This window comes from Stegodyphus dumicola, chromosome 9 (assembly GCF_044657685.1).
Source record: "Stegodyphus dumicola isolate Sdum_Otavi_A_Nest chromosome 9, ASM4465768v1".
In the NCBI taxonomy this organism is placed as follows: Eukaryota; Metazoa; Arthropoda; class Arachnida; order Araneae; family Eresidae; genus Stegodyphus; species Stegodyphus dumicola.
In genome coordinates this window covers 55,585,236-55,712,622 of record NC_140776.1, presented here as the reverse complement: position 1 = coordinate 55,712,622, position 127,387 = coordinate 55,585,236, and the positions used below count along the sequence as shown (strand labels likewise).

Here is a 127,387-nt window from a genome sequence, read left to right as displayed (position 1 = left end):
AATACCTTTTTTAAAACTTTAACCTTTGCACTTAACTTATGGTGCCAGACAAATTAACTAAAAAAAAAAATAATAACATAATCAAAACAAATCTAATTCACAATATATCAAAACATCAATCGAATAAACAATCGTATATCATATCTATCAATCGTATAGTGGTATTGGTTTAGTACAACAGGGCGCGTTGTGAAGCCCACTAGGGAAAAATCGATAACCTAAATTCAATAAAACTCAATGTTTCTTAAAAGCCTCCCGGCTCAAACAAATGGAGGGGCATGACAGACCACAGTAAATTATACACTAAATTAAACAAATGAAACATAAAATATATATCAAACACATTTATTAATTTCTAGAATATTATTATATTAGTAAATAATGGATAACTGATCAGTAATCCTACCACATATTTTACTATGAAAAGAACACATAATGTCTCACGCAATTACAGCTTACAAAACTTAATATACCTTAAGATGAAAAATAATACATATTTCATTCCAAAATTAACATACTCATATTAATATGTAAGTTTACAAATTTTTAACATTCAATAGCTCACTAATTAAGCTGGTAAATCAAATCTTTAAACCTTCCTTTACAGACTTAAAATTAATTAGTCATTATTCAAAATATTCTAATCATTTAGTAGTTTGCATATACAAAATAAATAAATTTCGTTTAAGTAATTTGAAAAGATAGAGAGGTAGACAAAAAAAAAAAAAAAATTATTCACCGAGTGAAGTCCATACCGCACACCCCCATTACTCGGGAATACCTTCGTATACTTATTAATAAGGCGATCTGGCAGCTCCACAGATCGTCCAGCGTCCCAAGTTTACTCGAGCACCACATTATTCCTTCTGTCTCTTATTCACAAAATCCTCGTTAATGGAGACAAACAGTTTTTGTGAATTTTTAAGATGACTTGGTTGAAATACCACTGAAGCTGTCCTTACAATTAATAAATTCCAGAGCATGGAATGATGAAAAAATCGACGCAGCTGACACAGGCAGAATAAACAGCAACGCACAAGTCAAAGTCGGGAAAAACAGGAATACCGCATCAGGATCACCACGAGAATCTGCATTACAATTCTTGGAACAAGAGACTCGAAATTCTATGCTGAGCTCTACGCCCTATGCCAACGCAAATTCTCGCCAGCTAAATGCCGAGAGAAAATCATATCCGCTGCTAGGCAAGACCGCAACAGGACAAACGTCCTGATCTTTTTTTTTCAGCTTAACTTCACATCGCAGGACTCAAATCAGACTCCAAATCCGACGCAATAGCCGGCTCTCGAGAGAGCAAGACCCAAAAGGGGTCATGTCCCCACTCTTTCTCTCCTTCCTGTTAGCTTGAAAATCAGAATCAGAATGCACTCTAGCCTGGTGCAAGCACCCAGGAAAACGGTTTCTCCGCCTCTGCGAGTTCATAGGCTTTCAAAAATCATAAAATTAAAATCACACCAATGCCAGAGTTTTACTTTACTTAGACTGAGAGAATGGCACACCCATGGCGAATCAAACCCCAGAAATCTGATAATGCAGTCCGAAAAACATCTGTACACACAACGTGAGAAAAAAAATGGACCCCCCAACTAACAAGGGGGAACTAAGCTTTACGAGAATCCAATTACCTAAACTTTGTACACCCCCCATTGTCTTGAAGTAAGCAAACTTGAAACTATAACAAAGCGAAAGGAAGACGATTTTCGTTTCAAACGCCATTAGTAAAAAGGCGACAACACAACACCCTACCCATTGTTAACCCATTGTTAGTAAAAAGGCCATAAACCAATAAACCAGATGGCTCTTGCAACCGTTTGCTGTCGTTGTTACACTACACTTTCAAGAACTACCAGTTAAATAAGGCTTTAACAATTTAAGAATACTTTTTTTGCAGATTAAAATATACAAGAATACAAATAAAAATATTAGAATAATAATAATTTAAAACAAGTATTAATAATTGAAATTCGCGACATAACACGCCTAACATGGACTGAATCAGTTGAGTGAGCTTTTTATTGCATCTAGTGAGATGCTGAACTATTATCCGCCAGTTACCATCCATCCAGCCAGATGCTGAACTAGTATCCACAACTATTATCCGCCAGTTATCCCCCCAGTTTCTTACTTAATTTTTGGGGGATGGTTTCTTTTTTCATCTCAACATTAACTTCAAAATAATTAAAGGAAGCATACAATCATTTTTGGAAATCATTTCCCACAAAATTGATGTAACGTGTTAATTTTTATTGCATTTCGTATCATATATTTACTAGATTTAAGCAAGAACCGAAGCAATCCATTTATTTCCGGGCATATGTTTATTTCGCCAAATATTGCCTAAAGTTCCAATTCTCACGCAATGAACCTGTGGTATGGTACTGCTAACAACTGCTAATAAAGTAATAAGTTAAGAAGTGGAAATTGAGCTACCCAGCCAAACTGCGTGCCTCAAGAAACAGAACCAAAGCACTCAAAAGAAAAATGAAAAGCGCTCTTTCAGAAGAAGAAATAGAGCAAAGGGATGTTTATAAAAGGGAAATTCTAGAGGCCAAATTAAAGAACTGGAAAGAATTATGTAGCTACAATACTAATCTCTATGGAATTTTCCATAAAATCTCATAAGAAAGTTTTTAAACCAACTCAAAACATATTACCAGACAACAGCCCAAATTTCACAAGTACAGTTGATGCAGCATTGATCTCGTTGAAAGGAATAACAGATTCAGTTTTCATACAGGACTCTTTTCAAAATGATACGTCATAACAAGATAATCAGAAGAGATCAAAGCATTCCAAGTTATGAGGAAGACCACTACTTTACTACTAAAGGAATATGCTACAAAATCAAAGTCCTTTCAAATAAAAAGGTACCAGGATTGGATAGGATAGCTAATAAAATCGCAAAACAAGTTTAAGAAGCCTCACGCTGGCTACTTACAGATTTATTCAACAAAAGTCTTCAACAAGGAATCCCCCCCAATGACTTCAAGACAGGCCATACCATCTTTTTTTTACAAAAACGATCAAGATCCAGCACATCCGTGAACATATAGGCCGATCAGACTCCTACCGGCAATTGGTAAAGTTCTATTATAGAAACAGTCATCGCCGGAAGAATAAGGCACCACTTTCATAAATTTAAAAAAAACCACCGAGAACTGGCATAGACTCATACCAAATTATCCTACAACTCATGCTGTTGATGAATTCTTGATGACAATACAGTACAATAAACCATAAAATCGTTATTTTGCTCCGCTTTGTTTTAACTTAAAAAAGGCATTTTATTCCATCTAGTGGCCTGCTGTACTTCAAACTCTCAAGCAGATAAACATCCCAAGAAACAATTTTTTATAATTATGCAAACTATATATTCAGCATAGAAGTATGACCACCCACAATCCGCTTTGTCTTAACTTAAAAAAGGCATTTTATTCCATCTAGTGGCCTGCTGTACTTCAAACTCTCAAGCAGATAAACATCCCAAGAAACAATTTTTTATAATTATGCAAACTATATATTCAGCATAGAAGTATGACCACCCACAATAGCCGAACAGTAAAAAAGCTCCATACGAGAGGATCTCCACATGTATCCTGTTTGAGAGCGGATTCTGGATTCTTACTTTTAACTCTGCTATATCACATCAACGTCCAAATCATACAAAACCCTTGCCACTCGCAGATGACGCCCATCCATCAAATGGGCCACAGGCCCATTTGATGGTTCTGCCACAGGCTTCGCTGCCTGTGGCAGAACAGGAGAATATCTCAAAAATAATACCAACCTTTTCCTTGAAATTTTCAACCAACGATGTAACGCAAAAAAACTAACAATTTTAGAGAAAAAGTCCAACTATATTTTACATATTTGGAAAAGCCATACAAAGGAAACCAATCTTCGAAATTAGGGGGAAAAGAATAAAGATTATAAACAAATTAAAGTTTCTTGGAATTATAAAGATGGGAAACTCATCTGGATAAAGCGCCTTCAAGATATTAGAATAAAAACATCTAAAATAGCTCTCTCCATGAGAAGAATGAGAGGTTAGGATTGGGAGTTAAATCCTGATATCCAGAAGTTCAACACCGTAATAGAGAAAAATGTTAATTATGGATCTGCTATCTGGGCTACCGTTACGATAGAAAGGAAAAGGCAACAGCTGCTATTCGATAACTATGTTTTCTCAATATAAAGAAATCTTTCAGCACCTCATGTAACGCGTACTTTCTGAAATACCTGCTTATGTCTTCTACCGGAGCTAAAAGCATTTAAAACCAATATATTAACAGCTTATTAATCTAGTTTGTTTAAGCGGACTAACTTATGATCCGAAAAAGTTTCGGATCATAAGTTAATCCGCATAAAATAGCACCCTACAAATTCTTCTAACATCAAAATTATTTTAAAGAATCTATAAATATCAGTACATACCCATTACCATTTATAACATTTATAGATGGATCAAAAATAAATGAAAAAGTGGCATCAGTCTGCGTTCTCTTTAAAGCTAAAAATCTAAACATACCCTGGAAAGGACACCTGCTTTTTCAAGCTGGAATTTTAGCAATAAAAAAAGGCAATAGAAATTGCAGTTAATAGTAAATGCAGTCCTCACAATTCAGTCATATTCTCTTTCTTCGCTGCATGCAATAGTGATCCTTCACCAATGGCACAAATTTTTAATTTACTGCAAGAAAATAGCCGAATTAAAATTTCCCTTAATTGGGTGAAAGCACATACAGAAAATGAAGGAAGCGAAGACGCCAACTCCACTCTGTTGTAAAAGATGCAGCTACTATTCCTGATTCTGAAGATATGAACTTAAAATAGTCTAAATCATACTTAAAAAAAGAAGTACACAAGAAAATAAAAAAAAAATCTGGCAGAACGAATGGATCTCTCTTCCCCAAAGCAGGAGAACACATGGACTAATCAACGTAATGGATAGAAAAAGGTGTCTCAATGACGTCCGTTTAAATCTTATCTAGATATGGACCATTCCTCATTTATTATTATGAAAGAAATTATCGCTTTCTGAATCAACTGTATTTGCGGCGAAACAGAATCTCCAGAACACTACCTCTTCTCATGCCGATTAACACAAGAACAAACGAACTCGAGTTTCGAAGATAATTATTAAATAATCAAAAAATTTAAAATATCGCAAAATACTTTTCAGAAGAAGGATAAGATATGTGCGAACAATAACTGCTACTAAAAAATTTTTATATTAATATATAAATTCTCTAAATACGAGTAATAATTGCATTAAAATATGTTGGAAAATTTGCGCGAAGCTCCTGTAGGATGCTTCACTGGATCAATAGCATTACTGGATAGTACTTGTATCATATGGTGTTATGTGTTCTGTCTCCCATATTCTTATTCCTCTCCTATCACTCTGGACCTAGAATGCTCCCCGGAGGGACGGAAATTTAGTAAGGTCCGACGGTACCTAACATGTCTCGATAGATGCACAGGTGCCGGCCTCACTTCATCCAATACTTATTCCTTTAAACTGGGCAAATACAAACACATAAGTAGAAGAAGACAAACATACAATACTCGAGCGTACTTTCTGTTTATGAAGCCTTCAGGGTTCAGAATTGATAGATATACTAAATAACGCAGTAGTAGTGTACTAAATAACGCTGCAGTCATGGACATAATAGTTATAAAGGTCTTTCGTCAGTATCATTTGGCTTCCATAATAATATAGTGAATGTAAGGATTGGTCGACCAGACACAGGTTTCCCAACAACTCCATGAATTGTTAAGAATTGTTTCCACATTCGAAAAACTACCAAATAAGCAAGAAGAGCGACATCTTTGATTGACTGTCTCGCTTTAATGCACTTGACGGCATTATAGCGTTCACTATATATAATACACTGCTCGACATTGAAAATGCAACACCAAGAAGGAGTGGTCAGAAATTTATGCAAATTTTAGAGTAGACGCTCGTCATTGAGTTATGCGAATGATGTGAAATGCGCAGCTCTCCGACGCACGTGAAGTAAGATATAAGGGAAGGAACGTGCGGAATGGGCTGTTCATGCGACTCGTGCGTTGTTATACAACAATTTCAAATTAACTAGAAGTGGACTGTACTAAATATTTTATTCGACAACTTTAATCAAATGCGTGCCATCTTTCAAGCGATGACTTACTACTAACAACAACAGCAATAAAAAATAAAACTGAGTAAGCGTTTACAGGGTTGCTGTAATGAACATCTGCGCCATGCAAGGCGCCAAGAAGAGAAAAAATTACGTAATCCTACAGTTAAATAGTCTTAATGACTTAACATACCCCCCGGCATTGAAGGGTTACTTCAATAATTTCGTGCGATAATACTCATAATAACCTACAAAATTGTACAATTACTACCTTATACAATAATGCAATACGAATAACATCTCTTAATTCAATATAATAATATTCAATTTTCAATAAAAAATTTTATACACAATACAATGTACAATACAAGTTTTATAATAATAAGCTAACACTTAACACTTAACTAAGCTACTTCTTGGGATAAAATTGCAATTTTTGTAATTCCACGCTTTAATGATGCCCTTTGCTGTCTGTATTTCTACTACTCTAACCTTACCGTCAACTCCAGGAAAAATTCTTGTAATGCGCCCTAACACCCATCTACAGACAGGAAGCTCATCCTCCTTAACTAGTACTAGCATACCTATTTTAATATTCGTTTGTTCTACCTTCCATTTTGAACGCTGTTGTAGTGTGTTTAAATAGTCCCTATACCAACGATTCCATATCAACTGGATAAATCTGGTAGTTCGTTTCCATCTTGAGAGTCTGTTTTCAGGTATATCAATTAATTCGGGTTCTACTATAGCATTCAAGGGTCTTCCAATGAGAAAATGGCCTGGTGTTAATGCCTCTAAATCATTTACATCGGAAGATAAGGGAGTAATAGGGCGAGAATTTAAAACAGACTCTATCTGAGTTACTACAGTTAATAACTCCTCGAAAGTCAACCTTGCATTACCTACAATCCGCTTTAAGTGATATTTCACGGATTTTATTCCAGATTCCCATAGTCCACCAAAATTAGGTGTCCGTGGGGAAATAAACTTCCATACTATTCCTTCTTCAGCTAAATAATATGCTAATTTTTTGTCAGGATTTCTAATTAAATTGTTAATTCTTTGCAATTCGGCATTTGCGCCAACGAAGTTTTTTGCGTTGTCTGAGAAAATGATTGAGCATTTTCTGCGCCTAGTAATAAATCTCTTTAAGGTGGCAATAAATGCGTCAGTGGTGAGATCACTCACTAGTTCGAGATGCACTGCCTTTGTTATAAGGCAAATGAAAAGAGCTAAATATACCTTATGAAGAGTTCCCTTCATCTGTCCCTTGTACCTAATAAGAAATGGACCGCAAAAATCGGTGCCGACATGATTAAAGGGTGAGCTTGGATTTACGCGCTTTGCAGGTAATGGCCCCATAATTTGTTCCATAGTGACTGGTTTATTTTTACTACAAATTATACATTAATGGGTAATCTTTCTAGTTAAATTCCTACCTTGTAATGGCCAAAATTTCTGTCTCATAAAACACAATAATGCTTGCGAACCTACGTGTAAATATTTCTGATGATAATGCTCAGCAATCAGCTTAGTTAGTTTGCATTTAACAGGCAAAATTATTTGATGTTTTTGTGAAAACATTACATTGGCCCCTTGTAATCGACCTCCTACTCTCATTACATTATTTGCATCCAAAAAAGGGTTCAAAGAAAGTAAATTACTTTTATTATTAATGGGTTTACCTTGTGCGAGGGAGTTGTAATCTGAATAAAAACTACATTTTTGAACCTCTCTTACTAAAAAGGATTCTGCCTCATTTAATTCCTTTGAACTTACTCCTCCTGTTCTTCTCTGTGCTTCTTTCTGTTTTGCACACCTAGAGTTCCAAATGAACCTGAAAATATAACTAACAATACGTAATAATTTTAAATAATTGTTAGTGATATCTAGGACATTATCAATAAATTTTGAAGGCAAAGTGCATAAACAAGCAATGTCAGTTCTTTTTCTCAGTTCATTAGAAAATGTCTCTGTTTTTTCTAATTGTTCAAAGTCAATGTTCTTGTTAGGTATGACACCCTCACTCAAGAATGGAGGACCTTTCCACCACAGATCAGCATCATGCAGCTTGTCAAAATTCAGTCCTCGGGAAATAAGGTCTGCCGGGTTCTCCTCTGAACGCACATAATTCCACTGGCATGTCTGTGTTAGCTCTTGGATCTGCAACACTCGATTAGCAACAAAAGTTTTTAGTACATGCGGAGGATTCTGAAGCCATGCTAACACTATGGTTGAGTCACACCACAGACATATTTTACTGATGTCCAATTTCAATAAAGGCCTTTGCAACAAGCTGTGCTAGCAGTACAGCTGCGCAAAGTTCCAGTCGAGGTACTGTCAGCGGTTTTAGTGGAGCTACTCTGGACTTGCTGCAAAGCAAATGTGAAGATAAATTATTGTCACTTCTACAGCGTAAATAGATGGCTACTCCGTATGCGTGTTCTGATGCATCTGAAAATCCATGAATTTGTATATCAGAAAAACTATCCCGTAAAACATATCTACTGACTTTCAAATTGTTGATAGATTGCATTGAATCAATAAAAAGTTGCCAATCCTTAATTATCCTTTCGGGTAGCGGATCGTTCCAATCAAGCCTCAATAACCAAAGTCTTTGGATGAAGATTTTTGCTTTTGTTATCCCTGGACCAAGCAGTCCTAATGGATCATAAATGCGAGCAATATCAGACAACACTGTTCTCTTTGTGTAAGTAATTGGTTTCTTGATCGTTGATTTGTACGAAAAACAATCTATCTTTGGATTCCATAATAATCCTAAAGTTTTGATGCTCTGATCGTCATCGAAATTACTGAAAGAATATTCCTCTTGTCCATCCGGAAACTGCAAAAGATCAGGATGATTAGCACACCATCTGTGCAGACGCATTCCTCCACGTGATAATAGGTTAATCAATTGCGACTGTAATTCTTTAGCCTCTATTAGAGTATGGGCTCCTGTAAATACGTCATCGACGTAAAAATCCCTTTGTACTATTGGCGCTGCTAACGAAAAATTATTTTTCTCGTCTTCTGCTAATTGATTAAGTGTGCGTGTTCCTAGATATGGTGCGTTGGAAGTACCGTAAGTTATAGTCTTCAGTCTATAGACCTTAACTGGTTCTTCTTCACTACTCTTCCATAAGATGCGTAATAAATCTCTTTGATGTTCTTTAATCAAAATCTGACGATACATTTTTACAATGTCTGCTGTGAAGGCAATTTTATGCGTTCGAAATCTGCAAATAATAACAAATAGTTCGTCTTGAACTAACCCTCCATTCAGCAGAATATCGTTTAACGAAATTCCAGTAGTCGTAGGAGCAGTGGCATCGAACACTACCCTAAGTTTAGTGCTAGGTAGATAATATAAGAAACTAGAGCTATCCCCTTCATCAATTTTTTCGGAATGGCCTAATTTATTATATTCCTTAATGAAATCTTCGTATAAGTGTTTCATTACGGGATTGCGAGTGAAGCGTTTAAGTAGATAATTCAGTCTTTTGCTAGCGTTTTCTCTCGATTCCCCTAAAAGGCTAAGTCCTTCCTCCTTAATTGGCATTTCCACTACATATCTACCATCATCTTGCCTCGCGTGTGTACGAAGAAAGTGCTGTTCACAAAATTCCTCTTCCTGACTTTTCACTTTTTTTGCTTCATTAATACCTTCAATCTCCCAAAACCTTCTCATGTTGTCAGATAAATTATCCCCATTTTCCACAAACCCACAAAAATTGTCAACACTGCCTTGCTGCGGCATGCGTACTGACCCGCTAACGATGTATCCAAAAACTGACTGATGGAGAATCAGGTCTTGCATATTTATTCTATTTGTTGCCAGTAAATTAAAAAATATTTCGTTAGATAATAAAACATGTATTTGACCAGGTTTATAAAACTCTGGATCACCTAAACCAATGAGTTGCAACTGCTTAACATCAGGAATGTTTATATATCTAGCAGGCGTTACGCGAGTTATTTTTGGAACAACAAAAAATTGTAAGGTACGAATAAAATCTCTAGTAGCGTTAGCGATGGTTGCTACAGCCTTTTCCTTAACACTCATAACTGTACCATTGATACCTGAAATAGAAGCGTTTATTTTTCTTTTCTTCAAATTCAATAACTCAGCACCTTGTTTAGTAATGAAATTATTTTGAGAACCGGAATCCAGCAAGGCTCTCAGCGAGATAAATTTTCCATCATTACCCTTAACGAAAATAATTGCAGTTGAAAGTAGAACTTGTTTATTAAAAGAACTGGAAATATTCAGCGCAGTACCGTTAATGGACTTTGCTTGGTTGGTTTCATTAGTGTCACTAACCTTTTGGCTGCTTGCCATTGGAGTAAATGTATCAGCATTTGGAGAAAGATTACTGCTTAATTTATTAGTCTTGTTTGTGATTTGATTCGATGTGCCATTTGCTTTATCGAAATTTTCTTCATTTCGATCAAAATGTAAGAGCGAATTGTGAAATTTCTGACATTTTCTGCATGTATTAAAACTTTTACAGTCCTTGATTGTGTGGACCGAAGATAAACAATTGAAACATAGTTTTTTTGTCTTTACAAATTCAAATCGTTTCTTGACTGTCAGATTTAAGAATTTCGCACATTTCAACAATAAATGATCAGCTTTACAATAAGGACAATTTTTTGAATTTTCCGAAAGTGATGTAAGAGCTTTGGTATTAAATGAACGTTTCGATTCCCCATGCGGAGGTTTGTAATGTGATAGGGTGCGAGCGTGTTCCTTCAAAAAACATGTCAGTTGTTTAACCGTTCCTATCTCGTCTTTTTTAAGTGACCTTTCCCACCAACACCGAGTATTTCTATCCAACTTTTCAACTAATAAATAAACAATTAACGTGTCTGAAAATTCTTCCACCTTTTGCTCCAATGCTTCCAAGGATCGTAAACATTCATGCACCTTATCGATAAATTTTAAAAGCGACGAAGTAGAATCACTCGTTTGAGGTATAGAAATTAATTTCTTTATGATAGAATTGATCAAATCTTTTTTGTTGCAATAGCGCTCAACCAACAGATTCCATGCTATGTCATAATTCGAATCAGAAATTGGAATGGACTGAATAATATTTAAAGCGTCTGCCTTACACGAACTATTTAAATATTGCAATTTTTGCGCATTAGTTAATTTGCTATTTTTATGCACAGCTGCGGAAAATAAATCCTCAAATTCAATCCATTCTTCGATTTTCCCACTAAATATTGGAAGAGACAATTTAGGCAATTTTTTATCCGAAACAATTATGTCTTTACTCGAACCGTTTTCATTTGAGCAGCTATTCCTTTGAGAACGGATCTCAGAAATTTTTCTTTTAATTTTCAAATGAATTTCATCGAGATTATCTACTACATTTTCCTTTTCCTTAATGAATTCGTCAGTGTCCTTTTCTTCACAATGTGCAAATAAAGAATCGAAAATGTTACTTAATTCCTTTTTAAATTCTAATATTTTTGATTCGTATAACTCCAATAAGGAAATATCTGCTTCATCCACTGTAGAATTTACCTTATTTTCAAACTTTCTGATACTGCATTTTAAACTTTTTTTGTTAGCTTTAATCCCTTTCAATTCACTCATCATGAACAAATAAATAATTTATCACTTACCGTGATTGCAGATTTCTCGACAGCAACACCGGAAATGAACGATGACACAGTATTCAATCTTAATTGCGTAATCCACACGAAAACGAAAGCATTCCAAACACTCTATATGAAGCTATCCGTAATACAACCAAACGAAAGTATTACAAATGTTCTAAAAAGTTAATTTTAGCAACGATATCTTTTACCTCCGGCTCGACGGACCATAAAGTGTTCATGCGACGCGTGCGTTGTTATACAACAATTTCAAATTAACTAGAAGTGGACTGTACTAAATATTTTATTCGACAACTTTAATCAAATGCGTGCCATCTTTCAAGCGATGACTTACTACTAACAACAACAGCAATAAAAAATAAAACTGAGTAAGCGTTTACAGGGTTGCTGTAATGAACATCTGCGCCATGCAAGGCGCCAAGAAGAGAAAAAATTACGTAATCCTACAGTTAAATAGTCTTAATGACTTAACATGGGCAATATTCGTGACGTTATTTCTGCCAGATGAATCATCGAAGAAAGTTGGTTTTTGTCCCGGAGGATACGTGTAATAGGAGAGAATGCCACGCCGCCGTCAACGAAGGCATTTCCAGCAGACAGACGATTTTACAAGGGGTGTGGTGATTGAACTGAGAAGGGCAAGTTGGTCCTTACGTCAAATCGCAGCTGATACCCACATGGATGCGAGCACGGCGCATTGGCTATGGCGAACATGTTTGGAACAAGGAAATGTAGGAAGAAGGAGGGGTGTATGTGCAGCCAGAGTGACGTCAGCACGCGTGGATAGACGCATCTGCCGACAAGCTGTGGCGGTCCTGCAAGTCACTTGTACCGCGATTCTGCAGCATCTGCAAGATACCCTGGATATTCCCGTGTCGACCAGAACCATATCCCGTCGATTGGGTGAACGTGGCCTGCACTCACGGCGTCCGTTAAAAAGACTGCCATTGACCCCATAGCATAGACGCCAACGTTTATAATGGTGCTGCACTGGAACGATGTGAATGACAGAATGGCGAAGCGTCGTGTTCTCAGATGAGTCACGCTTCTGTTTATGCAGTAACAATCACCGCGTACGTGTGTGGCGTCGACGTGGAGACATATCTAATCCGGCAATAACTGTGAAACGCCCTACGGCGCGACAACGTGGAATAATGGTTTGGGGCGCTATTGCCTACGATTTTAGGTCACAGGTCACCTTTAGTTCGTATTCAGGGCACTATGACGGCCCAACGATACTTGGACAATGTACTGCGACCGTTGGAGTCCCCTACCTTCAGGAGCTGCCTAATGCAATTTTTCAGCAGGATAACGCCCGACCACCCAGTGCTCACATCTGCCAACATGCTGTGCAAGGTATACAGACGCTTCCCTGGCCACCGTACTCTCATGTCCTGTCACCAATCGAACATGTGTGGGATGTCATTGGACGCCGTTTGCACACTTTACCCCTGCCTCCTTCAGAAGACGAACTGTCGCAAATGGTTGAAAGGGAATGGAGATCCATCGCTCAGGACACCATCCGCACTCTTACTGACTCTATGCCTAGACGTGTTTCTTTGTGCATCGCTGTCCGTGGTGGTGCTACATCCTACTGAGCCGACGCCGTTCTCGCTCTTTATTCTGACTATCATTTTGAAATAAAGATCACTTATTGCTGCTTGCTGTCTCTGTCTTTTTTCCAAATTTCATCACTTTCTGACCACCCTTCTTGGTGTTGCATTTTCAATGTCGAGCAGCGTACATCTTCTTTCAGTCATAGAAACACGAGTATCATCAAAACTTATCTAAAGTTATTAACACTTCATAATAGCATTTAAATTGAACCTTCTCAAACTCTTCAGAACTCCTCTTCGGATCTCGTTTTCAACGATTGCCTAGTTAGCGTATATTCGGACAGTCCAGCGAAATTAGCTGTACCACAACAATGTTTGCATTCTACATCGGCAGCGATTTTCAGCCGCTCAAAAACACCTACACTTCCGAAAATTGCTGATTCTCATTGTGTGCTTAACTTCTGGAAGTCGATGTATTTTGAAGTATAAATTCTTTTTAAGTCCTTACTTTAATAAATTAAGTCATACATTTTATTATTCTGTCCATAATATATTCCGTAAATTAAATGGCATACTCTTTTATAATAAATTAAATGATCATTATGCAGACTACTATTCTTGAATTAGCGTATAAAGTGTTTCCCCTGCCTTATTAGCGTGCCTTCGTGGTGTAGTGGTCTGAACGCTAAGCACATATTCCAGAGGTCCGTGGTTCGATTCCCGGCGAAGGCGTTGCTCATTTTTCATGACTCCCGCTTCCAAAAAAAAAAAAAAAAATACCTAATGTCTCTAGAAGCGAATTATTTCAATAGACAAAATAAGCTATGAGTCTTTGATTACACAGCTTACAGTTTTATGATTATAATACCCAGAACGGATCATTGTGAAATACATCAGTACAGTATTCATATTTGTAATAATTGTCTTTAGCTTTCTCTTCTTTTATTTTCCTTATTCTAAAAATATGGCGCACTTACACCCTTTCGATTAAACAATAATACTCTTATATTACATTTCAATAAAATTATTGTACCCTCATCAATATTTAATAAATATAATAGTAGTGTTTTGTTGTTGTTGTTGTTGTTGCCAGAGACCAAGTCATCACCTTGTAAGCATTGTATTTAACATTAATTATTATAATCTTAGATTCAAACTTCTGCGTGGTTACGTCATCTTTCCATAAAGAACAATCATATCTAACATACAGATTACACCTCCTGAGCGGAAGTGGTTGCAGTTCTTTTGTTTTCAAATAACTAGTAAGGTGCTCGCAACTTTCTTTACTATGAGTAACAATCTAAGAATATAAGGTTTGATTGTAATAAATATCATGAAATGAAACCTATTTCTAACATTTAATTTTTAAGTAATAATTGACTCACCTGTCCTTTGAGTTTAATTTTTGAATTTATTCTTCTTTATTCTTATTATGGCATTATTATGTTATTTAGTAAAGTATTACTAATGACGGAAAGCCCAATTTATTTTTCAATATATTAATAACATTATTTTCCGCTGGTACATGTTAATGTAAAATTTTATGAGGAAACATGCAAATAAGCCGTAAAAGATAAATCAATATTTCACGATTAAATTTTTTAGCGAATAATTCTTTCAATGATTTTACTTGCATTAGATAGCATTTGATTGTATCCAATAAGCAGTTCTTATTATAGACTGTTAAAAGTATTCAAGAAAGTACCAAAATGTACTCTTTCTACATGTTATGTGCTGAAAACGTTTAAGTGCAATCTTGATTTTGAAAACTGCCTATCTTGTATCAGCTCGTTTTTGTTCTCATTTTCACTCTCCTTTCACATACATTTTCAATTTTACTTTTTTAAGTGTTAGATGTCACATCTTCATTCTCCTATTCAAGATTTTTTTTTTTCTAGTTGGCTAATCAATCAGGGCAAAGCACATCATATTTATATTATTAGGGATGAGAAAATTTTATGAGTAATTTTCTAAAGAACCCTGACTTTTATTTGCTTTACAATGAATAAAACAAACGTTGTACAACCACCTTGTCCCGTAAGCCGAAATCTTAGACAAACTACCAGTATATCACTATCTTAGCCATTTTATCATTTTTGCTCTTTATGATATCTTAATGATGACTATTTCATTCCATTGTTTGGCTAAATTTTCAGATTTTTAATGACCGTTGTGGACTGTGGAGTTAATGAAAGACTGAAGTTTTTAGGCCGCAATCTTTTATCTGCAGCAACTGCGCAAAGATACTGTTAATTTTATGCACCTAACACAAGTCAATTTCACATTCGACTGTAATTCCTCAATTTTAAAATCTTCGATAGAAATTTAAAAACTAAATTTAAGAACTTAAACTTCTAAATTTAAGAAGATTTTTTCCGTGTTCCAAAGAAATCTACAATAAATCAGCACCAATTTTACATCTGATAAAATAAAATTTTCAGATTAAAAAAAAAATTCAGTATATTTTTCATTATTTATTTCATTTTGGAATTTTAAAAAGTCTGAAAGTTTTGCTGAGGAAATATGGACTTTACAAGTAATGCTGTGACAATTATTTTCAATTTTTTAAACTGCTGAACTTGTCAAACAACAAAAATCAGCGTTATATTTTCAAATTTTCACAGGACTAATTTCGAAGGTTTTACCGAACCACCATCGTCAACTGCAAAAGCACAAATGAACGAGATAGGATACAGTGATCAGATAATATAAGAAAGCCTGGACAGAAAGCTAGTTTCGCCATCTGTTGATGAAACCAGAACTAAAACATAATTTCTTTAAAGGCGGAAGACAGAGATGGATTGGAATTAGGATCGTTAACTAGAACAGAAAGATTTTTTGAATGTGAAATGCCTCTCGAAAAATCCAGTTCTTCAATGGATTTTTCTAGAGTGTTTTTTGAATAATTTTGTCAGCAGAAAAATTGAAAGTGTGATTTTCGGACCAACAATGTTGGCAACAGAAGACTTCTGTGTTTCCTTTTTCTAACATATGCCTCATGTTCCTTGACGCGAAATTTTAAGGCTCTCTTAGTTTGGCCAATGTAAATTAAACCACACTGGCAAGGAATCCTGTAAATACCCCAGGAATTCGTATCTGAAATGAGGTCCTTGAGTATGGAACTCGGAATTTTGCTGAGCTTAATTTAAACACTGTCCTGCCTTTTCTTTCATTCACGTTACATATATTCGTTCATACCAGAAAATTATGCAAATTAGAGCATGCGAAAAAGAGTTTAAAAGCTAAATATGTTAATTGCAACTTATGCCTTGAGGAGTGCCTGGGGGTTGGTAAAAGCCTCATTATACTGAATAGTTGAAGGAATAGCAAAGTGTTTTCTGTTAAAGAATTCAATTTTGCTAATCGCGGTAGTCCAAGCTAAGTATCCTAAGTGTGTAAAAGCATTAGGTATTTTGGAAGCAGGAGTGATGAAAAATCAGCAACGCCTTTGCCGTAATCAACCACGGACCTCTGGAATACGCGCCCAGCATGCAGACCACTACACCACGAAGGCACGCCAAGAAGGCAGGAGAAATACCTTATAAGTGGTAAACATTATTAGCAAAACTCTAACGCTATTATAACCGATCTTTTGAGCTGTATATCATACTTTTAATTATAACTCACCAGAACTAGACAAATAAAGGTTTTGCTGAATTTTAAATCTGTGTTTAAGGGAAACTGATTTTCATCAAAGTAAAGAAATAACTCTACACGAGTTACACTACACACTCTACTAATTTGCATAATTTTCCCGAGAGTAAAGAAATAACTCTACAAGAAATACCGTTATACTTTATGAGAACCGATTAAATATCAGAGTTACAAATTTATCTCATACATGTTCTTCATCAGAATACTAAAAATGGCAGACTCTTTTTATCAGAATCTAATTCAGGAATTATTTAATACTTTCAAAGGTTTAAAAAACGCACACGAGAAATTTAATTTCAGTAAACATAAATACAGGAAAAACAATAAAAACGTGATATATATATTGAGCGTAGATATCTTTGGAATTCGCAGTTGAAAAGTCGTTGTTTCAACAGTCGGTTTACTTTACTAACAGTTTAGTTTTATCTCCCGGCGTTTTAAAAATAGGCCTCTTTTATTAGTTAGTGTTTATGCTGATAAGATAAAAGTCGAAATAATGTGAATGAAGAATTTCAAATTGGTTCTCTTCCCACATATCTTGTTTCCCGATCACTTCAATGAGCACTGCTAAAGCAGCTCTTTAATAAAACTTTATTGACTCTCGACAAGAGAATTTTGAATAGCTAAGCGAATTCCCTTTTCCTATACTAAGGAAATATTTCTGAGACATGCAAGTGAAACCTCAGCCTGGAAATATTTAAAAAAAAAAAAATTAATTAGATGCGTCGTAAACGTGTGAAATATACTTGGTTGTTATTCTATTTCACAATTTACTATCACAAAATACAGATCTTTTATAAAAAGTTTTTGTTTTTCATATTTCATCCTAAGCAGCATGAAGACGTTAGCAGAATTCTTAAAGAATATATCATATTTTATAAGTCGGTGTCTTGAGTTACATGACGAGTTATAAACGAACCCATAGAAGGTGGCGTTTCTCGTATAGGACCGGTACTTTCAAAATGCTTTAGCATAAGTTGTAGAAAATACGCATTATTGACGTATAAATGTAGCGAATATGTATCTTTTGAGCAGCGTCTAAATTATAAATATTACTTTACCTGCTTGTGAAACGTTCTACGTACGCTCGGAAGCACTGTTATTACAAAGTATCCGTGAACGGACAGAACTTCTTATACATTTGGAAAATGTGCTAATGTCTTGTTCTAAGAAACTCACATTATTCACGATACAGCTAATTATCTATCTATTGTTTTGAATAGTGTATTTTATATACACCTATGCGGAATATTTTATAGAACTCCGTTAATGAATTTAGAATTGAGGATAAATTTTCCACTTATCTTTCCAGCAACAACAACGACTTATACAAAAGTATGTTAAGACTAGTAGTATTTAGGGGTACTATTCTCCATTTCAGAATTGTTATATACGAACGGGCTTTAAAGAAAAAAGTATTTCAATGTTTATAGCATGTTATACAGAAGTACAGTGAAACCTTGGTTCACGAGTTTAATTTGTTCTAGAAGACAGTTCGTTGCCCGAAACATTTTTTCCATAGGATTTAATGTAATATAAATTAATATGTTCCATATCCTAAATGACTGCACAAAACTTATGAAATTCATTCAATCTAATACATAACACAATATTAAACATTTAAAAAATAGGAAACCGTGAATTACATTTTACCATATCTCTACGAAGGAAAATTGCTGGCTAAGTAGAAAATGGTGAAGATATGAAAGATGTGAAATGTTATTGTTTGAAAAGAAAGACCTATTTCATAAAAATCTCAGATGGCTGCTGTCTGCACTCCTTTTATGAATTTTTATTTTATCCTTCAACAACTCTTTGTAAATATCTTGAAGGTGGTCAAACAGCAACACATCTAATTCTAGATGTGCCTGTACGGTCAGGATTGTTGTGTTTTTCAGATGTGTTTCTGCATCTTATGTAACATTCTACAAGCTGCCATCATTTAGTTCTAAATAATACAATCTTTTGGGGGATCTAGTCACAAGACCTGCTTTAGTTTTAATTTTTGCAGTCCTAGCCACTTCATTTTTGCTGGTGTAGTTCGATAATAGTCTTTCTAAAGACCAGCACAGTCTTTTGAGGTTATCAGTCCAGAATAAATCAATACCTCCAACGTCAAGGTCATAAATTCTATTTCTTGATGTTGTTCTATGGCGTACTGTTCTCTGTTTTAGATCTCTCAGCCTTAACATGCCAGACACGTTCGTGATATACAGTGAAACCTCGTTACAACAATATTTTAGGGACCAAATAAATATATTGTTGTAGAGAGGCATATTGTTATATCGAGGGCCCACATATTTTGAGCATTTAATAAGAGTTTTTTTTATTATTATTAGGTTAAGGTGCATAACATACTACTTTTAAGTCTATATTTAGAAGAAATTAATTTGTAAAATACTAATAATAGTGGTTTAAATACTAAAAAAATAAATAAATAAGATAAATTCAGAAAATAAGCACAGAAATATTAGCATACCTGAAAACACTTTTTATTGAAAATAATCCAATATTTTTGTTTGTTTATTGATTTTTTTAACTGTTAAGTTCACCAATACTGTATGCATTGAGTCTAGTGCACGAAAATGTTTTTCATTTGTCGATGGAAGGCTTGAAAAGAATGTCCGTAGAGAATTTACAGATTGAAGAGCTTCCTGAGATGACAATAAGGACTGCGATGGACCTGTATTATCATCATCATCATCTTCATCATTGTTTCCTATCTCATCAGTAATTTCAGAGAGAATATCTTCATCAGTAACTCCTGCGAAAACCATAAGATCATCATCTGCTGTTAAATAGTCTTCTATACTAATTCCAAACTTTTTACCGCTTGTTTCCTCAAGTTGGGATACGGATTTTTTGATGTGCAAAACACATTCTTGATCATCTGTCTATGGAATTTTCATCATTATCAGATTTCTTATCTTCCATAACACAAAGACCGGCCTTTTTCCAGCAATTCCGAATGGTTTTTTCTGTTACTTCCCACCAACTTCCAGCAATATTGTCACACGCTTCCTTGACATTTACAGCTTTGAAAGGGTCTTCTACTTTATTTTCAAAGTTTACAAGTATGGAGTCCAACAACCGTTTTCTGTAATATCCTTTGAAGCACTTAATTATGCCCATATCAAGAGGCTGTAAAATTGAAGTTCAATTGGCAGGGGAAAAAGCGATTTCGATATTTTGTAGCTTTGGAAATGACGTGTGATCACCGCAGTTATCTATCAACAAAACGATTTTTTTCTTTCTCTTCTTCATTTCATTGTCTAACTTCTGTAACCATTCGGAAAAAAATTTAGACCTCATCCAAGCCTTCTTATTTGCTTTATACTCCACGGGAAGACTTTTCACGTTCTTAAAGCACCTTGGCTTCAATGATTTACCAATGACGAGAGGTTGTATTCTACGCGTTCCTGTGCTATTTGTACACAGAAGAACAGTCAGTCTCTGCTTTGATTTCTTCCCTCCATAACACTTTTCAACCTTGAATGCCAATGTTCGATCGGGTAGGAGTTGGAAAAACTGCCCAGCTTCATCTGTATTATAAATGTCTTCTGGAGCATACTTTTCTAAGATTTTTTCATCTTGTTTTGCCGCCATTCATTTGCGTCGTTTATCGGGGCTGACTTTTTCTCTCCGTGAACTTCTTGGAAAGTTATTCCATGACGATCTCGAAAACGCATTAACAAACCATTGCTAGCTTTGAAAGTTTCGTTCCCTAGCATTGCTGCAAATTTCCGTGCTTTTGCACATAATAAAGGTCCATTTATTGGGACATTAGTTGCTCTCATCTCTTGAAACCATTTTAAAACAGCAGCATCAATGTTTTCATTTGTCGCAACTTTCAGTCTTTTTCGCTCTGGGTTAATTTCATTTGAAATTACAGCATCTTCGATTTGTTTTCTCTTCTTTAGGAACGATGCAACTGTAGATTGCGATAATCCATGTTTCTTAGCCGCATCAATCTGCTTCATTCCGTCATCAATATCATTGATAACGTTCAGTTTATCTCGAAAAGATAGTTGCTTTCGCCCTGCCATCTTAGGGAACAATATCGCGTGAAAGAAAGAAAAGTTTAAACCAAATGTTTCGCGTAGAACTCAAAATCGTTAAAGACTATAAAACAACCTTTGAACTCACTTTTCAGTACGTCACTTAACAACACCCCGCCTCCATCTCCCCTGTTCCTCTAACAAAGGGGACTTGTTCTATGACAAGAAGACTAGACAGGTCTAGATGTCCTTAAACCTTATCAGAATTCCAAAGCTTACTGGGAAATGAGACTAGGCATACATTTACACTTCACCCCCCCTCACTCACTCCAATTCCCAAAAGGGTGGTCTTCATCTGTTTTGAAATCTGAACAATAGCTATTTATTCAGGGATAAGTTGAATATCCACAATGTGTCTTAATAGACGGAAAAAATAACAAAAGAAAACGAAAAAAAAAAAAAAAAAAAAAAAGCATTTGAAAATCAAAATATTATTATAAAGGGAGAAAATAATACTGAAATTTAGATTGAAAAAATCGTTTTACAGAGGTTTATTGTTTTAGAGAATATAGCAATATTGAGGGGAGATTAACATTAGTTTATATGCAAAATCACCGGGACCACAAAACATTATTGTAGTAGAGGGAGTTATTGTTGTATCGGGTATCGTTGTAGCGAGAGTTTACTGTATTTGCGTTGAACATTCACTGAGCGTAGGGGTGTTAGAAATTCTTACAATACCTACAGTGTTCTATACCATATAATGCGACATTTATTGACGGCGTATTGTAACAAAGGAATTAACCAAAACAGATACAAAGGAATTAACCAAAACAGATACAAAGGAAATTTATTTTCGCAAAAATGATTAAGAGATGTTTCAATTTCTGAAATAAAAAGCGCAACAAAAACATATGAGAAACTTCTGGATTCGGTGTGATTACTAATTTATATCGGTATACTAATGTCTATGATGAAATATTCTTGGTAGATTGGCGAGATGTGACAAATGTTAACAAATTTCTTACAAAAATTTAAATGAAAAAAATCTTACGTTGTAACTAAATACCCATTGTCTATTAGCTTGTTACACATAAAACCTGGTTGCAGTGAAAGGAATAATTATATGATTATCTACTTTCAGGTGAAAACATATTTATTTTTAAGGTTTAATTATGCTATTATATTCTGCTCAATGACGATACATTAGATCTACCGGAATGTTCTGTCCGATAATGTTACTTCAAATTTCAACACGCATGCACATGTTCATTTCAGACTTATATGGCTTCCTTTCTTTATCACTGCATTCTTGCACATGTACTCTTCTAAATTAACTGAAATAAAAGTCTCTCTTATCATTACTGAGATGCATCGTGTAAACATGACTACCAAAGAAGTTCATTTACGACGGCGTATTTTCTGGAAATTCTAAGTAGGAAACCGACGTTAAAGTAGGAAACACGCCGAAATTTAATGAAAGTTTTCATTGGAAATGCAATTTAGGGAAGAACAAAATTTGAAGTAGATAATTTCGATCTTAATGATAAACCAGGCAACCATTTTTAATCGATGGAAATATTTTCCAGCTCATGATGTAGCAAGATCCTTTTCGAATAACATCGGAGATTGTGGAAAATCTTAACTCAGCTCAACAAACCATTTCGGACCATTTTCGGAAACTCGGAATGGTCTATACATATTTCATATGGATTCCTCATGAGTTAAAAAAGAAAACTTTGCATGATCCAGTCGCCATATGCCCATCTCTGCTTGCTCGGAACAAAAACAAATCTTTCTTGGATCAGATGATAATTGACGACGGAAAGCGGATCACTTACGAAAATATTGTTAGGAAAAGAGCCTACTGTGAGCTCGGAAAACCTGCCCCTTCCACCTCTAGACCGAGATTCAGTCTGAACAATAGAATGTTGTATATGCGATGGGACGCCCAAGAACCAATGCATTATGAGCTTTTGAAACGTAACAAAAAGCTCAGTTTGGAAAGATACTCTGAGCAAATGGATGATTTAAACACAGCAGTCGAAGAAAGTGGGCATTAGAAGGCACATCATTCTATATTATGATAATGTCAGACTACATGTTGCTTTGGCGACTCTTCAGAAAATCGTAGACCTAGGCTGATCAATTCTGCCGCATCTATCATACTTCTCACAGCTAGCATCCTCAGATTATCAATTGTTTCTGCTCTTGCAAAATGTTTTGAAGGAAAGAAATTAACAGCTGAACCGGATGTCAGCCAAGCATTACTTGAGTTCTTTGCCTTTAAGGACAAGACTTTTCCAAAAATGGTATTTACAAATTAATATCAAGCTTTAACTTTAAAAAGAAAATCTCATGTTCTGTTACTGTTTTTAACACTGTTTTTAACATACTTCTTTCATATCATGTTTATACTGGATTGTGATTTGGTTGAAGTAGAAAGACACAATAATATTCTAGGAGTTTAATCGTTAGTTTCATTTGCTAAGTCCTGAAATTTATGGTTCATTTGGCAGTGAAATTAAAGATTGAGAAATGAGTAAGTAACAACAAATTCAAACATGTAATCTGATATTTAATTAAGATACATCCCAATATACTTGAAGTTAAACAAAATACCGTACATTTAATTTCTTTTAAAACAAGCCTCCTGTTTCTTTCGAACGTAGAGTAGCTGCTTCAACGGCGGAGATGAGTGCTGCCCTGAAACCATTCTTTTCTAGTTCGTGTACAGCTTGTATAGAAGTTCCTGCCGGTGAACAGACGTCATCTTTCAGAGAACCCGGATGGAATTCTGTTTCAAGAACCATTTTAGCTGCACCCTATAGAAATTTCAAGGTACAAGAATTCAGGATTTTTAATTCAAAACTGATATTTAAAAATGGTTTAATATTGATAACAGTTTATGTCTTTCACATCTTACAGTACGCTTTATTTATGGAGATAGTCGGACGTTCATTATTTACAAAAGATTTAATACTCCTTATAATAGAAAGGCTCATTACAGCGACTGTTCTATTACATCAACAAATGTGAAAAGTCCGCAACCGGCAAAGATATACTAAATTCATTCTCACTGAAGTAACCACTCATTAAAAAAACTTTTTTAGGACATGAGAGATTGTTATGACAAACGTCAACGGTGTTATAACCTTCTCTTTATTATGAAAAGAAAATAGTATGGAATGAAGAATTTTTGTTAAGATAATTTCTGAATTATTTGAAACTGAAATAAATAAGTAGTTTATTTATACCTCACACTCAAATAATGTGTGAATGATAGATCTATAGACCATACAAAGGATCACAATACATTAGCGTTCCATGAGAAACTCTAACCTTTGAAGTAAACCTAAATCAGTAAAGGTCTTTAAAGAACCTAAAGTGTGAAAATAACCATGCTATTTGAAGAAGCATAGTGAGATATAGTACGAATTGAATATGACGTCTGTGTTTGGATAAAAGGACAAACTAAAATTAAGTCATAGTACTTTGTGAAACAACTGAAAATCATAATCAGCTCTTACTATAACCACTGCAATTCCTCTTCGCACAGTATGACTACCCACTGTAAGTTTTTACTGACTCAGAATAGCTTCGAAGAATACAAATTCTGTTTCAGTTCTACTGTACGCTACTCTTCTAAATACTATTTAAGTTTTTCTTTAAATTCCCTCTGTAAACAATCCTGAGTGTTTAAACATATGCACTTCGATACGAATCGAAATCTAATTTTTCATTTATCAACATGTGCAGTCATAGTAACTTTAATGCAAGAATTTTAATTTTAGAGAAATTTAGTTGAGTTTTAAGAATTAAAAATACCTTATAGTGTGTTACCTTTCTTTATTAAATATCAAGTTCTTCTTCATCTTTAAAATTTCTGATACGCAGTCTGACGCGCTAGAGATAAAATTTTTTTTTTTTTTTTTTTTGTTGTTGTTTCTGTACAACGTTGCCATCGCTCGCCTTGAAATCCTTGAGTTTGTTAATCAAAAATTCGTTAAAGTTTTACAGAATATGAAATCGATACTAAAACAAATTCCAAATTTCAAATTTGGGCTTTCAGATGCCCGTAAGGATTACGCCATTAAAAATTGTATGGCTCTATGTACCGTTGTTTCATCACAATGCGAGAAATATACATACATTTATGCAGATTTTTCCTTATTTAATTTCTTCAAATGTAATGCAGGACTCTAACATTTGGTGGCAAGAGTTTGAAAAGTGAAACGGACATTTATAGTGAACCAACACAAAATCGCAAAACGAAAACAATAGTCCTTCAGGGATAAAGCCTCTTTGGACTAATAACACATATTTAAAAGAGGGAAGGCTGTATGAAATGAGAACAAAATATTTTCATTCTTATATGGTGAAACATACATAGCGTGCAAACAATATTTCTTTACATCTTCTGCATAACTTTCAGTGCAAACATTAAATTAATGTTATTAGAAAACTAAATAGAAAAATCAATTTCATAATTTTATTGATAGTAGTTCTTTATTATTTTGTCGTTATAATTTAGGTATTATTTTCTTCGTAGTATTTCTACGAAAAATAAACAAATGTTATTAAAATAAAATGTAAGTACAAATTGAAAAATCGACATGGAAAATCATTCATTTAGTGAGAAGACTATAAGATGTGTACGACTTAAATAGTCCCTGAAGAACTTCATGATGTAATGAACACTACCAGCTTAGGAATAATCACGGTCATTCTGTTCACAATATATTCTCGGATCGCTAATACACTACCAATAAGTATTTGGACACCTGCGATAGAAAAGAAAAACTAACTTTATTCAAAATCAATAGTTGGTAGAGCTTCCACGAGAGGTAATTACAGCGTGGACCCTCCGGGGCATACTTTCAACAAGTCTTTGTATGACAGCTAGTGGTATATTCTTCCACTCGGCTTAGAGAAAACATAGAAGTTCCTTCAGCGATTTTGCACGGGTAGTGCACCCCTGAATTCCGCGATGCAATTCTTCCCAGAGGTTATCGATAGGGTTCAGGGCTGGACTGTGGGCAGGCCAGTCCATTCGATGAACTCCATTGGCACCATACCAACCCTTGGTTAACGTCGAAACATTACAACTGGCATTGTCGTCCTGAGAGTAACAGGGGTCCAACCCGTAAAACTGCCACAACATAGGAAGCACATTGTCATCCAAAATAGTGCAGTAGGTATCGGAGTTGAGCTTACCATCAATGGGGACCAAGGGTCCCAGCCCATACCAGGAGAAACACCCCCAGACCATAATTCCACCTCCGCCGAACTTGACTTTTGGCACAATGCATTCTGGCAGGAGACGTTCTTCAGGTAGAAGCCAGATCCAGACCCTGCCATCCGAACGGTAAAGGGTGAACCTTGATTCGTCACTCCAAAGAACCCGTTTGCACTGATCTACGGTCCAATTTCGATGTGCTTTGCACCACATTAACCGAGCAGAGCGGTTGGACTTTGTGATCAAAGGCTTATGAGCAGCAGCACGACCATGAAAACCAAGCAGATGTGCTTCCTTACGAATGGTATTCATTGAAACAATACTCCCGGATGCCAGTTGAAACTCCTCGCGGATGAGGGCCATTGGTTGGGTGCGGTTCTTCTGAATTTCTCTGGACTGCACTCGTCGGTCTCTATCTCCCAGTTTTGTTGATCTGCCGACTCGAGGCACATTCCGACAATCACCACTCACCTTCCACTTCTTAATCACATAGGCCACTGTCGATTTTGGGTACTTCAGATCGCTAGATATGTCCCTTAAGGATCGGCCACATTTGTGATACCCGATAATTATACCTTTCTCGAAATCAGAGAGCTCCGAACTGCGTGGCATCTTGCATGCGACTAAAGCTGATGCTGTTTCCTACACGATATATAGCGGCGGAGTCCGTGACGTACCTTAGGACCGCAGATATCGCCATTTGCATAGGTGTCCAAATACTTATTGGTAGTCAGTGTAGATGTGCTTGATCAGAATCTCATAAGAATCTATACGGTTAGTATACACAAAATCATGACTATCGTAGCCTTTATAAAATTTGAACCAGAACCACCTTGAGTTTGGCGTAGCTTAAGTCAAGATCTCAATCGATTTTGAGGGCAATCAGGTGAAAGTCCCTCCTTATCAGAAGCAAAGAAATCTGCAAGACTGTATCGTAGCTTTTATAAAATCGCAACACCCTTCTACTGTGTCGTAATTAATGCAAATAATACTTGGATTTTTATAGATAACCGAATGTCTGATGAACTAGAACAGCAGTTGCCAACCGGTGGTCCGCGAATCCTTTTTGATGGTGTGAAGTTCCTTCCCCTGATGAAAGACGAAGAACGGAAGTGACTTACCCCGGAAAAACCGGTCGAGGCAGGCTGGTGGGGGGAAGAAAGACTGGACGGAGAGGGTACTGGGAGTTGGACCGGCGAGCATGCCGTGTGAGAACGTAGAGAAAAGAAATATGTTTTAATTTTTTTTGCGCGCCTTGTATATATATATTGTATATAGTTTATTTTACAGTGTACTCGTTGTATGGTGTATCCATAGTGCAGTTTGTGTAATAAATTAGTGAAGAAAATGTCAAAGCGGACAAGTGTTATTTTCCCACTATGGTAAGCTTACACAGAAGAACCCACCTCGTGTTTGAACGAGCGCGAGGCATGACAAATGGCGCAGAGCTACAGGATAGTGGGAAAAATGAAATCACTAAAAATACGAAGGAAGTAAGATCGTAAAAGGTGATATTATTAATTGAAATGTTCGTGCAGTGTTGAAACAGTGGCTGGTAAAAGTGATCATCCGTATTACCGTGGTGATATTATTAATTGAAATATGCGTGCAGTGTTGAAACAGTGGATGGTAAAAGTGATCATCAGTATTACCGTGGTGATATTATTAATTGAAATGTTCGTGCAGTGTTGAAACAGTGGCTGGTAAAAGTGATCATCCGTATTACCGTGATGATATTATTAATTGAAATGTTCGTGCAGTGTTGAAACAGTGGATGGTAAAAGTGATCATCAGTATTACCGTGGTGATATTATTAAGTGAAGTGTTACGCAGCGCGATGAGGAAATTGTACAGAATTGAGCACAACTCGTCATTTTCTACTATCGGGATCAAAGGTAAGTCCCTCTTAATTTCTTGGGAAGCACAATATATAAATGAAGAGAGCTCCCTCCCTATAATTACTATAGTAACGGAGACAATTAAAATTGTGTTAATGTCGGTTAATAACATGATGAGAATGCCAGGCGTTAAAGCCAGTAGACACTTAGAAAGTATATTTTATATGCAAATAAGGAATTATGATTAATTTTGTTATTAAGGAGATAATTTATGCTAAATGAATGTTAAAATAATTCAAAAATATGTCAGCAGTAATTTCGAAATATTTAATGGTGTGCTCATGTTACTAATTAAGGTAGAAATTATCTATTTTTGTTGTTGCCGTGTTTTGGCAAAATGTTTTAGTCATTAAAGTTAATAGGTTGATTAAAAATTAATTAGTTTAATGATTTGAGAACAATAAGTAAATGTTTGTTTCATTTCCAGAATATGTAAGGTATTACGGCGTAAGGCCAAAGTATTCAGAACTATTTTTTTTGTACTAATTCAAAAGCTTATATAATTTTTGGTATTTATGTGTTAACAATATATGGTGAAATATATGTTAATAGAAATATATGTTAATAGTAATATGAGAAAGGTATTCATGATTGTGTTCACTAATGATAATGTTTGCTAAATGAATAATGGTAGTATTAAGTAAAATTAAGTGTTATTTATGTGTTGTATGGGTAAAGCTGTGAAAAGAAATACCAGAAGTTAATATGGGTCCTAAAAGGAGAAATAGGGTGTCAGAAGAATCTGATGAAATTATTAAGAACATGCAGGCTCAAATTAAGTTAAAGGAAATGGAGCTGCAGCTAGAAAAGTGTAAGTTAGAGGCAGATGCGGCTAAAGACCGATTAAAAGAGATGGAATTTCGGTAAAGACAATTAGAGAGAGAACACGAGATAAAAATTAAAGAATTAGAAATTCAGAGTAGAAAAATAGATAAAGGAGGAAATAAATCGGGTTCAGAGGATGAAGGGGTTTCAGATGCTGAGAGCAAGGGAAATGATTTCTTGAAACATTTAAAAATAATGAAAGGAGTTATGATTGACCCGCCATCTAAAGCTGAGGAATGGCCGTTCTTTTTCCATCATGCGGAAATGATGTTTAATCTCTATAAAATTCCTGAAGAACATAAGGGGAAAATTATTTTGCAGAGTTTAAAAACTAAAGTTAAAAGTTTGATTTCAACTCTGGGTGAAAGGGATTTGGATAATTATATTAAGATTAAAGATACAGTATTAAAAGAATTCCAGATTACCCCATTGCAACATAAAAAGAATTTAGAAAAATGTGTAAAAAGATATGAGGAAACGTATACTCAGCACATAGCGAGGGTTGAGGCAGCACTTGATTTCTACTTAGAATCCAGAAAAGTTAAGACTTTTGATAAATTAAGAGAACTATTGATTGTCGATCAAGTAAAAGATCAATTACCCGCAAATGTTAAGGCGCATATACTGTTAAAAGAGGTAGAAAACTGGTTATCTCCGTCAGAGCTTGCAAATGATTTGGATAATTACGTTGCAGCAATGCCTACAAATTACAATACGAGTGCTCAGGAAGTAAATAAAGTGGGACCAAAACAGGAACCGATAAGACAAGGGGAAAAATTAGGACGACCAAATAAGAGTAAGGGGAATTTCAGTTCTGATTACAGGGTTGATAAAGAGAAGTACAAAGGGGTAAAAACTTTAGAACCTCAAGGAAGGATGCAGGCAAATAAGAAAGTTCTAAAATGTTTTCAGTGTCAGGGTGAAGGACACATAAAGCGTTTTTGTCCAGCGATAAACCTGATAGCGAAACCCAAGAGAGGAAGCGAAAAAGAGGATACGGATGAGGTGGAATCAAAGGGATTAAATAAAATATGCGTAGGGTTGAAGTTAGCTAACTATGCAGAAGAAATTCCGTTAACTAGGGCAAGCGGGGAATTACCTAGGATAGAACTACAGATAGGCAACGCTAGATTCAAAGGAGTGATTGATAGCGGAGCAGAAGTTACTGTAATCCGGAAATCGGTAGTTCCACAGAAATATTTGGAGTCTGGAGGGAAGATATGGTTACAACCCGCCGTGGGACCCCAGGTAGAAGCCCAATTAGTTACAGTACCTATCAGTATCTGGTCAGGAGAAGAGGAGGTACAGCCTTATGTAAACGTTCATACAGCAGTAGTGCATAATTTGAACGAGGAAGCGCTGGTGACACCTCGAGATTTTAGACTTCTCAGGGAACAAGGAAATAAGATAAGGAAGAAAAACTAGTATTGGGAGATGGTCAGGTATCGAGTAACTTGGACAGAAAGGAATCGACAGAAAATGCCAGTCACGAGGTCGAAGGTGAAGCGAAAATAGCTCGTACTACACCGTTGGTAAGGAGTAAAGATGAGGGGGAAGTAGAAGTGGGAGGCAGTGAGCAAATGTCAGCTGATAACCCACCCTTATCGCAAACTCAACGTTTTAGACAGGAGCAAGCGGAATGTATTTCGCTGAAAAGCGCGTTCATGGATGCACGTGATAACAAGAATGGGTATTGGCTGGAGTCAGGAATTTTGTACCATACGGGAAGTGTCAATGGGCAGCGATGTAGTCAGTTAGTTGTTCCTCAAAGCCGCAGGAAAGAAATTGTGAAGTTGGCTCACGAAAGCTTACAAGGGGGGCACTTCGCAGCAAAGAAGACGGCGGAAAGGATTAAAATGTCGTTTTGGTGGGAAGGATTGTCAAAGGAGGTGCGGAAGTGGTGCGAAGAATGCCAGCTACGAAGGAAAGTTAAAGTGAAGGATAGGGCTCCAATTACAGCAGTAGGGAGGCCAGAACTTCCATTTCAAGTGGTTAATGCGGACGTTTTAGGGCCGATTGAGCCGAAATCTTCAAGAGGGCACCAGTATGTGTTATGTGTTGTTGATCAACATAGCAGATGGCCGGAGGCAATTCCACTAAAGGCGATAACAGCGAAAGCTACATGTGACGCTTTCATTGATATTTTCATGCGAACAGGAGTTCCGAGAATGATAGCCATGGATAACGGAACGAACTTTAAGGCTAAGCTAACACAAGAATTTTTAACTAGGTTAGGGGCCTCGCCAAAATTTTCTACGCCAGGGTATCCGCAGTCAAACGGGCTAGTGGAAAGATGGATAGGAACAATGAAGTCAATGTTGCATCACGCGATAAATACTCAAGGAAGAAACTGGGATAAGCAGTTACCATATTTGTTATGGGCTTATAGGGAGATACCGAATTCAACTACCGGAGTCTCACCATTTTTGCTGATGTATGGTCGGGTGCCAGTGGGGCCACTGGCGATACTTAAATCAAGTTGGGTAGATGAGACGGTATTACCACAAGGAGTTGGGGAATCAGTTACTGAATATTTAATTTCTCTTCGAAATAGGGTACAGGAGGCAGAGAAATTCGCTAAAGAAAATTCGGAAGCTAAACAGCAGAAATATGTTCATCATCATAATTTGAGGTCTAAGGAAAATGAATTCGAGATAGGAGATGAGGTAGTAGTACTGATACCAACGTCAACAAATAAACTTTGCTCGAAATGGACAGGACCTGGAGAAATAGTTGCGAAAAAGTCTCCACATTCATATTTGGTAAAATTGCCAGATGAATCGGTTAGACATTTGCATCAAAATAAGTTACGGAAATATATACAGCCTATAAATGCAGTAGGGATAATCTATGAGGCTGACACAGAATTTGGGGAGGTGCAGCACGCGCCTATTCAAAGAAACCCTAAAGTAGACAAACTTTTAGAGAGGATCTGTGTTTCTGAGGAATGGAAACATTTAGATAGGTCAGAAAGGAATCAGTTGAGCAGATTAATCAAATCTTTCCATGTAGTGTTTGACGGGGAGATTAAATGTGCGAAGGTAGGATCCCACAGTATCAGGTTAAAAACGGGAGTTGAAAGAAAGCAACCTCATGTTTATAAGGTACCTGAGGCGTTGAAGCCACAGGTGGAAAAGCAAATTGCTGATTTGTTAGAAAGAGGTTTAATTGAACCTTCCACAGCAGAGATTGCTTACCCTATTGTGTGTGTAGCGAAACGGGACGGAAGCGTACGTTTATGTTGTGATTATCGAGGGCTTAATGCGGAAAGTCAGATTGTCCCATTTCCTATGCAAAACGCAGAAGAGCTTCGATATAAGGCAGGGGCAGCACGTTATTTGTCTACGCTAGATATTTTTAAGGGGTATTGGGAAATCCCTATGGAGAAGGAAAGTAGACATCTGACGAGTTTTGTTTCTCCGAAGGGTCAGTATCAGTGGAAAGTGATGCCGTTCGGTTTGTCAGGTGCTGCCGCAACTTTCCAAAGAGTTATGAATCAAGCTCTTAGACCACATAGTGATTATGCTGAAAGTTTCATTGATGATATAATTGTCTATTCGTCAACGTGGGAAGAACATCTTAAACATTTAAGAGCCGTACTCAGTACTTTACAGACATTGAACTTTACGGCTAATTTAGAGAAATGCTCTTTTGGCAAGTCGGAGGTAAAGTATTTAGGTCACATAGTAGGCTCAGGCAGACATGGCCCAGATCCAGAGAAATTGCAGGTCATTAAAAATTTGAAGCCACCTAGAACCAAAAAGGCATTAAGATCAGTTTTGGGGTTATATAATTACTATCGAGAGTATGTTCCGAATTATGCAAAAGTAGCTAGGCCGTTAACTGATCTCACGAGAAAATCTATACCTAATGATATACCTTGGGGGTCTGAAGCCGAGAAGGCATTCAAAGAATTAAAGGATTCTTTGTGCACGGCATCGTCTTTATATACGCCGGATATACGGAAACCTTTTGAAATTAACACAGACGCCTCACTAATAGGTATTGGAGCGTGTTTACTTCAACGAGATGAGTATGGGAAAGCTAGACCGATAACATTTGCTAGCCAGAAATTAACTAGCGCTCAGTCTAAATGGAGCACTATAGAAAGAGAGGCGTATGCAATAATTTGGGCTCTCGACAAGTTCGAAACTTGGACATACGGAAATAAAATTTTGTTTCATACAGACCATAACCCATTAAAGTACTTAACCGATGGGATACCCCGGAATGCTAGATTACAGAGATGGGCATTAGCTCTATCCCGCTTCCAAGTCACTGTAATGCATAAACCAGGAGCTAAAAACTCCGATGCAGACGCATTGTCGAGGATCCCTCACGAATGTATAAGTGACCAATAATCTGAACTAAATTGAAAAAAAAAAGAAACTAATGTTGGTATCATATATATATATATATATTTTTGTGTGTGTTTGTTTATTATTGTAACACTAGAAAGGATAATGTTCAGTGCTAGTATGGCAAAAAGTATATAGATATTGTAATTTTCATTTATAATTTTTTTTTGTATTATTGTGGTTACTCTAGAAAAGATTGTGTTATTACTAATATTAAACATTATATTAGTAAACGAATTATTCCTTACAGAAGTGTCAGTGAGTTGATATTGCAATGTTTTGTTTGTATCGCTATATAAATTTGGACATGTGCAGTTTTTATGTTTATGTGTTTTAAGTGTTCTTTTTTGTGTTAGTGTTTATAACTGTAGCATGACCTTTTTTTTTTTTTTTTTTTTTTTTTTGCTCTCTGATTTTACTGTGATTCCTTGTGCTGTGTCCCGGAAAAGAGGGACTACCTGGTAAGTGCCAAAATAATATGGGTTTAAAATTTTTCGACTCAGTCGTAAATATTTACAAACCAGAGGGGAGGTGTGAAGTTCCTTCCCCTGATGAAAGACGAAGAACGGAAGTGACTTACCCCGGAAAAACCGGTCGAGGCAGGCTGGTGGGGGGAAGAAAGACTGGACGGAGAGGGTACTGGGAGTTGGACCGGCGAGCATGCCGTGTGAGAACGTAGAGAAAAGAAATATGTTTTAATTTTTTTTGCGCGCCTTGTATATATATATTGTATATAGTTTATTTTACAGTGTACTCGTTGTATGGTGTATCCATAGTGCAGTTTGTGTAATAAATTAGTGAAGAAAATGTCAAAGCGGACAAGTGTTATTTTCCCACTATGGTAAGCTTACACAGAAGAACCCACCTCGTGTTTGAACGAGCGCGAGGCATGACAGATGGTCTGCAAAAAATTTGGGACATCATTTATATTTTTATGAAGATTCAGTTTTAAAAATGACGAGTAACAAAACCTATTATGGAATATGGATTATACTTTTTTTTTTTAATTTTAGCTACTACTTTTAACGAAATTCCTTCTGAATTTAGCGACTTTTTAGCTATTTTTGCAGGTTCATCTAGCGACAGTTGAAAGTGAGAGTTGGCATCCATGAATATGCTGCTGTTATCAATAATAGCGCATACTGAAATCCTCTTTCCTTTTGAATTACAAGCATATGCTATTGTAGTCGTTAATAACATAGTTTTCCTACGTGTCAATAGTCAATATGATGGATTTTTATGAGAATCATCTGCATTCTTGTTTATTAATTGCATCACTGGAAGTTTCCGTTTTTGTTTCGTCTACTGTTGATTTTTGTCGCCATTGCTGAGTAAGCGATTATTATTATGCTTACAATAATTAAAAATTGGCGGCTCTTTCAATTTATTAATATTGCTTTGCGTTTGCCTATTTGTTCTTGCTTTTCATGATGTTCCTTTTCAGTGATATGTAAATGTGAAGCTTTCTGTACAAGAAGGTATGATTTTTGTACTTCTAATATCATTTTTCAATGTGAACGAAATATGTATATCAGTCAGATGTTAATAGTGTTTTAATTGTTACTCATTATCAAGTGCGTAGCCTGAATTTCCATAAAGGCATGCTGCTGAACACCAAATGTTTCGAAAATTATATTAACAAATGAAAATTAGAATTACATGTATTGGAAAGTTGAATAGTTGTTTTTAAGGTCTGATTTAAGTTTTTTTTTTAATTCAAATTAGTGGTCCGCCAAATATAAAATTATATATGCCGTGGTCCGTGAAGTTCTAAAGCTTGATGACCGCTGAATTAGAGTATATCAGTGTTGTTTCCACTATTTTAACTGGGAAGGTCTGGAAATTGTTTCTGTTTAATTTTACTGAAGATGTTTAAACTAGAGTGAACATATATAACAATGGGCGTTATTTCTATGAAAATTAAAACCATTTTGACATTCCTGAGAAGTGATTTAATGAAATAAACTGACAACAATATTTCGCTTTTTAGTTTTTAAGTTAAGATTTCTACTCAATAAACTTTAAAACTTCGTGAGCACTTGACAAAAGGAGGAAAAAGGGGCAAGGTTGAAGAAAAGCCGAAGATTTTTCAGATCCTAGATGAGACCTTCTTCGAAAGTTCCTAATGTGGGACATTTTATGTACGGTAAACTATGTACCGAAACAGTTGTATTAAAGATATCAAAAAACAGAATATGTTGACCCAATGCAATTTAAGAACTTGTGGATTTTCTCACATAAGATGCCCCAAATCTATTCCTGCAATTATTGTGCTTGTAGACAAGACAGGAAATATATGAGTTTTCACCAACATCCAGGCGTTTCTGCATATTTCATTATGCTAAGACCATATGCAGAATATGTTGCATCATTCATCGAATGGTGGTTGTACTAATTTCAATAATAACTCCTTAGATGTATACAAATATGTTACTTTTCTATATTGCTCATTTGAAAAAAGTCAAATGCCGTCAGGTCAAGTACTTTTTCCCCTGAAGATCGTATGATTTTTCTTACAACAAATAATACATTCAGTTTCAGTATACATTGAATTCTCGGATATTCTTTATGCTGTAGATGAAAATGAAGTGTTTATTAATGTAAGTGGATGGAAATCGAAGCTTCTTGACACCGACATAATCTTACGTCCGATAGATTCGCGAAAAAGGGTTTGTAATGTTATTTTATTTGAAATGTAAAAGTTTATTATCTAGTAACATTTGAGGTAACATGAGGTCGAAAACATTTATTTATTTCTAGAAGTACTGGGAGAGTGTCTCTTTTGGTATAGGCCGTCGAATGGTCATCACATGAATTTGGATAACTTGAATATATTCCACAATACAGTGATAAGAGAAAGCATTGTGTTGCAGAGAGAAAATCTAGCCTATAAGATGATTGTAGCATAACAAGGAACTTTATGACCAAAGTAACCCATGTTCTTTTGATCTAATGCTCTTTACTCAAATCCGCCATTGCACCATATAGTTTATACAGGGGCAGTGTTATAGCGATATTTGCAATATAACACGGAACTATACCACTCCGGATGATATCACCCTAGACATCTTCTCTATGGATAGTACGATGATGCTAATGCAGAATTTAAATTTTGTAATTTTCACGCAAGGGACATGACTTTTCTAAGCACTCTTTGAGAGGAGAAGTGTTTTCACAGTACCTAAATTTCCTTAAAAATGAACCATTTTCCCTAGTACATTGCTTTGTGGTCCAAGAAAGTACTTACCAAAAGTGTTTGTGCTGCTAGTTTTAGAGCAAGGTCTCTTCGAATTCCCATCTTCACACCACCATCAGCAAGTGCTTCTATTGCCATATACATCTAAAAAAATAAAATGGTTAGGTTTGTCATTAAAAGGACAATAAAATCTCATATAAATGCATTTTTTCTCATGAAATTTGCGCCATTGCCTAAAAATGTTTATGTGTTTTCTGACTAAAAGGCTGGCTTGAAAAACAATAATGTTTCATATGTGACAAATTATAAAAGTAAAAATAAATTATTAAAATAAAATATATGTTTAAATCGTTATTTTTATACCTAAAACATGCTGTGTAATCTAAATCAAGGAGATGTTTCTGGAAAATTCAGCTCTGCTAATTTCATTCATTAATTAATTTCATTAATTTCATGTAAAACTTCTTCAATAGATACCCAATAGTATCTGCCTAATTAATAAAAGCATAGATATAATTAAAAATTAACAACATGCATTTATAATTATTGTTTCCATAGGACAATACAACCAAGGAAAAACTACGAAACACAAATAAACGAAATATAGTTCTTTTCATTTTTAAAGTGTTTATTTCGACATGACAAACTAGATTATTTTTTGATCTAGGGAAGTACATTATATTCAATCACATCATATTTTATTCTTTTATTTTGCAATCATCTTTTAAAAATACTTAATTAAAGGTATGCTTCGATCAGAAATCTAATGTGGGACATTTCACTTACGATAAACTATCACCGATGACACAATTCAATGACAGTCAATTTGCGGCCAAATGTTTACTTGAAATTTTTCAAGCTGAATGTACTTTAACTTACCAATGAAGTTTCAAAAGGATGACGCGAATAAATAAATATATCTTGAATGTCTGATCATGGACTTAATTGCAGCAACTTTGTGAATCAAATATTTAAGTCATGACTATATTTAAGTCACGTGATAACTTTTCATAAAAATGTAGGAAAAGGAATTCCTTTTGGTATTGCTAGTATTAGTAGGCAAAAATATCTATAAAAAACGACTTTTTTTAGACGAATTAAAAAAAATTTTGGAATATTGTTGGATGAATATGTGGCATTTGTATCTAATCTTCCCCAATAATATGTTATTTAATTTATCTTTTTCCTTTCTGTCTCATATCGCCACGAGGTTCGTTCATTCCAGAATTTATGTATATTTGTGTCGCAAGCAAATTTTTATAGAGATTTATTTATTGCAGAGATTTACGAATAGGATTTTGACAGTTTGACCAGCGGTCTGCTATCTTGCCGAGTAGCACAAATTCTGCTGGCGACGCTAATTATAGTCTAGCTGTAAATATTGTAGGGATTATATGCTTCTTTGGAAAGTGTGGTTTTGAATTTCTGTAGTGGTCTAGTCAAACTTTAGTTAAATTAGGGTTAGATTATTGAATTTAGACCCATTGTAAAAGGAAGCTTTCAATTTTAAACCAGGCCAAAGCTGGATAGAGATAATAAAGTTGCTTATGTGGCCCCAAAACGAGCCTTAATTAGCTAGATAAAATTAAGCCCCAGAGGACACATGACTCTGACAAGCTAGCGGCTGAAATTCCAAGAACGGTCAAGAAAGTAACCTAAAACTATTGTCTCCTGTACTACATATATGCCAATCAAATTAAAGTAACATGAAATGAAAGTCAGGCCGCGCTCGACAGTCAAAGCTAGGTTACGAAATTGTAGTCTCTGAGCATATTAGAAGCAAATGGTCTGATCAAATTATTTTTACTGCTGATTTGGTAACTAAGAATTTCTGAAAAGTCTGTGGCACAGCTAAGTTTTGAAGAAACGCTTACTTAGTAATATGGTCGACTATAAGATCGATTTTTAAGTCATCATGGATCAGTTTGTTTCTTATCAGGTAATCAGCATTTACACTTCTTCTCAGAATCTTATTCTGCGCTACCTAAAGTATGTTGAAGTCTGCCTTTGAGGTGACGCTCAGGCAGCAGATATGTAGCATAGAACTGACCTTATAATAGGTCCAAGCTGGTGGAAATTTTATGTTTGTAGATTTTAATTTATACACTTACAAGTAGTGAGGTAGAATGAACTTGAAGTGTTTTTAATTTAGGATTTTTTTTATTTCCTGGTTAGATATTCGGGTGATGATGACTCACCTCGCAGTACACAAGTAACGTCTTATTGTTATTGTACATTACCTTATTATTATTGTATTTTAACTAAGATATTTGGAATCCACTGTAGGTGTTACAAATAATTAGTTTGCAGCTCAAACTATCGTTGCATTAATAGATGGAAATAAATTAATTCAAGCAATTTCAACTAATCTTTATTTAATAATTCTATAATATGAAATTTACTTACATAAGCAGGTCCACTTCCACTCAGCCCAGTGACAGCATCTAATAAATTCTCTTCAATTTGATCGCAGATACCGACGCTGGAGAATATGCGATGAGCTGTTATGGCGTCGTCCTCCAAGGTGGAACTTCCGCAAGAAAACACTGACGCTCCCTCTTTGACCAGTGCAGGTGTATTGGGCATCACTCTGATCACACGACTTTTCGGAGGAAGTGACTGCAAAATGTATTAAATAAAAAATTTAAGCTCAGATACGCATTTGCTAAAAACAAAAGATTTGCAAAATTGGTAAGACAGTATATTTACCAATTAAAAACCATATGATATTGTCATAATGAGCAGACAACCCGTCAAATTGCCAGAAATCACTAATGCATATCCAAAGCCAAAAATTTGAGCTTTCAGCAGAAATGTGGGCTAGCTACAGCTAATAAATAAATGCTATAGAAAGAACAAGGAGTATCGGTACCTCCCTATTAGATCATTTTGTTTATGAGATTTCTGGCGAATTCCACGTGCAAAAGTGAGTAATGTAGTGATGAAATAGGATAAAAATCACCAGTATTGTCAAGAAAAATCAAAAATTGACAACTTAAGACCGTCGATTTCTTCTACGAGAAGTCAAACCCGCACGCTTCTTTGGAAACTGTAACCACGGACACCTGAAACTAATCCTAGTATTCATACCAATTCTTCCACAGGTATCTGCACTTGAATTTTACTCGTGAGCTTCAGCACATAAGCCATTGATAACTAAACTGATTATTAGCTACCTATTACAGTAATGCAAAACCACGGTCGCTTGTGGACATTAGAACATCGGAAGAGCGTCATATGGAGTGAGGAATCACGTTACTGTTTGGCATTCCGATGGGCGTACACAGACCTCTAAAATGACAGAAAAACGTTCCTTAGCAGAATACATTATTTCCACTGTGCAGTTTTGCAGAGCAAGAATTACGGTGTGAGCCATCTGGAGGGAAGGTGCAGTGATTGGTTAGCCATGTGATTTGAGCCTTGAACCCTGAATGCTGAAGTCAATGAAGGAGTACAAGAATACAATGTTGGAATACTACAGCCACATGTGGGAACAATTTGAAAATTGTCGTTACCTTTATTAGAATGATAAATGCCCTGTTTATTTATTTGTTTTTCCTAAGCCATTTGATAATGCCCCTAAGGAAAAGCGTAATCAAATTGGAGCAAAAGAGTTCGACTGGCCTGCGAAAGCCATGATCTCAACGTAATCTAACATATCTGGGATGAGTAACAAGGCTGGTTGAAAACAAAACAGCCACAGAACTGTTCAACATGTTGCAGGATGGAGAAAAAAATGCCTGCAGACATATGTCAAAATTTAGGAAAGTCTTTCTCAAAAGTCTCAGTGTAGAATTTGTCACAGTGGCAAAAGGTGGGCCTAAGTCACACTGCCACGTTACCAGCTTCAGTTAAACAATTCCTACAGATATCTGGTTAATACTTGCTACATAGTATACGTGACTGCTGCATCTTAGGAAAATATGTTAATATATAAGAATTCCCTGCCAACATATTCAATATAAAAAACACAATTGTTCTCCGATGTCAATTTAAAAATAGATGATAGTATTAGGAAGTTCAATTAAGTTTCCTTTTTGATTTATTACATAAAAATCCAGATAATAGATTTATCTCTGTAAAATGAAATAATAAAAAGATGGGTTTAACTTTTTATACTTACCTGCTCGATATGCTTTGTGGTAATACCCATAGCCACAGAAATAACCAGATGCTGTGGTGTAATGAACTGGGATATTTCTTTTAACACTTTTGGTATGACGGGAGGCTTCACAGCAAGAATTAGCACTCTGGAATCGTCCGCAACGTGTTCGTTATCCGAAGTGGTCCGGCAACCTAATTTCTATGGTAAATAATTTAAAATGTAAAATTATATTTAAATGTGTGCAGCAGCTTTTGATATTATGTTACTTAAATGTAATAAAATATGTAAAAACATCTTAATATTATACGATTTTAATAAAGTGTTAAAAGTAATATTCTTTAGCTACTCTTCAACTTGGTTATATGCGACTAAAATAACCTCTCACTAACAATGATGGATTTGAGATTAAAACTTTCAAAAAGAAATTTAGCTGAACTAAATGTAACCACTTTCATATATGCTACATCGGAGGAGAGGTCAGGAGCTATCGTTTCTATCTCTTCTTAAAATTCTGTGATGTCCCAATGCGTTTTATTCTACTATTATATTTTTCATAATATAGAAACAAAAATATTGTGTAGCCAAAAAATACCATTTTGACCAATTTAAAACTGTGAAATTCGTTTTTTATATATTTTATACTTTATAGTTCACAGAAAAGTATAATTAAAAACAATTTCTGAATTTACAAAAAGTATTCAGTTGAATCAGCAAAGCAACGAAGTTATTGACAACTATAGCTTAAAATTCAACATTATTCGAAGCATGGTTGCTGATATTCTGTGTGCTAATTTTGGAAAATCACCAGATATTGAAAACTCCTGTTACCTAACAAATTTCATTTAAGATTTTTAAAAAATTCCGTTTAGAAGATTATTTTTCTTTCTAACCAACAACATATAAATGTCAAAATTCTATGCTTATTATCAATTCTTTAGCAAGGATATTTTTGAAATTTAGGTAACAAACATCTTCTCAAGATAAAAATGTATATTTCATTTGAGAATATATATTTTGCTGAAATATAAAATATTGCATTGCTATTGCAAATATGTATGTGCATAAAATTTCAAAGAAACAGACTTTATCAAAAAGCACAAAAACCTGATTTCGAAATCTGACCGTAACTATCAAACAAACAGAGAAGCTAATGTAAATAAAACCGTGAAACGAAGAGTACGCGCATTTTTATTATTACAACGTTATTATTTATATAATTACAACGCTATTAAACTGATGGTTTTTCAACACAATATAAATATCATATTAGCCCTTGATACTTACATTTTTAAGGAGCATACAAGATCGCCATTTAAATTCTTACATATTTTTAAACTTTTTATTTTAGTTCTCTAGAACTTCATAACGAGGTAACATCCACGCACTTCCATTTCAAAACATTCCAGTAATGCTTCAAGATTTTAATACTCTTGATTCAGAAAATAAAGCGAGGTTGGGAAAAATTTCGTCTGCCTATTTTTAAAGTATTTCGTGTTAAGAATAAAACGTGTTTATTAAAGAATGCAGGTAACAACTAAATACACTTTTCATCAGTATAAGAATATCTTCAACCTACGTCAGTTCTCTTTACCTGAATGTAAAAACTCATCTATCTGTAATTTTTACTTAAGGTTTATTGCTTATTAAGAAATATAATAATCTTGAAAACAAAGTTAAAATTAATTTGCAAACTGTTTACTCAGTCTCCATGAACATTTTCTCTTATTTTCCTTCAAATATTCCAATATTAAATAAAATATTTGCAAATTACAACTTTCTTTTACCTTATTGTCCATTGTTGTTGTACGTGTTATAACTAAGGTACGCGTTTTTTATATTAAATAGGGAAAAATCTAAAACTTCGTAGTTAATAATTTTGTTCTACTTTTTTATGTTTCTGGAAGAGTTCAAGAATATTATGCTCTGCTATAGAAGCTGCAAAACAATTTAAGAATTCTGTATACAAAACAACGTGTCATAATTTAAAATTTACAGCCTGAATTTTGAAAAATAATTATATCTAAGGTTTACATTAGCCGAAAAAGCTCCTGTGAAAATAAATTTGCCATTGAGATTTTAAATTTGAAGATGTTTTTTAGTTTGCAGATTGCAGCTAAGAATAAAGGTCTTTAAGTAACTGAGGCTATACAAATGTCAATAAATTTTAAAAAAATTGGAACACTGAATTGGAAGGACAACTGAAACATTTTGAACCAACATTTAAGAATAATATAAGTAGAAATTTATAGATAGCAAATTTTCCTCACTGACGCCTACAAGGAAATTGACACAATATGATGAATTGTACACTGAGCCAAAAAAAAAAAAAAAAAAAAAAAAAAAAGGCACAGTTCTTATCTCCCGTTCTACTTGAATTCTCCTTGACGAAATTCAAGTTGCATTTTTCATGTCTCGAAAGCGCGACTCAGAATATGTATTAGATTTATATAGAGCATTGTTCTAACATAGGTATTTTGACACAAAAGCGGACTTTTCTATAATGACATGCCAAGGTTTTTCCATATTTCGATTCTACGACTCAGATTAAGCCAAACTAACAAGTTTTCTAAAATTCGCACGAGTAGTTTTTTAAAATTTAGCTCTCAAACTTTTAGCTCCTCAGTGTTAATTGAATTTGATATACAGGATAATTCTAAATTGCTTTTACAAATTAAAAGGGGTAACAGTACTCATCCAGATGAGCGATAATTACTATAGAACATAAGGTCGCATTCCACTCTGAGAAGCAGAAAAGAGAAATATTAGAATTCCAACCTGAACATACAACAGTATTCGGGAGTGAATGAACGAGAATAAAAGTTGCACAATCTATTTAGTGAAAAACTCACAGAGCTTGTACGAAACGGATAACTTGGCCGAATAACCAAAAACTTGGTGTTCGAGTGTTAATTCGAGCTATGATGGCGAACACTCAAATGCAGATCTTTGGTTGGCAAGGACTCAACCTCGCAAACGATTGCAACAAGTTAATTATCTAATCAAGGGCTGAATATTATCAATTAACTCCAACTTCCACTGTATGCCGAGATTAGTATAAAAAGTTCATGCTATGCTCCAGCTGTCAGAACTTCGTATCCCATAGAAGGGCTCTTCAAGTAAAACGACCGCAGTACAGTAAGTCCAAGACGACAGGATAGAAGATGACGAAGGGGAAAAAAACTGCTATCAAAGGTATCAGTTTTTCCCTCTAATAATTTAGATAATTAACTTGTAATCGTTTGCGAGGTTGAGTCCTTGCCAACCAAAGATGTGCATTTGAGTGTTAGCCATCAAAGATGTGATGTATTTAGTTATGGCAAAGCACATTAGGGCTATCTGCCTAAGGGAGGGATGCCTTCGTGGAGGACTTTCTAAGGGAAACTGGCTCGTATACACGTTACACATGGGGAAAACCACGAAAACGCCCATCGCCATCAAAGATTGAGCTCGGATTAACACTCGAACGTCAAGTTTTCGGTTATCCGTTTCGTGCAAACTCTGTGAGTTTTTCACTAAAGAGATTGTGCGACTTTTGTTCTCGTTCATTGACTCTCCCAATATTGTTGTAAGTTCAGGTTGGAATTCTAATATTCCTCTTTTCTGCCTCTCAGAGTGGAATGCGACCCTATGTTCTATGGTAATCATTGCTCATCTGGATGAGTACTATCACCCCTCTTAATTTGTAAAAACAATTTAGAATCACCCTGTATATTTATTAATATCTCTTTTTTTATTCTACTTACTTGATTTACCTTCCAGAATACGAAATTTAGGTTCATTCCTAATAAAATTTGCCCATATTGTATGATTTATTTTTTTAATTTGTATTTTTAAATAATTTTTAAAAAATTTTCGAAATATATTTTGAATTGTAACCTATAAAGTTTTTACCATCATCTCAAAGAAGATGTATTTCTTAGCATACCTGTAAAAAAATAGAGTTTTTTATTCAAAATTTCCTAGGATATATGTGAATTTACATATTGGCGCGTTTTGAAGTTTGGCATAGTTGTTATAAGCTATAGTAACGCCAAATGTGGTTTACCCCCTTTGTTAAAATTATTTGAAATAATGAACGATGACCTTTTTCCCCCTCGTTTAACAATAAAAAAAGGAAAAGAAAATGGATTGCTATAAATTGAGAAGTTCGCCAAGTGAATTATTTTTGGCGAAAACTGAAAAAAGTGCGCCAACATAAATTTTTGAATTTCTCCTTAAATTTCGCACCAAAGTTTACAAAATTTAATATTTAGACATAATTTGAGTCCTTGAATCGGAATATGGAAAAACGTTGGCACGTCATTTCAGAAAAGTCCGATTTTGTGTCAAAATGCCTATCTTAGAATAATGCTGTATATAAATCTAATATATATCTTTAAGTCGCGCTTTCGATACATGAAAAATGAAATTTGAATTTCTTCAATTGGCTCAGTAGAACGGAAGATAGAGAATTGTCCCATTTTTTCCCGCAGTGTATATGTGTCATCGCTGGAGCAAATGCAATCGTATCGATTGTTAAATATAAATAGGAAGACTTGTTTTTAGGCGACAGTCTATTGCGTATTTTATAAAAATTAGGCAAACCATTTTGGAAAAGTGTGGTGTTGCTGGCCGTGATCGTATCAAAGTAACGATACTAAGAGTATCAAAAACGAATTAATTCCGCGTAAATAGTTAAACTAAAATTTAGTGATTAGTACATTGCGTGATCTTTAATAATAAGAATAAAATGACTTACCCAATAAGGCATGCATGAGTCTGTATTTCTCTTTTAAATATACATTTATTAAATCACAAAACACACTTTTCTTGATTAGCCTAGATAAATCACAAAAACACACTTTTCTTGATTAGCCTAGATTATATACGTTACAAAAAAAACTACATTCATGAATGCCTTTCGGCATGTCCTACGGGACTCTCACAGCGTTCATTTCTTACGGTATACTGTAATTCCTAATCCTACAGCATCGATGGCACATTACTTATCAGCATCTTGCAAGAAGCTTAATTAATATGCAGTGCAATTATTCGCGATAGAAGAGAGAAGGTTTCTTGTAGATAGGCTTGAATTTGGCGCCATGGTCGGCACTTCGAACAATCCAATTATCAGGATTATACGCGTTGAATCACAGCACAGGAACAATTTTTACCTCGCAGCATAATCAGCAAAGTTTACCTGAGTTCTTATATTCTTCGCACAAGAACATATTTTCTCCTCCATCTTATGCAAAGGAATATCCGCTCGATTACATTATGGTTTACCGTGGACGATGGCGAGAGCTGTGTGTGTGGCCCGAAGGCCCACACACTCGTTAACATGGCGACAGGCAGAAAGAGAGAGACAAAACCAGTCCTTCCAGTTTTTATCCACTGCGACGCACATGGTACGGCGGGATAACGATTCAGGAATCGATAAAGCCACCGTGTTCACTGTGAGAATTCTGTGTTCTCACATTCCCTCCGGTCGAAGAAAAAAAATTTGTCCGATCACTGGACAAATGAAATCCCTCTCTGCTGGACACACTTGAAATTTCGTCTGCACTACCTACTCATTTCACACCAATCTTTACATCACTTGCACAGGCACTGCACTTTATCATTTCGTTGGCACTATATAAACATTTCACATTACATGCACACAGTTGAGCTCTCGTACGCACTATACACACATAATTCACATCAATTTTTCACATTGCTTGGGAAAAAAAAAAACACAGCACTTTAGACACTTTGTGATACACATTTGTTTACATTCCTAAATTAGTATTATTCTTTTACGTACTCATGCATGTGTACTCTTACCTAAAATATCACCACAGATGTGATTCCATAAAAAAAATTTTGACATATATAATTTATAACATGTGATAAAATCAATTTATCAACTACTAATGATATTGCATTATCAATTTGATGTTACTCCTGTTAACCATTGTTTACCTTTGTTTACATTATCTCATTCTTTACATTGTAGAATCACATGCACTATTTCATTACTTAGCTACTTTTATCATTTGATCATATACATTTCATATACCAATGTGTCATGACATTGTTACAAGCTACATTTGTATTAGATCTGCTACTAAATTACATACCTTTAATTTGATTCAGCAGTAAGACAAGGAGATTTGCACCACACTCTTTCTTTTTTAATCTGCTACCTAGTAATCGCAATGATACCCTGCATAGTACAATTCAATTCTTCTGGTATCCGGACCAGCCAACTCTACCAAAATCGTGCAATTAGCGCTTTATTACACTAAATTGACCCATACCACACATGATCATCATTCATTATCTAGCTTGTACACATGCTACATTCTTATCATAATCACAACTTCTTTACACTTTTTTTTTTTTAGTCCAAAGGGGCTTTGTCCCTGAAGGACTATTGTTTTCGTTTTGCGATTTTGCGTCGGACTCATAAACGTCGGTTCACTTTTCAAACTGTTGCCACAAAATGTTAGAGTCCTGCATTATATTTGAAGAAATTAAATAATGAAAAATCTGCATAAATGATTGTCTATTTCTCGTATTGTGATAAAACAATGGTACATAGAGCCATCGAATTTTGAATGACGAAATCCTACTGCGAATATGGGCATCTGAAATCCCAAATTTGGAATTTGTTTTATTATAGATTTTATATTTTGTAAAACTTTAACGAATTTTTGATTTACAAACTCAATGCATTAAAAGCGAGAAATGGCAACGTTATATAGAAAAAAAATACTTTTATCTCCAGCTCGCGAGACTGTGTATATCGGAAATTCTAAAGATATGCTTAATTTAACATTATTTTGCGATATTGCTCTTGAACTGAATTTTATGGTTTAAGTGCAAAGAACATGATATTTAATAAATAAAGGTAACACTCAAAACGTTAAAAAAACGCCCCTTTGGACGTAATTTAAAATCTAAAACATTTCAGTTTTTTTTTTTTTTTTTTTTTTTCTGATCTACAACTTACACTTGTGTTACACTCCTAATCCTCATTTTGTGTTGAATCTATTCTTGAAGGCTTTTGTGAAAACAATTTACTTACGTGAACTTTAGTGGTTTTATTATCTAATTGTATTATATAATTATCATTTCGTAGCTTTTTAATGATCTCATATGGCCCCTTGTATTTTGGATGTAGCACCCTTCGATCAGTAAATTCTTGCATAAAAACTTTATCCCCTAATTTCAATTCTGGAATTTTTCTCCCTTTCAAATATTTTTTTGCACAATTAAAGTATTCATCCTCATTTAATTTTACTTGTTGCTTATCTCTACTGAATTGTTCCTTTAGTCTTTTGGAATATTCCTGGAAATCTTCTGCTAATTTAAGAGGATCATTGCTATCTATGGGAGTATTTAATGTTCTACCAAAAAATAGTTCTGCTGGTGAAAATTGAGTTACAGAATGTTTAGCATTATTATAATACAGTTTAAACATCAGTATTTTTTGTGGCCATTCAAATATTTTGTTTGATATTGCTGCAATTGATTCTTTCATTACCCTGTGAAGTCTTTCAATCAACCCATTGGACTGTGGATAATAAATTGAACTTTTTCTGTGTTCTATTTTAAGCGATTTTAAGAAGTGATTAAATTATGTGGAACAAAAATAGGAACCGTTGTCTGATAACAAAATTTTTGGAATGCCAAATCTGGCAAAATAATCATTTAAAGATTTTATGATGGATTGAGAAGTGCAGTTGTTTAACGGAACTGTTTCCAAATATCTGGAATAATGATCTATGATAGTGAGTACATATCTATGGATTATTATCTATGGATCTTGGCAGTTTACCAACTATGTCTATAGCTATCATCTCTCCAGGAGCAAGATCTTTCTTAGGAATTAGACGTGGCAGAGTGTTGTGAGGTCTAGACTTATTTTGTAAGCAATCTGAACAATTTTCTACAAAACTTTTAGTATCGCTGTACATACCTTTCCAATAATACTTTGCCTTTACAAATTCATATGTCTTTTGAATACCAAAGTGAGGCGCATGAACTGTCTGTAATACATCTTTAATTAATGCCTTAGGAATTAGAATTTTATTCTGGATACTTCTGCCTTTCTTTCTAACATTTACAGGTTTTAATTTTATCATTACTACATCTGTATGACTATCGATAAAATATTGTTCTACACTTTCTTTGTGGTTATCCTGTAATTTTTTTATAATTGATTTTATGTCTGGATCACTTTGCTGTTTACTAATTATGTTTTGAATAGACAAATTATCATTGGCCCTAAATATATTTACATTGTTTACCACTACATCCTCTGAAACTCTTGATAAGTAATCTGCTGGGTTTTTTAAACCAGGAATATGCTCCATTGTGTATTGAAATTCCTGTAGATATAACAACCAGCGTGCTACAATATCTGGCTGTTTGTCAAGACTAATATGAAAAGTCAGAGGTTTAGCATCCGTTAATATTATAAATTTTTTCCCATACAGATGTTCGTGAAATTGCTTTACTGATCTGAAGATTGCATAAAGTTCTCTCCTAATTGAAGGATATCTAGCCTCAGCAGGGGTTAAAATTTTTGTGTAAAATTCTATTGGAAAAAACTTATCATCATTTTTTGCATTAATATGCCACAACTGGCTGATCTAGAAGCATCAGTTACTAAATACAAAGGTTTATCATTTTCTATGTTTTTTATTGTGGGTTTTTCTAAAATTAATTCTTGTATTTTATCTAATGCATTTTGGCATCTCTCGTTCCACACGAATGGTATATTCTTTCTTGTTAAATTTACTATTGGTTTGACAATTTCTGCATAATTAGAAATTAAGTGTCGAAAATAATTTACCACGCCTATGAATGTTTGAACCTCTTTCACATTTCTTGGCCTAGGAAATTTGGCTACTTTCTGAATATTCTCCTCTGAAGGAGCAAAACCATTCTTATTAACCGAAAAACCTAAATACGTAATCTCTTGTTTACATAACTGCAATTTGGCTGGGTCTAATGTTAAATTAATTTTTTTAACTTGTCAAACACCTTTTGTAAAATAATTACTAGTTCATTTATACTGTAAGCTGCAACAATTATGTCATCTAGAAAATATTGTAAATTTGGACCCTGCAATTCACCTAAACATTTTGATATTAGAGTATGGAAATAAGCAGATGAAATTTTTGCATCAAAAGGTAACCGAGTTGGTTGAAAATTGCCACGTTCTGTGCAAAAGGCTAATTTTTCTTTATCTTTCTGATCTAACTTTATTTGAAAAATGCTGACTTAAGATCTAGCACACAATAATAACTTTTACTTGCTATATAATGCAAAATATCTGAAATTTTAGGTAGACATATTTGATATGATTCAGTTATGCAATTTAGCAATCTATAATTTACTGCCATTCTAAATTTTAATTTGCTAGGATCAGTATTAGGTGATGCTTTCTTTTTGACAAAATTTACTGGAAAACTGTAACTCGATGTCGATGGCTCTATAGTACCTGCTTCTAACAATTTGGCTATATCCTCTTGGGCATATTTTTTAGCAATGCGAGGAATAGTGTATGGTCTAGTTTGAATCGGAAAGTTATGTAACAAATTAAATTGTGGCACGACAGCATCAGTCTCACCCAGAGTGGTGTAAGATTTTGAAAACACAGCTGAATTTTTCATGAGCATTTCAATCATCTTATTTTTTTTTTTTTTTTTGTTCTGCTTCTAAATGATTTAAATCAAAATCATCTGGGCTTAATTCCTCGTTTCTTAATTTTTTAATTTCTTATATGTTATATGGTTAATCTGCAAATTTTTTTGCTCTCTAGGTTTTTCAAATTGTTTTTCTTCGACTTTATATACCTTACCAATCTTTTCACCCTTTCTTAGAATAATTGTGTAATTGGAATTGTTTTCAAATATGGTGAAATTGCCTGTCACTTATGAATTAAATCAGTCATACCTATCTTGCCCACTTTTCGCCTATCTGGTGAGAACATTATTTGCTTTTCTTTCTGCATATTAATTGGAATGCTTAACTTTACTATCTCTGCTGTATTTGGCGCAATTCTGGTATTTAATACTACTCTTACAATACCCGACTCCTCTGGTCTACTATTCTTGTCTACCTTTTTTGAATTAATGTTAGTACAATTTTTTCTTTTCTCCAGAAGACCAAAATATGTGTTATCAATGATTGACTTTTATCTGCATCTATAAGTATCTTATTTTTTTGAATGAAATCATACCCTAAAATCATTTGATAATTTGTGTTCCAATTATGTTGTGTAACAAAAAATTGGTTGGCAAGCCATTTATTTCCTAAACGAAATTTTAAGTTTACAGCAGATAAATATGGGATAGTAGCATTATTTAGCGTATGTATTCTTACAGATATGCTTAAGTAATGAATCTTTGTATAATTTTTATTACCTGCAAGGTGTCTGGCTGTATTAAGCTTAAATTTACACCTGTATCGAGTAATGCCTCTACCAAAAAGTCGCCAAATTTGATTTCTATTACTGGTAATTCTGTGATACTATTAGTCTGGCAAGAAGCTACCAATTTTTGTTCATTACTTTCTTTAATTTTGTGTCGGAATCTTTCATGTGTATTTGGCCTATTTGAGTTCCTTATTTTCTTAATTTTGTCTTGTTTCCCCCAAATTTTTTATGGGCACTTGAGTAATACTTAGTGTATCTGGGAGATCTGCAAGTACCCTTCATTAGTTTAAATTATTTCTACGAGTATTGTATCTTTTGCATTGTGGCCTATTTCTATTACTGTTCTGCGGTCTATTTCCTCGTGTGAAAGTATACTGACTATTATATCTATTCCTTGTATTGATAAAGTTACCCCTATAAAAATTTATTCTGTGGTTGTTTCTAGCCTGTGTATAATATTGAAAATTATTGTTTGAAGGAAAATAAGGACACTCTGTAGTCCAATCATTCTGTTGGCAAATATGACAAGACTCTCTATTATTACTACTTTGTGTAGCATTATTTTCTAGTCTAGTTACATTGTTTACACTACCATTAGGTAAAATTTCATTAAATATTTTTTTGACAAATCCTCAATGGCTCTATTATTTTGCACTTGTTGCATAATTAATGTATTTAATTCAGGTGAAAAATCATGTGTCTGTGAGCTATTACCAGAATCCTCCAATTCTTTTTCTATGTTCTTTGCCTGTTTAACAGCAGTAGCAAAATCAACAGGTCCTAGTTTTTTAACCTCCAGTCTTAAATCTGGTCTGAGAGCTTCTGAGAATTTAGAATCCTGGTCACCTGGAATCCTGGTCAATTTAGAATCCTGGACCAGGAAGAAGAATCCTGGTCACGGCACCATTAAGCGGTGCCTTTAATATTATTATCCTGGTCACGGCACCATTAATGTGGTGTTGCTGGCCGTGATCGTATCAAAGTAACGATACTAAGAGTATCAAAAACGAATTAATTCCGCGTAAATAGTTAAACCAAAATTTAGTGATTAGTACATTGCGTGATCTTTAATAATAAGAATAAAATGACTTACCCAATAAGGCATGCAAGAGTCTGTATTTCTCTTTTAAATATACATTTATTAAAACACAAAACACACCTTTCCTGATTAGCCTAGATAAATCACAAAAACACACTTTTCTTGATTAGCCTAGATTATATACGTTACAAAAAAAACTACATTTATGAATGCCTTTCGGCATGTCCTACTCGTTAGTCCTACGGGACTCTCACAGCGTTCATTTCTTACGCTATACTGTAATTCCTAATCCTACAGCATCGATGGCACATTACTTATCAGCATCTTGCAAGAAGCTTAATTAATATGCAGTGCAATTATTCGCGATAGAAGAGAGAAGATTTCTTGTAGATAGGCTTGAATTTGGCGCACATGGTCGGCACTTCGAAAAATCCAATTATCAGGATTATACACGTTGAATCACAGCAAAGGAACAATTTTTACCTCGCAGCATAATCAGCAAAGTTTACCTGAGTTCTTATATTCTTCGTACAAGAACATATTTTCTCCTCCGTCTTATGCAAAGGAATATCAGCTCGATTACATTATGTTTTACCGTGGACGATGGCGAGAGCTGTGTGTGTGGCCCGAAGACCCCACACACTCGTTAACACGGCGACAGGCAGAAAGAGAGAGACAAAACCAGTCCTTCCAGTTTTTTTCCTCTGCGACGCACGTGGTACGGCGCGATAACGATTCAAGAATCGATAAAGCCACCGTGTTCACTGTGAGAATTCTGTGTTCTCATAAAAAGGTTAGTCTTTTCTCTATTTACGAACAATAATTCCACGGCCCTTACAGGAATACCAAAGCTTCTGGATAACAGCGGTAAGGATAGTTGGAGCCATTTCAACATTTATGTTTACAGGTGGAAACATCGGAACCGCTTGTGTATCTCAAGAACATTTTTACGGTATTTTAAACTGGCCATATGTCATATGCACTCCATTAGACTTTAGACATTCATTTTAAAATGTTCTTCAGATAGAAATATTCATAGTTTCATCAAGTAAAATTTAAATTAAGATCATCCCACTCACCCTCATTTGTTCCAACAACATGACATCAGTACGGGGGCAACTGCAAATAATTTTTTCTGGAAGTGTCAGTTCTGAAAATGAAAAGAAATAGGAAAGACATTTTGTAGTAAATAATAATAAAAATACATAAAATTGAGTATTAATTTTAATAAAGGATCTTTAAATCTCATCTTTGAAGGAGTGAAGATATAAATATCCACAAATTAGCAAAACCACTTAATAATTTTACTGACTATCATCTATCTAAATAGCTTCTAACTAAAATTAAATATTAAGATTCTAAGCATACCATCTGTTCACCCAAAAGTTTGATACAAAATACTGAGTGTATATAGCACATTATTATTATTATTATTATTATTATTATTATTATTATTGGCCAATTATCATTTTTTTCGTCATTTGAGCACAGTAAACACTTTTTTTATTTATATACTATTCTTGAGTAGGGTTTCTTTTTTGTTGATGATGTACAATAGGGGAACAACGAATGTGCAAATGGGGAAAACATTATAAAAAATAGCAAATAAGTAGAAGAAAAAATTAAATTAAATTTTAAATAGTAATAAAATAAGAATAACTCAACCACCTTAATTGAGAATGAAATTCCGAAAATCAGAAATTTTCTCTTTAGTCCGAAAAAGTGCAGAAAAAATGGTGGTCAAGACTTAAAAGTTGCCTGAAGTATCTTCCACTGCTGCATATGATGAAGGCTCACAAGAATATGCTTTACATCTTCATCACCGCCACTGGTAAGCTTTGCTAAAGCATTAGCCCTCTCATTTCCAAAATTTCCACATCATTCACGAACGTAAACAAAATGAATGTCGAAACCAAGATCTTGCAAGGTAGTAGTAATAACCTGAATTTCAACAGCAAGTTGTTCTGAAACACTAATTTTCTGAAATAATTGTAACGAAGAAAGAATCACTACATATTAAAATGCGCACTAATCTCAAGCCACTACAAGAGTTCCATTTCGCAGCAAAGCATAGCAACTCAGCCTGTAATACAGAGCACTTATCATTAATTCTGTTCTGTTTGAAGTTTATTTCTTGTTTATTTTCATAAACAACAAACGCAAGGCCAACCTTACCATTCATCTTATTTCCGTCTGTAAAACAAATTAATTTGTACAGCCAAAAACTGGTACAGGATTCATGTTAAACGAATGCGGCAAAGAACCTACGACAATAAAAAGTGCTTCGTAACTTTCAGTTTTCCTTAGCAAATTGCAGTTTACAAATCCTTGATGCATAGGAAATAGTCGGCACTATTCCTTAGATTTATTTAAGAATATCCGTTGTCATACCAAAAGTGTTTCCAAAAGTGTCATACCAAAAAAAAAGGGATATTTTAAAAAATCCTGATAGTACCTTATAGAGTCATTAGGATTTTTTAATGCAGGAAATGTGAAAAATATGGAATGCCTTCGCCGGGATTCGAATCTGGACCTCTCGAATACGCTTCGAGTGTGATACCGTTACACAACAAAGGCATGCTGGAAGGAAAGAGAAAATACCCCTTTTAAAAGGCTACTGGGGATTAAGGAACACAATCGCCAAATCCTGATGGTGACGAATTATCACACACCACTCTTTTTGTAAGGACACGATTTTAAAGTCATTAGGATTTTTGGAAGCAGGAGCCGTGAAAAATGTGCAGTGTCCTCCCTAGCACTGAAACCTGACCTCTCGAATACGTGCCGAGTGTGCTACAGTTACACCACGAAAGCATATGCTAAAAGGAAAGAGAAAATACCTTATAACCTTTTCGCATTTTCCTGAGAGATGGGAAATATAATACTTCTATCGAAATTTGCTATCCAAGATAACTGTAACTGTATTCAAGTAACTTCTTCTATAGGAATGTTCCCAGGTAATAAACTTATTCTGCAGTCAGTACTCATCCTTTTATGTAACATAATAACTTTGCTCTTAATTTCAGTGTATAAAGTAGACCATTGAAAATCAGTCTAAAGTAAATCTTGAGTCTTAGTAAATCTTGAAACAAAGAACAAAGATCAACGAAACATTTGCATTGAACAATTAAAAGCAGATAATCTGCTAAAGCAATTTTAGAATAATTTTGGAAACTAAATAATTCACATAAAAGATCATAAGATTCCACGAAAAAAAGATCCAGACCGATCAAGAGACTGCGTTTTATTTGGTTTAGTTTAATATATTTTGGCAAAGCACGCGAGGGCTAGCTGTATGTAGTGGTCTGCATGCTGAACCGGTATTTCAGAGGTCCGTGGTTCGATTCCCGTCGAAGGTGTTGCTTATTTTTTTATCATTCCTGCTTCAAAAAAACACCTAATGTCTCTACGGTGGCGCTCGAACTAAAAGGGTGGTGGATGATGATTCTCCACATCCAGGATTTGGCGATTGGGTCCCCTAAAAACCCCAGTCACCCTTTAAAGGGGCGTATATAAGATATATCTCCCGCCTTCTTGGCATGCTTTCGTGATGTGGTGGTCTGTCCGCTGAGCGCATATTCCAGTGGATCGTGGTTCGATTTCCGGCGAAGGCGTTGCTTATTTTTCATCACACCTGCTTCAAAAAATACCTAACTCTACAATGGAAAAGATGCCTTCATAGAGAACTTAATAAAGGGAACAGCAATGCTTGTAATAATTCAATTGCAATTTCTTCCTTCTCAGCCAAACATCTGCTTCTCGTCCAACCACGAGATTTCCTCTGCTTCAAATTCAATTATCCTTTAACTAACTTACAATACAATATATTCGATGCAAAGTTGCTGAAAGGTAGCGTAAATTGCGAACTTTCTAAGAACAGGTGTCTTAATTTCGCATTCGGATTATTTTCCGCAATTCTACTGAAAGAAAGACTGGTGACTAGGAATCATTTGGCACAAAATCACACTATCTGCAGCTGTGACTGCAACTCTAATGCATTTACCCAAATCTCTTAGTGGGTGCAAAATAAAGCATCTTTATAGTATGTCTGTTTGCTTATCTTCAAGACATATAATGATGGAATATTATAAAATGTTTCAAGAGATATTTTACTGTCTATCTTTTGAAGAAAAGAAGAAAACGGAAAAAGCAAATTAATGGTATTTATTGCAAATAAGGCTGATTAGAGCTCGAATTACTAACTAAATATTTGGCGAAACCCGAAAACTTTCTTTGCTACTTTACTGTATAATACCAATACTTTTATTAAAAGACATTTGAGATAGTACTTACTTCCAACAGAAATAGAAAAATTCTAAAATCTGTGATATTGTTGCCTCATGTAGATAATATTGTTGGTTTTCAAAATCATCTATATTATTTTCAACAACTATAAATTAATTTAAAACGATATTTCTTTTCTTATTATACTATGTTATAAATTAAAAAGTATATTTTAATCCCATTTTGTATCCTTAACAGATGTCCAGTCTCCAAATTTCGAATGAATGAGTATAGATATGATTTCTGAATAAAACACGACGGATTTAAATCGCAATAGATTCTAAACTACTCCGAAATATAAAAATTCCAAAACCGTAAACGTGTTCCCTAACTAATCACTGTAGCATGATGTTAAGCAAAACATACCTCTTTAAAGCAAACAAATCACCGGCTTCTAATAACGATCAAGATGTACATATTTGATTCAGACAATATTTGCACACATTTCAAAGCATTTACCTCTGTATTTAATTCTTAAGACACGAAGAACTATGTATTCAGAGTTTCTCGATTATAATGCGGCATTTTTGTCTGGATAAACATGGCAATGTCGGGTACGAAACAGTTACCCATTTTTCTCATTTTACAAACATTCTACTTATTATTCCTCTCTCTCTCCCTTTCTCTCTCTCTACACACACACACACACACACACACACACACATATATATATATATATATATATATGTGTGTGTGTGTGTGTGTGTGTAGTATGTATTTTATCTACATATATATATATATATATACATGTAGATAAAATTATGCATTTACTTGTTTTCAAATAAATTTATGAAGTTTAACACTTCATCTCTGCTTAAAAATTCTACACATAATAGAGCGCATATTTTATTGATGCAATTCTTATATGAAGGGAAGAGAATTTAAATTTTCTTTTTAACGTCAATTTTTACTAAATGAGATTTAAAAATATATGAGGTTTCCTTTAATTTATAAAATCAGTTATTTTCTGTTTTGAATCTTTACTATCACTTCTGTCCTTCCGTTTTCCCGCCAGAATGAAAATGGGCTGGTGTGTATTTAAAAGTGAGGGTTTGAGACTCGTGAGGCACAGCGTGTTCTGCCTCTGATAAGAGGTCCAGACTTTGCTTTATAATTGCGGATTGTTAAATTCACGCCGATGAAATTCGAGCCAGCTTCGCGTTAATTGTTCTTTGCAGCCTTTGATTATTAGTTATTTAAAGTAGCTTTACATTTCGATTTTTAATTTGAGTGAGCCTTTTGTTCATCTCATTAAATTTTAAATAAAGGGTCTTTTGCACCCTTCTCAAATCTCGTCTGTATTTCAGACAAAGTGATAATTCGCTTAATGTCTACCAAAAGCTTGGACACAATTTAAAATAGTGAAAGACGTAAAACCTTGCTCGCAGAAATAGCGGATCATGTTGGAATGCAGTTCAATATTTCATCTGCAACCCCTTCCCCAAGGTTACAAGCTCCACCGAAACCAGTTACCCTCATGGAAGAAGTTCGGTGTTAAGTTTTCATGAAAAAATAACTTCCATTTTTTACTGTATCCGGTGCCAGAAATTCAGAAAGTTACTACAGCAACCGTCGCCTTAAGAGGACAAGCATTAAAGGGGTACAATTGTATTGGAAAACTCTTGTTTTGTAAACTAGAAAGTGAAACCCAACGTCCTCGTATAAGCATTCCCCGTAGTAAAATATGGGGGGGGGGCCTCGTCAGATGCAGAATTGTTCAGTAAATGCAAGTTGAAGGTCGAAAACCTGATCGAGTTTATAATTAAGGAAAATTCAGATGTTGCTATATGGGAAAGTCTCTATACAGAATTAATTTTAATTATTTTCCCTAGTTTGCTTCCGCAAACACAAAACATTTTCAAGTTAAGATACCCAAGGAAGCTCGAGAGTTTGAACTCCAGGTAAATTTTAAAAGCAGAAGATTTGCTGAAAGTACGCGTACAGCAGGATTTCGCCAGAAGGCGAAAGGACAATTTTATAGGCCTACAGCACAAGGAAGACCACGATTTGATAGAAATTAAACGTTTTGAAAATAGGCAGGAATTTTCAACCTCGAGTTGCGATCGCCAAGAAAAAAACGCGAAAGAGGAAACAGGGGGAAGGAAGCAAATAGAACTTAAACTAATCAGTGGTACTGAAGGATAAGAGGATACAGTTTCCCTGGAGGCAAGAAAATCCCTCTAGGATTCAACGAAATACGGTAGTAATCAAAATTTTGGCTGTACTTGTAACACAAGTATTGTTAAATAATATTCCAGGGGGTGCAATATTAGATTATTAGAAAAGGGGCTCAATGCAGTTTTCTACCGGAGAAATTTTTTAACATACTTCGAAAGATATCGAATGTTTGGGATTGCAGAATCAAAAGTTATTGCCGCCGCCCAAGACAATCAGTATGCATGCGTAGGAAAAGTCATGTTACACGTGCAAATAAAGAACAAGCAGCAGATGGTAATGTTTTTCGTTGCAAAAAAATTTCAGGCCCCAGTAATTTTAGGGAAGAAATTTTTAAAGACGGTGGGGGCCAAAATAAATTTTTAGGAGGCCATGGTGCAGCTAGATATGAATTAAGTGAAGATAAACGTACACCCTCCAGAAGCTGAGTTCATTAACCTACCGACTGAAAATAAAAGCAAGTTGGAACACTTGATAAGTACTTTTTTTTCTAAATTATTTGGCGATAATCCAGGACGCACTCAAATTGTAAGCCACAGCACTGACACAGTAATTGCCTCACCTGCAAGACCAAAGCCTTACCTTTACCAAAGCCTTGATAAAGTCAAGGAGGTTATAACTGGAAAGAATATGAATGAAATGTTGCAGAATAAAACATTAATTCCCATATGTAGTCCGGTAGTACTATGCCGAAACTACTATGCTAATATACTGTATGCCGAAAGTACTACTCTAACGCGGTAGCACTACGCCGAAAGAAAGAGAATCTTCCACCTACGGATCATAAAGCGTCGAAAACTTAATAGTATTAATAAATATCATGTTTATGAATAGAAGAAATAATTAGAATAATTAAATCAACAAACTATATGGCAGCGATAGATCTTACTTTTGGATATTTTCAAATCTATGTAATGCCAGAGGATGTATCCAAAACTCATTTATTACAAAGTCAGGTGCTTATGCCTTTTTTAAGAATGCCGTTTGGCTTAAGCGGAACTCTCGCTACATTTCAGATGGCCATGGATACGATATTATAATCTGTTCTCAGAGAAAGGGCGTTTATCTTTATAGATGATATAATCATAGCTAGCGAGACTATATACCAGGGGTGGCCAAGACGTCGACCGCAAAGACATTTTAGGTAGTCCGCGCGACCATCCCGATAATGACCTCGGATATTAACAATTTAATTTATGACTTATGACATAGAATTAATGAATTATTTAAAATAAAAATTTACGTTTTAAAACCTAAAACAAACTGTGCAAAGTAATACAATGAATTTGTCGTTTTACAGTAGAGAATTAAATAGAAACAACTTGAGAAAGTGCGATGCTTAGATTATATCCAGTAGGTGGCGCGATGATAGCGACGCGGCGAGTAGACTAAAAGTCTACCCGTCACACCTGCCCATTTCATTTACTTTGACCGCGTCTGGCATGAGGGCCTCGTCTTCAAGCTTATCAACTTGGGACTTCCTAGAGAACTCATTCTTCTGATCTTCTCCTTTTTGCAGAACCGCACTTTCTTCGTCGCTCAAGGAAATGAAAAATCCAATTCAAGACCTATAAGATCCAGCGTCCCACAAGGAAGTATTCTCGGTCCAGTGCTATATCTTTTCTACATATCAGATTTTCCTCACCCTGGTTTGGACAATTACTCTCTGTTAACATGTTATGCCGACGATACGGCGATTGCAATTCAATCCATCCAAGCTAATCATGCAATAGGCAAAATTACCTCTGTGCTGTAGAAGACTGGTGCACAAATTGACGCGTAAAAATCAATGCTAGCAAGTCACAACTTTTAATTCTTAGCAAAACTAAGAAAAACATTGCTTTTAAAGATCTCTACCTTTTTCAGGAAGTTGTTCCTCTGGTCAAAAAAGCCAAATACTTAGGAATTATTTTGAACCAAAGGCTCACATGGTCTAACCACATTAATAGTGTCAACAGCAAAGCCATGGGCATAATATGCAGATTTCTCCCGGTCATTGGAAAATATTCAAATCTTAGCTTGCGTACTGAAAAATATATATATATATATACCACTTGCATTCGACCGATACTTTGTTATGCTGCTTCTGCTTGGAACACGGTCACTCAAACTCAACTGCATCAATTACAAGTAGTGCAAAACAAATTTCTGGGCATTATTACTGATTCACACTATCTTATCCGCAATAAACTTTTACACAGAGACTTAAACCTTGAGACGATTCCAGATTACATCAGAAGATCTAATGAAAAATTCTTCAACAAAGCTGTGCAATGTGACTTTGTTAATTACTCCCAAGTCTTTAATTATGAAATTATGTTTGAAGATAGAAGCGTCAGACCACTTGCAGCTCACACCTTCATGGGAGGAGACGACAATTTTTTCACTTAGCTCCTTAATCGGTAGCTGTTTATACTTCCAATGCATCCGATTTTGATTGAAGTTCCTCTGTAGCTTGAATATTATTCTTGGTGAATTATAAAACTAATGCTGTGAGATTTTTCGCATTGTGATGATATAGTAGTGTTGTAAATAGGTTGCTTAGGTTGTTGTTAAGTTGCTGTAGTGTATTGCGTTGAATAGTTGTATTAAAATTGTGCTGTATAGTTGTATTGTATTGTGTTGTATTTAACACTATTGATTGAGGTTGTTTAGTAGTATTTGAATTTGTCATTGGAACTATTGCTGTAGTGTATCTTTTCATATTGTTGTCATTGATTTGCATTGTCTTGGGTCCTCCTTGAAAGCTATGATCGCTCGTCACGTTTTGCGAACTTGTCCGATTGGATTGTCTTGCTCCTTTTGGTACTTCTCTTCTTCCCCTTTTCTCCGTTTTCTCATCTGAGATTTTCTCCACGTCCGTATTTCTTTATATCAAGTGCCCTTGGGCTTTAATTCTGGAACCGGCAACGTTGCTCTTCGCAATAGCTCGGTCAATTATAGAGTCTAAGTCCTGCCCATTTAGTTTCAGTTCTCAGTTAATTGTCTTACGTTGCAGGTCGCTCGCTTCCTACCGCACTGATACGATAATTTTTTGTTTCAACAACTTGTCCAAAATGACTCAGCCAGGTACTTGTGCTAAGAGAAGTAAAGCATGCCATTATCACAATGAGTGGGAAGATGATTTCTTTTTTGTTATGGTGAAGGAGAAATGTGTTTGTCTCTTATGTAACTCAAGTGTGACACTACCAAAAAAAAAAAAAAAGAAAACGTCGAAAGACATTTTAAAACCATGCACTTAGAATACGCTACAAACTTTCCAATCGGCAGTGAACTTCGAAAAGTTAAAGTGCATGAATTAAAGTCGAATTTACATTTACAGCAATCGTTATTTACGAGACCAGGCACCAAAGCTAAAGCAGTAACATTGGCGTCGTTTAAAATTACAGAAGTTTTGATAAAGCAAAAAAAAAACCATTCGAAGATGGAGAATTGATAAAAGAAGCTTTCTGTATAGCGGGAGAAGTGCTTTTCCATGATTTTAAAAACAAATCTGAAATAATATCGTCAATAAATAATAATTCTTTATCGCGTAACACTGTGATGCGACGGATTGAAGCTACGAATAATAATTTGGAAGATTTATTAAATGACGATTTAAAAGCTTGTAATTTCCTATCACTTCAATTTGATGAATCCACGGATATTAGTGATATTGCACAGTTATGCATTTTTGTGAGAATGTTTTTCGAAGATATGACTTCAAAAGAAGAGTTATTAACTATAATTCCATTGAAACAACAAACGAGAGGCCAAGATATCTACAATTCATTTAAAAACTTTATTGATAAGACAGGATTTCCAATATATAAATTGGTCTCTATTACAACAGATGGACCTCCAGCAATGGTCGGGAATCGAATTGGTTTTATTGCCTTGTGCAATAATGATGAGGAAATTCCCAGTTTTACCAGCTATCATTACATTATCCGTCAACAGGTATTGTGTTCAAAAATACTAAAGTCTTATGATATAATGCAAATTGCTTTTAAAATCGTCAATTCAATTCGTTGAAGAAGTCTTCAGAGACAACAATTTCAGGCGCTTTTGGAAGAAACTGAATCAGAGTACGGAGATCTCTTATTGCACAGAGACGTGAGGTGAGTAAGCCGTGGTGCTTTTTTAAAAAGATTTCGTATTCTGTTACCAGAAATAAAAAATTTTCTGCAAATGAAAGGAGAGCACATTACTGAATTGGAAGATGAGAAATGGGTCATGAAACTAGCTTTTCTCTGCGATATCACTGCAAAACTTAACGACTTGAACTTAAATTTACAAGGAAAGAATAAATGTTTAACAGACATGATAAGCGCGATTAAAACTTTCAAATAAACGATAAAAAGGTAACAAACATCAATTAACAAAACATGAATTGAGAAACTTCAAAAATATGCAGGAAGAGTGCATCCATAATCCAAACCGAGATTTCGAAGATTTCGCCGAACACTTAGATGTTTTGCTTGAAAATTAAGTTGGAAGAAATACTCAATTTTATGATATTTCCATTTAATGAAAATTTCAACATTGATAGAGTATCTGAAAAAATAGGGCATTTAATAGATACCACATCAGTCACGTCGAGGAAGAAATTATTAAATTAAGATGCGATATATTCTTAAATCCAGAGCATCTAGCGATACTGATTTTTGAAAATTAATTTCTGAGGAAACTTTTCCAAATATTTACAAATTAATTTTGTATTTGAAATCATACTTTGGTTCTACGTATCTTTGCGAATCAGCTTTTTCAACCATGAACGCCATAAAAACCGAACATCGGTCCCGTTTAACAGACGAATATTTAATTTCGTGTTTACGCATTGCAATAAGCTGGTACCAGCTACAATATGATAAACTTGTCGCAGATATACAATGCCAAATTTCAACTAAACGAAGTGAATAGGATGGTCAATTTTTGATGAATACTTTGATTATTCTCGTCAGTAAATTTTTATTTTGTAAATATTAAGTTTTTTTAGAAAAAATAGATAATTTAACTTTTTTTTTGTTACCGAAAATAAATATATAAACATATACGTTACGTTAATTTAGCTCTGCCATTGGTAGACCGCCTTCGATTTTTTAAATGTGGAGTAGACCACGGATCCCAAAAGTTTGGCCACCCCTGCTATATACGAATATATAAGGAAATGTTTTCGCTTCTAAATGAAGCAGGATTAAAAATAAATGCTTTAAACTGCAAGTTCGCCGCAAGGAATTTCATTACTTAGGCTGTAAGATATCGCAAAAGGGAATCGAGACAGAAAACTCAACTGCGATAAAAAATTATCCGCTATCACATTCAGCGAAAACGTTGTCTCAATTTTAGGTACAGTAAGACCCCGCTTAACGCGGGGGATACGTTCCATCAAAGTAGAGCGTAATGCGAAACAGCGCTAAACGGGGCTATCTTTACATGTAAATATTGGGGTTAGGGGAAGATGGCTAGGAAATTGGTTAGGTATTAAATTTAAAAAGTATGTTTTTTTAATAAAAATAAAACCAAACATTTATTTCTTAAAGCCCAAATTAATACCACATTATTATTTCTTGCAAAAATAAAAACAAAATATAAATAACAAAACGAATATTCTTAAAAAAAAAACAAATAAAATTCTAAGTCAGTCATATTTAGTTAGCCTTCCGCGTTTTCAGTGTTCTACCTTTTTGTGACAAAAGCATCTAATGTTGTTTGCCTTTTTCTTTTGCGTTGTTCTCTTAAAAGTTCTTCATAAACGGATAGAGCATCTCTAACACCACGCCTTACTTTTGAGCTCCTGTCAAAATTCGGATCATTTTCAACGAATTGATTGATCCATTATTTCAGTTATGGTAGACAAACTCCTTTTTACAAACGCCATCGAAAGTTCTTTTTGCTCTTCTTCTGAATCACTGCTGTCAACATTTTTGTTTTCTTCTTGTTCAGTTAATTCCTTAGAAAGACTAGCCGCTGCTTCTTGAATTATTTCTTCGACATCTTCCACATTTACCCCTTCAAAATATGTCTGTACAATACCGCACCAAACAAGAAGTACAAGTACACTCTTTCGGATATGTATTTGAAACCTGCAGCGAAATATATCGCTGCATAATATTTCGGGGAATCCCCGTATGCTGCGAGCGATTACGTGGAATCCCCGGGTTGAAATAAAAGAGTGCTAAACCGAAGCAGCGCTAAACGAAACAGCGTTAAGCGGGGTCTTACTGTATATGAGTCCTTTTCCAGAATTACAAAGTCTAGTATTCACTTTGCCATCGCATCAGAAGATGAAAATGGAGCCCTTCAAAAAACAAAATCACAAAAAGTTTGAAGATTAAGACGAAATGAAAATCTGCTGTCCTGGTAGCAAATTTATCCGAACTTTCGGGACGAAAAATTTCTAAAGGGTCAGATTTTCCCAAATCACTGAAAAATGCATAAAAATGGAGTAATACAGCTATCTGAAAGAAACATACCTACATTTAAGTAGCAAATTTACAAACAGGAACAGCATTTCGGAAGCATCCACTTAACTACAGAATACAGAACTTTTGTGCATTGTGAAGAAATGCCTTAAAAGCCATGTCTGTAAATTTCAGCAGTTTTTTATTGTTAATCTAATAATATCATATACGTAATAAATTATATGGGATCTTATTTCTTGTTACACAACTCATCAAAAATGACAGAGAAAAAAATATTTTATCAATCAATTTTAATAGCAGTATTTAGGGGAATGAACGCTAAATGTAATAGGCAACCAGTTGTACAAATTCCAAAATTTGATCATATGGTATGGTTTTTCTACTATCACATTTTTAATTTCTCTAAGAACTTAGGATTCAACATCAAGACTTTAATTTCGCTTTTTGTTTCGTCCCCATTGGATGCGACAATCACAGGACTAGTCTGTTAACTAGCATTAAATAAAGCAAAACACTAGCTTTCGAACAAATATCCAAATTAAGATAAGTGGAAAAAAAAAACAACAGCAGAACCTAATTTAATGTGTCACAAACTTTCTTCTATTCAAGAGTAAGTAACCAAGATCTGCCCAAGATCCTGATAACTATGTCAGTAGATCTGTCTGAAAGCTATGCCAAATGGATGATTATCTGACCCTGACAGAATGCTAAGGAAACTTTTCATCAGTTCCTCTGCTGATTACTCTTCCTCAGAAAATTAATGAAGAGGACAAAGACAAGTTTTACGTCAGTCTTCGTATAAATTATTAAAGTCTTTAATACCTAGGTAATGAAATGTATTACTAACCCTCTAACATCCAAAGCAAGAACTTTTATGGCTGATAAGAAGTTCTTGTAAGCAAGAAAGATGAAGAAGTAAGCAAGAAAGATGAATGGCATAAAATCTTTTTAGTGTAATTCAGAGGAATATCAAAACTGGTAAAACGATGTGTATAATATAATCAAATACGACCATAAAAAGCATATAGGCATATTTTGATTTCATTTACAATGCTGACACTGTATCAGCGTTCAAAAAAGATCAAATAGTAATTTAAAATTGAAAATACTCAGAGGCCACCATAGCAACGATTTTTAGTCAATAGATTTAAATTGAAAGAATTAAGAATTTGGACACCACATCTCAAACCTATAACTGGCTTTAAATACTGGAAATCTGCTGTAGATAAAAATGGGACTCTGCTATAACATCTTACAGCCATTCTAATGGTGTACATCTTTAATCATTATCAAGCACGTTTAACTTTTGATACAAATTCTCTTACTAATGGCTTACAACTGAATTTTATTGCAGATTTTGAGCGCTCGCTGTCTTTGTCTTTCTATAAAGCCTAAAAATATTCCTATGGCTTACTTAATTTTCTCATTTAATTATCATTTTTGCAACATACAGTACTGCTTTAAACTTTTGTAGACTTCAAGAAAATTGAACTGTACGCGAAACCCTATTTATCTAGAAATTTCGTGAATTAATACGTAATATACACTCTTCCACCATCTTCACCAATGATAAAAAAAACACTCTGAACGCAAGAACGCATTGTACAGAGACCAAAAAAATTGTAACAATAAAAATCAAGCTTAGAATTAAAAATTAGTCATATTATATTGTTACGAAATGTCCAGGCGCGGTAACACAAAACAGTTTTAGGGTTTCCATATAATGGCAAAGAAAGGCGGGGTTGCCACATTTGGCGACAAATCGCCCATTTGGCGATATTTTGCGAAAAAATTTTCGGTATGCCATGGACGGATGGAGAACGTTCTGGAACAAATTCTTACCGGTTTAGCCCAGAATGTTCTCGATCACCAGCCAAAGGCTATAAAAACCCTGCTGGTTCGCAGTCAGAGTGTGCCTCGTCGAGAGGGCGAGTGTGTGCCTCGTCTAGCGAGTTGATAGTCAGTCATTGAGCGAGTGTCTCGAAGTCTAGCGCCGAGTGGGTCGTCGAGTGCACCGAAAGAGTCTCGTAGTGTATCGCGGTTAGTGCATCGTCGAGAGAGCGCGTTGAGCTCCGGGAGCGACTGAACAGAAGAATCGGGAGCTGTGCTCTGTGTGTATTCGAGTGCATCGCGAGTTGTAGCGTGGAGAGTCTCGAGAGTATGTGGAGTTCCGAGAACGAGAGAGCAGAGTCGGGAGCTGTACTCTGGTGCTTTGCAGTGAAGCTGTCTCCACCGTTATAGCCTGATAAACTGAAGGCTGTGTCAGCGTGTTTATAGTAGTTCTTCGACGACTGTAAAAGTGTTTTGGAGGCTTTCCTAATTAATATTGGTAAATAAAGTGTGTTTCGATACTTCACCAAGTGCTGTCGTCTTTATTCACTCTAAATCCACATGAACCCCGTACGAACGTGAAAGAAGAAAATAGCGTAACAACTGGTGTCAGAAGAAGAAAACGTAACAATATCATACCTTAGCTTGTTTTATTATGTACAGTAAAAATATTTTATAGCCGTATAGTACAATAAATAACAATTATATTTTTATTTTCTTCGAGAGCGTTGAAAATTTACTAAGTTTGAAATAACAAGTAAGTTTCATGTAAGAAACATGAAAATATACGATGCTTCCGAATATACCACGATGGTTATATGTTATTGTATTTTGTACCTGTTGTAATAAAATCATTTATAAATATAAATTGTAACTTATTGCAATAAAATAACAGACTAATCTATTGTTATAAAATCACATGGAATAAAATAATTATATTTTAGTTTGCAATATGGCCTCTTTTAAATTATTGTTAGGGATTTTGTATTTAGTTGGCTATTTTTAGTAGAATTATAATTAAAATTGTTTAATATCTTCGTGCGATGCAGCACGAGACATATTTTAAGAGAAAGCTATGCCGGAAATGTAAAACTACACGAACTGAATAAATGTAATTGACTACTGTATTAGCTGTGACCCTTAATTCTACTCTTTTGCTTTCCAGAAATCTCGAGAAAACTGAAATTACGAGAAGTTTCTCGTAATCGATTAAAAAGCCTTAAAAAGGCGGAGAGAGACATCTCAGCTCAGTTATTTTAGATAACTGTTGTTGTTTACTTAGCTGCTATTATTGTTGATCGGATTTGCTTTCTCTGCGCTGTAGATTGCGTTTAATTTAACGTTTTAGTAGTTTAAAATATAGCTACTGATTATATTGTGTGATATTGTAAGAATATCTTTCAGGATAATTCCAGCGTTTTTTTTTATATTTGTTGTGATAAGAATAAATTTTATTAATCTTTTATCGGACTTATGCATTCAATCTAGTACGAACCCCTACGCACGCAACATTACTATGTATTTTTATTTATATATTTTGCTTTGTTCGAAGTAGATTTATTTGACATATCTGACTCTCAGTGGTTATCGGATAAAAAATACAGATGGTTAAACAAGGAAAGCTAAAGAATATCAGCCAAGTCATATTTTCTAAATGTTAATAGCGTAGAACATTAACTTTCAATTTATACTGAAAGTTAGAGCGCTTCTATGAATTACTTTACCGGGCCCAAAACGTGAAAATCAATCATTTCGGAAACCCCTTGAAAACCCATCGTACATAACGTGTAAGGATTTGGAGAAGTTTCATCTGTTTTAAGAGTAAATTGAATCGATTAGGTGAAATCATACGTTTACTTACATATCACCATCCCGGAAAAGAAAAAAAAAAAAAAAAAATCTGAAATGTTTCAGATTTTAAATTACGTCCAAAGGGGCGTTTTTTTAACGTTTTGAGTGTTACCTTTATTTATTAAATATCATGTTCTTTGCACTTAAACCATAAAATTCAGTTCAAGAGCAATATCGCAAAATAATGTTAAATTAAGCATATCTTTAGAATTTCCGATATACACAGTCTCGCGAGCTGGAGATAAAAGTATTTTTTTTTTTTTTTATATATATAACGTTGCCATTTCTCGCTTTTAAAGCATTGAGTTTGTAAATCAAAAATTCGTTAAAGTTTTACAAAATATAAAATCTATAATAAAACAAATTCCAAATTTGGGATTTCAGATGCCCATATTCGCAGTAGGATTTCGTCATTCAAAATTCGATGGCTCTATGTACCATTGTTTTATCACAATGCGAGAAATAGATAATCATTTATGCAGATTTTTCATTATTTAATTTCTTCAAATATAATGCAGGACTCTAACATTTTGTGGCAATAGTTTGAAAAGTGAACCGACGTTTATGAGTCCGACGCAAAATCGCAAAACGAAAACAATAGTCCTTCAGGGACAAAGCCCCTTTGGACTAAAAAGAACAGAAAAAAAAAAAAAAAAAAAAAAGGAAATTACACAGAAGAGTGGGAAAAGTGGTGACTTCCTGTTTCTTTTTTATTTCTAACTCAGACACCGTTGTAATCTTGTTCAAACAATGAAAACAACGATCGAACTTGTAGGTGATAAATATTTAACGCGCTCGGAGATGCACCTTTTCTTTTTTAATCACTGTCCGATAAGTTAACACAGTGTGATTACTTATCACTTAAAGTGTGTAAACAAATATAGTTATTCCGAAGTCATTTAAATATGTAGCCTGTTCTGTTCATACATATCTCTGAAGAACTATAAATAGAATGTTAAATGAAGAAACGCAGAAGAAATTGAGGAACAAACAGTTCCGTCTGCATACGACGAGAATATTTACGGTTCAAACAATGTTGAATACTTTTTAAGTAATACATATAAAAAAGTAAATTATACTAAATAATAAACTTACTAAAAGACTTTGCTCTTCAGAACCCTACTGATGTATTTAATTACAGTTTTTTGTGCTCATATATTTGAAAACCCTCCCCCATCTCTCCCCTGTTGTGGCTATCTCACTTGTCTGACCTAATTAGAATAAGCTCGCGAATTTTATAGTGGTAAAGAACGCAAGCGTCTATTGTTAGGCTTTGAGCAATAGCACTCGAAGAATTTTCAGCTCACAATGTATTTTGAGTGCTCCCATGCCACACAGACACTATCCACTTACAAACATTCATGCCTTGTTCGGGATTCGAACCCAAGTCCAACACACGATACAGCAGCCAGGAGTACTCATAAGGGCAATAGCCCTAATGTGCTTTACCATATTCAAATAATATAAACAGTTTCTTAATTTTGACTACAATAGAAGGAATAGATTCATAGTTCAAAGCGTTACAGTACTGTTTTCTGTTTCACAGACCTGGAAAGCAAAGGGAACCACTAATAACTATTTTAATAAAATTTAATAGCAAAAGTTTCCAAAATTATATTTCCATTGGGTTGCTATGAATTAATGTTTTGAATACCATTATTTTGTTATATTGTTTAATGAACTTTCAATCAAATATGAAGTCAGTATTTTCGAATTTTACAGAACCTATGAATTATTTCATTTATAAATTTTCCTGAAAACTTTGAAAAAGTACTTTTTTTTTTTTTTTTTTTTTTTTTTCACTTTGTATAAATAAAAGTGAAAACTGCTTTAAATTCATGCCCTATGCTTTTAAATGTCCAATAATCTTTAAGAGAAAGACATAAAATTAGATATACAATTTCATATTTAGTGCTGTAATTTTTAAGAGTTTTTAATATTTTGGCGAGGTAATTTTGAATTTAATGTTTTATTTTTGGCGAGTGGCTTGATGTAAATGGATTGTTTTCCGAATAAAGATAAAGCCATAAGAAATAACATATTACCTCTTTCATATGTACCCGAATATAAATGAATAGATGAAAGCTATGTATGTTTCAACGAATTTTTATTATATGCTGGTACTAGTGGCACTGATATCTTGTGAAGACATTCGCAATGGTACCAGTGTCTTTCAACTCCCCAGACACCACAATGAAAGTTTGCCTGCTGTTTTGTCTAGACATCAGGCACCATTTTATTTTTTTAATGTTTCATCAAAAATTCATTAAGAATCCTTTCTTGACAAGAGTGATTCACTTCTTAACAAAAATAGGTTGATATTGTCATATATTTTCGAAAAAAGTTGACTATTAACAGTTTTCATAATTTCTTTCAGTGCCAAATGCATTCAGCGCAAGGCTTAACCTTTGCTAATTGATATTTAAGTATAAGTAAATGTCTCATACAATTCTTGTAATTTTCAGCGCGCTATTTGATATTTATTCATTCATGGAGAAATAAAGAATAGAGCCTCTCTTGAACTCTTTTTTTATTTTGGAAAATAATAAATATGATACTACTTATTATTTCCTATGCATATTAAATCTGACTTTTCACTTGCCTGAAAACTTATACATAAAGTGCTCTACCAGTACTCGGAATAGTTAGCTTTTATTCATGTGCCGTATTACAATTACTGATTACACTGATTTGGGGGTAATCAAAATCGTACGTTTATTCTTAGTAGTCAATAAATCTTGGCTTTAAAACTTCTGGCTTTAAACTTCTGGCTTTTAAACTTCTGGCTTTAAACTATAAATTCCTTCTTATGAAATTCTAAACATCTGAATTAAATGCAGTTAGCACCATAGGCCGAGCGGTATAATCGATGAACACTGGTAGTTCCGACTTGGATTCGAATCCATGCGAACGGGTTGGCTTGCATGGGCGTTTTCGTGGTTTTCCCTGTGTAAAGTGTATGCACGCCAGTTTGCCTTAAAATGTCCTCCACGATGGCATTCCATTCCTTAGGCAGATAGCTCTAGTGCGCTTTGTAAAAATAAACTAAACCAAACCAAACTCAAATCTGATGGTAACAGTGGTGCAAGCTATGGAGAATCAGTACCTCTTCAAGGTTACCAATAATATTCCAATATAATTACCTGGCTCCTTATATCTACTAAAATACTTTATAAATTTAACTCATATATCTATTATATAATATATATATATATATATAAACTTTTGGTATATATATAGATATAGATATATCACTTGTTGCTGCTTTCAATACGAAATTGGATTAGGTTTTGAACTTTTTTTTTTACTTTGCATTTATTCTTTTATACATCTATATATATGTATGTATATTTATATATTAATTATATATATACATTATTAAATATATATGAATGAAACTCATAATTCAAGTTGCATGTTTAGGTAAACCATGAAAAACAAAAGTAATAATGCTATGCATGCTAAGTAGCTTAGTTTTAAAACTCATAAAAAATAGATTAATATCGTCAGCTTTATCTATTTAAAAAGCAGACAGGTGGGTTTTATTTGGCCTGAATTTGTAGTGAATTAAATTTATTCAAGTTTCATGTATCTAATATATTATGCAGTTCGTAGGTTTACTATCAGCTCTTTAGTCAGTTTTCCTTTCTATCAGGTGTGAGAACAGCTGTTACTGCGGAAGCTGCAAATGGTTTCTGAAAGCTCATGTTATCACTGGCATAACATTTTGCCTTGTCAATATAAGGATTAACATGCAAAAATAGGCTTCTGTTTTATCTTTTATTTGAGCGAAATTTTAACCTGCGATGGCATAACTGGAGGTCGTCAACTCAACTCTAATCTAGTTACAAGTGGTTAATAGCGATAAAGTGAATTAAGGTAATCACAACTATAATGACAGCGATATCGATTGGAAACCGTTTTCAAGTAGGTTGATGCCCTTGATTGCAAAAGAATACGAAAGAAAAACATAGATAGCAATTTAGCACTTATATTGTGATAGTACATTATGACATTTTATTCTTCTTTAACGACTTGGGATTCAAAATGTGGCGGAAAAAAAAATAATGCTAAATAAATTTGTTATAGCAGTTTACGCATTATTATGGGACATTCATATTTTGCGGCCCTTTGCAAGGTGCTACTACGGCGATAGCAAGTCTTTATGTGTTTGCAATAAGCTGAGTAGCTTGCAAACTCTGTTGACTGCGAGGCAACAAGGGTGTGTAAGTCACCGGGCCACAGATCTTCTCAAACTTTTCAGAACCAGTACAGTTTTTCAAACCTTTAGTCACCGAAGACTTAGTAAATGATAACGTTAAGGAGACAAGAAATTATGCTAAAACCAAATTGGTGCTGGAGGCTCTAAACAAGAATTTTCTTCAAAAGACAGCGAGATGCAGAAAAATATATATTTTGGACTTTTACTGTTGTCATCCTGATTTTATGAGTTCAATGCATGTGGTTAGTGTGCAAGAATGTAGATCAACAAATCAAATCTAAGGAAATTTACAAACAAAAATTTAATTAAATATTCTGGATTCTACATTTAAAAACATCCGCTTCTACGTGTATCAAAATGACAACTCTGGAACTGCTGACAAGCCATATTACAAAATTCACTGGTGTGCGAAGAAATAAATAATCATAATTTCAGTAAATCTAGTTCTAAAATTTTGTCTTAAAACTCAAACTTCTGCAGCAGTCTGGTAACAAATAATTTTATGAAGATTTCTTGCTCCAAACAAATTGGCTTCAAGTTCGAATCAGTTATCTTTAAGTATTGTAATGCCTAGCAGTCAAAATTTCCCATTAATCAGTAGCTTTAATTTAATTTCATCATTTTCAGTTAAAATAAAACTTCTTATTTTCTTATCCTTCTTTATCTGAAGAATCAAAATTCTGAGATCTCATTTTTACATTATATAAAATGCAAAATACGTGAACATCAATTATTCGAATACTCCAGACTTCTTATTTTCTTATCCTTCTTTATCTGAAGAATCAAAATTCTGAGATCTCATTTTTACATTATATAAAATGCAAATTACGTGAACATCAATTATTCGAATACTCCAGTTTAGTGTTAAACAGCAAGTGTTATTTTACTCTGCTATTGAAAGTGAGCTCGGGAAATCATTTTCGCGAAAAAGAGTAGACGTATAAAACTATGTAGAGTAGAAAGCATATTTTCTCTTTCACATAAAATAGATAATCCTCACATATTTAAGAAGCTAGAACGGCAGGGAGATTGTCACTTTAACTTCTGCTTTTAAAAAGAATTTGTGCTGTGATCTTATAAAAGAATTTCTTCATACAAACCATAATAATAATAATAGTAATAATAATAATAAATCTCACTATCTTTATTCATAACTATAAACACAACTGATAAAGCTTTCATCCAAGGTACTGTGCTTTAATACATGCTATTTTCTATTTTTCACGGTTTTCCGAATTTTCCACTAGCTTTTTTCTTCTCATCTTAATGCGCGATATACAATGGCTACATTTAAGACCACTTAGTTACAAAGCATGTGCAAAGTAACTTCCGCTTGATCAAACGTTAGATATTTCTTAAAATGACTGAGTCGTTTCGTTTAAATTAGAAGCCAGATTATTGGTGAATTTTGCCTATTTTTAAATATAAAAAATTCAGTAATGATGTAATATGCGATCAACCGCTTTCAATTAATTATGTAGCTTTTAGATGGTACCACTAAAATTGATTGTTGATTAAACCATATCGTTTTCTAGTTATTTTATCGCACGTTCGAATATTTATTGTTTTAAATTTTGAATACATTGATTTTTTTTATTTTATAAAGTTGTTGAAATTTAAAGGTACTACAATTTAATAAATTATTAAATTCATTAATGGAATCATTTTCATTTATGTATTTTTAATTAGCCGCCTAACCAGTATAGTGGTTAGCGTCGCTGACTGCCTTGCCGAAGAGCACGAGTTCGTATCTCGGAGAAGGCATGGATGTTTGTATATGTATAGTATCTTTGCGGCATGGGGGACACTCTAGTATATCGAGTCGAAAGTCCTCTCGACAGGTTTGTTAGGGAAAGAGGGGTGGGAGACCCTCGGACCGTTATCCCCAGGGTGCTCTCCATCAAAATTGGAGGCGGAACTTAGGCAAATCGCACTGTCGCCTGCAAGGTGCTCAAGGCTGTTGCCCAAAGGCAGGAGCAAACTTGCGCTCCTTGCGACGAGGAATTTCGTGGGCTTGGGCTGACTGTAGGTCAGACAAGTGAGCATTAACAACAACAACAATTTTTAATTATTTTTATTTATTTTCACATGTAAAAATAGCGTTTCAATGGCGCAATCTAAGAAATAACTAACTAACTAAAAGCGATAGATCACATACTACATCATTACCAAAACTTTTTCTCCCAAATTTCAACTCAGATTGATGGATTACTAAGAATTAAAATTCTTCAATTGTTATTATAGACCTTGTTGTAAGAGAAAAATTTCTTTATAAAATAGCACGATTTCTCAGCGAAACTGTTTCAAATTACCACACGTTATAAATTTGGCATAATTAGATAAAGTGTTAAAACGAGATATACCACAGTGCAAGGAGATGCATATCTGTCTTGGAATCATTAAAATCGCATAAAGAAACTCTCTTAAAAATTTTAGTTTCAAATATGATTCCACTTGTATAAACGTTTAATTTTTATTCAAATAATAATGCTTTGAAACGAAAGCAGGAAATTTACTACAGATTTCCATTTTTCCAAACCCACTGCTAAAAACTCATTTCATATTGTATGATGTAAGAAAAAAGGGGGAGTGATATTCTCAAATTTTTTCTTGTTTAATTACTTTAAAATTCTCGGAAAAGGTATTGAAAGATAATAAATTCCTGCCAATGCCCTGTTTCTCCTACCATGAGCAGAAATAGCCACCAGTCTTCAAATTCTTATTTCACTTCTTGTGCTCAAAACACGTTTCTTTTAATTTATTGTTATATGATCTAATAACTCATGAACAGCTTCATGCCATGTAGAATCTATTTTGAACAATATGTGTTAGTTTTATATGGAAATAGTACTTCCTCAGATTGATTACAATAAAATTTCAATAAAACACCATGCATTTTTTAATGTTCTTTACAAGATAACAAGCAATTTTGCATCTTTAAATATATGAGCTTGATACGTTAAAAGAAATACTACAGAATAACTACAGAAAATAAATGGCTTACTTTGAGATAAATTTAAGTAAGTAAAATTTCTTTTAATTTAAGAGTTAAAGAATAAGTGACAAATTATCTCAACATTTTTTCTATACGTTAGACTGTGCTTATTAATTTTGGTACAATTTTCGGAAGTGTATTTTAAGAAGAAAATAATCTTATATTCAGATAACTGATGATATACACACGCAGAGAAGGACCAAAAGTGTATATTGAGCGACAATTATACATTATTCACCAATTTCCATAAATTGTCATACGCATAAAATGCCAAATTCGAAACTAGAAATTTTCAAATTTACATTGACTCCTTGCCATCTTTATGAGTTCAACTGAAGGCATATTAGAATAAACTTACCTCCAGAAATCAGGCCCCTTGCCAGGGCCTGGGCCATTTTTCCAGCACCGATGAATCCAACTCTCATTTTTGTATGATGTCTACAAACTTCGATATTTCCTAGACTTTTCGAAGCAACACAGCTGTCCACACTCCAGTTCCGAGTCGAGATGAGGGACGCAGGTTGCGCGCGCGAAGAAATGACATGCATGCGTCACAAACGTTTGACACGTGATAAAAAGACTTCGAAAACAAATGGTGTCTATTTGAGTGATAGTATGCGGGTGTTAACTTTGATTGGTGCGCAGGCCAATGCATTTTGTTAATTGCTTATCTCCAATGGATCAGACTTTGTTCTGAATCATCGTTGTAAGGGCATGATCGTAAGGATTAATATGGCTCGATACGGGGTGAGAATTCTAGGAAGTTCTGATTCGCATTTCTTATCGTGCGTGATTATTTACATGGCATTTTGTTTCAGGAATTTCCAGAAAGCTTCCCCGTCGAGTATGATGATTTGTTTGAGAAATAATGTCTTTAATTGCATTAATTTTTAATTTAATTAATTTTTAAAAATTCATGTAATTAATTAACGCAATTTAACAGTATGATATAGATATTTCCCTATTCATAAATGAGAGGATTGCAACTAATTCCGTAAAGCATCTTCCATTCTTAAATAAGCGTATTTCGATCAGTTACGCAGAAGTAAGAAGGAGGATTTGCAACCTAAAAACATAAAATTTTAATCTAACCCCCTCGGAAAAGAATTCGCCGTTAAAAAATGTTTAAAACTATGCGGAAATAAAAACAAGTATGGAAGGTTATACAATTATCAGGCTTTACTTTTTGAATAAAAATAATAACTGCTGTTGCCAACTCTAAAATTAATTTTAATAAGGTATAATATTTAAATTTAACTTAAAACGAATTTCAGTTTAAAAGGCTCCATTCGTTTTGGCATTTCTTTTTTGAATATTAGATGTTGTAGAGTCATTAGTTTTCTTTCCTCCCCTCCCCCCCTTTTTTTTTTTTTTTTTTTTTTTTTTTTTTAATGCTGGAGGGGTGAAAAATGAACAATGCCCTCACCGGGACTAGAGAACCCGCGCCGAGTGTGTTGCCGTTACAGCATGAAGACATGCTGGAAAGAGAGAGAAAATACCTTATGTACTCCCCTTTTAAAAAGCGACTGGGAATTAGGGGACCCAATCGCCAAACCCTAGGTGGTAACGAATTATTGTCCACCACCTTTTAATTCGGGACCACTGTAGAGTCATTAGTTATTTTGAAGCCAGAAGATGAGAAAAATGAGCAATACCCTCGCCGGTACTCGAACCTGGACCTCTCGAATACGCGCCGAATGTGCTACCGTTACAACACGAAAGCATGTTGGAAGGAGAGAGAAAATACCTCATAACGTTATAAAAAGAAAAATATTAAACTATTAAAAAGTGAATTTTTAACAGTTTTAAAACAAGAAAAAAGATATAAAGGCTTGCAAGTGATACTTCACTGCAAAGCTCCATTATAAGATTTTATTACAGATGCAAACATATATACTATATGCCTAGTAGACTAATAGTAATACTGTATTATTTATAGTATTAATAATAACAGTAATACTGATAATACTAATGTTAATAATAATACTGTATTATTACTGCATCTATGGATGCAAACGATAGTATGTACAAGACTAACAATTACAATACTGAATTTGAATTTGAAATATATACTCCTCAGCATAAACGCCCTGCATGTGAACTTGAAACTGCTTTCGTTATTTAAAAGCTGAAATGAAAAATCCGGGGACAGAGCACAATAAAGCGAATCTAAAATATAAAAATCTTAACAAGTTACTCACAGAATGTTTTGCAATTAAGAGAGACAACACATGTGGTGAGTAAGCAGTTTTTAATGAAATCGGAGGTTCAGGTATTTTCCATGCATGTGGTGTTCTGAGGCAGGTATCCGCTTCCAATATTTAGTAATTCTGATTGGTAAATTAGTTATAGTAATTAGTTTTGTGGAAGAACTTATTGTTAGTTTTATTAAGAATATCAGGGATTTTTTCAATTTTAGAGAGCCTATGTAGGGCATTGCACTTGTAAAATATATGCTATCAGAGCTGATATCTTGGCATGATTTCAGCCATTAACCGCTTGATGACCATATATATAAATATATATATATATAACAAGCAAGGTAGTTAGTACAATACTATATGACCACTTTGGTCTAGAAAACATTTTGCGCAATATGCTGCAAAATAAGTAAATTAGAAATTGTAGTAAGCTCGCCTAAAAGTTACCAGGAGCTGTGGCTCCAAAAAGTTCAACACATTTTAAAAAACAATGTCATTGAAGGGTTAGAAATTATGCTACACGAGAAAAGAAAATAAACACAGTAAAATAGTTAGCGTTCGAAACTAGTAATGGCAAAAAATACAGTAAAATACCTATGGATGTGACACTTGAAAAATTAAAACATATGAAAATCAAACCAAGGAACAAGTTAAAACATAAAACAAACTAAATCAGATAAAAATAGAAAGCGGAAAATGGTAAATTAGCTGAATTCGACTTCCAATCTGGCTTTTCAAGGGAAATATCTGATTGAACGTCAAATCAAGCTAACTCCATTACGCGTTTCGCCGAAACAGACAATTGAAACTCTTTCGCTACAAAATTTTTTAATTAGACAAAGTGTCTTGGAAAATTAATTAGTCTCAATTCTCTGTTCCAATTTTCCCGACGCGTCCGCCCAAAATGACACATTAAGGTGTTAAAATATGTAAAATCTATTCCGATTACATCTAAAATCAAGACAAAAATAAAAATAAAAATAAAAATAAATAGCGGTCTGCTATTAGTCCTAAATATACAATAACATGCGGGTTGGGCCTGCAAGCTTAAAGATTTATAATTTTATAAAATTTAGAAATCTGTAATTAAATTTAAATGAAAATTTAAATGAAAACGAACACAGTGGGTCTTGCTAAGACCAAGAAAAAAGTTGTTGTAAAAGAAACAGAAAAACTGACCTGTTTCGATGCAAGGCTCTCCCTCTTAAAACTAAGTTGAAAAGGGGTTGTTATTTCCTTCTGTGTACTTCAGCGTCATCCCACTCGTCTTGTGGCGTAAGTAGAGGGGAGCGATGTCTTTTGGGCTTCAGCCAATACGAAAAGACTGTCCGTTAGCTGTAACTCGTCTCTAATTTTCGAAGGGGGTCGGAAAGCTCGGAAAAACGTGTAAAGATTTCAAAATGGCGTCAGTCAAGACAGAAAAAATTGTTACTGAAAGTGAAAATGGCTAATTCAGCTAAAACTACTAAATTTGGCCCCTAATGTAAGAGTAAAAGGAAAAAACAGTAATTTTCTTAATAAAAAGTCGTAATTCTTCAAGCTAGCGGGCGATCAAGCTACTAGGAAAAACGAAAAGGCCCGATTTGTTAATAAAAGTAGTAAAATTGGCCATCAAAGAAGTTTAAAACTATTTAAACAATAGTATTAAAAGTATTGTGCCAAAATTTTTTGGAGGAAAGAAAATGTAGTAACAAGAATTATCTGTACATTTTTTACATTAGATTCTCTGAATCAGCCATCCACTTTATACCTTCCCTTGGGCTTTAAGCATAAAATATCATTATCTAACTCAAAAAATCTAAAAATAGGTAAGGCTAATGCCAGCTTTTTTTTAAGGTATTTTTAATTATTTTATGAGGAATTAGGTTACTTTTCAATATAGTTACGAAGTACAGTATTTCTTGTAGGTGTTTTGCAGTATTGCAGATTCTTTTTATTCTGAGTAGCTGTGAATAAATTGTGTTAAGGATGACTCTTTTGGAAATATTTGAATTCCAGTTAGTTAATTTTAGTGTGGAAAAATTAAATTCTCTTCTTTTGTCGTAAACTTTTATAAAATTGTAATCAATAATATGTAAATCAAGGTAGACTACATTATGCTGCTCTGTATTTGTTTTATTTAGTTTTAAGCATGTAGGGTAGATATTAGCAACTTCTATTTTGTTGTAGTTATTAAATGCAATGACATCATCAATATATCTATAGATGTGTTGGTAAAATTTATGTTCTTCTGTACTGAGTGAACGGACAAAGGTCAATTCTTTTGTAAAAAGGAATAATTCACAGACAGAGCTTGAAAAATTACCACCCATTGGGATTCCCTGCACTTGTTTAAAGATGCTATTATTAAATTGAATAAAATTATTGAAGAGCACGCTGGAGAGGAAAAGTTGCCATTTTTCGTTGCTGATAATGGTAGAAATTTGCGGAAATAAATCTGGATCCTTTTTTCTTTTTAACGGAGGACGTGGGCACTATACCCTTACCATTATAATTAATCGGTTCCGAAGTTACATTAAAAATTATGCCGGAAATGCCTGAATTTTTTATAACATTTTTATTATCAGTTCACTAGATGTAGCTTTGTAAAGCGAAAAAAAAACGAAGTTTTTTCGAGGGGAAAAAACAAGATATTTATTATGGTACATGACATTACCCGAGTTAGCTCGTGCTTCAATGGAGAAGCCCAAAAAAAAAAAAAAAAAACTATCTAGCCAAAAGTAATACAAAACTGTAATCTAGGTAATATAGGTAATAGAGCTAAAGTAAAAATAAAGTAAATATATTTTACGATGGACAGATGTCATTGGCAGTATGCTAAAGTCTGAAACATGGTGTAACACATAGCAGCACATCACAGTCTGCAACAGCGTGATAATCTGCATCAGACCAACAAAACAAACTGAATTTACAGTTCATTTAGAATATAACCAGGTCGCCGACTGCAGCTCAGGGTGATGGAGGAACCAATGACGAAAGCCGCTTGGACCCCTCCCACAGCTAAGAAAACATGTGCATTGCAGTGTCGATTGCCCCACGATATTACAAGTGATGGCATTGATGTGATTACAAGTGATTGCTCGGGCGCTGAAATATCCGTAAAATTTTCAGCGTCCGAGTTAACTCGTTAAAAGGAAAATCGAAACGGCATCCATTTCCGAGATATCTTGGGCGCGGTCGTTAAGCGGTTAACTAAAAATACACAGGTTAATCTTTAATTAAGGAAAAATCACAAAAACGGTTACTCAAAAAGTTACAAGCAGAATTTAATAAAACTGACACACAGTATACAACATATAATAAGGTATAAAATAAAATGAAAAGAAACTAATAGAAAATTATGATGTTCTAGAAATTAGCATATGTATAAAATGAAAAAATTGGATGTGTCAGTTTGGTATATGAAAATTACCTTGTAGAGACATTAGGTATTTTTTGGAAGCAGGCAAGATGAAAAATGAGCAATTGCGTTCGCCAGGAACCGAACCGCGGACCTCTGTAATACCGGCCCAGTGTGCAGAACCACTACATTACGAAGGCACGCTAGGAAAGCGGGAGGAATACCTTATATACTTCCCTTTTTAAAGGGCGACTAGGATTTTAGGGGAATTAGTCGCCAAATCCTGGGTGAGGAGAATCATCATCCAACACCCTTTTAGTTCGGGCGCCACTGTAGAGACATTAAGTTAATTGGAAAAGCCGGAGAGATGAAAAATGAGCAATCGCCTTCGCCGGGAATCGAACCACGAACCTCTGGAATACTGGCCCAGTGCGAAGAACCACTACACCACGAAGGCACGCCAAGAAGGTGGGAGAAATACCTTATATACTCCCCTCTTTTTTAAAGTACGACTGGGGTTTTCTAGGGGACCCAATCGCCAAATCCTGGGTGAGGAGAATCATCATCCAACACCCCTTTTAGTTAGGGCGCCACTGTAGAGACATTAGGTATTTTTTGGAAGCAGAAGAGATGAAAAATATGCAACGTCTTTGCCGGGAATCGAACCACGGACCTCTGAAATATCGGTTCAGCGTGCAGACCACTACACCACGAAGGCACGCTAGGAAGGCGGGAGAAATACCTTATAACCTTCAAATGGAGTATGATCTCCAGTAGAAGCAATATAACACATAGAGCGATGTGCGATGCTGTCAATTATGCAGTTTATCAATTCCGTAAGACGCGAGAGCCGTTGTTCTTGCAAAGTAGTTGCAAGCATGGCAAGGGTCTGAAGAGGAGGATAGAGAACAGCTATACGTTTTTCTAAAGCACCCCAAACATGCTCCATAGGATTCATGTACGGTAATCAAGTTGGCCACTTCATGCGCTGAATTGTTTGCTGCTGAAGATAATCACCCACGATGTGCGGTTTAACGTTGTCATTCTGTGGCAGGAAATAATCACCTATTGCCCATGCATAAGGGCGCACATAAGCATCAAGGATGTCATCTCTATAGGCCTGACCATTCATGGTTCCACGTGAAAAGATATAAAGGTCTGTGTGTCCACCCAAAGAGATATCACACCAAACACAGACAGTGCCTCCTGCGTATGCATCTCTTTCACGGATGTTTAATGGATGATAACAAGTTCCAGCTTCTCCTCAAATTAAATAATATCTACTATCGCTTTGAAAGCTGCACTATCCATAAAGAGAATATCCGCCCATTGATGAGATGTCCATCGGACATATGGACGTGCCCAACTCAAACATTCCCTTCTATGACGTAATGTGAACGATACACAAATGGCTTGTCGCCTAGCATACAGACCTTCTTCATGAAGCCTTCTAAGCACGGTTGACACTGTCACCAGCCTTGCACTAAAGCAACCTTTTCCCTTAGAAAAGAAGGATCTAAGTTGAGTAGGATTTGAGATTCTATTCCTTAGTGCGCATAACATTTAAATATCGGTCATCAGCTCTTGTCGTAGCTGTTGGCCATCTTTGGCTAAACCTCCTGAATGCCCAATGTGTGGTTAGAAATCGATGCCAAAGTCTATAAACCACAGGACTCACACTTAGTACTCTGGCCATTTCTCTCTGACTTTGTCTGACATCTGGTCTCCCAATAGCTCTCCATCGCAGCTCTTCAGGCAAATGATGCCTAGTAGCCATTGTTATAAACTGGCTATCCCAGATTTCTCATCTCAGTATCACAGCTAAATTTGCAGGCTTTCTCTGAAAATGCACTTTATATATGATCCTCGCAGATAACGTATTTCGATTGCAGGGCCACTAATTTGCACACTTCAGTTTCATTCAGCAATTCTTATTTGATAACATATTCAAATTTTATACGGGTTGGCTTATTTTTAAACGAGCTATCGCTATTTTTGTGGTTATACATCGCTATTTTTGTTCTGAATGCTTGGAAACCAGTGTAGTTTTATTTTCATAATATAATAACGCCGTTAAAGCTTTTCTAAGTCATAGTCTGATAATGCGGAGCCCAAGTGAAGTTCCTATTCAGCATGACGCTTGGATGAAGGACTTAATGATTCGGATGACTGATATCTGAAAGTTAGCTGAATAAATCTGTATAGTAGATTCTCGCGGTGAAAACCTACGCCCATATTTAGTAACAAGAGTGCTACACATTATTGATTATAAACTGCAGAATTTGTCGATCATTTGCAATTTTGTAATCGACTTTTACACAGAAAATTCTCAACCGTGGGAAATTCCACCCCTAAAGGGCCGTTCCCACTGGGATTTATCTGAGCTAACAGAGTCAGTTCCATGTGTCGACTAGCTCCGCTATGCCTGCAGTTCAGATTTTTCCACTTGCTGCCCTATGGGAAAAAACTGGTTTTGGAGATGGGTCGGCTACGTTGTCCCCGTTAGCTCAGATAAACCCCAGTGGGAACGACCCTTTAGAGTTCGGGTAATTTAAGAGTGTCAGGTTATTCGATCCTTGACTGGCAGTCTCAAAGTGTAACAAAAAGCTCACAGTAAAAATTAGCTAAAGCGTGATTACAAAGAGATGATCCCAAAGGAAAACAAAAGATTAAATTTAAGCCCCACGGCAATAAAATTAATCAATCAATAGAAATTCCATTATCGTTTTAAAAATTCATGACAAATAAACTACGCGACCAATAAAAATTTTATTATGCTAAATTCGAGGTACACTCATTTTTAACATATTTTATAAACGCTTAATACGCCCACCTTTGATAATACTAGATAAAGAAAATTATGCGTCATTGGCAGAATTTGTCTGGGCATACTAGAATCCTAGCTGATACCACAATTCAGTGAAAATACTGACAAATACGCTTTTCAAAAATACAGCTGTATCTTTTTTCATAACCCCACAGACCATTATCAAAATCATCTGCTGGAGTCTTTCTCCCAAAATTTGTCACAAAAATAGAGATTATCGGAGAGAGTATTTTGATCATATCTTGCCATTACGGTGGATATGACGCAGGAGATGCGTGAATTAAGTGGCTTTCTCGATTTCCAGATTTAATCCCATGGGATATTTTTTCTTGTGGGAGTTTGTCAGTGATACTAGTTTTCTGCCTTTCAGCTCGCTAATGCTTAGCATCTTAAAAACTGTACCAGCTATGTTGATATAATCGCTTTGTCGATCATGAACCTGCTGCCATGCACGTGAGGCTATGTGTATCCACCTTTTTTGATATGATAGCATATCAAACACTCGGGAATACTACTAGTCACTACTCGCTGAAGAAAGCTGGAAACTGTGCTTGTCTCCATGTGCATGCTCTTGGTGAGAAAACAAGTTTCATCAATCAGCAGATGTGTCCATTGAACAACCAGGTGTGCAAAAACCTTTGCCCCTCTATTGTCTTACTTCCGCATTCATTTCCTGATCGGATTTCATTGTCACAAGGGATGAAAAATGAGGCTTATTCATTAATATGAAACTCACATGAAGTCGAATGAAGATCTTCCTGAAATATAACCAAAAAAAGAACGCACTTTTTTTCTGTTTGTTTTTTAAGAGATTCACGTGATAAAAGCATTGAAGTACTGCCCCCAGTTAGGCAGGCACATCATCACAAAAATTTACTGTTAGCAACTATAGAATCTCTCTACAATTTTGTGGATAAACGCTCATGACAGTGTGCTTTTTGATTCCTGCGAGACTTTACAAATACTTATGAGATTTAAGCAATAACCCAAACATTACTAAAGTTAAGCTGGAAATTTTTATATCATCACTGAATTGCTCTAAAATTGCATTAACAAACTACCAACACCGTTTATTATCGTTTAACTCAAGGGACACCAGATGACTGAAGGTTTTTTTCTTTGTTTCTAAGACAGCTCATTTTTACAGTGACAAAAATTATTCTTAAATGTTGGCAGACGAGCACTGGTACGGACAGCATACTTGCCAACATATGACACTCAAAAATCAGAAGATTTTTTTAAGAAATCAGGAGATTTTTCACAATGTTAAAAAGACTTTTTTTTAAATGATAAAAATGTAGTTTTTAATAATGAATTAACTTTAAGTAGTTACTAATTCTTAAATGCAAGCAACACAAAATTACCTTACACATAAAAAAATAAATGTTTAGTACTTGCATCATTTTTATTACTTGCATCATTTAAAGGGGGGAACCACACTTTAATCAGTTTTCGTACAAATGTTATGAACAGCGGCAGATTTTGCTTTCGTTAAGAAAGAAACTTCACAATTTTGTTCATAGCAATTGCCACGTACGCCTGCTTTAGCTAATAAAAGTTTTTCTAATGTGTCATCACTAATATTAGATCTAAATTTAGTCTTCATTTTCGCAACAGCACTGAAAATCCTCTCACATTCTACATTACTATGGGGAACTGTCAAGATGGCCTACATAATTCTAGACAGTTCAATATATTTTAAAATTCTATCAGCACCTTTCAGTTTTTCAATTAAACTCCACTGGCTGTCAATCCTAGCTGATTTTATAACTTCATCCAGTTTTCTAATTGTAAACTACAAAATTGCGAATGCAATATTATCAGTGGCAACATCAATATCATCATCTTTCATGACTAAATGAAGTAACACAGGAAATGTGTTCAAAAAGTACCTTATATCAGAAAAAGACGCATTTGCTAGAGCAGAAACATCAGCAACTTAGCATGCAAAATCACTTCATCATTGACTAGAAATTTATGTAGTATGTAATCACATAATCAACAGAAGTAACTTCTAACATAAAGATAAAACTTATTTTTGTCTTCTTCTGAAAGTTCTTCTACTTTTGTAGTTGCAGCTCCTATTACCAAATCTTCATCTTTCTTCTGATTTTTATTTCGCCATAAATCACATCATATATAGAATTACAAGACAAAACACAAACTGCTCTTACAAACTTTGATAAAATGTCTTTAAACGGATCATAAATCATTGATTGCAAAACATGAATTAATGGAATTCTGCTTTGTAGAACTGTGTTAAGAACATCGAAGAATGGCAAAATGAATTGTAAAAAAAAAGCAAAAAGCTTTGTTAAGATCCGAAGAAAAAAACATAAATATTCGTTCTTCACAAGATAAACATACAGTAATTGGAAAATGTTTCGTGTGTTGAGCAATTTTTATTCTGAGAAAAATTTGTATCAGCTTTACGCTTATATTTTGCAGTATTATTTTGTGAACTGCCAGTTGAATTGGTGATTGTGCAGAAATTACTTTATTTTTCTCAAACCTACTTTTAACAATGGAAGTAGTAACTACATCTCCATTTACTTTTTGTTTTCAAACGTTCAAAATCACTTTTTTTTTTTAACTTTCAATAGAGCCTTTTATCTTATAACTTTAGTATTTTATAACTTTCAATAGAGCCTTTTATCTTAAATCTCGAAGCATTTACTTCTTCTTTAAAAAATGCAAGAAGTGGGTTCAATTGATTGAGGATTCCAGATAAGCATTTCTTTAAAGACAGCCAGCGTGTACACACATTTCAAAATTGTTCTCATTTCAGTATTATGCAGCTGTTGGAACTGTTTCAATTTTTCTTCCCTTTTAGAACTCCTTTCAAGATAATAATAAATATCAACAATGTGTTTATCCACATTTCCACATTTATTGGTAAAGAAGCTACCCCTTTTTCAGCAGCTAAATTTAAGAGGTGACAGGTGCACCTTATAATCTGCAAATCTGAATTTTCCTTTCTTAAGATGCCTGCAACACCAATTTTCAAGCCTAACATTACTGGTGCATTATCGGCACCAAGTGCTAAGCAATTATCCAGAGGGATTGCATTTTCTTTTAAAGTTTTAATAATTAGCTGTGCTATATTAAAGCCTGTCGAACGTCCTTCTAAAGTGGGGACAGAAAGTAAACTGCACTCAATTTCTGAAGACTCTAGATTAAAAAAGAAACAACAATTGGATACAGTTTTGAATCGGTATCATTGCTTCCATCCATAGAAAGGCAGAACGAAGCTGTTTTAATGCAATCAGTAACTGAAGATTTATTTTTCAAACCCACGTTTTTAACAATTGCACCTGTTTTGGTCCTTGCACTTGAGTATTTCTTAGCGATTTCACTATCGGGAAACATTTTTCTAAATAAAGCTGCAGTGTGATCCGATGCATTCAGTGGCAGGTTGTGCTCCAGTAAAAAAGCAGAGAACAGACATTGTGCATTAATAACTTTTTGGTTATATGTTTCCGATGAAAAATTTAATTTTTCGTTTTTTTCAAAACAATTTATTTTGTCCTTGTGTTTTTGTGTACACACATGTTTGAGAACATCCGCCCTTCCACCATGCGAAATTGAAAAATCGCAATGACAGACGGTACACACCGCAAATTTATTACATTTCCTTGAGGAAGTAATGGAAGGAAAGTCAAATGTGTATGATTTTTTAAACGTACACGAGTATTTCACCTTTCTCGCAGACATAACAAAAGATGATAATTTCTAAAACTATTTCCCGAAGGCACGTGTACTTGCACAACTCAGGACAAGATGAATGAAATAACTAAAGAACATCCAAATAACAGCCTTAAGCTTGCTTTGCTTTGCTCATTAGCTAATATATACCAGATGACACGCAGTGGAGCTCGATGCCCATTGGAGAACTGGAGAACAACGTTTCTGGATACGTATATGCTTTCACTCGCAAAGCAGAAGTTCTCATCTGATTCACAAGCTTTTGTTTTAGATATAATCTAGAGAAAATTCAATTGTTTTCAGACGTTCAAAATCTTTTTTTTTTTTTTTTTTGTTGTTGTTGTTGTTTTTATAACTAAGTATTAAGCCAAGTTCCATAAAAATCGTGAGAAATTTAAGAAGAAAAAGTCGGGAGAAATATATTGTAAATCGGGTTGGCGGGAGAGCTGTCGAAAATCGGGAGTCACCCGCCTAAACCGGGAGAGTTGGCAACTCTGGGACAGTATTTAGTTTTTGCAATGATCAGCAAAGCTAAAGTACACTAAAGTTTGCTTGAAATACAGTGAAATGTAAAATCCTGGATATGGCAACGTAATGCAATATTCTTTCAGTAAATTCAAAACATTTCTTTCCAATACAAGCCATTGGAAGCCTTACAGTAACAGATATAATACTTATTTGAAGTGTATTAAAAGTTCTGGTTGGAAAGAATTTATACTCAGGAATTCTCTCAAATGGTTTAATGGTTGGGAGACCTTCAGATCTGTTCCCCAGGGTGTACAAGTAAAACTATTAGTGAAGTTCTGGCATCATGTCTGACAATCTTGAAAAATGTACTGTGCCTTTCCCATGAACTAAACTAGAATCTCACAGTAAAAAATAAAAATAAAAATAAAATAAAATAAAATAACCAGCTGGATCCATTTACCAGCTGGATTTGTTTACCATGGAAAAAAATGTTCTTACAGTATATCATATCTGTCCTGTTGATTTATCAAATATGGCTACTGCAGTTTCATCTAGTTTCTAATACATTAATTTACAGCTAAAATTTATGAGAAAGGATTTAATGTAAAATTCTAAAATTTGAGCGGTTAATTGTTCTTCTTAAGTTCCTGAAACAGAATCAAACAAACTTTTAAAAAGTACAGAATAATACTTCTACCAATCATTGAAGTTCAAATAATCAAAAATTGCATATAATATTAAAATGCACTAGCTGTAGCTTGATGACAGAGAAATTATTTAATAGTGTTCAAAAAGCCTTCATACACCATATAAATAAATCATATTCTTTTCTATAAAAATTTTTGTGTTTATTGTTTTCTAAAATAAAAATTTTACACAAAATACAATGAATATGCAGATTAAAGGGAAAAAAAGTCCTTCAGATATTTGTCTCAGTTGTCTTGAGTAGATATATGATAATATTGCTACATCAACATTTGCTTTTCTTCTAGGCATGTAATTTATCAATATATACCCTAAAGCTTATCAGTTACTTCATTTGTACATCACAAAATTTCAACACAGATGCACACCAGGCCCCTTTCCTTTAGCTCCTAAAAAGATTTCAAATTTAAAAGTTTTCTCTTGTAATAAATACTGTTATCCCATACAATACAAGATAAAAATAAAAATAAATAAAATAATATAGAAGTCACACCATATACAGAATGGAATAAATGTGTGTGTATGTATATGTAATAAAATCAAACTTAAAAGTAATGACCAGCAGGAATTTTGATGGCGTAGGAGTGTTGATCCATAATGAAGAGGAACTTGCAGGCAAAGGCAGATTAAGTCTTCATTTTTCATTTCAGTAAACATGTTGCGGCTACAATCAAGTTGGCTCTTTAATTGTGCCTATTCCAAAAAGTATACATAGATAAATTTTCAGTAAGAAAGAAGAAGCAGACAGACTGCAGTCAAGCTAGGCGAAAGCGTAGATAGTAAGTGTGTTATATTCACAGTGAAATCTTAATTCCATCTGAGTTAGTTTTGGTTCTCAATACACTTTGACTGGATAATTAATATTGCTGTAAAATGACTATTGGCTCTTTTAGTTTCATTTACATCATCAGAATTACGTATGACATGGATTAGTCTTGAAATGGCACAGTGCAAATAGAGGTTACTATTTTTAGAATAGAGAAGGGAAATTAATTTACGCTGCTAATTTAATCTTTCACATATTCATTTATTTTTCTTACATATACATAGATAGATAGATATAGTACTTAAATTATATTAACAACTAAAATTATAGCCTTCCAAAATTATAGAAAAATTGCGAACCAGTAAGAACAAATTTTAGAACTAAAGCAAAAATGAAGAAGTCAAGTTAAAGTGGCCTAATCATTAGAAGAGTCAGAATGAATCATTAACCTAACCTCTTTCTCTTATGTATTTAATTTTTCTTCAAAGATTAAGCTATATATATATATATATATTTATGAACTTCTTTATTTCTTACTATAGCTTGCAGCTTGATGGTGTTTTGATTTTGATACAGTTAGCAGCCTTCGAGAGAAATTACTAAAAATTATCTTCATAATGGATTGTAGATGTTCATCATTCAATCAGGTTCTTTTCTTATTAATTTTCCACTTTGGAAAAAAAAAAAAGCAGTTCACATACTCCCAACAAAGCAATTATAATTAATGCAAAAATTCATGATTGAGTTAATTTATCTTTTGACAAGTATGAATAAAAGTTAATAAAGATTTTTCTGGCGCATGATTCCCGTTCAATTTTAATGAAAATGAAAATAAACTCAGATTTCGAAAAAATAGAATTTTAATATCATTGCAATACTGTATTTGCAACAAATACTTAATTGAAATGTCTTTGTGGGTTAAACAAAGTTGCTTTGAGGGCTGCATACGGCTTGCAGGTCACCACTTTGAGACCACTGATGTAAGGAATTACAAAGAATAACTAAATTTAAACCTAAAAGTACATAAAATATATTACCTTAATAATAAAACTAACAAAGCAAGTAGAAAACCTTTCTAAATTAATAAAATATTCTGGTCAGAATTCATTTCTCTAATTTGACCTACCATTGATATTTTTGATATTTGATATTTTGTGCAAGCAAGATAAGAGAAACTTGTAGTTTAACTTGTAGTTTTAAGCAATAACTTTAGTGATTAAATGGTAAAAACGTTTGTTTTTGTTGTATTATTCAATTACATAATTGAGTATATTTTCATTCTGTGACTGCTCTATCATTATGGAGAAAAGGAAACAGATGATATTATAAAAACAAACATAAAGGGTGATTTCTTTGTTTTAAACAGTTTGCAAAAGCTGTAGAGAATTCATTTATTAATATATAAGAGTTATCAAGAAGTAAACGACAATGAAGGTATTTGACAGTATGGTATCTTTATTGTTACATTCCATCTCAAACAGCCATCATTCATCTTAGACATTTAGACATTCAATTTATATGTTGACAGGTTTATCCTAAGAAATTAGCCTGCTTCCCCCTCCCTAGAACTGCAAAGAGAAAACTATCACTCAATTAAAAAAAAAAAAAAATTAAGCTTATGGAAGGAGAGGGAAACGATTTTCAGAAATTAAAATTTCCTATTATTGCATTAATATAATGTATATGCATAATTTACCAGTACCTTTATTTGTTATTTTTTACTGCTTAAAAAAATAGGTTACAATCTAACACAGAAATTGGAGATTTAATAGAGTAACATAAGTTAAAAATGAATAACTAGTTTACCACTTAAAACAGTACTAGTTCATTAGCATTTGACACACGTGAAAAGGTCGAAAAGACATAATTTTCAAAAAGAAGTAAAAGATAATAAACATCAAAATATGAAAGAAAAGAAAGTAGCATACATACTTTTAAGACTACCCAAATAGGCAGTGTAAGTAGCTTCACCTGTCACTTCTCCAACTACAGCAGGATTTTTTCGAATAGTATGAACATGAAAATAAGAACCATCTTTATTGGGAAACCCAAATGCTTCTATTTCTACAATATGATACTTATCCAAACTAAAAATAAGATACCTTCATTGAATTAATGATTCATCTCCAAGATATGACAAAGCAAACAATTTAAAGAATCAGAAACAAATATGGTAGGATATTTTAAATAAAATCTCCTGCAAAAGAGTTTAACTTTTAGTTTTGAGCAATACCAGAACTGGTTCATTGATAAAGGATCTTATTACATCATTTTATGACTCATTTAGGCATTTTTGAAAAACTCCTCAGCTTCCTTGAATGATGCCATTGTTAATGGACATTAACTTCATATGTCACTAGGTCTAAATCCTGAACAAGCATAAATATTTGTGATTATTTTTTTACAAAATAGAAGAATTCAAATCTGCCCTCCCAAAACTTTTTTGAGAGGTTAATGCTTTCAGAAAAATGATATGAGACATTTAAATTCCACTCAACACTTAACTTAGGCAGACAACCCTCATGTGCTTTGTTTTAAATTTTCTTCACCAATAAAGATAGAATAAATGCTAAACTATGAAAGAAAGTAAATATAAATAAAAGTGTGGTATTTATAATACAGAGTGGGGCAAAGCAGTTCATTTATTTTGAAATTCAATAAAAGAAAAGTAATGCATATATATATTTAATTCTTTGAATAGCATCAAGTACAGCAAAGTTTATGTTCACACTGTTTTAAAGATAATATCAGGCAGATGGTGTTTATTATTGTGAACACTGTGTTAATTGAACTTGGAGGTTTTGTTCAACTTTTTCCAGCACATCGACTGGTATGCTGGCGAATGTTGCATTTGCTTATTTGGCACCCTGGAGTTGCTTCGAAAAAGGTGGGGTTATGCACAGTCAAGAAACTGGGCCCGAAAATTTTAGCCCATTTGGTTCATTTAGCGCCATGGAGTGGTTGAAGGAGGAGTGGGCGTTTGCTGTCAAGGCTTACTTTTGTAATGTTCATTTAATCATCGCCACACAAAGTTCATTCCATGCCCATTTCAATATTGTGCCCTGTGGCCATGTTCCTGGTTGGCAATCAATTGTTTCATGAGCAAACAACTTCAGAGAAACTGGTGATGTGAAGCAGACGAAACCTGGACCTCCACAAACAGCAAGGTCACCACAAAACATAGACATGGTAAGGCTTTCTGTTTTGCGATCTCCGAAGTGGTCTACTCAGAAACATTCTGATGCTGCTGGGTTGTCCACTCAACTTGTGAGGTGAATCCTTCATGAAGAACTGAAATTTCCTCCCTACAAATTGGCTATAGTGCAGGAACATAATCCACGTGATTTTATTGCTACGGAAAATTCATGTAAAATGCTTCTTGCAATGCCTGATGACGCTAAACAAAATCTTTCAATCTGTGGCCACACAGAGCATATGTTGGCAGAGAACAAAGGAAATTTTCCACAGCTGACTTAACTTCTATCAAAATATTGTTGCGTGCGTACGGGTTCGTTATGAAATAAATGCACAAGTCCGATGAAAAATGAACAAAAATTTATTATTATCACAACAAAAATGATAATAATAAATTTTCTCAAATTATCATGCAGTATTACAATATCTCACAGTAGTTATCTTTTAACTACTCAAATGTCCAATAGAACGTAATTCAAAACAGCTAAAGAATGCTAATCCGCGAATTCGCTACAATCAACAAGAGCAGTTCTCTAAACAACTACTACAAACTGAGATGTGTTTCTCCTTTTATAAGATTTTAAAATCACACGCTAGAATTTTCCAGTACTTTCTCGAAATCAAAAAGAGTTATTTATTTATATAATGCACGCGCTCTTGTATTTTCAATTTTCCGGCTTAGCTTTCTTTTAATATTCGTCACGCGCTGCACTGCGCGAGAAATAAAACCATTTAATTTATAATTGAACTAACATTAGCTTTTTAAATACCAAATTCATAACACTGCCCCCTTCCCAAGGACTGCACGTCCTGGGCAGTACAATCCCTGGACAGGAAGCCAAACTTACAACTGTGGCATAAATGCATTAATAAGCATTACATTACAATAATAAACAACATGAACAATAAATAAAACAAATCAAATACTAAATACAAATCAAATCAAATACACATTTAAAAACAAAAAGGACCATGGTCTTATACTATTTACAATTATTTACATTATGTACTATGGCCATTGTAGTGAGCTAACATGTCGTAATGAACGACTTTAGGTTTAGAGTTCGAAGACTTACGGATCATGACGTCATTCAGTCTCTTCAGGACTGTATATTGACTATCCGAAGGTGACTGTAATTTAGAACTGAGTTCTCTTCGTTGAATCGGGTTCCACAACCATACCTTGTCTCCTTGTTTGAATTTATGTCCAGTAGCTCTCGTGTCGTATGTGGTCTTCACCTTCTCCGTCGCCAAGTTCACTCACTTTCGTGCAGAACGGTGCATCACTTCAAAACGGGCCTGGACATCTTGGATGTGTTCCTCAGGCGATGAAGGCGCATCCGTATGGCGATCAAACAGGCGGTCACAAGGCAGACAAAGGTCTCGACCGAAGAGCATCTGGGATGGAGAATAGCTGGTAGTCTTGCGTTTCTTTTTGGCCCTAGCACGATTTCGGCAGCTTCCTGAGCTGGGTCTTTCGAACAAGGCGTCGGCATTTCCAGGTGAGGATCCCTTTTGAGGATGGATGGTCATGCCATCAGATGCTGAAAGCAGTTTGTTGTTTTTCAAGTCTAAAAAAAAATTATATTTCCTTAAAAAGTCCAATCCGAGTATGCATGGATCTGTGATATCCGCCACATAACCCGTGTGATGGTAGGCAGCATTTCCAAACGTGATGCTTACGTTTAACTTCCCAGTTATGTCGATCTTATCACCAGACGCAGTCTGAAGGGTAACACAGGATGGCATCCAAATAAGTTTATCTTTAAACTGTTCAGCTAAATCTTTCCTAATGATGGTAACATTCCTGTGTCAATGATCATATTGCAAGGAACTCCATCGATATTCCCATTAATGGACATTCCGTTACTGTTGCCACTCACTGTATAAATTTTAAGCGCTTTAAAACAAGGTTTTTCATTATCTGGCAACCTCCGTTCCTCGATATGGTCACTAATTTGTTTACTGCGTCGTTGCTGGGAAATGGTCTTATTTTCCGTACCTCGGGGTGTTCTGAAGTTTCTTCGTATATGGCCTTCAACTCCGTAGTTCCAGCACTTTAGAATTAGTTTCTTTTCACTTCTGTTCCGTCTCAAGCCACTGACATGTCTGGTAAAATCACCTGCTTTATATTCCGTACCCTGGGGTGTTCTGCAATTCCGTCTTAGGTGACCTTCACTACCACATCTCCAACACCTTAGAGCCACTTTCTTCTCGCTCCTACTCCATATCAAAGCGTCGACTTGTCTGGCTAAATCATCTAAATGAGCCATCAGTTGATCCACTGGCTCATGGACTCGCACAGCTCTAACTGGGTAGCGATCTCTACTAGTTGCTTGCTGGGCTGCCTCGAACTTCATGGCATACAACAGAGCGCTTTTTATGTCCTTTACATCTGCCATTCGAAGAGCTTTCTGTATTTCAGGATCCCGGATGCCGTCAATGAAATATTGCAGCGACAGGATTTCTCTTGTTTCTGTCGGGCACTCCGAAAAGGCGTGATGTGACAGCCTTTCAACATCCGTGGCAAGCTCCTGAAGTGTTTCGGTAGGCTTCTGCTGACAGGATTTTAATTGAAGCCTGCTGTAGTCTTTTAAACATTTCTCGCCAAAGCGCAGCTCCAATGCGCCGGACAGAGCTTCGAAGTCAAGTCTTTGGTTTTTGAGAAGCGTCTGCAATATATCCGCTGCGTCTGCTCGCAGAGAAGCGGCGAGATGACAGACCTTAGCTTGGGAATCCCATCCATTCGCATCCGCAACTATAGAAAATTGGGTCTTATACACTTGCCAGGATGTCTTCCCATCATATGTGGATAGCTTCAGGGGTGGACGAGCAGGCATCGGTAAGAATTTAAAATCATCACTCCTGCTCCCTGCCGTCGCTACGAATTTCTTTAAAGTATCGACTTCTTTCGCAACGGCTGAAACCCTATCATCAATTTGTTGCTCGACGGCAGAAACTTGCTCTTCTATATGTTCTTTTACAGAAGAAACTCTTTCTTCTATTTCTTCTTTCACCGAAGAAACTCTTTCTTTAATTTGAACTTTTACGGAAGAAACTTTTTCTTCAATTTGTCCAACTTTATTTTCAACTGTGTCAATTCTGCCTTCCATAGCTTCAAATTTATTTTTTATCATGCAGGTAATTTCTCTTTTCATATCTTCTTGACCAGCTTGAATGGCTTTCATTTCATCCTTAACGGATTCCTGGCCCAATTTCATTTCCTCCCTAACAGATCTCATCTCTCCTTTAACGGAATCTTCCATCTTCTCCTGACCAGCATCCATCTTTTCTTTCATTTCTTCTTTAAATGCAGCTTGGCCAGCTTCCATCTTTTCTTGAAATGCAGCAAAAGCACTGATGAGCTGCTTCAATTGCTCCTCTATCGCTCTTGTTATTGGCATTCAAACCCCACTCCTGACACCAAAAATTGTTGCGTGCGTACGGGTTCGTTATGAAATAAATGCACAAGTCCGACGAAAAATTAACAAAACTTTATTATTATCACAACAAAAATGCTTAAATTTTCTCAAATTATCATGCAGTATTACAATATCTCACAGTAGTTATCTTTTAACTACTCAAATGTCCAATAGAACGTAATTCAAAACAGCTAAAGAACGCTAATCCGCGAATTCGCTACAATCAACAAGAGCAGTTCTCTAAACAACAAACTAAGCAACTACTACAAACTGAGATGTTTTTCTCCTTTTATAAGATTTTAAAATCACGCGCTAGAATTTTCCAGTACTTTCTCGAAATCAAAAAGAGTTATTTATTTATTTAATGCACGCGCTCTTGTATTTTCAATTTTCCGGCTTAGCTTTCTTTTAATATTCGTCACGCGCTGCACTGCACGAGAAATAAAACTATTTAATTTATAATTGAACTAACATTAGCTTTTTAAATACCAAATTCGTAACAATATCATCCTGCACTAAGAGAGCTCTTAATGAAAATAGAACAGTCAACTTAATCACTGTCAGTTAAGATATTAATTAACAAGCTATTTGTCTGCCACTGCACGAAATGAGTTTATATCACTTTTGGGTGGAATTGTAAAAAGGAAAAGATTATGATCAATATTAAAAATGTAAAGTATTTTAGTATCATCTTTGACAGCACATCTAACATCTTGCACATAGATGAGTGAAATCATTCCTTACATCCATATACAGAACAAAATATATGATATAAAGCAGTCATTTCTAGAATTTTCTAGCTACCTGGGAAGAAAGCCATTGACACAATGGAAGATATGTTAAAGGTTATTGAATGGGATGGTCAAGAAAAGGGGTTATCACACTTTTTTGTCACATGCGCCCCTTTTAACATTTCTAAAAGACCATTCTGTCTTCTCTTCCAAAACACGAAAAATAAATGTATATGCTTATCTAGATTTAGGTGACCTTTTTAATATGTTTTATAAATTAAGCAACAAAATATCTAGAAAATGTTAACAAATACCAAACTTGAATACGAGTAGGGATCTAGTGTAGAATTGGGTGCCCCTTTGATTGACGACAATTTTTTTTCAGTTTTGGTGATGAAACCCCATTTCTGATTACTATGATAGTTTTAACTTGGTTTTAGCTTCCTAATTTTTTTACTTCCTTGTACGAAGTGAAAAGGAAGTATTGTAATTGCAAAAAATTTCAGGTATCATATTTCAATGAAAATATCCATTTTGACTGCTATCAAAATGCAATTTAACAATGTTTTTGAGTGACATATGTACATAAGAACAGAACAAAAGGGCACGATTTTCCCAAAAAATTATAAAACTGATTTAAAATGAATTCTGAAGAGATTCTTTTTTCGGTGTCTATACGTAGGTGTATGTATCTTACATAACTCAAAAACGAATAGTCTCTGCATGTTGAAATTTTGTATGTGGGACTGCTATAACATTTAGATGTGCACCTCCTTTTTGGATTGCAATCAGCCTCACCAAAAGTATAAAATATATATATATATATCCGCTCTGTTACTCGGCTTAGTAAGCTGTTTCTTTTTTCTTATATGTTTGTAAATTGTGCATTTTTTACTTTAAAAAGGATTAAATTACATTGTTCTTATCTTCGCCTTTAGTTAACGTGTATGTTATAGTTGTAGAATTATCAACAATTTAAAAGTTGTTTAAGTGCGGCTAAGCCTCATTTTTTTTTATCATAGTAGCCATGTTTGTTTACATTTCAAACTTAGCAGAGAAGTGGATTTGTTTCCAATCTAGAGAAATTAAGCTTCACAACAACAAACATCTTCTTTTATTATTGCGAATTAAATTATGCTTAATCCATTCTGGAATTATCGCTTAAATTATTAAATTATTCCATATATTGACGCAGGATAGCATCCACAGCAAATTAAATCAGTTTCTATGCCTTCAGTGTCCTTTTGCCGAGTGAGAATAAAAGTAAACTTTCAGTTTTGTGCACCGAAAAATCTATCTTCTTGCCCGCTGGCCGAATTGCTTATTTTTGCGTAGAAATAGTAATTTTAATTGTAATTTTTTTTAAATTTTTTTAACTGTATTTGGTGTTTTATGTTTTTCTACATCTTTAAATTTTTAATGAAGATATTTTGTGCTTTTATTACTTTTGCCTACCCACAAAGAGATAATTGAATTAATTGAATAAGAAATACATCTCTAATGAAATTCGAGAAAATAATTGTTTCATATTAGCAGAAAACACTGTTGCCATTCTGTTTCTGACCCAGCAGAATGTTTTACGAGTAGCACATGCACATTAGATAAGCAGTACTGAATCGTCTGTGAAAAACTGTTTTATTTTTTATTTGTTTTCTTTTATACATCGTTTTAGATCTATTATAGTATTTGAAGAGAACATGTGGCAACAATCAGATAATTCTTCAGATGCGATAATTTTCTTTTGCATTCTGAGTTATAAAATGAATGAGATGTAATGCTGTTAAGTGAACATGGTGCCAGAGCATCACTATGGTAAATAAATATAGTGAATTTTAGAAAATATATTTATTCTACCGTGGTTTATGCACTACCAACGGAGTAGATTTAATTCAATTCAATAAGTTTTAATGAAATGCAGGGAAAAAAATTAGTCTATTTTAATATAAAATACAAGGAAGTCATGTGGTCTATACATCAGATTTTTTAACCGAAAAAGATCGATGTGTACATGGAAGAAAGAAAGAAGAAGAGCACAGTGCCAAGTTTGTGCGATTGTCTGATGTTTTGTTAAGTGAAAATAGATCAATGTCACTAAGTTTCTGCAATTCTTTGACTTCTGATTTTGGTTTTGTGTAGCGGCCATCTTGAAACTGTGCCTTCCTGGTGCTGATCTTGGCGTCAAAAAAAAAAAAAAAAAAAAAAATGCCAAAAAAACAAGAGGCACACAATTGTAAAACTTTTACCAAAAGTAGAGTCAGTCTATAGTCATAAACTAGAACTAAATACTTAACAGCTAAACAAAAGGCCAAAGGCATCTCCTCCCTTGAAACTAATACGAAATTCTCCCCAACGGAGGAATTCACTTTGGTGCAGATATAAAAAATGTACCCAGGTCAAGAATATGGCAATACTTCTAACAATGTCTTAGTTATATATTACTAACAATGGCTTAGTTCTAACAATGGCTGGAGTGCATTCAGAAGTTCAAGCAGAGATTTGTGAACTCAATCCTAAAGCATTCCCTGTGCAAACCACTCTCTCAATCTGTATGGATTCTCTCTTTTGCAACTCTCACTTTGGACTCTCCCTTTGGCAACAGTTCCATTATGTGTAACTTTTCTTGGAACCTTAACAAGTTTGTACTTGCCCCTCTCCCATCTTCTATGAACAGATGGATGATCATTTGGACAAATGTTGAAGTTGCAGCTAAGCAACTATCAGAAAAAGATGGAATGCTACCTATGAAGCTGTGAATCCCATGTTCAGGTACTTTAAGAAGATAGTGGATACTATGAAGGAACTTGGTTATGCTTTGGAAATAATCAAAAACAGACAAGCAGCTCAAACCTTGTTGCCTGCAATTTCTCGTTTTTGTGTTTTTTGTATTTATGGAATAATGTCTTAGAAGAAGTCAACTATGTTCAAAAGCATTTTCAGATTCTTAGAATAAGCTTTGAGATGCCTGTTATCAAGATGAGAAGTTTAAATGTCTTTTTAAAAGGAAAAAAAAAAAAAAAGAGTACTATCAGTAAGTAGTATTATTAGAGTAGGTATTATCATCATGACCTTGTTGAGGAAACACAGCAATTTGCAAAAGACGAAGGTAAAGAAATTGACATTCTTGTAGTAGAACTGCCAGTAGGAAGAAAATTAAGCCTGAAGAGGGGGCTGCAAATGAGCCACTAACTTCGGAACAAAAACTGAAAAGGTCAATATTAGAACGCATTAATGCTCCGAGCATTACGGATTAAGCCCTGAAATTTCAAAGTTTCTCAAAATGTCATGAATAAGTGATATTTTCTTGATTTTAATTAAAAAATGACTATCTCATTTTGTACTTTGATTCCTTTTCTTCCAATATACATCCAAACCTAAATCAGATACATTTAAAACCTAGCAAAAATTTTCATGTATAATGAATATAGAAGATATCCTTCTATACGGAATTTTCCGGCCGTAACATTGAGAGAGTTAACAGATTTCAACAAAAAATTTCAATACACAGTGCAAAGGCATGGAATGTATATCAGATTGGTTTGCAGTTTTATAACCTAACAATGTGAATAAAACCTTCGAAACCGAACTTCCGAAGTTAGAAGTTTGATTGAAAATTATTTGGTATCTTTACAGAAATTCCACATCTAACAAGACTTTTAAAAGGTGCTAAAGTTCCAGAAGAGTCTTTGGTTGGATTTCCTTATGATTCTTAAAATTTGTGGTTGAATATGAAGATTATGACTCTGTTCTCAATCTCACTTAAGCACTAAGATTTTTCTTGACTTTATGTTTATCTGTTACATCAAGTGAGAGAAGTTTTCCAAAACTCAAATTAATTAAGAATTATCTCACATCCACTATGAACCACACCTGACTCTCTAGCTTAGTCATTTTGTCAAATGAAAACAGTGTTACTAAAGTTATCAGTTTGAATGATGTAGTTCCAAAGTTTGCACAATATAATGTTAGAAAGAAGAGATTAAGCATTAAGATTTTTTTAACTTAACATGCTTCTGTTGTATCAAGTGAGAGAAGTTTTCCAAAACTCAAATTAATTATGAATTATCTCACATCCACTACGAACCACACCTGAATCTCACTTACTTAGTCATTTTGTCAAATGAAAATAGTGTAACTAAAGGTATCAGTTTTAATGATGCAGTTTCAAAGCATACAGAATAAAAAGTTAGAAAGAAAAGATTCTAAGTATCATGCTGCTATACATTTTTTGTATTACCACCTAGCAAATGAAACTTGTAAACAATTTACTTTTTATTAAATAGTATTATAAAGTTATGCATTAGGTATTATCACTATGAAAAAAAAAAAAAGATTTCTTGCAATGTACAATAAACTGGCTTATTAATGAAAAGGCAATTTACTTGTTTCTTTTAATTCATAAAAAAATTGTTTCAAAATAATTAACAGTATGACCTCTTTACTTAACCAATTGTATAAAGAGCTTCTTCCTCAGTAAATTTAATTTTATATTTTGGTGAAATGGAGGTGAGAAGTTAAAACTCCACACTAGGATGCCCCCACAACTTGGTATGATATTGCATACATACACCAGAAATGAATTTTGTTGCCATAAATATTTTATGATAATTATGTGATAAATCATTTTTGGAACCAAATCATTGTCAAATCACATCAAATTTCCCAGTTAGGAAACAGAAGCTCAACAATATAATCACATTTTCCAGTTAGAAAAAGAGAAGCTCAGCAATATAATTAATTCAGAGATATAAAACTAGTCAAATCGTTATACTTTGGATCCGAAATTAAACATCCGGTGACACCATCAAAGCCCAAACTTGGTGCCGCTACAGCAGCAGCTGCCATTGTATTGGTATTGTGAGGAGCAAGAGAACATACATCCCGAACACAACCTGAAATTGAAAGAATAAAGCATTAAATAATTTGTGAATGGAAATGGCTGACATAAAAGTATTGTGGACATGCATAAAATTTTATCACAAGGATACTAAAAGTGCTGCAGAAATTTTCAAAACGTTTAAGCAAGAATTAATTAAACCTATTTAAAACAAGCAAATTAAATTATTTAATCTTTTAAATGCTGACTACTACAGGTAACTATGCTGAACTTGCTCTTCCTTCAACTATAAACCATATAATAAATGCAAAATTAAATAACAATCACACATGATAGTAAGCAACAATTTGCAGCCTCTGTGATATCATTTTACTTACAGTCTGTTTAAGTGTCTTTTATTCTTATTTATTTATGTATATCCATCATGAATAAAAATAAAAGTAGCAGTATTTTTTTAAGAAACTATACTGAGGTACAAAACAATCCTTCCATAGAAAGTTATAGGAAACTTCAGGAAAAATCAGAAATAACACAGAATTTCTAGTCATATGGATTACTGATATAGTTTATTGTTTCTACGGTGTTTACTGGTACAGTTTTTTACCTAAAATTTAAAAGAAATCATCCTAATGAAAGTCATACCAATTGGTTACAAAGACAGCTTGTTAGATAAAATATGATGTCTATGTAGTTTATAAGTCTATGTAGATCCATTTTTTTAACATTAATGGAATGACTCAGAAGTATTTTTTTTTTTTTTTTTTTTTTTTTTTTTTTTTATAGTTTACACTATTGAACAACATATGTTACATTCTACTGCTATGTTCTGGAACAGCTATGGAACAACTGTTCTCAAAATCTTCTTTATGGCAACTGAATCCTTTATCTCATCATACCACATTGCAGCAGTTTTGGGCATTCAAAAGCAAGGATTTTTTCTAATCCTTACTTTTCAGATTTAACTGCCTGTAACTTCTTTCACTCTTTGGACATAAAAATTAAACTTTTCGAAAAGGAGGGAAGAGTTAAATACCTCAAATGAATTTTGAGACAAAGCTAAACTTGACAACTAATAAATGATATGTTTCTTTACATTTTGATAGTGAAAATCGTATTAATACTGTAGAAAGAGCATTTTGAGTATGATAGACATAACATGTGAGGTAAACTGCATTATACTCTATTATAGGCTGAAATCATGCCCGCTCATGTTAAGTGCTGGCAACTGCCGTTGATTCCCCTAGCACATGCGCATCATAAGCAAGTTCTCTGCTGCGTAATATTTTTCTAAGCTGTTAAGTCAATGGTGAGTATCGCATGTAAGCGAGAAATGCTAAGCGCTGTGCAATATCATGTTTCTACTCTGCTGTTCAACATCTTCATAGCTTAAATAAATGTTTGTCATGTATATGGTAGAAGTCATTTTATTCTTCATAGGTCATGGGCCCAGACAGCGCTTAATTGTGCAGTCAAACCACCATTGTTAAATTCTTTCGCCAAGCCAAGCTGCGTCGACTGAAATGAAAATTATGACAACTAATACAGTGTACAATTGAAAAGCTAAACAAGGACAACTTTGACACGTGGAAATTGCAAGTGGAAGCAATACTGATTAAAAATGATCATTGGGACTATGTAACTGGGAAAATTCTGAAACCAGAACCTGGTGATGAAGAATTTGCTAAATGGAAAACTACTGGCCAAAAAGCATGGGCGGATATAATCCTATCCATCTTACACAGTGAACTTCCACAAGTAAAGAATTGTGTAACATCTCACGAACTGTGGAGTAATTGCATTCTATTTATGAATCGAAGGGACCAGCTAGAAAGGCCGTAATTCTAAAAAAATTGCTTTTTACAAAAATGAGTGATTCTAAACAAATGACTGATCATCTAAATGATTTTTTCATTCTTGTGGACAAACTGAAAGAATTGGAAATAAATATTGCGGATGATTTGCTTACAATATTGCTTTTATAGCATACCGGACTCTTATGAAAGCTTTCGAATAGCCATTGAATCTCGTGATGAACTACCTTCTCCAAAAATGCTGAAAATTAAACTGTTGGAAGACGCTACCGGTCGCAGAAATAAAAATTCATTGTTTTCTAAACCTCAAACATGCATTCTATTCAAAAGATCGGAAGTATACTCAACGACTGGTTCCTAAACTGAAACCAGATAAATCTGCAAAGTGAAGACAGTATCCAGTTAACTACAGAACTTCTGCATACCTATGGACATAGAACATAGGAATGTAGGAAGAAAGGTAAAGAAACTAAAAGCAAACACCTTAATGAAACTGCGATGTCTGCAGAAAATCAGAATTCCTTGGAGCAAGAAAAAGCCATAGCATGCACTAATAGTAACTAAGAAGACATTTTTTTGTCTGGATAGTGGTGCAACATCGCATATGTGTTAACAGCAAAGAACTGTTTCAAGAAATTCCTGAGGTAGGTGATACTTATGTTAAATTAGCTGCTGATAAAATAGTTAAAGTTTTTGGAAAAGGACCTGTTAAATTTAAAGTTCGCATAGGTTCTAAAACTGAAAATATAAAACTCAAAAATGTATTGTGTGTACCTGATTTGAAAAAAATTTAATATCGGTGTCTAAAGTAACTGAAAATAATCTTTCAGTAATTTTCAAAGAAAAATGTGCTTAAATAATTGATTCTAATAATGAAATAGTAATTTTAGCTAAATGCAAAAATGATCTTTATTTTATCATGTCAATATTTGAATCTGTATCAATTGCTAAAGAAATAGATCAGTGGCATATAAGATTTGGCCATTTAAATGAAAATGATCTTAAAAAACTTCAAATAAATAACATGGTTAGAGGTTTTTCTTTTTCTCAAAATGACTCTGCTTGTAAGGTATGCATTCAGGGTAAACAAACCACAACCCCCTTTCCCAAAGAATCTGAATATAGAAGGACTGAATCATTAAATCTAATTCATTCTGATTTGTGTGGTGACGTGAGAACCAAATCAATAGGTGGATCATTTTATTTTGCAACATTTATCGATGATAAATCTCGATATGCTCGTGTTTATTTTCTGTAATCTAAGGATGAGGTTAAAGAAGCTTTCAGAAATTTTAAAGCATCATTTGAAAATAAACTTAACTCTAAAATCAGAATTCTGTGAATAATAACGGGCTAGAATACTTACAGAACCTTTGGCCAAAAAGCATTTTCGCTAAATAAAAGGCCAGGAATAGGCAAAATTGATATTCGAACTAAATAATGTATTTTTATTGGCTATTCTGATGAATCAAAAACGTATAGATTTTGGGATCCTGAGGCACGTAAAGTGATAATAAGAAGAGACATAAAATTTATTAATGAGTTTGAAAACTGCTGTAGTTATGACTCAGAGCAAGAAATAAATCTGCCTTTTGCTCCAAACGAAAAAATTACAAATACAACATGTTGTGATCAATCATCACCTCTGGATGGTAGCGAGTCGCCACTTGACTCTGAATCTGAAAAGGAAAGCGAAACTGATTTAGACAGCGAATGAACGCTTCCTATCCTGATTAAAAGAGGGCTGGTCGGATCCAAGAAAATAAAAACAGGTTTGCCAGGAAGGCCTAAAAAAGAATATCGTTATACAGTTGTAAATAAAAATGAACAAACTCAAAATGTTGTTGTGAAAAACATTAATCCTACAGTGCAAGAAGCATTAAATGGACCATATACTGAAAATTGGCATAATGCCATGCTGTTAGAATATAACTCGCTTGTTCAAGAAAAGGCTTGGGAATTAGTAAAAAGACCTGAAAACAAGAAAGTTATTGGTAATAAATGGGTTCTTAAATTAAAATATAATCAAGATGGCACTATCGAAAAATACAAAGCTAGGCTAGTTGCTAAAGGATGCGCTCAAATCCCTGGTCTCGATTTTACTGATAACTTTTTCCCTGTTGCTAGATTAAGTTCCATAAAAACAGTTTTAGCCTACGCTGTAGAACACAGTCTTAAAGGTTACCAATTAAATTTTGTAAAGGCCTATGTAAATGGAAATTTAAATGAAGAAATCTACATGGAAATTCCCAAAGGTTTTCACGATAAAACTAATTCAGATAAAGTGTGTCTTTTAAAGAGATCATTATATGGTCTTAAACAGTCAGAACGTCAGCGTACAAAAAGTTGGATGAAAAATTAAAATCTATGAAGTTTAAATCTCTTAATTCAGATAATTGTGTTTATATTAAAAAGACATCTAACAGTGAAACTATTATAATCGTTTATGTAGACGATCTTATCGCTTTTACCGATTCTAAGCAAACATATGAGACAATTCGCGATAGTTTAGCTTCTGCTTTCAAAATGAAAGACTTGGGGAAATTACATTATTGCTTAGGCATAGAATTTTACCAAAATGAGAATTCAATTAAAATTTCTCAAAAGAAATACGTTGATGATATTTTAAATCGGTATGATATGCAAAATGCTAAATCTGTGTCTTCACCTATAGATAATAGCAAAAAATTAAAAAATTATCAAAAGAGATGAGTCCTAAAAACGAAAACAACTCACTGACATGAAAAATGTTCCATTTAGAAATCTGATCAGATCACTTATGTACCTTTCAGTAGCTACTAGACCAGATATCACATACGCTGTGAATTTCTCAAGTCACTCATCGCCTTTGAGGATGCAGAATGGGCAACAAATGTCGATGATCGAAAATCCTACACAGGTTTTGTATCAATATTAAGTGGTTCAGCCATAACCTGGAAATCACAAAAACAACGCAGTGTTGCTCTATCTTTAATGGAGGCGGAATATATGGCTTTCTCTGAGGCCACCAAAGAAACTGTCTACCTACATCGTTTCCTGAAAGAACTGGGTTACAACATAGAAAAACCCAACAACAATATACTGTGACATTCAAGGGGCTCAGAAAATTACGAAGACCTCAATGTTTCAGTCAAAGCACATAGACGTTTGCCATCATTTTGTGCGTGAAGTATATGAACGTGGTGAATTGGATGTGCAGTACATACCTACCAGTGAAATGGGAGCTGATGTGCTAAACAAACTCCTGTTAAACCTGACTCCTGTTAAACATCAAAACTGTTGTACAATTATAGGATTGAAAATTGTTTAATATGCATTTTGTTTTACTTTTCAGGAATAGGAGAATCAACGTCAAAAGGGGGTATGTTGGCAACCGCCGTTGATTTCCCTAATGCATGCGCATGATAAGCAAGTTCTCTGCTGCATAATACTTTTCTAAGCTGTTAGCCAAAGTCAATGGTGAGTTTCGCATGTAAGCGAGAAGTGTTAAGCGCTGTGCAATATCATGTTTCTACTCTGCTGTTCAACGTCTTCATAGCTTAAATAAATGTTTGTCATGTATATAGAAGATGTCATTTTATTCTTGAAAAGGTAAAGTTGTTTACTATGAAAAAAGTGAAAAGTTATTACTGAAGTAACAATAATATAACTAAATACTCAATTTAAAAAAATAAAAAGATTCTTCATACCATTCTTATAAATTTTAATAATGAAATCCCTTCAAAATATCATAACTTCCAGTTTTTTAATGGAAATGTGCTAAAAATTTCTTGCTTTGCAAATAAAATTTCATACATATTAAATTAATTTACTTACCTTCATATAAAGTTACAGCTTTATCTTTCACTTCATCATTCAGCAACTTTAAATATCCTTCCACCTTTAAACTCAAGGGATGCTTTTTCATGGTAACCTTTAAAGCCTATAAATTTTGAACGAAATGTTAAATAAATGTTATAAAAGTAATAAATAAGTAAATAAAACGTCTGGTCTGAAAACTTCAAATTACACACGAACAGCCCAGAGAAAAATTTGCTATTAAGCACTTTTAAAAGACAAACTATAAAAAAATTTTAAAAAACATACATTTTTTCCCCCCTTAAATAAAAGTAATATCTTCTGTTGGCAACTCACAAAACCAATTGCTTACTGCTGAATAATTTATAACTGAGCTTGAAATAGAGCTTAGATAGCAAGTTTTAAGTCAGATCAAACCACAATACCAGTTGCAAGATGACTGCTAATGGAAGCGTAGTTAAATGCAGATATACAAAGTTTGTTATAGTTTCTGTAACTAAGATGAATTTCTGTGGAAAAAATTTATCATCAGTATAGTACTAATGTCTATAAAGTAAAAATGTTTGATTTTGATGCACTACAATAAAGGCAGGTGAGGTGCATATGATGAACAATGGTCTGGTTAGTCAAACATGTTTACCATAGTTGACATTTGCCTTAAACACAAGAGATCTTCTATTGTCTGAAGTACTGCAGATTATCATAAATTGTATTTTTATGAATAAAATTACATAATTGCATGAATAACTTTTCTAGCATTGAAATGAAAAATTAAATGGTAGCCTATATTCCCATTTTTCATTTAAAAAAAAAATTCCTTACAGACTGTATTTTCAGTTGCAGAAAACTGATTTTAAAATGAATCACCAGAACAGAGTGGCTAAGACTATTGAAGTATCACTTTGAGTGTTAAGTCATATTGCTAATTGATTAGCACAAGTATATTAAACTATGTTATAATTCATTCTGATTTTCATAAATTTTTAGAATCTTGTTTAATTACCCTTCCAAAAGGAATTTCAACATATAGCAAGAAATTATTTTTATCATTTAATATACATCTTCATGATAAATGCGTCATTAACCACTTGCGCTATGACTAAACTTCACGGTTGCGGTGCCATGTGCTACAATATAACAAGCGGTAAAGTGTCTCGTTTACGCCGCTCCACATCTGCGAATGCAATCCAGAGCAGTAACTCAAGAAATAAACAATCTCGTTGTTAGGCGACGTTTGCACCACTTTATTATCATTTTTGCAATAAATGCCTATCGACGTGGTGTTCACGTCGCTCGTGGTTTGAGACAAAAGCATCTCGACGTGCGTGGCGCATCTTTTTAGCGCAAGTGGTTAATATTGCATTAAATTATATATATATTTATTTTAACGAAATATAAAGAAATGGATGAAAGAATATACACTATCTTTATAATATTGCAAATATAGAAAGCATCATCAAAAGCAACTCAAAATTTTAACCCTTTTCATCAAAAATAAGCAAAAATAAAAACAGTGTAAATTTTTCATTTCCATTAACATAATTCTGAATACTACTTCAGAAGTCAAACAACAAAAATCAGCATTATATTTTCAAATTTTCACAGGACTAGTTTCGATGGTTTTACCGAACCACCATTGTCAGCTGCAAAAGAGCGAGATAGGATATAATGATCAGATAAGATAAGAAAACCTGGACAGAAAATAAGCTAGTGGCACCATCTGTTGGTGAAACCAGAACTAAAGCATAATTTCTTTAAAGGTCAAAGGCAAAGATGGATTGGAATTAGGATCGTTAACTAGAACAGAAAGATTATTTTGAATGTGAAATGCCTCTAGAAAATCCAGTTCTCCAATGGAAGATGTTTTTTGAATAATTTTGGCAGCATAAAAATTGAAAGTGTGATTTTCGAACCAACAATGTTGGGCAACAGAAGACTTTTGTGTTTCCTTTTTTCTAACATACGCCTCATGTTCCTTGACGCGAAATTTTAAGGCTCTCTTCGTTTTACCAATGTAAATTAAACCACACTGGCAAGGAATCCTATAAATACCCCAGGAATTCATATCCGGAATGGGGTCCTTGAGTATGGAACTCGGAATTTTATTGATGGGAGAATAAGTGACCCGAAAGTTAAATTTTTGCAAATGTGCAACTTTATAGCTAATTGTTGGAAAGAAAGAAATAACAACAGAATTTTTATAATCTCCTAAAAACAATTTAGTTCTTTTATCAAGAGATAGTTTGGAGGAGCAAACTTGAAGAGCACGGAAAACATAGGAATAAAATGAAGCTAACTTTTGTTTAGTCGGATGACATGATTTAAAGTGTGGTGGAAGGCAAACTGATGAAGGTTTATGGTGAACCATAGTACTGAAGTTGGAAGTGTTACGTGTGACCAGAATGTCGAGAAACTGAAGAGAATTGCAAATCTCAAGTTCAAAAGTGAACTGAATAGCAGGATCAATAGAATTCATTGCTGAAAGAACTTTATTTAAATCATCTTTATTACCTTCAAACAGGGTAAATGTATCGTCTACGCAGCAGAATCATACCGGGAAGTTTAAAGTTTCAAACAATTTTGATTCATAATAATGCATGTAGATATCAGCCAATATGGGACTGAGGGGGCTTCCCATGGCTAATCCCTCAGTTTGCTTGTAATATTTATTTTGGAAAACAAAATGTTTTCTTGGAGAAATGTTTTTAACCTTCTTTACAAACTCTACTGAATTTTTTATGGCATAAATGTTATTGTCTAATAGAGTTGAAAATCTATTAACTAAATATTTAGTTAATAGATACAAGGCAGTACCTAAATTGGATACAATAGGGCGGAAAGGAATACCAATTTTATGAATTTTGGAAAGGATTTGTGAAGATTTGATCACAGTTTTTATTTTTGACAGGTCTGAAGGTGAAGGATCTTTAGGGATCAGATTATGTGGTCCTTTGTTTAAAAGTTTAGTGACACCATCGATGTAAGTGTTCTTATCCATGACAACTATCTGGCCACCTTTGTCGGCCTTTGAAATGATAATATCCGGGTTAGAATGAATTTCGCGCATTATAGCTCTCTCACAGTTAGATTTGGTTTCAAAGGTTTATTATTGAATTTCACATTAGGAGCAATAGGATGCCTAATCATTTCTTTCTGTGAATCTGAAACTTTACTGAACTTGAAAGCTTTTTGGATCTGAACTGAACTGAAAGATTTTTTTCTGCTGCCAAAATTATTTGAAAAACATCTTCCATTGGAGAACTGGATTTTCTAGAGGCATTTCACATTCAAAAAAATCTTTCTGTTCTAGTTAATGATCCTAATTCCAATTCATCTTTGCCTTCGGCCTTTAAAGAAATTATGCTTTAGTTCTGGTTTCACCAACAGATGGCACCACTAGCTTATTTTCTGTCCAGGCTTTCTTATCTTATCTGATCATTATATTTTATCTCATTCATTTGCGCTTTTGCAGCTGATGATGGTGGTTCAGTAAAAAACCATCAAAACTAGTCCTGTGAAAATTTGAAAGTATAATGCAGATTTTTGTTATTTGACTTCTGAATTAGTATTTGTTCGGCGTGTTATTGTGTCTTAATAATTCTGAATGTTGACTTTTTTCCAATATACTGCTAATATTCCTCAAGTTAGGTATTATCAATTAAATACAAAGATAAGATTGCTCAATAATCTTTTCTCTTTGTGCTGATATCATTATATTACAATTTTAGCATGTAACCTAATAATTTTTTATGCTAATTTAAGATGTACTATTATTTGTTTTTCTGTAAGTATGTCAACTCTAACTGTGCATTTACAAATAAATAAATAAAGCATCTCCATTAAATGAATAAAAAACCAGTAAATTCACATCATATTAAATGCAGACGTGATGCAAAATTTACATTAAATACTGCAAAATTTAAATCTAAGCAGAATGATATTCAAACATTGTAATTAAGGAATAACTTAATTCTTCAATCAACTAGCTTGTGTAAAAGTAAGCTCATGTTATAGAAGCTAAAAATACTTATAAATGAAAATTACAGATTTTGTGATTTTTTAATTACAGTGCTATAATGCTTATGGAAAACAGACACAAAAGCAAACAGATGCAAAGCATGGAATTTCATTTGTGATGAGTTTCATTCAGCATTGAGTTAGTCATTTCTCGTTTAGGTTTGTAGTTAAATTTACAATAAATAACAAATTTGTATTATCATTAAATTTGTCTCAACAATCTGACTGTTAGGAAGTATTTAAAACACTGAAAAATTTTCTACAGAAATTTATTTATACAAGTCACAAACATACATACTCTAAGCTTTCTAGCATCAGACATTTTTCTAACATCTTCTCCTCCCCAAAATGCTCCACTTGGAATATATAAACCATGATGAATAGCTGCTTCTTCCAAATCTCTAAGCAAATCCTCATCACATAAAGCAGTAGGTGAACCAATCTGAAAATCAAAAGCACTATATATATATATATATATTGAAAACTATATAACATTATATTATATTAACAGCATTTCTGCATAATAAACACTTTAAAAAATTCCTATTTATACTTTTATAAAGGAAATATGTGAGTAGTTTCAACTTCAAAATCACTATATTACAAGCTAGCTTTTTCTACTTTGACAACCTAATGAAAAACAAATTTATGCTGTAAAACAATTTAGGATTATGTGAAAAATATGAATGTGAAATAAATGTTTAACCTTAATTTAACATGTTGTATACATGTTAAATTAAGGAACTATGACATGTAAAAATGATCAAGGAACTGTAATATGTAAAAATGATCATTTCAGCTCTCAGAATCTAAAGATTTTCACATCATTAGATATGCATTAGATGGCACTTAATAACTCACATGTTTTCATGGAATGCCTTTAAGATTGAACAGAACATGGTCTTTTTTAATTTAGTGGATTTTTATAACATATATATAGATATCAATATATATATATATATATATTGATTTCTATAATATTTACTCTATCAAAGCAAAATATATACATGTATATAAAACAGAAAATTTTCAGTACTCTTCTTTTAATCAAGATTGGATTCAGAAATGTAAGTGTGTATATGTGTGTGTGTATGTATACACACATAATACATGCACAAACATAATACATTCACATACATAATACATGCAAACACATTCATACACATATGTACTTATATATACATATACATGAATACATACATCCATACACACATGCATGCATACATATATTTCTGAATCTGGTCTCGATAAGAGAAGAATGCCTAATTTACAAACTAATTAAAACAATGCAAAGAAGATATAGCAAAACTGAGTAACTGACTTATTTCCTGAAACATATCAAAATAAGACATTTGTGAGAAAAAGGGTACTTCCGTATTATCAAACAACCTTAACAGAAACAGCCAAAGCTTCAGAATATACCAAACTCTGGTTCTAATGTCACCATTTTTGTATGCATTCTTTTTGTAGTTTTCTAAGTTCCAACGGCTTTTATAGAAAAGTTGTGGTTATTCTTTGTCTTAAACTCAATTTGAAAATTTATGCTTGTATGATTTTCCTATGATAGAAGAAACATAGGTCAAATTTTTGCAGGAATACATTATTTTGTTGCAAATTCAATAAAGGAACAAACCTTCAAATTCTTTCCCAAACTGATGGCAATGAAATTTCTAACATATCAAAAACAAAAACCTATTTGTAACTAGGTGTACTGATTGCCTTTTGGAATAAATATCTAGTTGAAATGTAGAATATGTACATAATAATATGTATGCATATAATATATAATTTTTTACAATAAAAATATTGGTTCTTTTTCTCCTATAAAATTCAACAAACTGCACTGAGCTAGTTGCAATTATATGCAAGTACCAGAAAAAGATTCCACAGCTGATCAACTATGTGTGATACTTTATTACAATGAATTTCTTTATTTGGATGCTTTACTCCAATTATATTTTACACTCTGAATCAAATATACAGCCAATATTAAAAAAAGAAAAAAAAAAAAAAAACGAAAGTTTTTATGTACCTTTTATGTACCATGCTAAATTTTCATAATGTGTGAACTATGGAAGCTATGTGCATAATAATTTCAGTTTTAAGAAACAATGTTGTCATTTCCATATGCACTCTTTTTGCTGCATTCCAACTCTTTTTATAGATTAATTACAATATTTCTTAAGTTAAAATTCCAACTCAGTTTGGCTTCACCCTTGACCAAAACCCCAAACCTGCCATGAGAATGAGGCATTTTCTACTTAAAATACTAAAACGTCCCTTCTATTTTAAACCGGGAATCATTTTCTTTTAATATATTGCTTTAATTAAGATGTACAGGTATAATTTTAAAATGTTTCTAAAAATACTGCCAGCCAGAGGGTTAAATTCAGCTTTAAAACATATGCTTCTGGAATTTGCCTGCAATGGAAGAAAGTGCAGTAAAATTTGTGCAAAAAGACATTTTTAGTCACAGTCATTAGAGAAATTTTGCAATTATTTCCCTTGCTTCCTCTTCTTAAAGCAATTACTACAAAATTTTCTTTAGAACAAAAGAGACAAGTATGTAAATAGGTTTATTTATTGATTTTGGAGATAAATACCCAATTCAAGTGTAAAATATGCATGTGAAAAATAATTTTCGGAAATGGTATGTCATCAGTCTTTTGCAAAAAATTCCCAAACCTGCCAATACATCAGTACCAAAAACACTTCTGTCATATTTTTTACAATTTGTAGCTTCATTAAGTTCCATTTTGATCCATTGCACATTTTGAAGGTGGTCAATCGGTACAATACTTTGTGTGTCTATATTTTAGCTTTAATTTTCATATATAGTAGTATTAAAATATATAAATTATCAAATAAAGCTACTTAATAGTAAAAATTATTGTGCTTAAAGAATACACAAATGTCCAATATTAAAAAAGGAACAAACATTTCTTTTATACTTTATTTTCATAATTTTAATATACTGCTAAGAAACAGTAAGACCTAATAGTAAGAAGTAATAACACTCTGGAATAAAATTTCAGACTCCTTTCTATCACTTTGAAAATATTTTTGTGAAAATATATTTCAGGGTACCCCTTAACGAAAATAGGTGATTTTTTGGCGACATTCCTGTTTACATCCAATGATCTCCCCAGAAAAATGGCATCCAAAATATAATTAAAACAAAAAAATAAATAATCTCTATAATCTGCATTTTCAATCAAACAAGGAAATAACATAAGAATAGAAATACACGTTATCTAATCTACACAGTATAAAAAGGAAATATCGACTTATTTAAAAATTACAGTTTCTTTGGTATGTGTGACACACAGAATTCCTTAACAGCATCCAAAACTATTTAAAATTATCTAAACTAGAATCACATAAATTCACAAAACATTGTTGCCACATAAATTCACAAAAGTAAAGATGAAGAATATCGTCCGTACTGCCAGTGGCATTTCCTTCAAAAACCCTTTTTATTACATATCACATACCTTCCATAATGTTGATATGAGCTCCAGTTTCCAGATCTTTAAATCTCCCAGCATAATTTACCGAAAGGTGAACGAAGTCATTTAAATCTTCATTTACAGACCAGTCGATCAATGTTTTCTTTTTCAATCATTCCAAAGTGTACAGAAACTTCAGGTTAACCATACCACCAGCAGGCATTTTACGGTGTAAAGCACAAAATAAGTAATGTACTTCCTAACCAACATGCAAAACATAAATAAGCCCTTACAAATATTTTCCCATCAGTCAAAATCACCGCAATCATGCATTACAGCCAACCACGTCATAAAGGGTTTCCATAACATTCAACAACTCAGGTTACCATAAATGATAAAAAAGACTAATCAAAATACCATAAAAACTCCCTTCAGTCAGTTACCCAAATCTAACAGTTATTAATCTTTGTATATTAATGTGATTGCTCAGTAATGAGCTCTATGAACTGTAATTTTACATTTATTCAAGGATACTAGAGTCAATCAAAAAGTTAGTTGTACTGCTTAAGAAAGCAAAACAGGATAGAAATTTTCCAATAACTTTATTGGTATCTTAAAGTTCTATTCAAAATCAAATTTTCAATGTAATTACCTCTGTTATTTTAACATTTGTTGAAGCATGGTACAAGTTTTTCGATGCCTTCTGCAAAAAAAATCCCCTGCAATGTCCAATAACATTCTTCGGTTGCAGCTTTCACCTCATCATACGAGTGGTATCGTCACTTTAAAAGTTCTGCTTTCACGGGACCAAAAACATGGAACTCGCACAGTGCAAGATCTGGGCTATAAGGAAGGTGATTTCACAGTTCCCACCTAAACATTTTCAGAAGTTTGCACATTTCTTTTGCTGCGTACGTCTTGCATTGTCATGCAGGAGCAGTTTATCTGGCTGTCAATTTTCAAGCGATTGTCGCAATCATTTTAGTGTTGTATAATAAGAAGATGTCTTAATTATGGCACCCTTTGGCTTGAACTCTGTATGCACCAAATCTTCTCTGTCAAAAAACAGCATCAGCATCAGCTTTCCTGCAGATGGAACAGTTCGACACATTTTTGAGTCAAGGAAGAGGAACGTTTCCGCTCGACAGAGCTGCATTTTCATTTCAGGTGAGAAAAGGTAATCCAGAATTCATCTCCAGTCTTTTGTCCAGAAACTCATTTACCTCTTTTGGTGACACTGCAGAAATTTCAATGCACTTTCAAAACACTTTCCTTTATGTTCCTCTGTTAGTAGACATAGCACCCACCCAGAACAAACTTCATGAAATTGAAGCTGATCAGCAATAATTTTATGCACACTACCATGATAAATATCCAATTCATTACAGATTTCATCATTTTATGTGTCTGTTTGGAAGAATGCATTCATGTATTCCTTTGGGAGGCAGAATGCATTTTATGTATCTGCTTGGAGCAGCAATTTCAGAATTTGTGGCAGTTGATGGTCTTCTCTCGTACTCAGCATCTTCAATATCCATACATCCATTCTCAAACATGTTACACCACTTCATGATAGCTTGACATGACATTGCAATTTCACCATAAACTTCATGCAACTGCCAATAAATTTCACAGCAGTTAGAAAAAATGAATCACTGCATGCACTTCCTATTTGGATGCCAGTTGCAGCTGTCGAGACATGTTGACGGCTGATTATCAGACAAACTAAAATTGCCTTGTGAAGGCCACTATGACACATGATACAGCTACATGCAAGGAGGTTAGAATAGAAGGAGGGAAGGTTCAACTCAAACGGTGAAGCTTGGCGGCCATGTTACTGTTATTGCTGTGACTTGTGCAAGGAAGTCTGTAATTGTAACATTTTTTTTTTTTTTTTTTCCTTTTCTTTTTGAAGCATGTCAGCTTATATTGCATATGGATGCACAAATAAATTTTCGAAAAATATTCCTGTGATTACTGTTCACTCATAAGTATTTATTTTCTTTTTTTTTTTTTTATGTAATTTCATAAATATGTTAAAAAATATCATACAAAAAATACTTAATAATAATCGAAACATGTTAAATACATTTTAATGTTTTTGCTTACAGATGGTATCTTCGTTCCTTAACACACAATGATATATGCTAGGATTTAAACTGTATAATTTGAACGCTTAGATAATTCGTTTTATAATTTTCATGAAAAGTAAGAAATCAATTGTTACCATTTTTATGAATTGTAAAGGTGTTAAATGAAGCAATGCTTTTCTTTATGTAATAATTATTATTCATTCTTAAGTTTTGTGAACTGTTACGAATATAATTTGTGCATTTGATCAAGATAAACTGTTCTGTTGTTAAAATGTTTTTGCATAAGCTTACAAATTTCTGGGCAGTATAGCGATAAACTTAAGTAAAATATTTACACAATTGAACACATGAAAAGATATATCCAAAAATTTTATATAGGTATATGTCTGTAATTCAGCTTAATTCAAGGTAATTTCTTTAAGATTCATAAATATGAAACGCGCATAAACTGAAATCATTGAATTCACATAAATCTGTTTTATTTTATTAATATTTATTTTCTTGTTGATATAAGGTTGTTGGTTGTGAAAAGAACCTATTTAAAACTTTCATTTAAAAAAAAGCAACATGTTACCACTTTTTTAGATAATTATCTGCTATTAATTTCAGGTAAAAATGATTCTTTAATAAATTATATCGAGAAGATGCTAATAAAACCTAAACGAATTCTTGAAATTATGCAGAAACATAATTTTTAAAGGCTTTAATGTTATGCACATGCATTAGATTTCGAAATATTTCTTAATGATTTTCTGTACTTAGTAAATTACAGATATCATCTTTATAACTTTAAAACAAAAAACTAACAACAGCGAAGCATTTCATTATAAATTTAACATATTTTTACTGGAAAATTCATGCATAGAACAGCTTACAAACACGTATGTTTCTCTACCGTATTGCATGTTTTGAAGTAACAAAAATGGACACCGTTTGTTCCGTGGAGTCTCATTCCCCAATAATGGAGAAAACTGCGAACCCTCCCTCCTTCTATTCTAACCTCCTTGGCTACATGTCTGAAGTGTTGCCAGACAGTTTTGTCAAAATAGTCTTTGACAGAAAAATTTTACAAAGAGGAAAAACTAGCTTTCTGATTGACCTACGTATATATCAGTTGCAAGACATTATTGTTATTCATAGAATATATGCTATAAACTGATAATTAAAATTTTTTTTTATATGCCAACACATAAAATTATGGATTACATTTAAATTAAGATTAAGCATGTAATTTTACACTACACCTTAATTTATATAACTGCACCTGATATATTAATGTGATCAACTAAAATGATTTTTCACAGATTAGTTAAGACCATTTTATGTTATATATTAAGAAATTTTAAGAATTGTAATTCCATCAATAAACAATATTGATATTCTTTTCATTTAAATACAGAAAATTATAAAGATTACATGTTTAATGTCATTTGATGTTATAATCTGTACTGTATTACATGAGTTTTAGGCATTGTACATTTATATTAAAATGAACAGTGTTTCAACATAAAATAGACTTCTTGATTGATCCCTTTATCTTCACATTAGAGTTATATTAGATGTTTAATAAGTTTAATATATTAGATGCATAATATCAAATTAATAAATCAAGTTTAAATATAAATTCATAATTAATCACATATCACGAGTAAAATTACTTTCATCTACTTGTTTATATCATATGCTGAATATACAATAAGAACACTTTTTCAACCGATTAAAGAAACATTAAGCCTCAGAGATAGGTTTCAAGCAATATACATATAAAAAAAATTTGGGCAACTTTAAGTAGTTAATAAATGCCTACCATATAATCGCAATAACTTAAGAATTCCTTCCCGAAAGATTTTGTAATCGATGGATGGGCGACTTCAACTATTATATCAGGTTTCCTTGAAGCAAAATCTTTAAGATCATCTAGAATCAAGGAGGTTTCAACGACACCACAAATAACAGATTTCGTTCGATTCCATACGAATGCAATTTCATAATTGGGATCAGCTGCAATACTTGAGACAAGAAACTTTCCTGAATTTAAAAAATAATTACAATAAATAAATAAAAATAAGAAAAAAGTAACACACATGAATTACAAAAAAAATATCACAATTTTACACAGAAAAAATTATTTGTATACCGTAAGTACACAATTTGTTAACCAACACTGAATAACCTTTTAAACCGTATTAAGTTTACATCATTAATTTACAAGCATATAAATAATTAATTAGATATTTAATCAAAGTTTTCACCGAAATCTCACCTAAATTACCAAATCCTATAATGCCAACTTTATAAGCCATAATATTTAGTTTCAGAACACAAGAGAAATTTTAAAGAAATATGCAAACTGCTTACATTTTTCATACACATGTATTCTGCAATTCAAGTCATCTGTTCAGCAGATTACTTAAATTTCTTATCAACATATCTTAAGACTTGTTTGTTTACAACCACTTAGGTAACGATAGCTTCTCTTCCTGCTTGAAAACTTTCTGCACGAAAGAGGAGAAAAAAGTCTTTGTAAGTACAAAGATTTGCTAGTACTAACTAAAAGTACTAAACTTTGTAAATACTAAATAAACTGTGTAAGTACTAATGAAATTCTTTGTAAGTACTAACTTCTAACGCTTCTAACTTGCTTCAGTAGAATGGTGCAACAGCGGAACAGAGAAGGCCTAGTTCATAGAGCTCTCTTCCATGAAAGTGAGCAGTGATGATGTCTTCATGTTGACACTGACTGCAAAGACACAACTCGCAGCAATGAAATAAACGTTTTAAATTTGAAAAACAGTCCTAAAAAACTGCACATTTAATTTAGAAGCGAAGATTTCATTACTATAAGCGTTTATAATGTTTAAAAAGTTAATAAAGCTTATTTATTAATTAAAAAGTAATAGATAAAATGCGCTACGCTTTCTTAAAAGTTGTAGGTAAAAGAACTATGACATTCATTATCTCTTCATCTGCATACTACGTGGGAGAATTCTATTACTCTTTCTAAGATAACTATAATAACAGCTTTTTAAAGTTAGGCAAGCAACGACAACTTAGTTTGTGTAGTTTTGAATTATATGTCATTTCTTTTCCTGCGGCTAAAGAAGAACTTATGTTTGACAGCCCTTGAAATCGATAGTCTTATTCAAGATTTAATGTAATCAAAGATTGCCTTTTTGCCCTAATTATAAATTTTCTATTGGCGTATTTGTCTTCCGATTTGATATAGTAACAGGTATTGTGAAAATAACTGTCTAACCGACATTTATACACATACATTACATTTAAATAAGTACCTAAGATTTATATGAAGGGCTATCAAGAAAGTGAAAACTATGAAGGGCGTAAAATACGCCCAGCTCGGCCGTATTTTACGCCCTTGATAGCTTCGACGTTATTTAGCTTTAATGGGCCAACTCGGTTAGAATCTTGATAGCTTCGGCTATATCTTTTTAGTTTAGTTAAGTTAATTTCTTAGTTCAAGCCCGAGTGGCGGCTTTATTGTAAAACTCCAAGACAGAGTTCTGTTAAACTTTATTGGAATAATAAAGGGTAATTTCACCCTTCTTACGTGTTAGCTCTATATCACGAACTCACACACACAGAGATCGTATTTTATTCTCGAGTGTCAAGATGTAGAAGCAATTAGTCGCTTACCAGTTCTTAAGATGCTTCAACTTTAAATGCAACTTAAAAGTACACAGCACAGAATCTTACATTGGCGCCCGAAAACTTTTGAACGGACCATGTCGTTAGAAAGCGGAAAATTTACGTTGACCCTTCCGACCTTTAAGGTTCCTCAGACGACAACGAATCCAATGGAAGGATTTGGATTTATTGTAGAAATAATGCGTGCTGCGATGAAGCCAGCCTCAACGTTTGACGGCAAAGGCTCAGTGATGACCTTCTTGTAGCAACTTGACCTGCATTTTACCTTATATCCAGTGAACCAGCTGCAGAAAATTACAATCGCTACTGCAAACTTAAAAGGTCAAGCTCTCAGCTGGTACAAAGGAATTTTCAAGTTCTTGTTGGGGGATATAGGTTCGGAAATGTATAACTGGGAAAACTTCAAGTCCGCGTTGTTGAAAGCATTTCCAGTTGTGAAACACCGTGCAAACCTTTAGTCGGAATTGTTTCAATGACTTGACGGAGTTCATTCTAAGGAAAATTCAAGTATTCAATCTAATGTACAGGAAGAGACCAGATAATTAACTTATCGAGGTGATTTTACCCATCTACTCCCGTCAGCTCAAGATTTTCTTGAAGTCTGCAACCCAGAAACATTAGAAAACTTCTTCCAGCTTGCGGTGAAGTTCCAAAGCAGAAAAAATGCGGAGAACGCGCGTGCAAATCAGTTTCGTCAACATTCAAGGTTTACTCCGCAGAAGAAACTGCAAGTTCAGCAGACTGCGTATCGGCAGACGGAAAAGGGGGAAGCACACAGTAAAATTGTCGGAAATAAAAGGGCAGACACCCTTGTTATAATGGTGGCGCTTGGGGACGGGGCCAATTTTTTCTTGAATCTTGGATATCATAGCCAAGATTAAAAAAAAAAAAAAAGACCATTGCTGAAATGGAAAACTGGATTTATACAGAATAGAATTTTTGCTGGGATTCGTCTAATAAGAAAAAGAGTTAATGAAAAATATAAAGTTAAACAAGAAGATGAATATTATATATGATGATGATATAAATCAGGTACTGACTAATCAAGGGCGTTTCCCAACTTATTTTAATCGGTTTTATCTACAGAATAATGATAAATGCTTAATATGTGATTAAGTTTGGGGACGTCAAGCAATTCGTCGATGAATGTACGCTTACCCGGAGTGCAAGAGAGAAATATAGAAAGAATTGAAGGAAGATTTTAAAAGGAACTATTCAAATTTGAAAGATTTTGCAGAAACAATAATAAAAATTGTAAATACGAACAAAGATAGAATTGGAATTCAGCACCGAGACTCAGATTTTGGACTTTATATGTTTTTTCTTATATTTATTTTTTTCCCTGCCTAGTCCCGTTTTTTGATCATACGGCCGGCTTGTGCCGGCTAGAAGGATCGGTGCTCTGCTCTTGTAATTATAATGGTAATGATATATATTATATGCTCACTTTTCACGCTTTGTCATTTTGCAGCTGCAGTTGTTATTGCAACAAGCTACGTAAACACTTTTTCCCTCATTCTACAACTCACAATATATATCTTTTCTTCAGAATTCGGAGAAATTCCAAGTATGAGCCATCAAGATAAGTCAGGATTTCAAAAAATAAAGGAAAAAGCTCAAAACAGCAAGATGTGGTATTTAAATATTTCACAGGAAATAATGTAATCACATCAACATCAATGAATGAAAAGAAAAAATTTGGAGATCTGAATTGGTGTGTAATAGAAGGCAAAGTAGAAAAGACGAAAATAAAAATGAAGGAAAACAATAAATCGCATTTTTAAAACATTTTGTAGAAGACTTTAACCTCTATGAATGAAGAAAGAGAAACTTGGAAGAAAATTTATATAAGCAATGCTACAGAGAAGAAAGAAAAAAAGAAATATGAAAACAAAACAAACAAGAACAAAATTTGAGAAATCTCTAAAATTGTGATGTGTTTAGTATATAACCAACATATTTTATTTTCTTTAAACAAGACTTTGTAATTAAAGACAAGTTGTTATTAAAAACATATCAAATAAAAACATAGGAAATAGGTCTTGCAGAAGCTGAAAAGAAATTATATGATCATTAAAACTAAGAACTTTATCATAACAAAAGCAACGGTGGAAAAACTAAGCAGGAATACGGCTGATAATAATAGCAAATTAATTTATTGTATAGCAAACATTTTTCTTTTACGAAGATATCTTTTACTGAAGACTACGGAATTTAGAAACATATTAAAGAGTTGAAGAACATGAATGCTCAGTGTATTCAAAAAACCCAATAACAGCATTCGAAACAAGAACTTCTGTACAAGATCATGTAGACGCAAATACTGAAACTGTTTTATTTGTAAGAAAAGAAAATTGGAGATAAGTATTTCAAAGAATGATTACAATTCTAAAATTTTTAGCGAAATATTAACTTGCGTTTTGCTGCGATAATGTATATTTTTGATTTTACTCTGGTTCTAGAGAAATCATAATGCAGAAACAGAGCTTCTGGCTGTATTTAATGAAATTTTAGCATCTCATATTAAAAAATACGGCTCTAAAGGATACGTAAGTTATTTAACACCGACAATATGTAATGAGTTTATTGAAACGATTAATGAAAAATTAACGTTTTTAAAAGTGAAGTTAAGAAATTAAATTAGTATATCATAATTGTTGATTCCACATCTGACATAACGCCTATGATCAATTTAATACTATATTCCGCTAATTGCTAGATAATATTCAGTGTGTGAAGCGTTTCTTTAGTTTCCTGCTGTTTATTTCCTGCTGGTTATTTCCTGTATATTAGTATATAAATGCAAACAGAAGTACTGGGCCAGCTAAACTTTATTGGATAGAAGTATATAATACTTCAAAAGTCAAAGCTACGACAGCGTAGTAAACATGTAACATCAATATAGAAGTCTGGAATCCAGAATGTTAAACTATACAATGAAACAACAAATCACATATTTTTCACAAGACTAGTTTAGTTGGAAATTTCGATGCTTCGTGTTTCTGCAAGATACGTTATATTTTAATTTAGTACAAAAAATTCATACTTTTCTTTTTAAAAGAATGAACACATCCAACGAATCCGCAGAGGATCCTAATCATAATTTAATGAATTATATTAGGCTACGTTAAAGATTATGCAACACAAACAGGATTCATGGGGTAAATGGAGCAAATTGAAAAAGAAGCATTAGCATTATCTACTATCAAGTTTTGCTCTAATATTCAAGAAAGACGTAAAAAACGGAAAATATTTTTGATCGAATTCCTACAAACGGAAAAGAAAAACAAAACAAACGGAAGTTTCACTTTAACTGGCTAATTAGATTTCAAAACAATGCATATTTTTTCTGGCAAAATCTGTAGCGAAATAGATACGAAATACAAAATATATATCAATAAATTAACAAAATATTCCACGTACATTTTACAGAATTTACAAATTTAACGTACACAATCGGTTTACATAAATGAAATAAAAATATTTATTTCATCTTGTAAGACTTTCACTGTGTAAATCTCAGTTACTGTAGAAAATGACGAATCTTAAAAACTAGATAGCGAATAATCGCTCAAGTTCGTGTGACAAGAAACAACAAGATGGAAGGGTAACTATAAAGGGGCCAACTGCGTTAGAAACTTGATAGCTTCGGCTATATATCTTTAGTTAATCTTAGTTTTAGTTTAATTTTTAATCTCTTAAGTTCAAGCCCAAGTGTAGATTTTGATTGTACACTCCAAGGCGGAGTTTTGTTAAATCTTATTGGAATAATAAAGGGTCTGCGACACCAGATGATTACGAAGCTTATCAAGGGCCTGATTACGGCCTAGCGTAATAACAGCTTTGAGAGAGAGAAAGTGGCCAAAAGGCAGACGCGCGTAAATCAGAAACTCTGATTCTCTCTCCAAAGAACTTCGCGGTTAAAACCAAAGACTTCGCGGTTAAGACCAAAGAACTTCGCGGTTAAATACCGCTCTTCCTCATTATGTATTCAGACATGATTCTAAAACTAAGTTCTGGCCGGAAGTAGTAAGTTGAAGTTAAGAATTTGACAGGAAAGGAACTTAAAATTTAACTGTTAATAAAATTAACATAATCCTTACAACCTGCATTAAGAAAATGTTATTGATCATAGTTATTGAAAATGAATTAAAATCTTAAAATGTTATTGAAAAGGAAATTCTGAAAAGGAAAAATAAAAATTTTTAAAGTTAATTAATGACTATAATTTTGTATGCTTATATGTTTTCCGTTATACCAGAAACTCTTTAATTATACTGTTATTATTTATTGTATTATGTTAATGTTCTCTTTGCTAGTAAAAATGTTTAGTAACATTATTTTAAATTTCATTAGAGGTAACTTACGTAAATGGGTACCAGTGTAAGGTTTGGTGTATATAAGATTTATAACAATGTAGGAATTCGGTCAATAGGTGTTGTTGAAAATACTACATTTGGATTTCACACAACACAGTACCGAAGAGCTGGATGAAAAAAAAAAAAAAAAAAAAAAAAAATTAGAGAGAAAACGTAAATTTTGAAAAGTTACACTTGTACATGAATATTATATAGCGTAATTATTTCTACGATTAAACTACTTTTTCTTGAACATTCCTGGAAAGAGATAAAGGATATGAGACGGTGATCAACCTGTACAGGATGTAAAGTTAACATGAAATTTTGTAATATATAAATTTAGCATCGTGAATTTAACTGAGTATTTGTATGGGTTGGCTAATGCTTTTAGTTAATAGAATTTGAAATCTTATCCAAGGTTACTAAGACGGCTCCCCAGAATTCAAACAGCAAAAGCCGCTTAACACTGGTAATTTAGTTTCGGGGTTCAAATCCTGGCAAGTAGGCTGACTGTAAGAGCGTTTCCGTGTTTTTCCCCTAAGTGGATAGAGCCAGTTTCTCTTAAAAACGTCCTCCTCGAGTAGGATTTTTCTGTGTAGTGTCTAATGATGGAACACGTAATAAAAATGAAAAAGGTCATTAAGACTTCCTCTTTCGATCTGTTTTAATTTTATTGTAAAAAGTATAGGATTTTGTGTTAATTAATCAACTGTTATGATTTGAAAATTTACTGTAACTTCTTTTTTCCGTAATCCTCATCTGAACGCAAGTCAGTTGTAGAGTATTTAAGCCGAAGGTTTGAATGTTTTGGAATCACAGCTTCTGTTAACCTCGCTTGCAAATACGTACTATCGCCAACTCAAAGTTTATTCTGGCTTCAGCCATTTTTCTAGCCGACGTTAAGAACGCGTTGTTGATTACTTGACCAGCTTTATTAGACTATCTTGAGTGTAGTATCAGACTACATTTAATTTCATTTTATATTATGGTATCTTCTGCTAATATGGTATCTTCTGCTAATTTAAACACAAAGGTTATTTTAACTTATTTAAAAGAGAAAGAAAGATTTAAAGAAAAAGGTTAAAGAACAGTGTTATTCTAACTTTCATAAGAATTTCTCCTTTGAATTCAGACTAAAGCAATAACTCGCTTTTCAATCTAATAGAGTCTGAAGAACATTGAGTGAAATTCCTATACACGGCAGAACCCTAGAAATAGTTACGAATAGAGAGAGTTTGGCCTGCGTTCTGTTGCCTTACCGGCTGAAGAAAACATATCATTGGCGACACTAATCCTGGTCTTGCAGAGAATACTTTAGACTGAGGTTAGATCCTGTTTGGTAAGTATGTGTTCGAAATTTTTTTCCAGTTCTAAGCAATATTGCAGCCTCTAGTCAAATTAAGTTTGAAATATTATATCCTTAGTAACTGATAAAAAAAGTTTTGAATTTTAAAACTAAATCCAATTTGATTGGGGAATTTGAGTTTGCATATTTTAATTTAAGCGCTTAGAAGTTGAGCGGCAGAATAAACTTACCATGTTTCGATTCTTTGTCAGTTTGTTTGATGGTTAATTCTCTCACAGAACCAACGTAACACCTTATTTTTATAATAACTGACATCAGTAAGTTGGTTGAAACCCACAACAGGTGGCTTATAAGCTTGATTACTCTAGGAAATTCTGCCTAAAGATTTCAGAAAGAAGTCCCGGAATGCTATGACGTAATTAATTAAACATCGCAAAAAATAAAGGCCTGGAAATAAATTTCCATTTATTGTTTACGATTGCAGTTTACAATGCACTCATGTAACCCAGGAACACAAGTCAAGTTCCTTCCACTCACTGAGCAGCGGGAAAATAATAAAAGCCAAAAGAAGCGTGTAATAACAATGTGCACATAGAAGATTGATATTGATTCTTGAAAAATCATTTCAGCGTTTGAAATGATGTTACAATTCTGAATGACAAAAAGATTCTTGAGACAAAGAACAAGACAAAAAAAAAAAAAAAAAAAGATTAAAATACAGCGATTCACAGATTATGTTTCCCATAACAAAGATTTTAGAAATGCTAACTACAAATCTTGTAGCATTTTTATTGAATAAATAGTACTAGTTATTTGAATTCTTTAAAATAATTAATTTCTTTAAAATAATTTATTTGAATTCCTTAAAATAATTTTATTGTATT

The 127,387-nt window shown here is 33.8% G+C and overlaps 2 protein-coding genes across 4 annotated transcripts; both read right to left on the bottom strand.

Moving 5' to 3' along the window:
- Positions 1–23,536: 23,536 nt before the first annotated feature.
- Positions 23,537–76,382, bottom strand: LOC146995348 (pyrroline-5-carboxylate reductase 2-like). Its single transcript, XM_085823457.1, has 6 exons — positions 76,170–76,382; positions 53,130–53,200; positions 40,619–40,798; positions 38,902–39,114; positions 36,547–36,639; positions 23,537–23,804 (listed from the first exon to the last, which is right to left on the bottom strand). Exons 1-6 carry the CDS (start codon positions 76,357–76,359, stop codon positions 23,619–23,621), a joined length of 933 nt encoding a protein of 310 aa, XP_085679583.1. The 5' UTR covers positions 76,360–76,382; the 3' UTR covers positions 23,537–23,618.
- Positions 76,383–89,175: 12,793 nt separating this feature from the next.
- Positions 89,176–119,891, bottom strand: LOC118197485 (aspartate dehydrogenase domain-containing protein-like). 3 transcript variants are annotated; one of them, XR_015042984.1, is made up of 8 exons: positions 119,437–119,813; positions 118,981–119,201; positions 111,930–112,073; positions 107,633–107,738; positions 101,940–102,060; positions 91,756–91,925; positions 89,617–89,750; positions 89,176–89,446 (listed from the first exon to the last, which is right to left on the bottom strand). XR_015042984.1 is itself a non-coding variant. In XM_085823455.1 (8 exons), exons 2-8 carry the CDS (start codon positions 119,474–119,476, stop codon positions 89,409–89,411), a joined length of 840 nt encoding a protein of 279 aa, XP_085679581.1. In that variant the 5' UTR covers positions 119,477–119,668; positions 119,796–119,891; the 3' UTR covers positions 89,176–89,408. The 3 variants fall into 3 exon arrangements, 2 of the variants coding, with proteins under 2 accessions (XP_085679581.1, XP_085679582.1); XM_085823455.1 differs by lacking the exon at positions 89,617–89,750 and having other exon boundaries at positions 119,437–119,668; positions 119,796–119,891; XM_085823456.1 differs by lacking the exon at positions 89,617–89,750 and having other exon boundaries at positions 91,756–91,910; positions 119,437–119,801.
- Between the last annotated feature and the right edge of the window lie 7,496 nt (positions 119,892–127,387).

Coding starts and splice junctions, on each gene's coding strand:
- LOC146995348 (XM_085823457.1), bottom strand. CDS start 76,359: ATGCATGTCATTTCTTCGCGCGCGCAACCTGCGTCCCTCATCTCGACT. Junction 40,799..53,129: donor TGTTGTTGGAACAAATGAGG/GTGAGTGGGATG, acceptor TATTTACCATAG/AAATTAGGTTGCCGGACCAC. Junction 39,115..40,618: donor CCACAAAGCATATCGAGCAG/GTAAGTATAAAA, acceptor TACATTTTGCAG/TCACTTCCTCCGAAAAGTCG.
- LOC118197485 (XM_085823455.1), bottom strand. CDS start 119,476: ATGGCTTATAAAGTTGGCATTATAGGATTTGGTAATTTAG. Junction 102,061..107,632: donor AGCTGTAACTTTATATGAAG/GTAAGTAAATTA, acceptor TTTCAATTTCAG/GTTGTGTTCGGGATGTATGT. Junction 89,447..91,755: donor CTATTTGGGTAGTCTTAAAA/GTATGTATGCTA, acceptor AAATCTTTTTAG/GAGCTAAAGGAAAGGGGCCT.